The sequence below is a fragment of the Tachypleus tridentatus genome, chromosome 7, assembly GCF_004210375.1.
Source record: "Tachypleus tridentatus isolate NWPU-2018 chromosome 7, ASM421037v1, whole genome shotgun sequence".
Classification (NCBI taxonomy): domain Eukaryota; kingdom Metazoa; phylum Arthropoda; class Merostomata; order Xiphosura; family Limulidae; genus Tachypleus; species Tachypleus tridentatus.
This window is the reverse complement of record NC_134831.1, coordinates 94,136,061-94,280,239: the sequence shown is the minus strand read 5'-3', so window position 1 is coordinate 94,280,239 and position 144,179 is coordinate 94,136,061. Positions and strand designations below refer to the sequence as shown.

At 32.3% G+C, this 144,179-nt stretch overlaps 1 protein-coding gene and 1 non-coding gene across 2 annotated transcripts; both read right to left on the bottom strand.

Moving 5' to 3' along the window:
• Positions 1 to 27,365: 27,365 nt before the first annotated feature.
• Positions 27,366 to 27,438, bottom strand: TRNAR-UCU (transfer RNA arginine (anticodon UCU)). Its single transcript has one exon. It is a non-coding gene; the product is annotated as a tRNA-Arg (tRNA).
• Positions 27,439 to 40,386: 12,948 nt separating this feature from the next.
• Positions 40,387 to 134,345, bottom strand: LOC143256215 (zinc finger SWIM domain-containing protein 8 homolog). Its single transcript, XM_076513105.1, is given in 27 exon segments — positions 40,387 to 40,654; positions 40,657 to 40,754; positions 42,524 to 42,701; positions 47,007 to 47,187; positions 48,282 to 48,804; positions 49,319 to 49,643; positions 55,661 to 55,944; positions 58,849 to 58,935; positions 59,342 to 59,537; positions 61,245 to 61,357; positions 62,273 to 62,577; positions 65,570 to 65,694; positions 70,354 to 70,428; positions 71,839 to 72,025; positions 72,926 to 73,252; positions 75,346 to 75,520; positions 80,128 to 80,939; positions 84,559 to 84,759; positions 85,566 to 85,882; positions 86,455 to 86,536; positions 88,659 to 88,766; positions 89,548 to 89,723; positions 107,875 to 107,969; positions 115,990 to 116,143; positions 117,113 to 117,286; positions 121,408 to 121,512; positions 134,207 to 134,345. Coding segments are annotated over 26 exon segments (5,451 nt in total). The 5' UTR covers positions 121,445 to 121,512; positions 134,207 to 134,345; the 3' UTR covers positions 40,387 to 40,538.
• Between the last annotated feature and the right edge of the window lie 9,834 nt (positions 134,346 to 144,179).

The following is a 144,179-nucleotide window of genomic DNA, read 5'->3' as shown; positions in this document are numbered from 1 at the left end:
TCAGGAACCATAGAACTGTTCCAAACAACAATAAACATTGAACTATTACTACACTAGACGGTATTAAATACAATAGTAGATCAGGAACCATAGAACTGTTCCAAACAACAATAAACATTGAACTATTACTACACTAGACGGTATTAAATACAATAGTAGATCAGGAACCATAGAACTGTTCCAAACAACAATAAACATTGAACTATTACTACACTAGACGGTATTAAATACAATAGTAGATCAGGAACCATAGAACTGTTCCAAACAACAATAAACATCATTACTACACTAGACGGTATTAAATACAATAGTAGATCAGGAACCATAGAACTGTTCCAAACAACAATAAACATTGAACTATTACTACACTAGACGGTATTAAATACAATAGTAGATCAGGAACCATAGAACTGTTCCAAACAACAATAAACATTGAACTATTACTACACTAGACGGTATTAAATACAATAGTAGATCAGGAACCATAGAACTGTTCCAAACAACAATAAACATTGAACTATTACTACACTAGACGGTATTAAATACAATAGTAGATCAGGAACCATAGAACTGTTCCAAACAACAATAAACATTGAACCATTACTACACTAGACGGTATTAAATACAATAGTATATCAGGAACCATAGAACTGTTCCAAACAACAATAAACATTGAACCATCACTACACTAGACGGTATTAAATACAATAGTAGATCAGGAACCATAGAACTGTTCCAAACAACAATAAACATTGAACTATTACTACACTAGACGGTATTAAATACAATAGTATATCAGGAACCATAGAACTGTTCCAAACAACAATAAACATTGAACTATTACTACACTAGACGGTATTAAATACAATAGTAGATCAGGAACCATAGAACTGTTCCAAACAACAATAAACATTGAACTATTACTACACTAGACGGTATTAAATACAATAGTATATCAGGAACCATAGAACTGTTCCAAACAACAATAAACATTGAACTATTACTACACTAGACGGTATTAAATACAATAGTATATCAGGAACCATAGAACTGTTCCAAACAACAATAAACATTGAACTATTACTACACTAGACGGTATTAAATACAATAGTATATCAGGAACCATAGAACTGTTCCAAACAACAATAAACATTGAACTATTACTACACTAGACGGTATTAAATACAATAGTAGATCAGGAACCATAGAACTGTTCCAAACAACAATAAACATTGAACTATTACTACACTAGACGGTATTAAATACAATAGTATATCAGGAACCATAGAACTGTTCCAAACAACAATAAACATTGAACCATTACTACACTAGACGGTATTAAATACAATAGTAGATCAGGAACCATAGAACTGTTCCAAACAACAATAAACATTGAACTATTACTACACTAGACGGTATTAAATACAATAGTAGATCAGGAACCATAGAACTGTTCCAAACAACAATAAACATTGAACTATTACTACACTAGACGGTATTAAATACAATAGTAGATCAGGAACCATAGAACTGTTCCAAACAACAATAAACATTGAACTATTACTACACTAGACGGTATTAAATACAATAGTAGATCAGGAACCATAGAACTGTTCCAAACAACAATAAACATTGAACTATTACTACACTAGACGGTATTAAATACAATAGTAGATCAGGAACCATAGAACTGTTCCAAACAACAATAAACATTGAACTATTACTACACTAGACGGTATTAAATACAATAGTAGATCAGGAACCATAGAACTGTTCCAAACAACAATAAACATTGAACCATTACTACACTAGACGGTATTAAATACAATAGTAGATCAGGAACCATAGAACTGTTCCAAACAACAATAAACATTGAACTATTACTACACTAGACGGTATTAAATACAATAGTAGATCAGGAACCATAGAACTGTTCCAAACAACAATAAACATTGAACCATTACTACACTAGACGGTATTAAATACAATAGTAGATCAGGAACCATAGAACTGTTCCAAACAACAATAAACATTGAACCATTACTACACTAGACGGTATTAAATACAATAGTATATCAGGAACCATAGAACTGTTCCAAACAACAATAAACATTGAACTATTACTACACTAGACGGTATTAAATACAATAGTATATCAGGAACCATAGAACTGTTCCAAACAACAATAAACATTGAACTATTACTACACTAGACGGTATTAAATACAATAGTAGATCAGGAACCATAGAACTGTTCCAAACAACAATAAACATTGAACTATTACTACACTAGACGGTATTAAATACAATAGTATATCAGGAACCATAGAACTGTTCCAAACAACAATAAACATTGAACTATTACTACACTAGACGGTATTAAATACAATAGTAGATCAGGAACCATAGAACTGTTCCAAACAACAATAAACATTGAACTATTACTACACTAGACGGTATTAAATACAATAGTAGATCAGGAACCATAGAACTGTTCCAAACAACAATAAACATTGAACTATTACTACACTAGACGGTATTAAATACAATAGTAGATCAGGAACCATAGAACTGTTCCAAACAACAATAAACATTGAACTATTACTACACTAGACGGTATTAAATACAATAGTAGATCAGGAACCATAGAACTGTTCCAAACAACAATAAACATTGAACTATTACTACACTAGACGGTATTAAATACAATAGTAGATCAGGAACCATAGAACTGTTCCAAACAACAATAAACATTGAACTATTACTACACTAGACGGTATTAAATACAATAGTAGATCAGGAACCATAGAACTGTTCCAAACAACAATAAACATTGAACTATTACTACACTAGACGGTATTAAATACAATAGTAGATCAGGAACCATAGAACTGTTCCAAACAACAATAAACATTGAACCATTACTACACTAGACGGTATTAAATACAATAGTATATCAGGAACCATAGAACTGTTCCAAACAACAATAAACATTGAACTATTACTACACTAGACGGTATTAAATACAATAGTATATCAGGAACCATAGAACTGTTCCAAACAACAATAAACATTGAACTATTACTACACTAGACGGTATTAAATACAATAGTAGATCAGGAACCATAGAACTGTTCCAAACAACAATAAACATTGAACCATTACTACACTAGACGGTATTAAATACAATAGTATATCAGGAACCATAGAACTGTTTCAAACAACAATAAACATGAACCATTACTACACCAGACGGTATTAAAGACAGTAGTAGATCTGGAACCATAGAACTGTTCCAAACAACAATAAACATTGAACTATTACTACACTAGACGGTATTAAATACAATAGTATATCAGGAACCATAGAACTGTTCCAAACAACAATAAACATTGAACTATTACTACACTAGACGGTATTAAATACAATAGTAGATCAGGAACCATAGAACTGTTCCAAACAACAATAAACATTGAACTATTACTACACTAGACGGTATTAAATACAATAGTATATCAGGAACCATAGAACTGTTCCAAACAACAATAAACATTGAACCATTACTACACTAGACGGTATTAAATACAATAGTATATCAGGAACCATAGAACTGTTCCAAACAACAATAAACATTGAACTATTACTACACTAGACGGTATTAAATACAATAGTATATCAGGAACCATAGAACTGTTCCAAACAACAATAAACATTGAACTATTACTACACTAGACGGTATTAAATACAATAGTAGATCAGGAACCATAGAACTGTTCCAAACAACAATAAACATTGAACCATTACTACACTAGACGGTATTAAATACAATAGTATATCAGGAACCATAGAACTGTTCCAAACAACAATAAACATTGAACCATCACTACACTAGACGGTATTAAATACAATAGTAGATCAGGAACCATAGAACTGTTCCAAACAACAATAAACATTGAACTATTACTACACTAGACGGTATTAAATACAATAGTAGATCAGGAACCATAGAACTGTTCCAAACAACAATAAACATTGAACTATTACTACACTAGACGGTATTAAATACAATAGTAGATCAGGAACCATAGAACTGTTCCAAACAACAATAAACATTGAACTATTACTACACTAGACGGTATTAAATACAATAGTAGATCAGGAACCATAGAACTGTTCCAAACAACAATAAACATTGAACTATTACTACACTAGACGGTATTAAATACAATAGTAGATCAGGAACCATAGAACTGTTCCAAACAACAATAAACATTGAACTATTACTACACTAGACGGTATTAAATACAATAGTAGATCAGGAACCATAGAACTGTTCCAAACAACAATAAACATGAACCATTACTACACTAGACGGTATTAAATACAATAGTAGATCAGGAACCATAGAACTGTTCCAAACAACAATAAACATTGAACTATTACTACACTAGACGGTATTAAATACAATAGTAGATCAGGAACCATAGAACTGTTCCAAACAACAATAAACATTGAACCATCACTACACTAGACGGTATTAAATACAATAGTAGATCAGGAACCATAGAACTGTTCCAAACAACAATAAACATTGAACCATTACTACACTAGACGGTATTAAATACAATAGTATATCAGGAACCATAGAACTGTTCCAAACAACAATAAACATTGAACTATTACTACACTAGACGGTATTAAATACAATAGTAGATCAGGAACCATAGAACTGTTCCAAACAACAATAAACATTGAACCATTACTACACTAGACGGTATTAAATACAATAGTATATCAGGAACCATAGAACTGTTCCAAACAACAATAAACATTGAACTATTACTACACTAGACGGTATTAAATACAATAGTATATCAGGAACCATAGAACTGTTCCAAACAACAATAAACATTGAACTATTACTACACTAGACGGTATTAAATACAATAGTAGATCAGGAACCATAGAACTGTTCCAAACAACAATAAACATTGAACTATTACTACACTAGACGGTATTAAATACAATAGTATATCAGGAACCATAGAACTGTTCCAAACAACAATAAACATTGAACTATTACTACACTAGACGGTATTAAATACAATAGTATATCAGGAACCATAGAACTGTTCCAAACAACAATAAACATTGAACTATTACTACACTAGACGGTATTAAATACAATAGTATATCAGGAACCATAGAACTGTTCCAAACAACAATAAACATTGAACTATTACTACACTAGACGGTATTAAATACAATAGTAGATCAGGAACCATAGAACTGTTCCAAACAACAATAAACATTGAACTATTACTACACTAGACGGTATTAAATACAATAGTATATCAGGAACCATAGAACTGTTCCAAACAACAATAAACATTGAACTATTACTACACTAGACGGTATTAAATACAATAGTATATCAGGAACCATAGAACTGTTCCAAACAACAATAAACATTGAACTATTACTACACTAGACGGTATTAAATACAATAGTAGATCAGGAACCATAGAACTGTTCCAAACAACAATAAACATTGAACTATTACTACACTAGACGGTATTAAATACAATAGTAGATCAGGAACCATAGAACTGTTCCAAACAACAATAAACATTGAACTATTACTACACTAGACGGTATTAAATACAATAGTAGATCAGGAACCATAGAACTGTTCCAAACAACAATAAACATTGAACTATTACTACACTAGACGGTATTAAATACAATAGTAGATCAGGAACCATAGAACTGTTCCAAACAACAATAAACATGAACCATTACTACACTAGACGGTATTAAATACAATAGTATATCAGGAACCATAGAACTGTTCCAAACAACAATAAACATTGAACTATTACTACACTAGACGGTATTAAATACAATAGTAGATCAGGAACCATAGAACTGTTCCAAACAACAATAAACATTGAACTATTACTACACTAGACGGTATTAAATACAATAGTATATCAGGAACCATAGAACTGTTCCAAACAACAATAAACATTGAACTATTACTACACTAGACGGTATTAAATACAATAGTATATCAGGAACCATAGAACTGTTCCAAACAACAATAAACATTGAACTATTACTACACTAGACGGTATTAAATACAATAGTATATCAGGAACCATAGAACTGTTCCAAACAACAATAAACATTGAACCATTACTACACTAGACGGTATTAAATACAATAGTATATCAGGAACCATAGAACTGTTCCAAACAACAATAAACATTGAACTATTACTACACTAGACGGTATTAAATACAATAGTAGATCAGGAACCATAGAACTGTTCCAAACAACAATAAACATTGAACTATTACTACACTAGACGGTATTAAATACAATAGTAGATCAGGAACCATAGAACTGTTCCAAACAACAATAAACATTGAACTATTACTACACTAGACGGTATTAAATACAATAGTAGATCAGGAACCATAGAACTGTTCCAAACAACAATAAACATTGAACTATTACTACACTAGACGGTATTAAATACAATAGTAGATCAGGAACCATAGAACTGTTCCAAACAACAATAAACATTGAACTATTACTACACTAGACGGTATTAAATACAATAGTAGATCAGGAACCATAGAACTGTTCCAAACAACAATAAACATTGAACTATTACTACACTAGACGGTATTAAATACAATAGTAGATCAGGAACCATAGAACTGTTCCAAACAACAATAAACATTGAACTATTACTACACTAGACGGTATTAAATACAATAGTAGATCAGGAACCATAGAACTGTTCCAAACAACAATAAACATGAACCATTACTACACTAGACGGTATTAAATACAATAGTAGATCAGGAACCATAGAACTGTTCCAAACAACAATAAACATTGAACTATTACTACACTAGACGGTATTAAATACAATAGTATATCAGGAACCATAGAACTGTTCCAAACAACAATAAACATTGAACTATTACTACACTAGACGGTATTAAATACAATAGTAGATCAGGAACCATAGAACTGTTCCAAACAACAATAAACATTGAACCATTACTACACTAGACGGTATTAAATACAATAGTATATCAGGAACCATAGAACTGTTCCAAACAACAATAAACATTGAACTATTACTACACTAGACGGTATTAAATACAATAGTATATCAGGAACCATAGAACTGTTCCAAACAACAATAAACATTGAACTATTACTACACTAGACGGTATTAAATACAATAGTAGATCAGGAACCATAGAACTGTTCCAAACAACAATAAACATTGAACTATTACTACACTAGACGGTATTAAATACAATAGTATATCAGGAACCATAGAACTGTTCCAAACAACAATAAACATTGAACTATTACTACACTAGACGGTATTAAATACAATAGTAGATCAGGAACCATAGAACTGTTCCAAACAACAATAAACATTGAACTATTACTACACTAGACGGTATTAAATACAATAGTAGATCAGGAACCATAGAACTGTTCCAAACAACAATAAACATTGAACTATTACTACACTAGACGGTATTAAATACAATAGTAGATCAGGAACCATAGAACTGTTCCAAACAACAATAAACATTGAACTATTACTACACTAGACGGTATTAAATACAATAGTAGATCAGGAACCATAGAACTGTTCCAAACAACAATAAACATTGAACTATTACTACACTAGACGGTATTAAATACAATAGTAGATCAGGAACCATAGAACTGTTCCAAACAACAATAAACATTGAACCATTACTACACTAGACGGTATTAAATACAATAGTATATCAGGAACCATAGAACTGTTCCAAACAACAATAAACATTGAACTATTACTACACTAGACGGTATTAAATACAATAGTATATCAGGAACCATAGAACTGTTCCAAACAACAATAAACATTGAACTATTACTACACTAGACGGTATTAAATACAATAGTAGATCAGGAACCATAGAACTGTTCCAAACAACAATAAACATTGAACCATTACTACACTAGACGGTATTAAATACAATAGTATATCAGGAACCATAGAACTGTTCCAAACAACAATAAACATGAACCATTACTACACCAGACGGTATTAAAGACAATAGTAGATCAGGAACCATAGAACTGTTCCAAACAACAATAAACATTGAACTATTACTACACTAGACGGTATTAAATACAATAGTATATCAGGAACCATAGAACTGTTCCAAACAACAATAAACATTGAACTATTACTACACTAGACGGTATTAAATACAATAGTAGATCAGGAACCATAGAACTGTTCCAAACAACAATAAACATTGAACTATTACTACACTAGACGGTATTAAATACAATAGTATATCAGGAACCATAGAACTGTTCCAAACAACAATAAACATTGAACTATTACTACACTAGACGGTATTAAATACAATAGTATATCAGGAACCATAGAACTGTTCCAAACAACAATAAACATTGAACTATTACTACACTAGACGGTATTAAATACAATAGTATATCAGGAACCATAGAACTGTTCCAAACAACAATAAACATTGAACTATTACTACACTAGACGGTATTAAATACAATAGTAGATCAGGAACCATAGAACTGTTCCAAACAACAATAAACATTGAACTATTACTACACTAGACGGTATTAAATACAATAGTATATCAGGAACCATAGAACTGTTCCAAACAACAATAAACATTGAACTATTACTACACTAGACGGTATTAAATACAATAGTATATCAGGAACCATAGAACTGTTCCAAACAACAATAAACATTGAACTATTACTACACTAGACGGTATTAAATACAATAGTATATCAGGAACCATAGAACTGTTCCAAACAACAATAAACATTGAACTATTACTACACTAGACGGTATTAAATACAATAGTAGATCAGGAACCATAGAACTGTTCCAAACAACAATAAACATTGAACTATTACTACACTAGACGGTATTAAATACAATAGTAGATCAGGAACCATAGAACTGTTCCAAACAACAATAAACATTGAACTATTACTACACTAGACGGTATTAAATACAATAGTAGATCAGGAACCATAGAACTGTTCCAAACAACAATAAACATTGAACTATTACTACACTAGACGGTATTAAATACAATAGTAGATCAGGAACCATAGAACTGTTCCAAACAACAATAAACATTGAACTATTACTACACTAGACGGTATTAAATACAATAGTAGATCAGGAACCATAGAACTGTTCCAAACAACAATAAACATTGAACTATTACTACACTAGACGGTATTAAATACAATAGTAGATCAGGAACCATAGAACTGTTCCAAACAACAATAAACATGAACTATTACTACACTAGACGGTATTAAATACAATAGTAGATCAGGAACCATAGAACTGTTCCAAACAACAATAAACATTGAACCATTACTACACTAGACGGTATTAAATACAATAGTAGATCAGGAACCATAGAACTGTTCCAAACAACAATAAACATTGAACTATTACTACACTAGACGGTATTAAATACAATAGTAGATCAGGAACCATAGAACTGTTCCAAACAACAATAAACATTGAACCATTACTACACTAGACGGTATTAAATACAATAGTAGATCAGGAACCATAGAACTGTTCCAAACAACAATAAACATTGAACTATTACTACACTAGACGGTATTAAATACAATAGTATATCAGGAACCATAGAACTGTTCCAAACAACAATAAACATTGAACCATTACTACACTAGACGGTATTAAATACAATAGTATATCAGGAACCATAGAACTGTTCCAAACAACAATAAACATTGAACTATTACTACACTAGACGGTATTAAATACAATAGTATATCAGGAACCATAGAACTGTTCCAAACAACAATAAACATTGAACTATTACTACACTAGACGGTATTAAATACAATAGTAGATCAGGAACCATAGAACTGTTCCAAACAACAATAAACATTGAACCATTACTACACTAGACGGTATTAAATACAATAGTATATCAGGAACCATAGAACTGTTCCAAACAACAATAAACATTGAACCATCACTACACTAGACGGTATTAAATACAATAGTAGATCAGGAACCATAGAACTGTTCCAAACAACAATAAACATTGAACTATTACTACACTAGACGGTATTAAATACAATAGTAGATCAGGAACCATAGAACTGTTCCAAACAACAATAAACATTGAACTATTACTACACTAGACGGTATTAAATACAATAGTAGATCAGGAACCATAGAACTGTTCCAAACAACAATAAACATTGAACTATTACTACACTAGACGGTATTAAATACAATAGTAGATCAGGAACCATAGAACTGTTCCAAACAACAATAAACATTGAACTATTACTACACTAGACGGTATTAAATACAATAGTAGATCAGGAACCATAGAACTGTTCCAAACAACAATAAACATTGAACCATTACTACACTAGACGGTATTAAATACAATAGTAGATCAGGAACCATAGAACTGTTCCAAACAACAATAAACATTGAACTATTACTACACTAGACGGTATTAAATACAATAGTAGATCAGGAACCATAGAACTGTTCCAAACAACAATAAACATTGAACTATTACTACACTAGACGGTATTAAATACAATAGTAGATCAGGAACCATAGAACTGTTCCAAACAACAATAAACATTGAACCATTACTACACTAGACGGTATTAAATACAATAGTATATCAGGAACCATAGAACTGTTCCAAACAACAATAAACATTGAACTATTACTACACTAGACGGTATTAAATACAATAGTATATCAGGAACCATAGAACTGTTCCAAACAACAATAAACATTGAACTATTACTACACTAGACGGTATTAAATACAATAGTATATCAGGAACCATAGAACTGTTCCAAACAACAATAAACATTGAACTATTACTACACTAGACGGTATTAAATACAATAGTAGATCAGGAACCATAGAACTGTTCCAAACAACAATAAACATTGAACTATTACTACACTAGACGGTATTAAATACAATAGTATATCAGGAACCATAGAACTGTTCCAAACAACAATAAACATGAACCATTACTACACTAGACGGTATTAAATACAGTAGTAGATCTGGAACCATAGAACTGTTCCAAACAACAATAAACATTGAACTATAACTACACTAGACGGTATTAAATACAATAGTAGATCAGGAACCATAGAACTGTTCCAAACAACAATAAACATTGAACTATTACTACACTAGACGGTATTAAATACAATAGTAGATCAGGAACCATAGAACTGTTCCAAACAACAATAAACATTGAACTATTACTACACTAGACGGTATTAAATACAATAGTAGATCAGGAACCATAGAACTGTTCCAAACAACAATAAACATTGAACTATTACTACACTAGACGGTATTAAATACAATAGTAGATCAGGAACCATAGAACTGTTCCAAACAACAATAAACATTGAACTATTACTACACTAGACGGTATTAAATACAATAGTAGATCAGGAACCATAGAACTGTTCCAAACAACAATAAACATGAACCATTACTACACTAGACGGTATTAAATACAATAGTAGATCAGGAACCATAGAACTGTTCCAAACAACAATAAACATTGAACTATTACTACACTAGACGGTATTAAATACAATAGTAGATCAGGAACCATAGAACTGTTCCAAACAACAATAAACATTGAACCATTACTACACTAGACGGTATTAAATACAATAGTATATCAGGAACCATAGAACTGTTCCAAACAACAATAAACATTGAACCATTACTACACTAGACGGTATTAAATACAATAGTATATCAGGAACCATAGAACTGTTCCAAACAACAATAAACATTGAACTATTACTACACTAGACGGTATTAAATACAATAGTAGATCAGGAACCATAGAACTGTTTCAAACAACAATAAACATGAACTATTACTACACTAGACGGTATTAAATACAATAGTAGATCAGGAACCATAGAACTGTTCCAAACAACAATAAACATGAACCATTACTACACTAGACGGTATTAAATACAATAGTATATCAGGAACCATAGAACTGTTTCAAACAACAATAAACATGAACCATTACTACACCAGACGGTATTAATGACAGTAGTAGATCTGGAACCATAGAACTGTTCCAAACAACAATAAACATTGAACTATTACTACACTAGACGGTATTAAATACAATAGTATATCAGGAACCATAGAACTGTTCCAAACAACAATAAACATTGAACTATTAAACAACAATAAACATTGAACTATTACTACACTAGACGGTATTAAATACAATAGTAGATCAGGAACCATAGAACTGTTCCAAACAACAATAAACATTGAACTATTACTACACAATAAGGTATTAAATACAATAGTATATCAGGAACCATAGAACTGTTCCAAACAACAATAAACATTGAACAATCACTACACTAGACGGTATTAAATACAATAGTATATCAGGAACCATAGAAATGTTCCAAACAACAATAAACATTGAACAATCACTACACTAGACGGTATTAAATACAATAGTATATCAGGAACCATAGAACTGTTCCAAACAACAATAAACATTGAACTATTACTACACTAGACGGTATTAAATACAATAGTAGATCAGGAACCATAGAACTGTTCCAAACAACAATAAACATTGAACCATTACTACACTAGAGTGTATTAAATACAATAGTATATCAGGAACCATAGAACTGTTCCAAACAACAATAAACATGAACCATTACTACACTAGACGGTATTAAATACAATAGTAGATCAGGAACCATAGAACTGTTCCAAACAACAATAAACATTGAACTATTACTACACTAGACGGTATTAAATACAATAGTAGATCAGGAACCATAGAACTGTTCCAAACAACAATAAACATTGAACTATTACTACACTAGACGGTATTAAATACAATAGTAGATCAGGAACCATAGAACTGTTCCAAACAACAATAAACATTGAACTATTACTACACTAGACGGTATTAAATACAATAGTAGATCAGGAACCATAGAACTGTTCCAAACAACAATAAACATTGAACTATTCCTACACTAGACGGTATTAAATACAATAGTAGATCAGGAGCCATAGAACTGTTTCAAACAACAATAAACATGAAACATTACTACACCAGACGGTATTAAATACAATAGTAGATCAGGAACCATAGAACTGTTCCAAACAACAATAAACATGAACCATTACTACACTAGACGGTATTAAATACAATAGTAGATCAGGAACCATAGAACTGTTCCAAACAACAATAAACATTGAACTATTACTACACTAGACGGTATTAAATACAATAGTAGATCAGGAACCATAGAACTGTTCCAAACAACAATAAACATTGAACCATTACTACACTAGACGGTATTAAATACAATAGTAGATCAGGAACCATAGAACTGTTCCAAACAACAATAAACATTGAACCATTACTACACTAGACGGTATTAAATACAATAGTATATCAGGAACCATAGAACTGTTCCAAACAACAATAAACATTGAACTATTACTACACTAGACGGTATTAAATACAATAGTATATCAGGAACCATAGAACTGTTCCAAACAACAATAAACATTGAACTATTACTACACTACACTAGACGGTATTAAATACAATAGTATATCAGGAACCATAGAACTGTTCCAAACAACAATAAACATTGAACTATTACTACACTAGACGGTATTAAATACAATAGTAGATCAGGAACCATAGAACTGTTCCAAACAACAATAAACATTGAACTATTACTACACTAGACGGTATTAAATACAATAGTATATCAGGAACCATAGAACTGTTCCAAACAACAATAAACATTGAACCATTACTACACTAGACGGTATTAAATACAATAGTAGATCAGGAACCATAGAACTGTTCCAAACAACAATAAACATTGAACTATTACTACACTAGACGGTATTAAATACAATAGTAGATCAGGAACCATAGAACTGTTCCAAACAACAATAAACATTGAACTATTACTACACTAGACGGTATTAAATACAATAGTAGATCAGGAACCATAGAACTGTTCCAAACAACAATAAACATTGAACTATTACTACACTAGACGGTATTAAATACAATAGTAGATCAGGAACCATAGAACTGTTCCAAACAACAATAAACATTGAACTATTACTACACTAGACGGTATTAAATACAATAGTAGATCAGGAACCATAGAACTGTTCCAAACAACAATAAACATTGAACTATTACTACACTAGACGGTATTAAATACAATAGTAGATCAGGAACCATAGAACTGTTCCAAACAACAATAAACATTGAACTATTACTACACTAGACGGTATTAAATACAATAGTAGATCAGGAACCATAGAACTGTTCCAAACAACAATAAACATTGAACTATTACTACACTAGACGGTATTAAATACAATAGTAGATCAGGAACCATAGAACTGTTCCAAACAACAATAAACATTGAACCATTACTACACTAGACGGTATTAAATACAATAGTATATCAGGAACCATAGAACTGTTCCAAACAACAATAAACATTGAACTATTACTACACTAGACGGTATTAAATACAATAGTATATCAGGAACCATAGAACTGTTCCAAACAACAATAAACATTGAACTATTACTACACTAGACGGTATTAAATACAATAGTAGATCAGGAACCATAGAACTGTTCCAAACAACAATAAACAATAAACATGAACCATTACTACACTAGACGGTATTAAATACAATAGTATATCAGGAACCATAGAACTGTTCCAAACAACAATAAACATTGAACCATTACTACACTAGACGGTATTAAATACAATAGTAGATCAGGAACCATAGAACTGTTCCAAACAACAATAAACATTGAACTATTACTACACTAGACGGTATTAAATACAATAGTATATCAGGAACCATAGAACTGTTCCAAACAACAATAAACATTGAACTATTACTACACTAGACGGTATTAAATACAATAGTAGATCAGGAACCATAGAACTGTTCCAAACAACAATAAACATTGAACCATCACTACACTAGACGGTATTAAATACAATAGTATATCAGGAACCATAGAACTGTTCCAAACAACAATAAACATTGAACTATTACTACACTAGACGGTATTAAATACAATAGTATATCAGGAACCATAGAACTGTTCCAAACAACAATAAACATTGAACTATTACTACACTAGACGGTATTAAATACAATAGTAGATCAGGAACCATAGAACTGTTCCAAACAACAATAAACATTGAACTATTACTACACTAGACGGTATTAAATACAATAGTATATCAGGAACCATAGAACTGTTCCAAACAACAATAAACATTGAACTATTACTACACTAGACGGTATTAAATACAATAGTATATCAGGAACCATAGAACTGTTCCAAACAACAATAAACATTGAACTATTACTACACTAGACGGTATTAAATACAATAGTAGATCAGGAACCATAGAACTGTTCCAAACAACAATAAACATTGAACTATTACTACACTAGACGTATTAAATACAATAGTATATCAGGAACCATAGAACTGTTCCAAACAACAATAAACATGAACCATTACTACACTAGACGGTATTAAATACAATAGTAGATCAGGAACCATAGAACTGTTCCAAACAACAATAAACATTGAACTATTACTACACTAGACGGTATTAAATACAATAGTAGATCAGGAACCATAGAACTGTTCCAAACAACAATAAACATTGAACCATTACTACACTAGACGGTATTAAATACAATAGTAGATCAGGAACCATAGAACTGTTCCAAACAACAATAAACATTGAACTATTACTACACTAGACGGTATTAAATACAATAGTAGATCAGGAACCATAGAACTGTTCCAAACAACAATAAACATTGAACTATTACTACACTAGACGGTATTAAATACAATAGTAGATCAGGAAGCATAGAACTGTTCCAAACAACAATAAACATTGAACTATTACTACACTAAATTAGACGGTACTAAATAAGAAAGTGAAAAACATGAACAATGCTCACGTTGGAAACAAAAGAAAGCAGATATTAATTCTTGAATACATATAATATCTACGTCTGTCGTCTCTTTTAAATATACGATATGGTCACATGTACTCTACCACACTTTCTGTCGTAACGTTTTCTCAGTTTTTGCTCTTCGTGTTAACACTGAAACTATCAGTTGGGTTTTATTTTATCTCAAAAATGTCGTGGTTATCTATCATCGAACCAAGTTTTCTATTTTATTTTAGGGTTTATTTCTCACGTGTGTGCAGCATATGGAGACATATCTCTCATTAGTACTTTTAGACAAAGAATTCCATGTGTTACACCTTGTATTAAACCTTTTTATCATATTCTTACTTGTAATTCTACCGAAGTTCTCTATGAATGTTTAAGTTTATTTGCTTGTTGTGAGGCCTAGATGTAACTTATAGATACCTTAATATAACCAGCTTGATGATTCACCATTTCCTGTGAGTGATAGTATATTAAATTCAAGTAAAATTATAATAATAATAAATAAATAGTCGAAATTTAGAATATAATAATGTAGTATTACACTTTACCTTAAAAATTCCACTTGTAAATAACGTAAAAACTAAAAATAATAATAACTGAATCCACGTGTTTACTTAACTACACAGTGCAACAGGAGGGCTGCATAACAGGTGATGATGTTTATTTGTCGAATTACAGTCAGCCTGATGAACTCTGGAATTGTGCGAAAGGCCTCGTCGGCACTTTCATCCTAACGTGGATACAAACAACTGTTACGATGTCTAATCAATTAATTACCTAAAGTATAATTATTAATAATTTTATTCCAGTCACAAGTGACTTTCAGATATTTGTTTACATTGTTTATAATTTGTTTATCACGAGTCAAAATTGGATATTCAGTAAGTAAGTTAAAAGAAACGTGAAAAAAATGCATTTAATAACTTTTTATATCTCACCTCCCAGTGATATATCTGGGACTTACAACGCTAGAAACTGGTTTTCGATAACCGTGGTGGGCAGAGCACAGATAGCCCATTGCGTAGCTTTTCTGCTTAATTACAAACAAACAAATAAAAATTCAAAGACCTGTTAGTTTTCCAACCTTTCAACGTTTTATTAATGGAATCACAATGAAATACGGATCTTGTCACCTGGCGGCAGATTGGAAAGTCATTGTAAAGGTGTGTGTTTTCTTATAGCAAAGTCACATCGAGCTATTTGCTGTGTCCACCGAGGGATATCAAACCCTTCATTTTAGTGTTGTAAGTCCGCAGACTTACTGCTGTCCCAGAGGGGGGCGTAACTGTAAAACATAATATTTAATCACACTCTTTATGACGTGTTCGGGAATTCATAACTTGTAATTGGTTGTCATTTTGAATTAGTTCTTATTGATGGGTGAAACAGTCTAACATTCGTGCATTATTCACGATTTTGTGAATATTAGTTTATATACATTTAAAGGTAATTGTTTTAAAATGTTTGTGAGTGCAATACCATAATACAAGAATAAGTGTTATATCCAGGTGCTCGAAGTCGTTTGCAGTAAACACACACACACACGTAAATCATAAAATACACTATTAAAGTGTCAACAGAAACAAGTGATTTCGTGGAGATGTTATGATACATGAGATTACACATACAGACATAAGTACAGAGTTTTACCGGATAAATTCACTGTTCCGTTTCAAACAAAGACAGTTTTTCCAAACTTAAATGTTTTTAGGACATAGTAAAACCTGGTCTTCATGTAAATTGTCAGTGGTTAGGGTGACAACGTATTTGAGACATTTTTCATCTCTACGTTCTGGTAGTTTTGTGTGTGTGTGTGTTTTTTTTTTTCTCTTCACGAGCGCGAATCACCAGTGATTATAGAAGTAATATGTGAGTTTTCAAGAAGAAAGACTTGGGAAGGTCTTTTTCCTTGTGTCTGTTTATAATACATCTAATCAAAAACACTTTGGGTGTGGAAAAAAGGTACGGTTAAAAAAGATTGAGTGTGCGACTAGTGGCCAAACTGGTAACTAAACTTATATCGTTGATAAGAATTTTATAGCATATATTAATTAATTAGACAAATCATGGTGAGTGAAACAAAAACATATACTGTAATATTAGAATCAAATATATAGGTGTAGCTACTTATTTTATTTGTCATTTCTGATTTCAATCCTTTAAGTCGCTCGTATTATAGTTTATCTCGGACGAGTCCATGATTTATTATGTTACATATTTTTATTATTTCAAATAGTTTGAAACTTTAATTTCAATTTAGAAGCTAATCGAATGTCGACATGAGTTAAATTTATAATATCTGCCAACAAGAATGACGTACACACTTTTCTTTCTTCGCATAAATATATTTTAATATGCAAACAACAATACAATTTATAATAACGGTTATTACAAATAAAGATTTATATACCAAAATTTTACAATCTTACAAACGGTAATAAGACTTCTATCTGGTTTAGAAGTGAATATTTTATCGATGGTTCACGATGAGCAATCTAATTGCGAGTTGAGAAATAGCTATTTCTCTATTATTGGTTGGCCTCGCGCCGTTTATAATCTGGCTTTTCTTCGACTAAAATATCTAATGCCCTCGTAGAAATATTAACGTCCGAAGTGAAACAGTTTGAAATTTATAAACGTTCCTGGTCAAGTATCTACAGTTTACTGATTAATCACAGTTATAGCTTCCGAGGTTTATAGTATATTAAATATTGCAAACCAACTATAATACTCTGTCTCTTGGCGCGTCGGTTTATAAACGCTAAGGCGAGGTTCTAGAAATTTCAGTTGGCAACAATGTAAAACATATATTGTTGATTCTTACACTCTAGAATCTTCTACAAATTTATAGAATATGCGGGAATTTCGTAATACGTATTTAACACTAAGTTACATCATTTCGGAACATATATTTAACTATAAGAAACATAGGTATTAAAATAAATACATAGTAATTAATCTGTTTTACACTCAATCCTTTTTAACCACACCTTTTTCACACCTAAGATGTTTTTGTCAATACACATCAACAAACCACAGGAAGAAAGTGACAATCAACAGTAACCCACATTAGATTTAGGATTGTAAACCTATTAATCGGAACAGACCTCTACTTTATAGAACCGACCAGATTATTCAAAATATATGGTGGTATTTCTTCCTCTCTATAAAACAGTGTTAATAGCTTTCTTTAGAGTAACGCCATGGAATTTAGATTAACAGTTTCTTGTCATTACCCGATGTAAGCGGTACAACCGTATCAAGAATTATTATTTACGCTAATTGCTTAAGCTAATATCACGTGATGCTAAACGCTCTTCAGATTGGATAGTTTCATAAAATTTAGCAAATTTGTGCTAAAAATTTGGCAGTGAATAATGAATAGTTTGCTTGACCTAACCGATACTTATGTATTTGTATGTCTTTTCACCTTATAGTTTTGCTGCTATAAATCAGCCACCTTAAATCCGAATAATAAAAAACCTTAAAAAGGTCCACTTTTAGATGAAGCTGTAGTGAAAGTTACACCGATAGCTCACGTGACTGTTTACATAGGCGTGCACAAAAACTTTCTTCAAATTTAAGCGGTTTATATTGAATACCTTTGCAGATGTTGCTTCTATTTACGTCAAATGGGACTCTTAATTGTAGGTTGAAAAGATCTATCAGTGTATAAACTTTGAAAAAAACATCCATAAAACTCAAGTATGTTTAAGTAAGTATTTTTGGTTTGTTTTCAATTTCTGGCAAAGCTACACAAAGGTTATCTGCGCTAGTCGTCCCTAATTTAACAGAGTAAAACTAGAGGGAAGGCAACTAGTCATCACCATACACAGCTAAATCTTGGACTATTCTCTTACCAACTAATAGTGAGATTAACCATCACATTATAACGCCTCCACGGCTAAAAGATCGATCTTGTTTCTTGTGACGAGGATTCGAACTCGCAACCCTCAAATTGCGACGTACATTTGATCCAAAGAAAACAAGTAGGAAGAAACTCGATTAAAAGTGGAGATGCTATGTTTCAAGAGTTTGTTGTTTTGTATTTGTTTCGAATTAAGAAACATACTAATAAATCGCTGTGTCACTGGGAGACCAGGTTGTTTTGGCCGCAAGACAAACTACAGTGTGTCTTGATGTTTTACGAAGTTAGAAAGGAATTATCTTTTTGACTCTTGAAAACACTTATTATCAATGTGATGAAGTGCTGAGAAAATAAAACGTATGGGAAAATTTAGATACTGAAAGAAACCAAAGTAACGTTTAAAACGAGAAAAATATTGCAATTACTAATTGCTACGCTTCCGAAACGTAAACTCAGACTTGGATTAATGCCAACAGATTTGTTAGCTTTTCAAATTTAATTGAAATACAACGTGCGGATGGGTATACATCAAAGACGCTGCAGATTTTTGTATCGAACGCCATATATCACAATATAAGATATTTGAAACTTTTTTTTCTACTTGTAGATTCTCTTTACTATATAAATATATTAATTAAGATCATAATAGTAGGTAATACAGAATATCGGGTAAAATCAAGAATAATGTTTAAATAACTCTTTCGGAACAACTCGAATCCCCGTCACACCAACCGTTTGGGCGTTCTAATATGACGGTCAATCCCACTATTCGTTGGTAAATGGGTAGCTCAAGAATTGGCGGTGGTGGTGATAACTAGTTGCCTTCCCTCTAGTCTTACACTGCTAAATTAGGGACGGCTAGCGCAGATAGACCTCGTATAACTTTGCGCGAAATTCAAAACAAACCAAACCAAGCGGAACAACATGAAATTGATTTACATACAATTTTCGACACTGCCACGTGCTCTCCTCCGTAAAGTGATTGGAAGTTGAATGAGAAGAGAAAGAAAAAATTTCCATTAAGTCCGGAACCAGGAATCCGTGAAGGGTTCGAGACCCTTGGACACGTACGTATATACACACACACACACTAATACTCTCAAATACATTCAGACATTGTGTATAATCGATGATTAAGCAAAACCCAAAAACCACAGACGGCTTATAAATAAATAAATTTCTTAGACCAGGATTCGTCATGTAGACAAACCCAATAGGATGTGGATTTTTAAACCCTACTACCCTCCAATTTTGGTGTGGGATAAAATCGGGAATAACCCGAGAAGAGTCAACTTTTACTTCCCGAGCGCCGAATAATCTATCGGATAGACTGATACGTGGGCCTGAAACGAAACAAGTATCACATTTAATTAGTGCACTGCATGATTCACATGTGATAAATGGGTGCGACATAATACAAGACTCGCCGCTAGTACACGGAATCACATGTTTGTGTTTTATGGCTGGCTGCTACACGATAGTATTTATAGAAAGAAACACAGAGACTGTTTATTTATAAAGTTCCAAGTCCCTTTGCGGCATATGACGTCAGAGGGGGGTTCAACTTAAACTGACCTTCATGGTCTTTGAAGTTTTGCAACCTAGGAATTAATGGACCTTCTACAATATTTTTTTATTATAACTCCCAGTTACATATATTAACTTAGATGATTTCCAATTGATTTTATGATCAGATTTCTTAAGGAATAGAATAAATAGAACAACAGAATTAACTATTTCACCGTTTGTAATGTTTTGTGCGTGTTCTTCAGGTTTGTTAAGTAACCACACCCAATCAAACACTAATGTATCCATCCGCTAGTTTTTCACATTACCTAGATCAGGAGTTCACTAAACTTCATTCCTTGTACCTGACGATGTTAGATTAGCCTGATGAAATTTTGTAACCATAAATATTATACTCCATATATATCTGACAAAACCTTTTACTGTGAGCCGAATTTGCTTACACTTCGACCGCCATCTAGCGGTCTCAATTACAAATTCGTGATGACGAAAAACCCACTTGAAGTAAAAATTTTCAAGACGGCTGGTTATTAAAACTTTAATTAAATTAAAGTACAGAACAAAGTTAACCTGAAGATGATCTAAGAAGGTCGAAACCTTGTTCTGTGCATTATGTTAATTAAAGTTTTAATACCCATACCAACCATCTTGAGAATACACATCAATCACAAATTGTATTTATTTCAAAAAGGTTTCCTTTGTAAATTCGAGCAAAACTTTATAAGGGCTGTCTGTGATAGCTGTCCTTAATTCAGCAGTGTATGACAAAATGGAAGGTAGCCGTTCATCACCACCCACCGTCAGCTCTTGGGTTACTCTTCTATCAACGAATAGCGGAATTGATCGTGAGGTTATAATAACAAATGGCTGAAAGGGCAAGTATGTTTGGTGGAACGGAGATTCAAACCCGAAGTTTGCGACTCGAGTGCCGTCAATCAGACCCATTTTGAAAGGACAAAAGTTGATGTTTTAGGTTTGAAAAAACGTCTGCTTAGATTTAGTAGCTGACATCTTAGCCGATATTTAGTGAGATCTCAGGTTTTGTAACACACTCTGAAAGCTAATACAATAAATATTACAAATGAAACATTCTGAACAGAGTGCCTGTAATTATATATATTACAAATGTAAATGCATTTACTCTGAGGCTATTATAGTAAACTGCTACATAAATGTGTTTAATACAGACTTATCGGTAGTGTTAGATATTTAGTTAAAACACTTACAGCCAACTGGTGGTTCAGCAATCTTGGGACTGACAACATGGGGTTTTGATATTGAATTAGAGACAAACAAACAAAAATGTATACAAGTCGAATCCGTATGCTTAAGCTAGAATAGTGAACTTCTCATGAAAGACAGCTACCTGTACAGATCAGAGCTCACAATCAACCCCGCCCGCTAGTACAGCGGTAAATCCGTGGATTTGCAACGTTAAAATCAAGGGTTCGATTCTCCTCGGTGGGCTCAGGAGATAGCCTGATGTGGGTTTGCTATAAGTAAAACGCACACACACACATACATAACCATCAGATTAGTGTCCTTGATAAATTGTAATAATATGTAATATTTATAAGAATAATCGAATAATATAAAGCGTATGTAATTCAACATTAATTAGAATGTTGTTTTTTACTATCTGCTAAAGATGCTCACAGCAAAGTTTTGTTCAGTGTGCTAATCTGAAAATCGGGGTAAGTCCTGAAAGACAAAAATTATAAAGTTACTGAGGGTGTTAGCACTGGTTTAAATGGAGCCAGAAGGACTAGTCCATTACATTACTTCCACAGTGCGACTAACTTAGGTAAAAAAATCATACTATTTACCCCTAAGATTAAAATGAAAACTGTCAAACAGATTCTGAAAATCATCAGGACCGGCAGAAATTAAACAGTGGGTTTACTTCCTTTACGTACTTACACGATTAAAAAACAACACAAAATAGTTTAAGTTTTCAGAAACCTTCTAGCATGCACGAGATGTTTCCAGTCTTGTATATATCCGGTGTTTTGGGTGTGGAAGACTTGGGGTGTTTGAGAGTTAAAAGAACTCTTCTTCGCCTCCACTAGCGTTATGTGCTAAAGGCAACCACGAGAAAAACAAACAAAACAAAAACAGTATGTATTATGTATGTGGCTCAAGATAAGGTGTGTCAATGGGTAAGTTTTTGAAATATTAGAGACAAGTATTCCAACAAACGACAGTTGATCAGGATGGGCAGAGATCAGTAGATCCAATGCCACAGAATATTGATGTGGACGAAAATGAAAGTGTCCAGAGAAAACCTACTTTCACTAGCTGGGTCCGGATTGTAAACCCAAAGATGTCTGAGAATGAGCTGCTAAAAATTAATGAATAAAACGTTAGTGGCACATACATAGATAGATACATGTGAAATATGATTTGTGGGTTGATATTAATAAGGCTAATATGGTTGCCAAGGCAGAAAAGTGTGTGTGTGAATTTTTTTACAGCAAAACTACATTGGTCTATCTGCTGTGTCCACCGAGAGACTATGGCTCAGATCTGCAAGGTGAGAGCTGTCTTGTAGAACTAAGAGACATGTTTAGTGATCTCTGCAAGGTGAGAGTTGTCTTGTAGAACTAAGAGACATGTTTAGTGATCCTTGTTTGGATTGCATGTTTACATTTTCATTCTGGGATATTTTTTGTTCAGTCGTTTGTGAAAGATAATAACCTGCAATTTTATGGGGCTTTAAATACGTCGCACCATTTGTTTGATCAACTTAAAAATAGTATGATATTTTGACACGGTTAAATAAACACAGTGGCCTTAAGTTAAAAACCAGGGCTCTTTAATTTAAAAATTATCGACACAATTCTGACAGCCATTTTAAGATAAGGACGGTGTTTTGTCACGTGATCTAGCATTGCTCCCTGATTAGAGGTAAAACGTTACAAATTGCTAGAAACTTTACAACATGTATTAAGTATAAGTAACTTTGTAGCATGTCTAGTGTAGAGTAGGCCTAACACACCGAACAAAGATTGATCTTGGCGTCGTTTATTTAAGTTTTACTGTTTGTTACTGTAATTTATTGTATTCAAAGTAAGAATTCCTCTATGATCTATTCATTTTCCGATATGATAAAATTTCTTTTTATTACAAACATCAGTCTTGCTCAGTTAGTAATAGGTTTTTGTTTAAGGTGTAGAAAAAACACTATATTAGTAAGAAAATATTAGTCGTTGTTAAAAAAGAAATTATGTTAATGAAACGTTTATATAGTATACAAAATTTGTGATAACTCTTTGTTAACTAAATGTATTTTTTTAATATCAATGTATTTTCCTTGATTAATAAGTTATTTAATGTTTATTAAGATATAGGGCAGGAGTAGACAACTCCATGGCCACTGGCCATATGTGGCCAGTGGATAGCACACTTGTGGCCAGCTCAAGTTTAGGAATCAACTTTTTACATAATTTATTTTTTATTGCAAATTTGGCAATCAGCAACTGCACTGCCTTACGTCATTGTTAATGTCGCGCACTTCGTCACTGTCACAGACTCCGCCCATTTTGTAACGTCATATTGGTTTAGATATTTGTTATCGAGTGTGCTTTGTTTTGCATGCGCTTGCAAAGATATTTTTCTTGTGCAACTTTCAAGTGTTTAAATATATTTTGTTTTTAATCCCATAATATAGATAAGTGGATAATTCGAAAACAAAAGAACCCAGATGATGGTGAACACTTAGAAAATAAATACAATTCATTCTGGCATTACTGGCGAAAAGAAAATGGCGCGTGACTGGAAAAACGTGAAACGAGAATTTAATGAAAGTTGGAAGTTGAAATTTGCAGTGATTGAAGCAAATAATAAACCAGTGTGTTGTTTGTGTAACAAAGTCTTCAGGAATAATAAAGTATACAACCTTAAACAACACTTTATCAATTTTTACAACGAATTTAATGTAAAATTTCCAGTTGATAGCAAAAATTGTATGAATGAAATTAGCCCTCTGAAAGAACAACTTCATGAACAAAAGTGAGGCCTAAAAAGATTTTTATCATCGATAGAACTAGTTACGTTAACTAGCTATAAAGTAGCTTGGATTCTAGCTCAAGAAAAGAAATCATTTTCTGATGCTGAACTAGTAAAAGAAATATTGATTGTAATCATTGAAACTCTGTTAGAGAATTATGATTCAAAAATAAAATATGATACTCTTCAAAAGGTAAATAATTTGCAATTAAGTTGAAGAACAATTGTCCGCAGAATGCTAGAGTTAGCGAAAGACATAGAAAATCAGTTGTTTGAACAAGTAAAAGACTGTTTGTATTTTTCATTAGCACTAGATAAGTCAACAGGTGTTAGTGACACCGCACACTTAATATTTGTAATTCGAAATGTAACTTCAGATCTTCAAGTGAGGGAAGAAATATTTGGCCTTTGTGAATTACAAGATCGAGCATGTGGAAAAAACATCTTTGACATATTTATTGAAATGTCAAAAAAATTCAATCTTGGACAAAATTAGGATTTGTTTCTCTTCTGAAGCAGCATTTAATTGAAAATAATATGAAGTCTACGCTGCCATCTTTCTATTGTATTTTGCATCAGGAAAATTTATGTACTCAGAGATCTAAAAGTGATGAATTGAAAAATTTGATGGACACTGTGGTAAAAATCATGTATATCAGAAGTGGAAGCTCTCTCATCCATCGACAGTTTGTTGAGTCTTTGAAAAAAAGCAGTAACTGAACTTTTAATGATTTTTCTGATTTTGTAAACGTAAGATAACCAGTTAAGTAGATGAAAATCTTGGAACGATTTACTTCATTACTTCCTCAAATATCTTGTTGAAAAAGGTAAGGTTGAAAAATTCTCTGAAATTGAAACTTTGTCACGACAGTGTGATTTGTACTATCTGTGGGACATGATGGTTCACTTGAATAATTTGAATACGAAGCTTCAGGAAAGAGGTAAATTAATAAGCGAGCAATCACAGTCTAGAAGAATGATTTGACACATTTTGCAAAGTTGAATAGTTTTCTAGAAAATAATAAGGACTATGATTTCTCTGATGTTAAAGATGATCTCTATATAAACTGGATCAAATATTTGTCTCAAACATTTGAATCACGTTTCTCCGAATTTAAACATTTAAAATTCATATTTGAATTTTTGCATGATCCATTTCAATTTGACTTAGGAACTTTCATTAAGGAAATTATCTTTTTTTTTTTTGTTTGGATAAGTGTAGATTTGAAGACGAGATGCTTACCCTGCAAAGTGTAGAACACATGAAATGTAAATAAAAATGTTCTATCAGAGGGAAGAGGCTCACTATTCTGATAAATGAGAGTCTTATAAATTTAAAGATAGCAATTTTAAAATTATTTTCCATATTTGGATTCACATGGGTGTGTGAGTCAACATTTTCTACGCTAACTTTTCTCAAGTCTAGATACAGATCTCGGCTCACTGACATAAATTTAGAAGCAAAGATAAGATGCTCATTGAACATAGATATTAAACCAAATTTCAAGAAACTTGTTGATGAAAATCATCATCACTTTTCACATTGAAAGTTAGTTGGAATACAATTATTTTAATTCAACTTTTTTTTTTGTTAAGTATAGTATGGCCAACGTTGTTTTCATTAACCACAGTTGTAGTTGCTATGAAAACTAAGTTATCCACTCATTCTATGGGGTTTTGGCTTAACTTCGTGAAATTTAAAAGATTTACACGTTGGAGATTGAACTTATTTTGCTCTTTTAGTTACAAAATAACTATTAACTCATCCCTGCCGGGGGTCGAACCCGGGACCTTTGGATTAGAAGTCCAACGCGCTATCCACTGCGCTACAGGGACGTAGTATATGTAGTATAAAACTTCAGAAAAACACATATACATGTACATAACATTTATTCATATAATATAACCATAATATATTGAAGCTCAAATTTAATCAATATAATTATTTCAATAATTTGAATTAATTATTATTCAAATACCAGAACATGCAACAATTGCTTGCAATGCTATTTAGGAATGTTCAAACGAAAAGATATTACCGATAAATACAAAGTACGGCTAACTTTGACTAAGTTAAGAAGAAAAATAAGAGTTATTATCAAGGTGAAAGTACAACGACCCGAACAAATACAACATGAATGTTTGAACATTCTAAAATATAATTAGGCCTACACTTTCTGTTGTATCACAGAGTTGGATATGTACTCTGCTGAAGATTTCTTAATCGAATTTCACCCATTGTTGGGTTTTAAAATCTACTGACTGAACTGTAATTATTTTTTGCCAAAATACAGTTTTTCTTTTGTTCATCAGATTTTACTTACTTTAATTTACCAAGCTTTTCCCAGTAGTTGGTCAAACATTCTTTAAACAGTCTCGCAAACTTCAAAAACTAAATGACAACACTCACCATATGTTAACCAACGTCAACCAGTAGAGGGAAAGTACAGCTAGTTGTACTCTACGCTGTCAAAAAATATTTTTGGAAAAATTAATAATGAAAGTCAATTTTGAAATAATGTAGTATATGGTATTTTATTGTCATATCTTTCTTTTATGCAAACAAAGAGATATGACGTTTATTTCTCAAAACTGTTTAATTACATTTTGGTTAATGTATCTTTTATCATATGTTAAGAAAATTACAGAAGCGCGACAACAAGATGCGAAATAAGAATTAAAAGATGCACGATTTGATATGTTAACTACTACGTTGCTAGATAATTATAACACAATTTATAGTCTCTAATTTATAAATATTAGGTTTGTATATAGCGCAAAGCTACAGGAAGGCTAGTCGTTTCTAATTTAGCAATGGTAAACTAGAGGGGCGATAGCTAGCCAACACCATCCACTACCAGCTTTTGGGTTATTCTTTTTCCCGATGATACTGACCGCCACATTTTCACAGTCCTCAGACTGTGAGGGCGAACATCTTTTGTGATGGGATTCGAATCTGCGACTAGCAGATTAGGAGTTGTGCTTTCTAACCACCAGACCCTAAAAATTCGGTGTTAAGATGGTGTTTGGTGTTTTTTTTTTATAGCAAAGCAACATCGGGCTATCTGCTTAGCCCACCGAGGGGAATCGAATATCTGATTTTAGCGTTGTAAATCCGTAAACTTACCGCTGTACTAGCAGGGTTGCAGGTGTTAAGAACTCAAAGAAAAATAATGTTAATATCCATGTTGAGTAACTAATAAAAGATGTGATTTGTAGAGAGAATGTGGTATTCTTTCCTACTTCATTTATTTGATATTTTAAGCCAGGGTGACTATACGGTACTCTGTCCCAGGCCAAATAATGCTCCAAACAGTGTTCCGATACACATAGATCATTCTAGAAATAACTTGTTTTTTTATTATCATTATTTGTGTTAAAACCACAGTCCATCAGATTCTGAGTTATAAATAGCTACAACGTTGACTGCATTCCGTGCAACGCTTAATGGTTTCTGTCAAACCGCACAGGAGAAGATTTGAGGTAAAATAGATGTGTCGAAAAAATGGAAATGTTGCTATACTGTCCACCTTTAACAAGATTTTCGAACCGTAAGAGAGACACGTGCTTACGTTCAATATTCCATTTAGTGTTTTCATTATTCGCTAGAAGAAGAATATCTTTTACAAGAAGATGGTTTGGCTTGAATTTCGCGCAAAGCTACACGAAGGCTTTCTGTGCTAGCCATCCCTAATTTAACAGTTTAAGACTAGAGGGAAGGCAGCTAGTCATCACCACCCACTGCCAACTCTTGGGCTACTCTTTTACTACCGACTAATGAAATTAACTATCACCTTATAACGCCCCCACGAGTGGAAGGGCGAGCATGTTTGGTGCAACAGGGATTCGAACCCAAAACCCTAGGATTACCAGTCGAGTGCCTTAACCACTTGGCCATGCCAGACCACTAAAAGAAGATCGATATGTCAGTAAACATAATGCTGGCCTAATAGCTCGTGCCAGTTCAAGTTTATTTTCACTGATTTCTTTTAAAAAAGTTTAACATACACACCTAATAAATATAATATTGTTGTACAAGAGAATTTTTCATATACCATACTGTTACACATATACAAAGCTTTAGGTAAAAAAAACAACAACAGCAACTCCAAAGTTTCCGTGCACGGACAAAGTGTGAAGCGATAGTTATAAATGTCTTGACTCCAAGAGTCAATTAAGAACTAATTAACGACCCGGATGTATCACTGTCAGATGATACATCAAATCATGAAACTTCTGTCTGTGTACGCTATTTCAAGACTTATAATGGAAGTCTGTTGTATACAATCACAATTACTGGATTTTATTAATCTCAAAGCAGAGAGACAGCAGATCCTACCGCGTCAGTGATAATAGAAATTATCAATACCTATCGACTTGAAAACAATGTTTTGCCATTTTCAGAAGATGATACAAAGCTTGACGATCTACGCAGACATGTTGTGTACACAGAAGTAAATACATCAAATTGTCTACAACTGCTTCCGAACACCAACAGACGCAATTCTGGTAGACGCTGAGAGTCATGTCTATATTGTTCGCATCGAAAGACTGAAAATTATTTGTGAGTACGTTGGTCGAGAATACAAGTGTACTAGGATATAGTAATGTCAGATGACTAAATGTTATTGACTTTAGAGGGGATACAACACCTTTACGAGCAATTGTTTTGTCTTTTGTCACAACAAAGTATTCAGTAGTTCTCTGAAAAACACTGAAAGACTCAAGTACAGAACTGTGGTTCGCATTTATTCTCAGATCGTTAGAGGGAATGGATTTCTGTGTTGTGGATTCTTTTGGCATCTTCTGTGATCTGGAGAAGAACTGGTGTAAATGAAACTACATACGTGTTAGTGAGAAGACGTGGTGTTTGTGACACGCCCAAACTGTGTCAAGGTCTTTCTTCCATGCTGCCGTAAAATACACAAATGCATGTGGGGCAAAACACACTGATTGCTTCAGAGATCTGAAATGTATACTTCTGAAGAAAGTTCCTTGAAGGCCAGCAAATCAAGTAGCTGATTGGTTGTTTTAGAGCAAGGCCACGTTGGACTACCTACCGTGTCCACTACGGAAATCGATCCATTGATTTTAGTGTCGTAACTCTGTAAATTTACCACTGCCCCATCTGGGGACAGTTGAATCACTGCAGAACAGAATGTCTTAATTGTATTCTCAAGACGGCTGGTACTGTTATCACAACTTTTATTAAAATAAGCACAGAATAACGATTCGACCTTCTTAAGTCATCTTCATTCTTAGTATATACTTGAACAGTGCAAAACACAGTCATGTTTCTCTTTCTTTGCCGAAAGATCATTATAAAAAGTTTGCAAGTTTTTTTATATGTCGTCAGAATAAGGATTTCTGCTGGTGAGTACAATATTTTTTTTTTTACTCCCAGATTTGGATTAGAAAATATGGACACCTTGTTTTAAGTATGTAATTCAGATATATTGGTGTGCATTATTTATACATGAAGTCACTGTGGTTACCGTAATTTTAACTTATTAGGCGTAATTTAAATTCGTGAATTATCAAATGCTTACTTAAACAGAAATGGTAGGAGATTACTTGTCTCCTTTTAAACGGTTTGTAGAAAAGTTATTTCGTTTACATTTTGCACCCATAGTAACCTGCCTGATACTGTATATTTTGTATTTAAACTTTGATGTTTTTTTGTTGTTGTTTTTGGAATTTCGCACAAAGCTACTCGAGGGCTATCTGTGCTAGCCGTCCCTAATTTAGCAGTGTAAGACTAGAGGGAAGGCAGCTAACCCTGTCTTTACTACCCACCGCCAATTTTTGGATTACTCTTTTAACTACGAATAGTAGGATTGACCGTCATTTTATAACGCCCCCACGGCTAAAAGAGCGAGCATGTTTGGTGTGATGGGAATTGGAACCCGCAACCCTCAGGTTACGTACGAGTCGAGCGCCCTAACCATCTAGCCGTCGTGAAGAGAGAGAGAGAGAGAGAGAGAGAACGAACCCAGGAAGCTTTATAATTAGCGATATCTGAGATCCAATTTAATTTTAGATTTATAATTTATTACAGAAAAAATATTCATATTTTAAAGTGTACGAACACTATAAAATACCACTGTGTTCCGTTTCTGTACTTATTATTAGTTACGGTAAAGTTCGAGTACGTGCAGTTTGGTCAGCGGTCTGACTTGTCAACATTAATTGTCAATTTATATTCATTATTGTTTTTCCTATTACGCGAAGTATTCGTGAAAAACCTTTTTCATGTTACTTTATTTATGTTCTATTGTTCGTTATTTCTGTTCATACTTAAACAATGGACAATGAGCGTCCTCACTGTGTTTAGTCTATGTTAACTTTCAGGACAGTGCACAACACAGCCGAAAGATCATTATAAATAGTAAAACAAAACTCAAAAAGTGAAAAAATAGGCGTATTCGATGGAAACTTGAACGAATGTAGCAGGAAATGTGTTAATCGAGAACATAATACAAACACCAGTAAAATGGCCAAACTTACACCTTGGAAAAATAAACTCCAAAGGAAGTGACGAATATTTCCATCATGTGTAACCAGCAGGAAGAAATAAACTTTGTATTACTAATCATATAGTCAGTTTTATACAAAAATAGACAGCACCAGTCACGTGCTGATAATTTTCATTGCGATTGGCTGTTACTTGACCTATTAGAAACTACCATACCAGCATGATGGCTAAAAAAGGCACAAGAAGTGATACTATTCCCAGTAGTATTGTGGTGATGTCTTCCTTACTCCTAAGATAGAATGTTCCATGTCAAACGTGTAGAAATCAAAGTTTTAGTTGGTGAATGTTATTCTGTACAAGAGAATGAGACAAAATTATAAGTCCAGTAGAATATGGAGTCAAAATTACATATTCCAGTATGATATGACATTTCATACGGTTAGAGTAAACTTACTTGCCACTATCTACGGTGTCAGCTTATGAATTAGTAAACTCTTTTAATCGGAGGTTCTATTTATGGAATTATAAGGGCGGAAGGTGAAAAAAGCCTCCAAATAAAGTAGAAATTGTTTAGTCACATAATGGTGTAGGACTGGCAAATAAACAACTTATAGTCTTATCCAACTAGGATCTGCCTGTAAACGTGATCTTATTATTATTTGTAATTAAAGTGGTCCAGTAGTAGAGAGTTCACGTTCTTCTAAAGCAATTTGCCATAACTCAGGATATGGTATTTTACATATACATAACAATCCAGTAGAGATTTTGCCAAAGATCCAGCTGTAAACATGATACAAGATAAGATACATATTAACAAAGTTGCCTCCATGGATATATAGCCGCCCAGAAATAACTGTGTAACAGAGAGAGAAAACAAACTCCAACAAGCTAAAATGGCTATAAAGCTTGAACCAACAGAATAAGCAAAGCTGAAGTACAGCGCTATTTACAGATAATCCCAACTTTAAATGGTTTGGCAAAAATAAACAATAGGTTGTGTGTTGGCAGGAAGATGAGTCATGTCACAGATGAAGTACAAGATCTACAGTAAAACATGCTGAAGAACCAATCCAATACAAGTGTGGGTGACATCTCAGTCAATGGTTGGAGGCCAATACGAAACTGATATCACTCTGACAACTGAAAGGTAGAATCTATTTTCAGTTAGTTCATTTTTTTTCTCTAATGAGACCTATTGGCAAAGGATTCATCATTTAGCAAGACAGCAATCCAACTCATGCAACAAATCTGGTGAAATGACAGACAGAAGAAAAGATGATAAACATGTTGGATGACTTGTGAGAAATAACAATCAAACGCTGGTTAACGTATGATAACATATCAACAATATTAACAGTCACACATTGATTAACTTACAGTAACCATAACAACAACATTCACAGTTATGCATTGGTTAACTTATGGTAATAAGACAACAACATTCATAGTCATGTAAACTCCTATTTGTCCATAAAAATTAAAATTTATGTAGATTTAAAAAGGCTCACATACGTAACTAAAACAATGGTGATTTTGACAATATTTTAATTTTCACTGACTCTCTCCAGAAGTACTATTAAGTAACATTTGTCTAAAATACTATCACCAATATATATCAAAGTAATGGCAGACATAAATTACAGACAACAGTAGTTTGACTAATATAACTAACACACATAAGTACGTCACTCCTTTGCTACTGTTAACAATGCTAGGTAATACCATGATCATTGTAAAGCTTTGTCAAAACATTTCCAGACAATAGGGTACTGATGTTAGACTTGATTTGGAAAAGCTATCGCATCCCAACTACTTGTCATCTTACACAAGCCTTGCCTTAGTAACAGTTTTCACATCAAGAGATGGAATGAACACAGGCTTAACAGTACCAATGAAAATTAATTTATGTGTAGTGTGGTCAACTCATTTGTCCCAAGTTCAACCTAGACAGGAACCTACTGAAAGTGAAATGATGGACATGTTACAGTTATCAGCTATTTGTTTGTAAATTTGAGAAAGAAGAGAATGGAAGCTGTTGTGAAGGTAATTCCAGGGTCTTCAGGGACACAAGTGAGTGTTGTATATACAGTACAGTAGTGGTATTACCTAGTTTCAAACTAATGTTGACCAGGTGAAATTGTGTACAATTACACTGCAAAAAACAGAAGCTTGAGGTATGATTCTGCAACCAGTGAAGGATGTGTAGTAAACCAAGGAACAACCTACAAAGCCACCATTAAGGACTTGTACATAGTATTGACTACAGAGGTCTTTACTGAACAGGTAACTTAGTAGAAAGATCACAGTTTGAGATAGTATCAAGACATCAAGGTACATGTGGATCAATGGATTGAACAACTCATCCAATACAAGACTAGTTTCATGCAACTGAGCTTGAATATAAAGGTCAATGGTAGGGATAACAGGCCATCTACTTGTAACAACATGCCTAGGTGCAATGCTCTGGCGGATTTGTAGTTTTTGGAGAATTTTTTTGTAATAGTATGCCCAGATGCAATGCTCTAGTGGATTTGTAGTTTTTGGAGAATCTTTTTGTAATAGTATGCTCAGGTGCAATGCTCTGGTGGATTTGTAGTTTTTGGAGAATCTTTTTGTAATAATATGCCCAGGTGCAATGCTCTAGTGGATTTGTAGTTTTTGGAGAATCTTTTTGTAATAGTATGCCCAGGTGCAATGCTCTGGTGGATTTGTAGTTTTTGGAGAATCTTTTTGTAATAGTATGCCCAGGTGCAATGCTCTGGTGGATTTGTAGTTTTTGGAGAATCTTTTTGTAATAGTATGTCCAGGTGCAATGTTCTAGTAGGTTTGTAGTTTTTGGACAATCTTTTTGTAATAGTATGCCCAGGTGCAATGCTCTGGTGGATTTGTAGTTTTGGAGAATCGTTTTGTAATAGTATGCCCAGGTGCAATACTCTAGTGGATTTGTAGGTTTTGGTCAATCTTTTTGTAATAGTATGCCCAGGTGCAATGTTCTAGCAGATTTGTAGTTTTTGGTCAATCGTTTTGTAATAGTATGCCCAGGTGCAATGTTCTAGCAGGTTTGTAGTTTTTGGACCATATTGCAAAGGAAGTCACAAATGTTGAATGTGAAATTGTGAATAACTGTTTTGCAGTCAAATCATTTTGACTGATATACAAGACAGAAGACAGCTAGTCAAGTACAGGACAGTAGACAGTTGGTCAACAGAAGGGTTTTAATTCTTTGAGCTGCAGATAGTGAGTGAATCATCCTAATCAATGGGCTAATGGTGGTTCACAATATCTTATGTAGAAAGTCTGGACTGGGAAGGTATGGATGTCTCCAATGATGCACAGAATCCAACATCTTCAATATTGTTTCTCTAACTGAAGCATACACCAGAAATCCACTAAGTTTTGACATAATTATGTTGTGATTAATGCAAAGACAACACACACTGTTTGAGGTAAAAGAACGTTATCCAAAATGGTGACATTTTGTGTAACATTAATTTAGGTGGTGGAAGAGATGAGTCAGCCATTTTTGATATTTCTTAGTGTAAAAAAATCTCCATATTACCACACTCCCTCTTCATCTCAACTGGTAGTGAATCTGAAAGCACAGACTTTAAAAAAAAACGTTTCAACTCAGTGTATATTATCTATTCTATAAAGCATATTATGTCATAAATACATAAATTTGATAGCATACATCTTCAGTACTAAATCAACCCACACCTATCTCACGCTGTCATTTTTCAATTACATTTTATTGACGAGAGAAATGTATTCACTTATAAATTGAATGAAATAGGTAGACAAGACATAAATCCAACTACAATAACCATAAATACACGTGTTTCACAATTTTTGTCTCACTAATATATCAAGTGCTAAGGTCAGTTTTAATATTAGTTATTGAACTTTGGCTGAGTTTTCAGAATGATTTAGGTATACCAACCAATAAAACAGTACATATTTAAAATGTCACAACACATTTGTTTGGTGATATTGTCTGGCCTCCAAAACTGGGAATCAAATGAAAAGCAAATACACCAAATCAAAACTTAATATCCAAATATCATATTACGTGCTACTGTATATTACTGTACAGAATAAATCTTCAAACTGTTCAAAATTATTCATTTTCTAAAATATCATAGACAGATTGTTTTGCAACAAACTATCAATTTTAATATAGTATACCAAAAACAGCAAGATAAAAAACAAAACATAAGTACTTCTTTTTGTTGAGATCACAAATGTTAAAATCACCTAGTTTAGCTCTACTAATAAAAACCTTTACATATTTAGACAACACCTGTGCATAAAAATTGGAAGAAACCAACACTACCCATCGTAAACTATGAAAGTAAACTCATGTCTAGTGACATCGCTTACATGAAGTTAGTTTATCTTCTCAGTTGATGAGGTGTCATTGCAACTTATCTCACAATAATACAAACGTAAATAAAAGCTTCCACACCATAATGGTTTACTTTTTAAAAGTTAACTTTGTAATGTAATATAAACTTTAACTCAAATTAATATTTGTGAACAATCTTTGTTTGATTTAAAAGAGTTTAGTATTTTGCTCTTGTACGATTACTCTATTTCAATAATTAGAACAGAAAATCTAAAATTCACCATTCTTGTACAAGTGTAGTACAGAAATAATTAATTAACAATCAATAATTATTCAGTACCTAAGAATGAGTAAAACACAACAATAATTCCAGTTTATCTTTTATCAATAATTAGAAATCTGAGAATTGTCACACACTTTATCAAAATACAACCAATACTTACAGCTCCCACTATTTAGTTAAATTAAAACCCTAACTTAGTGACAAGTGTAAATTGTTATGACAAATCACTTCCTGTGTTTAATTTTGTAGAAGACAATGCAGTAAAGAAACTAAAGTTATGATGATACCAAAGTTCCATTTGTTAAGAAAACATACACAGTTTGTAGCCTCAGAACATAATGTGCATTTGGAATAAAACACAAAATAGAAATTGTGTATTGAATAATTTTAGACACATTAGTAAGACAACAACTACTAAAATATTAAACACTCAAAAACTGTATTAAATTTTCCAAAAAACAAAACTAGCTGTTATTGTATACTCTTCACCCCATCACACACTATCATTTTCAGTAGACTTATGAATATAAGTAACTTTAAAATTTATAATAAAATCAGAAAACCTGGAAAATGAAGTGTTTACATTTTCTCTGTTGGAACATTCTGCTAAATATAAAAAACAGTTGTACTTTTGTGAAACTATAAACAAAAATTTTTGAAACATGGTAGTTGCATTTTTGGAAAACTTGTGCAACTGTTGAAGGCAACTATTGAATGATTAAGCCAATAAAAGTAGGTATAACTTCTTGTTTAGGGTAGGGGTATATACATACATACACACACATATATACCATTGTTACATGTTTTAACCTACACATAATTAGAAAAATACTTAAGTCACAACATGATAAGAAAAAATTCTATATCCTTAAAACCATGTAAAGTTATAAAGAGGGTTCCAACTAGGTTATTACCAAACATTCTTTTATCAGTATTGTGGAATGAACAAACAAGCCACACATCATAACTTCCATTATACAAACTTATGATTAAAAAACTTTATTATGCGCATAACTTAATAGAAAAAAATTAAACTCAAGTACCGATAATCTAAGAACATGCCCACAGCAAATATGTATTTGTTCTCTACAAGAAACAATAACATAATTTACGAGTTTAATATCAACAATCGTATGATATTCTGCACTTGGAAAATATACCCAATACCCCAGTTCTGGCTAACTCTCACACCACTTGACAATAAATATGCAACAACAACAATGAAGTAGCTAAATATTTAAGATATGGTTTATACTCTAACTGGAGGAAATATACTATAAATAAGAATGGTATTTGTTTTCATAAATCTGTTTGGTTACCATAATATGAGGAAGAAATCTTTTGTACAAGTTTGGAAGGTTTCAACAATCACTCAGGAGATTTTTATATATGTTTGTTGGGTTTCAACAATCACTGAAGAGGTTTTTATATATGTTTGTTGAGTTTCAACAATCTCTGAAGAGGTTTTTATATATGTTTGTTGAGTTTCAACAATCTCCGAGGAGGTTTATATATGTTTGTTGGGTTTCAACAATCACTGAAGAGGTTTATATATGTTTGTTGGGTTTCAACAATCACTGAAGAGGTTTATATATGTTTGTTGGGTTTCAACAATCACTGAAGAGATTTTTATACATGTTTGTTGGGTTTCAATATTGAATGAGCATATTTATATATATATATGTTTGCTGGATTTCAACAATGGCTGCTTACAAAGTTACTGGGTGTTAACAATAAATGAGCATACTTATATATAAGTTTGTTGGGTTCCAACAATAACTGAAGAAGTTTTTTTGTTTTTTTTTCTTTACAGGTTTGTCAGGTTTTAACAATGAGCAAAAATTATAGTTTTTATATAAATGTTCTAGACATCAACAACAAATGAAAGAAAAAATTTTTTTTTTAATATGCCAGTTGGGTTTCAACAATGAATGAAAATGGTATTTTTGTATAAATTTGTTTGACATCAACAATGCATGACAGGAGTTTCTTTATACTGGTTGGGTTTCAACAATGAATGAGAAAAATGTTTGTATATATATATATATGTTTCTTAGATTGCATCAATTAATAAAAATATATTTTTAAGATGAAGGGAGTTCTGTTAACAATGAAGTACTTTTACAGATGTATAAGGTGGGTTTACACAAACTTAGTTACCTATAAATGTTTACTTACTTGAGGGTGAATGATAAAAATTGAAAACATTATTTGAAACATACATGATAAAAGTTAATCCTGTATGATATTTTTACATTCAAAACATCTTAAAATTATCTGAATAATTCACCATGGATTAAGTAGATTGACACCAAGATAATAATTACAAAAAACGTGTTTTCATCTTATCATAGAAAAGTATGGCTTCTCTACATGATCCAGACAGACAAAACCCTGACTACAAGGATAAAAACCTGTTAAAAGACAAATCATGGTAAATGACTGGTTAAAAATATATTGTATGTTACATGGTTGTTTGGCTGGCCGAGACAGGCAAGGCGACATAAGGGTTGATATATTTCTTTAACCTCAGTGACATAGATCAAGAAACACAGACTTTGTTGTGTTTTTAATGTACAAAACTAAACACAGTTATCTTCACCTATGTGCAGGATAAAAAAGACAAATCAACATATACCATACATAGCTCCTCTGTGAGGACAATAAGGTACAAAAATCACCTTGAAGAAAAAAATCAAACACTGTAAATGAATATTACTACAGAGAAACATTACATGCACAGGACATGAAAACAGATGTACTTTACAGCCAACCTAAATTGCACTGGTTTAAAATCTGGCTGTCATAAGATAGTTACAGATACATTAGTTACAGAAGTGTTCAGGTGACAGGATTATTGGTTAACTTGTCTAACTATAACTATTATTCTATTTCTGTTAAAGAAACTGCATTGTACATGTTCACCCAGATCCTGTTTTATTTCAATAGATTTCAGCAAAATAGAGAATAAACCCCACTGTAAAAGTTAAACATTGTCATTATATTTATGGTAACAACTCCACTGTTTTATCATACACAGCTCTCCTTTAACATAACTTTATGTTTTAACTTCCTTTACCTATGATACCAGCATACTGATATAAAGAACAACAGAGCCAGTACCGTATATCAAACTTATAAAACATTTCAACAATAACCCTGATACTTAGATAGATATATATAAACATATATATATATATATATATTAGTAAACAAGAAAGCATTGAATATAAGAACTAAGTCAAACTACTTGTTACAAGTAATCAAATAATTACCTTAAAACAAAATCACCCTGAGAACAAACATAAGTACAAACAACTTATTATAAAGATCCATTGTTCTGTACCAGGATTCCTCTGGATGGAACCTCCAAATATCTGCTTGGTGACACAACAACACAATGTAATTGATTTCTGTGCTTGGAGTAAAAATTTACAGAAACCTGCAACTCAGAACCTTTAGGGCTAACGAGAAGGTTCGAACCACACAAAGCGTATACTCCACAATTACATGGAGGGTGTAAAGTTAGAACAACTTATTATACACAGTTAAAATTTTTTCTTCTTCCTAATAAATTTGAGCATTTGTTGATGATCGCAAAGTGCCTGAGCTGATACATAGATATGGACAGCTACCACGTCTGATTCTGGTGCTAGATACATGATGATGTAACAATTCTATGACTTTCAAAACAACTGGAGAGCCAGGTACTGGACCCTGAAAGCAATACACTTCATGGTGTGGACAAATGAACGTGTTATTCAAAAAAATAATAATAATAAAAGAAAAAAACCTAAACCATACAGTCTTGGTTGTGCTATTGTACTTTATCATCAAATAGCAATGGTAGAAAGAACACTTGAAATTTTCTCCCAGAGTTCTTTTTTGCAGGATTTAAAGCGTCGTAGACTCTGTAACAGTTCTGTAAACTGGGCCATCCCTCCGGGGTGAGTTGGAAGGCCGACCTTGCGTTACGGATAATGTTAACAAACTCCTCATACTCAGCAGGAGTGATGTGGTACATCTTGAAGTGAGTGCAGGCTATAAACCTATAAAACCAGGGACGAATATAGGATTCTCACACTCAGAAAAAACACATATCTTGTTCAAAAATATCACTGTTGAATAGAATTCTTTAATCAAATTACGATGCCTGAGTTTATTATCAAATCATTGGCAAACCATTTCTATAATAAAGTGAAGGCACCTGTTCAAAGGAGTATATGATTACAAATTACATTTGTCATTGCCAGATTAAGAAGGAATGTATGTGAATGTCAAACAGTCTTTCTTCATGCAACAAGAAGTAAAAGTTTCTATAATGAAGGAATAACTGACAACAACTCATGACGATGACAAACCCACTCCAAGTAAAAATGTATTCTCAAGATGGCTGGTAGGGGTATTGAAATTTTAATTAAAATAAAGTACAGAACAAAGTTAACTTGAAGATGACCTAAGAAGATCAAAACGTTGTTCTGTACTTTATTTTAATTAAAGTTTTAATACCCCTACCAGTTGTCTTGAGAATACAGTTAAAACAGAGGTTCAAGATAATATCAAAATAACACATTTATTAACATTTCAGAACTCTATAAGAGCAGAAACAAAAGGTCTAGTTTAATTATAGGATTATATTTAATATATAATTTATACTAATGTCTTATGATGAGTATGATTACTTATAACCATGCTTCAGAAGCTTGTAAAAACATATCAGTAATGGACATAGTGTGGTTGGAATACTACAATTATCCATCCTTCTAAATATCCAAAGTGCCTAAGGGACTAGATATAGAACACAGTGCACTACAAGGGCACTCAGTAGAGCACATATTTCTACCATGCAGTATTTCTCATATTTGGTTCTCAAAAAATTCAAAACAATTGTATGGCAGTCTTTATTAACAGACAGGACAATGACAAATAGTATTCTACATATGTTCATTAAGTTTTATTAAAATTTGAACATTTTTGACTGAGTTATAGAGCAAAAAAAATGGGAAAAAATGTTCTCCATGTCAATGAAACTTTACAATTAATAGATTTAACAAACTATACATACCCAAAATATGCTCTAGGTTACATTACAAAACATGTCTACTAAACCTATCCTGTATGCTACAGGTAGTAGAACAAACCTTGAAACACGTGCACAAATATTGTAGTCTAGTTACAAACATCTTCTACCAGAAACTACTAGAACAAACCATGAATCTTGTATAGATACTGTCATTTTATCCTATATGTTACAAGTACTAGAACAAGCCTCGTAACGTGTGTGCATAGACTCTGTTGTCACGTTACAAACATCTCCTACCAGAAGCTACTTGAACAATAAACTTATTTTAAAATGGATCATCTTTGAAAGTACAATAGAAAAATACTGTCATTAATAATTTCACAATAAGCTTACTCAAATTTCTCAAATCCTTCCACACTGTACTACTGTTACCACTTTAATTTCCCATATAGAAACAATCATAAATTAGCATTGTCACATCATCATTCATGTTCTCTTTGTCAGATATCATGTGGTAAGAGATATCCATGTTAACATGTAATGTTTTCCTCTTTAAGCTTTCCTACTAGTTAATCACATGTTAACACACAAACTTTAGGACCCACGATATGCACATTTACAAGCTTATAATATTAAAACACTTTAAAAAGTCTGATAGAACTATAACTTATGGAACACTTAACAAAATAATTTTTAAGATAATGCTGTTTCTACTGACACCTATAACTGTTTTCACTACCTCATGCTGTTACTTCATAAAATTATCTAAACAGATCCCAAATACATTCCACTCACATTTGCTGACACTTCTGAATGAGTGGGGTGAGTAGGTGAGATCTCAAGCCCTGGGCTAAAGGGGCTGAACTAGACACAGAGAGATAATGAGCTGCCTCCAGTACCAGTTCATGAAGAATAAATGGGCTGGCAACACTGTTGACAGTGCATATACAGAAATCGTGCAGATAGGATGTCCCTGGAAGAAAACACCCAGATATTAAAGAGCAATTTATGAAACATTATATAATCTTAAATGTAAGTCTTATTAATTCATAATAAGCACTGTATTCATTTTACCAATGAACTAAATCTGACAGTTAAAAAAAAGAAACAAAATATTCAATCCTGACTGTCAGTTGGTGAAATATAAAAAAACTTGCCTCAATTAAACAGTTCTTTCAAAGAAGTTAATGGATGTTTACTTTAGACCCTTATGCTATTTTTTATCTTAGTTCTCTATCTGGGATACTCATAAGAGTTATAACCTTTTAAACACAAGTTTTGTAGCTAAAATAAAAACACTACTCAATCCTTCATCAGCTCTGGATGCAGCAGGTTTAGTTTGGATGTCGGTGTTTCCACGCTATTCTTAGCGTTCCTTCAGTCCCTAAAATATGATTTCTTGATTGTTCCAAACAAACAATTTTTTGTTGAAGTATTTTTGCAGAAAAGTATAATCCTTTTAATGATGTATTCAGTTTTTTAAACAAACCTCATTATCTGTTTGATACCAACAAACTTTGTTTTAGGATTTTCCCTTAAATCCAATAATTTCTGTACCTAAAGACTTAGGTTTTTTTTATAGTATTTATTTCAGTTACCAAACATTCCTTAAGTATACCTTCAAACATTTTTTTCTCTGTTAATGACTAATCTCAAAGTTATTTTCATTACGAACTGGCGTTAATCCATTTTTAGGCAGTTCGCTGGTGCCTTTGCAGAATACTAATTTATTAACAAATTTGTACAATAAGTTTTGTTTATACACAGATTTAAACTTCCTTTTATAATAATATAATGATTTTTAACTTTATATTTCAAAAGAGTCTCATAAAAATATTTAACACATCCATGTTATTGGGATGTATATTTCCTAGTGCAGTGAAAGGGCTAAAACAAATTTTGTGACAATGTATAATTGAAAGTTTCACAAACTTATTATTTGCCATCTTTTTGAAGAATGTTTAAATTAGCAAATAATATGATAAAACTAGAAATAAAAGTCCTCTAAATGAGTAGATTACAAAACTGATCCAAACAGCATTTCTTTAATTGCCCCCTCACAGGAATCTTATGATTCATACATAAACTACACAACGGAACATTGTAGCACAAGCTTTTAAACCAAATATTAGTTCATACATGAACTACACAACAGAACATTGTAGCACAAGCTTTTAAACCAAATATTAGTTCATACATGAACTACACAACAGAACATTGTAGCACAAGCTTTTAAACCAAATATTAGTTCATACATGAACTACACAACAGAACATTGTAGCACAAGCTTTTGAACCAAATATTAGTTCTTTTAAACAAAATAATCCAACCTCTTTTCTTATTTTTCTTTCCAACCTTTAAAACGTAAGAACTTTTGTTTTTTTTATACAACTGAAAGGTCTTCCCAGTTCAAGTTTACATATAATTTAAGTTGACTTTAAAGTTGTTCAATCTTTGGTAGCCTGTCTTGAATTTACAAATTCAAGTGTCCTGGTCTGATAATCACATAACAGATGCAGTCCAGTGACGTTTCTACTGAAGTTACTTCATTTGTTACATAATTCTTGTTTTGACCAATATGTTCAGAAACATTTGAATTTATTCTGTACAGTTACAGCTCTATTATATACAATGGTTCAATATATTATCAAATTTATGGTTTTCTAAAATAAATTTTAAAGTTAAGAACTGTTTAAGTTTTTCAATATTTGTAAAAGGTCAAAATAAACTTTCAGGTTTACCTCTGACATTTACTTAATTATGCCAGAAAGCAGTCAAATTTCATGTTTAATGCAACACACATGATCAAAGGAATGTAACAACAAAAGACTAGATTAACTTCATGTTAAACAAATCATTTCTTACATGAAAAAAATATTGCTTAAAGCAATGTATTAAATATTTGGAATATTTGATTTACAAAACATATCTCAACTATTCAAGAAGTATTTGATTGGTTAGGATTTGATCAAATCATTGCACTGAAAGACACGGTTACAGAGACTACAATAAGTTCCTAAAAGAGCAGGTTTATTATATAATGTATCAATTTTCTTTCTGACACTGGCAGTGCACATACTGTGCACAAACAAACTTGACACACTCTCCATTTATCTACCCTTTTCTTACTGATATTCATCGTTAAACTATTTTAGTCCATGGGACCAACTTTGTAACCATATTGTGCTTGTTATACTTTTCATTGTATTACTTTAAAATTAGTATGTGTATGTTTACAAAACTTGGCATATTACCAGTAAACATGACAAGATTTTCACACACAAAATATTATAATTTATTTTATCAAATCTTAAGGTTTATTAAACCATGTTTTTCTCATGTTTATTACTGTTTCATCTTAACTATTCAACATGCAAAGTTATTTTAAGTAAATCTTAAGGTTTATTAAACCATGTTTTTCTCATGTTTATTATTGTTTCATCTTGAGTATCCAACATGCAAAGTTATCTTAAGTAAATCTTAAGGTTTATTAAACCATGTTTTTCTCATGCTTTTTATTGTTTCATCTTGACTATCCAACATGCAAAGTTATCTTAAGAACAACATGGTTTAATAAACCTTAAGATTTACTTAAAATAACTTTGCATATTTATAATTGTTTCATCTTGACTATCCAACATGCGGATTAACTTCCAGTTTAAGATTAAAAATAGTTTTATGCATCAGATAAGTTTCAAATTGCACATGTGAATTATCAAGCTTTTTGTTTTTTAGAGAAACTATATATTTGTTATTTTTTCTATCAACTGGGAATCTAGACAAACGTGGTACATTTTGACCTATCCTGTAACCACCATAAAAAATAAGGAAGAAATCTATGCTATTTTTCCTTTCTATAATGACTATGGATAATAACAAAAGCTCAAATGTATACCCTAAATAGCTTAAATATCATAACACACATACACACACACATATACATATTTATTATTTTTATTACACCGACCTTTCACCCACTAGAGGGTATGATAGAAGTTATAATGATGTGATACACATACACTCATGTTACTCTATCCAAGAATATAAAAGTGACCTTTAGTCTTTATAAAGTGACCTGTCTTGGATGTGTTTGAATGGACTAGTATTTTAGTAAAATACACTTACATTTTAAGTTATAATACCGTATATATATACATTATTACTATTTACAAATAAGGTGTTAAACTTATTTTTACAGAAGAGGAAATAAAGAAGTGAAGCAAACAATCAACTCTTCCAGTTATGACCTTGGTACTCAGTTTCTAAGCCTTAAGAAATTTCACACAAAGGATGTGAAATGAAATCAATATTTTAGGTTTACTGAATACATTTAAATGATCACAAAATAACAAAGTGCTATAACAGTACCACAGGAACCTATTATAAGTTATCAAGTTTATTAATGGAACTGTGTGTGGGTCAAAAAGAAAAGAAATTTCTAACAGGTTAAAGACTCAACTTACCAGCAAGAAGGTGTGCCTCAAGAGAAAGAAATGACAGTTATATTTGAAAATGGTTGGGAAAAACCACTTGTGGAACATTCTGAGCTTTTGATCGGTTATTAACATGTTATATATAAAATTAAGTGTATATATAAGGAACCATTTCCATAAACTAAAGGAGGTAAGCAAGAGGCCACTGTTTGATTCACTACATCAGAGATATCTCATCATATAGAAAAGACAAGAAGTTCTCATTTTATATTCTAGCTTTTAAATATTGGTAATTTAAGTTTCTAATTCATATAAAACTATAGACTTTGTATTTTGACTTCACAAACATGTAATTTGAACCAATGCTGCATTCAATATACCATATGATTCACAAAAAATAATGGTTAGGTTTTTTTTAAATTTACCTTTCAACTGAGAAATTAAATAGTGTATAATAAGAAGTTTTGAGCTATAATCTACAGTTTGATACCAAAGTTAATAACATAAATTCATAAAATAATAGTTTAATAAAATGTTTTAAATATAAGTCAAAAATGTTATGACATGGCCTTTGACCCATGACCTGTAACAATAAGGTTAATACTGCCCAATAGCCACAAACAGTAACATTATATTAATAGCCTTCTGCCAGGTTCAAATGCTCACCTCCATCTATTTCTGTACTTACATACTCACAAGAAAAGCAAAACTACAAACAGACTTCTGATGATCTACATTCTAACCTCTTTCATTCATGGTACTTATAAGAACAATACAAATGCATCTTTCTGTATGATATACAGTTTTAGGTACTTTAACAGACTACATCAATAACTCTTACTAACCTAATTTTTTAGCAACTCCAAGAAGCCACTTAACATCTTCACCGTAAGGTGGGGTACGAGCATATTTAGCCTGCGGCCTGTCATCGTGTACTCTGCGTGCCAAGGTTTCCATGGCTAACATTCCCACACGATATGCTGCTAACAAGTAGTTCAGTTGTCGCTGTGAGATGGAGTTATTAACCTAAGATTAAAATTATAAGTAATTTTATATATCCAGTTACAAGATTCAACATCATACGGAAAAATATTTGAAAACAAAACACAATTACTAAGGTAATTAAAGAAACTTTTCAGAGCACCTGGAAACTATACTAAGGCTTCACCATTAACTTTAGTTCTATTATTTAGTTCCAAATGTTATATAATACTGAGACTCATGGTGTAACTTTAAGATGGGTAAATGTGTAAACTCACACTTAACAAAATGTCTACCACACAATTATGCTACATATAAATGGCTTCTATGCCTAGGGTAAAACATGTTTTCACACATTAACATTTAACATGGAAGCTATGTAAGATAAACAGTTCAATCCATTATTTAACTGACCACTTGTTAAATCAGACAAGTGGCTGGCATCAGACACATTATCTAAATATTGTGTTTCACTAATTATCTTCACCTGTATACATAGTAAGTGGAAAGAGACGATACTATCTTACTATAATAGAGTTTGAAATGTATACGTTCAAAATTCAGTTTTTGGAAACAACTGCACCAATCATAACTGGGTAATATTTTTATAACCAGGCAGTACTTTTATAGCTGAGCAATAAATAAAACTGGAATTTCCACAAAAGAGACATGTTTCAAATTTAATAGTAAAAACTACAATAAAGATATATGTTTTAAACATAAAACAATCAAAAACAAACTTAAAAAAATATTTTGTTAGTTTAGCAAAAAATATGACAAGTGTTACAATAAAAAATGCATGGCACTTTCATAAATAATTGTACATAGAAAGATATACTTCAATATAATTTACTCTGTGATGTAATGCAGTAATGATAGCTCATTTTCAAATTAAAATTCCAATAAAATCATATTTCTCATAGATGGTTAACATTATTGAATGCTAAGTAAGAGTACATTGTTGTAGAACAGTCAGATAATTCCAGAAAAGGCCACAGGCCCTGTAGCCTTCTGCAGGAACTAGTAGTTATACCTGCCTGGAGGGTAGAAACTTCTGCTAGTATTCGTAACAGAAAATGACTGCATTTGCCAAACAGCTAGGTAAATCCAGGACTTTCAGAACATTCTATACAACTTACCTGAGTTTGATGAGATGAAGAGGGGCTGGGATTCATTGGCAGGATTGATCGTGATTGAGCCACGGCTGTCTGAGTCACTGGCACACCTAACAACTGTCCAGAGTAAAGTGAATTATGCCGATAGTGAATTGACCCTGTCACTGTGGATGTGTAGGCTGATGGGTAGTACGAGGCACTTGCCAATGCTGGATAGGTGTATGTGGGTGGAGGGGGTAGATAAGCAGGGTGAATGGGTACATGACTATGATGAAATGGTGTGGGAACACCTTGAAGATATCCATATGGGGGTGCAGGGTAGGGAATAGGATATGAAACAGGTTGAGGAAACACTTGAACTGTAGGAGTGGTTGTGACCAACCCTTCAACGTGACAGGTAGCCATCATGGGTAGAGGATCAGCACTTGACACCACTGGAGTTCTGTAACGTTCTGTGTTAGAATTTCCTATGTGTACATCAGGACGTACACATGGTTCTGAGTTGTGCACCTGCTGCCCTTGTAGAGTTTCTTCATACAGTTCGTACCTGATCAGAAGAATATTTTTTCAATCATTCTTGGCAAAGGAATAAATATCAGTTGAACAATATAAACATATCATAAAAAAACTGTTGTGAAAAACACTAAGAACTTACATTTAAAAATCTTGTCTTTATATATTAATAACAATATTTGTGCCAGATATTGTTTTTGTTTTAATTCTTTGCCTGGCAGCTTTGACTTTGGTAATATTCAAACTGAGGTCTTCGATCTCCATTCTTGAATAAAAATGTAGATTTGCAACATTAAGAGACAATAACAAGTAATTAAAATTTAAAATGTGTATTTTAAAAGTGGTAATTGGATGTAAATGACCATGACCTTTTGATTAATATATCTGTTTTACTCATCAGTTTACAAATCCACAAGATTTACAGTAATGAAAGTGCTCCACTACAAATGTTTTTATGAATTACAACAACTTTATGTTGGTAAAATAACATACAACTGTTGTTTTAAACGATTTATTGTTGATCAAGCCACCTATAAGGTGATATTTACCATCTATGGGCAACATCAAACAACACTTCAGGATACACCCCTCCTCCTTTAGATGCAGACTCGACAGCAAGACATGCACGCTCCAACATTACACTGTGCTGTTCCTTACACTGGATGAGGGCACGTTGAATTTCGTTTGGATTAAGAGCATGAGCGTGGGGAAGGCATGAGAGTGCTAAATCTGATGCAGCCTTGACCATTGCAGAATCTCTCACCCTAGATGCTCGATCAGCAAGAGTAGCTACTTCAGGAGGAGTCAAGTACCCTTCCCATGAGTCAATAAGAATGTCTTTGACAGCTGCACTGCCAATCTCCATAGCTTGACCTAATACGTTGGAGATTTAATATTAATTTAGTCCATTTTTTATATCATACTTAACATTTATAGAAAAATACTGTTATAAATGTAAAAAAAAAACTTAAATAATCTTTCTATAAAAGATTACCAGTTTCTCAAACCTCGTATAACCTGGTAGTTTTCAAATAATACTGTTTAATTAAGAATGTCACATCTGTACTCCTAAGAAGAACCTTATATTGTTTGTACACACAGAGTAGGGTATAAACAATCAGGGAAATCAGCATAGGCTTAAATCTAACAAATACTCTAAAAAAAACATTGCTTGCAAACAGAGGAGATACAACACAAATATTTTTAAAAAAGTGACACTTAAATAAAAACAAACAAGTAGGTACTGAAATAAACAATATATTTTTTTCTCTTACAGAATATATACGTATATATACACATCACAGATTTAAAAAACATTCACATCTAACACTGTACAGTAGACTGAGTTTAATATTAAAAAATATCCACATTTACAGCACATACAATTTAAGGAAAGTTGATTGAACAAAATTATTTTACAATGAAATATGTTCAATCCAAGCAATATTTACTTAGTGACTACTGTAGCTAGGTGTACTTGTGTACTATGTGTCAACAGTAAATAAAACCAAGCTTAAGAGTAAAAAATCATTTTAATTTCTTGTTTGTTAAGTTCATATGTCATGCTGTGTAGTAGCCTATAGTGTGCATAATACTTTTCACAATCCATGGCATGTGCATGTTTTACCAATATCAAGACAGTATAAATTGCAACATTAAGTATCCCTTAGGTGATGTCATTTTAGTGTCTACTAACTGAAAGACAGACAATACACTACTGTTAAGTGACAGGAGTGGTTAAAGTAAGTGACCCCTGCAGATGGACTTCAGTCCCCCTTTCAGTGAAACTATGACAAATGAATTACAATAGCTGAATGTTGATAGCAGTTTGTTCAATATTCTGTAGGTAAAGTAGTATAGACAGTCTCCAATGGTGCCAACATATGTTACAAAAATGGAAAAAAAACTGTTAACCTTTATTCACCTCCATGTTTTGCCTCATGGTTCTTTCAAAATGTTGATATTCTAGTGGTCTTTGAAGTATTCTAAGTAGTAGCTGTTGGTTGTACTATTTTTATCACTGCATGTTAATATTTTGGAAAAGCTGTGATGCAAAATGTTAAAGTTTTTTTTCCTGGTAATTGGTGTTACCTTTTTCTTTCAAAGATACATTATGAAGATATATTTCATAAATTACCACTCATACTTTTTGTAAAAATAATACTTGAAGTAGTTTCAAACCTGTTGTCAATAAAGTTTCCTGAATGATACCAAAGTCCTATAATAACTTGTTACACAAATGGTCAAGTGGTTCACCAATACCTGGCTTATTACTGGGAAAATACTGAACCAAATTATAAACTGAAATGCAACAGAATTTTACATAAATTGATAAAAAAAAAATTCATTTTACCAATTTAATCCCATTAACATCATAACAGCTGCTGTCAAACAATCTGCTAATGTAAACTGTGCCAATTATATTCCCCAGCAAGCCTCATGAGCTATTGGATGAACAGCTTTGTTAGAACCAGACAAAGCCTATGTAGTGTGGTTGACATTATAACACATTTTCCTTCATTTTCACCTAGAAGCTCTTATCAATAATTATAAAACAGTAGCCAGTTTTAGGTTTAACAAATTCACATAATTTTTATACTTTTTAAATTTATCAGATGTAACATGTTTAAACGTTTGTTGCGAGACAATGTTTTTAAAACTAATAAATATTTTCTTTTCTTTAACAATTAATTTTTTTTTATGAAGAGTAAGTGCAGTTCATTTAACCAGTTACTTTCAATAACTTAATAGATACTTCATTCTGCCAACTGCAAAACTTATAAATTGCAGGAAACACAACAAAAACAAAGCTTTATTGGTGACCTTTGATTTTGGTTAAAAACAAGTTTTCTTTCAACACCAAATAAGCTATTTTACTTATTTACATTAAAATAACATGATAAACTCAACAGTTATGATGTTACAAAAACATGTAGGTTCAAGAACTCTTGATAGAAATGAATAAAAACCCTAAAACCCAAGTGCTTTCAAAAGGTAGATTTTTTTCTCGAGCAGGAAAATGAAGAAGAAAGATCCACCTTTTAAAAACACTCAAGTTTTATTCATTTCTATAATAAAGTTAACAATAATATTTAATCAATAAGGATTTTACACATCTGAATATTCTGTCATCATTTACCTCACTAACTTTATCTGGTGCTTTGTGATAATAAAATTTTTAAACTGATATAATATAACATTAAAACATTATAAGGAATGAAAACAATGTATAAAAACCTTAATCTGAGATTTATAGTTTGTTTCTAAATCTTTTAAACTTTCCATTATATTCTTTGTTCAGCTAGACACTTCTCACAAAATGAATTACAACTCATATTAAGTTACTTACTCTATAGAAACATAAGGAGTTTATAAGCTGCTCTACCCAATTAAATTTAAACTGTAGCTATTTTCAAACTTGTACTTCAACAGTGATCACATGCTGTGACATAATGACGATTGGAAATAATGACTCAAAATAAAGAAAGAAAATTATGAAAGAAACCTATCATGGCTGCTAAGTTATGTTCTTAATGGATCACTGTTTCTTAGTACTCATCCGTTGGAATGGGGAGATAAATTCTAGAAAAATCTAAGCAAAGTTTTAGAAGCTTCAGAGAAGTTTATTTAATTTTGTGTCTGTATGCAAATTATACCAATTAAAAATGAGATACCAAATGACAAATTATCAGCTCTAAAATATTTTTGAAATAAAAACTACCAAAATAAATGAATTTTTTTCTGTAATTTGAAAAGGTGATTATAACTAGTCATGAATTGTTAATATAATACCAATAATGAAACTGTCAGAAAAGAGAAAAGAATAGGTCCCACAATACATCAAAACTGATGGGAAATGCATTTCTTCTAAGATCAACCTTCCTTTTTTGTCAGTTTACTACCAAAAGCAAAGATAACTAAAATCTCAAGCCTAATATCAGTGAGAAAAACCTGCAACCAATAAAGATTTGTGAAATAAGATATGCAGTCTAATAAGATGTGTTTTTTTTTTTTAAGAATATTAGACCTACTGGTTTTATTGCTTTACTATTAGACCTACTGGTTTTACTGCTTTACTATTAGACCTACTGGTTTTACTGCTTTACTATTAGACCTACTGGTTTTATTGCTTTACTATTAGACCTACTGGTTTTATTGCTTTACTATTAGACCTACTGGTTTTATTGCTTTACTATTAGACCTACTGGTTTTATTGCTTTACTATTAGACCTACTGGTTTTATTGCTTTACTATTAGACCTACTGGTTTTATTGCTTTACTATTAGACCTACTGGTTTTATTGCTTTACTTTGGACACTTATTATCAACAAATGTTTTAGACACAAATGAAATTTGGGAAGTTTGAGATGAAGAAAAGTATTTTTAATCTTAACCTAAAAATTACTTTGCACATGGATTAATCAAACAGATAATTGATATATTCAAGGACAAATCTTTTTTGTTGTTTAAAATATTTCATTAAAAATATTATTTTTTGTATGCAAAAGACTTGTAATGTTTACTTAAAAACTCCTAAAAATTTCATGAATATACACATGCACACTATATTAAGTTAGTAATATCAAATCTATGAAATCTTTTTTTACAAGTACAAAAATGTCACATGGTTGGTCAAATTGACAGAGCCTATGTACAGAGAGAGTTAATATGGTTGTTTACTGTACTAAAGTATCTGTCTCTATAGTTTTTGTAATTTGATCCTAATATGGACCAACAAAGGCATGGTATTGCACCTTCACTATCTTTATTACAAGTTTTTCAACATTAAAAATCACATTAGATATTTATATGTACACAATCTGTTGGATGTAAAAATAGAGAAATAAAAATATGTTTATATTAATTTTAGTAGTCTTAGATAACTTTTTCATTGCACCATTTCTTTCAACAAAATGGCACTAGTGCTCACATATAAGTTTGTGTAAGTTACATTTTCTTTATCTTATTATAAATCATTAATTGACCAAACAAATCAAATACATGTTTCAAAAGATAAAACAGATATCTCCTGTGTCTCTAGTGTCCTTGTTTCAGATTTTGTGATCTTTGCAAATTGTTTATAAAAATACAGAGTTAGCATAACATCATATACTAGCAATTAATGGACTATTCCAGTTTATTAGGTCAAGCTTAGCACTGAATTATACCAGTACATATTGGAGATATCAAACTGATTTGTAGTACATACTAATAAATATTCAGTGTACTTTACAAATGAGTGTATTTCTACATTTCATAATTATAAATAAGAGTACAGAAATCTTTCCTAAACTTTTAATATCATTGAGAAAAATATATACAGAACAGTTAATATTTCTGAACAAGAGGGTCTTTTTTCAACTTAAATACAGTTGTTAGTTGGTAGTCCAGTTTGTGTAATAATTGTTTGGTCCAAAACATGTACTAGCAAAGTTTAATAGTTTTGAACTTTCAAAGCTTTGTGCTAATTTTTACAATAAAAAAAATCACACAATAATTTTTTCCAATATAATGTTTGATATTCCTGCAATCTTAAATCCAAATCTACTCAAATGGAATCTGCAATTGCCATCCCTAATGTGGAAGTGATAGATTAGAAGGAAGGCAACTAGTTACATCATTCACAACCAACTATAATCAAATAGGAGAATTAACTATCACATTATAATGCTCTCAAAGCGCTCAAATTAAAACTTACTAGATTGTGAGTTCAGAACCTTAACCACCAGACCAGGGCAACCCCTTCCCCCACAAAAAACAAATTAGACCGTCGTTATGCAAAAAATTTCACACACACACAGAGCAGTGCATAAATATATTCATTAGGCTAAGGAAATTAGTAAGTTTTTGATTTCACAGGTTTGGTAAACATTTTACCTAGTTCTGTTAAGAAAAATTAAAAATACACAGAAATACATCACTCATCATTTGAAATTATCCAAGTAATCTTAGAAAAATACTTTTATAAATCCATACAGTTTATGAGACCAATATATCAGTACACTTATTATTTAAAGTTTTCATCTGCTATTAGGCTTAATGGTGTGGTTTGCTCCATGCAGAATGTTGAAAACTTTTCATAAAGGTCTACTTAACAGTACAAAAGTAATCATAACTATGTGGATTCAGTAACTTAAGGTATTTTACCTCTGACAACAATAAAACATCAACCAATATTCACTACTAAACCAGCTGTCATTTATTAAATCAACTGTCATGTTGTAAATTCATTATACGATACCTCTATCAATTAGAAACTGAAGTTTTATGTTAAAATTAGTCTTCTTATTTATGCCAAAGATGATATCTTCAATTTCACTTTTCATAAGTTAATTTAGGTCACAATATGGCAAATTAAAAATAACTTAAAAAGACCATACATATTTTAAAATAAGTTCTATCTTAATCATTATGATGAAATCACTCAGCACTTGTAAATCAGGTTAGGGTTAACTGTCCTACCTTACTGAGGTAGATCCTAAACAGTCTGAGATCAATTTTAGGAAACACAGGGCACGTTACCCAGGTTAGGGGTAATTACGCTACTTGCACGGGGTAAATGATAGCAAATACAAAGCACATGTCAACCAGAGTTGATTGTTCTACTTAACTGTGTAGTAAACAATGTTTAATATACAAATGATGCGAGTTTTTGTCAATAAACAAAGTGAATATATACCAATGAACATAAAAACACACACACAAAATGGTAGAAATAATAAGAGAAAAAATTAAATAGAAAAAGAAGGAATTTCTTAAATTATCACATATTTAGTAACAAGCTAAATTTAAGGATACACATTTCATATAATTAATGTTACATTTTAAAATTACACAATCACTGAAAAAAATGCATCAAGAATTTACAACAGACGAACATTAAAAAGCACCTGTGATCCATGAAACATGTGAAGAGTAGGTACGAGACAGCCAGTTAGGAGAAACAGCGTTGTGCAGTTTCAGAGCGTAGAGGCCAATCTGGAAAGCACACATGTGAAGTGCACGGTGCGGACCTCTGTGGTTCTGACCCGCAGACGGCTGTGTAAACAGGACAGCTGTACTACTGTTTCCTCCAGCCTTCGTAAGCACAGTCTTAGCCAGTTCAAACATAAAATGTGCTGATGCTTCGCTCGGCTGGTTTGGAACACTGGGATATGCCCGCTTACCTTTGAACCTGTGCACAGAAAACTAGTGTATCTTTCAAAACATGTAAAAAAAACCCAACGAAACAGCAGACATTATGTGAATAATAAAATATTAAACACTTGTGTATTTAGAGAAGTAGGAGCATTATAACTTGAGAAATGAAATGTGTATTTTAAACTTATCTCACAACTTGTAAAAATCTTTGTATTAAACTTCTTAAAACTTACAACATTCCATAAAATATCATAATAGAACATTACTCATCAATCAAGTAACAGGATGATTTTGTAAAATGTTAGAAAAAGAAGGTTAATTTAACTTATAAGCTTGTATTCAACCATCATAAAATGATAAGGAAAGTACTGGCAAATCATAGTCATACACAGTCTGTTGTCTGACAATGTAACAGTTTACCTTGATCATCAAGTATTGTGTTGTAACATGTAACAGTTTACCTTGATCATCAAGTATTGTGTTGTAACATGTAACAGTTTACCTTGATCATCAAGTATTGTGTTGTAACATGTAACAGTTTACCCAGGTCATCAAGTACTGTGTTGTCAGATGTAACATGTAACAGTTTACCCAGGTCATCAAGTACTGTGTTGTCAGATGTAACATGTAACAGTTTACCTTGATCATCAAGTACTGTGTTGTCAGATGTAACATGCAACAGTTCACCCAGGTCATCAAGTACCAGATGTATGCAACAGTTCACCCAGGTGTGTCAGATGTAACATGCAACAGTTCACCCAGGTCATCAAGTACCGTGTTGTCAGATGTAACATGCAACAGTTCACCCAGGTCATCAAGTACCGTGTTGTCAGATGTAACATGCAACAGTTCACCCAGGTCATCAAGTACCGTGTTGTCAGATGTAACATGCAACAGTTCACCCAGGTCATCAAGTACCGTGTTGTCAGATGTAACATGCAACAGTTCACCCAGGTCATCAAGTACCGTGTGTTGTCAGATGTAACATGTAACAGTTCACCCAGGTCATCAAGTACCGTGTTGTCAGATGTAACATGCAACAGTTCACCCAGGTCATCAAGTACCGTGTTGTCAGATGTAACATGCAACAGTTCACCCAGGTCATCAAGTACCGTGTTGTCAGATGTAACATGCAACAGTTCACCCAGGTCATCAAGTACCGTGTTGTCAGATGTAACATGCAACAGTTCACCCAGGTCATCAAGTACCGTGTTGTCAGATGTAACATGCAACAGTTCACCCAGGTCATCAAGTACCGTGTTGTCAGATGTAACATGCAACAGTTCACCCAGGTCATCAAGTACCGTGTTGTCAGATGTAACATGCAACAGTTCACCCAGGTCATCAAGTACCGTGTTGTCAGATGTAACATGCAACAGTTCACCCAGGTCATCAAGTACCGTGTTGTCAGATGTAACATGCAACAGTTCACCCAGGTCATCAAGTACCGTGTTGTCAGATGTAACATGCAACAGTTCACCCAGGTCATCAAGTACCGTGTTGTCAGATGTAACATGCAACAGTTCACCCAGGTCATCAAGTACCGTGTTGTCAGATGTAACATGCAACAGTTCACCCAGGTCATCAAGTACCGTGTTGTCAGATGTAACATGCAACAGTTCACCCAGGTCATCAAGTACCGTGTTGTCAGATGTAACATGCAACAGTTCACCCAGGTCATCAAGTACCGTGTTGTCAGATGTAACATGCAACAGTTCACCCAGGTCATCAAGTACCGTGTTTGTCAGATGTAACATGCAACAGTTCACCCAGGTCATCAAGTACCGTGTTGTCAGATGTAACATGCAACAGTTCACCCAGGTCATCAAGTACCGTGTTGTCAGATGTAACATGCAACAGTTCACCCAGGTCATCAAGTACCGTGTTGTCAGATGTAACATGCAACAGTTTACCCAGGTCATCAAGTACCGTGTTGTCAGATGTAACATGTAACAGTTTACCTTGATCATCAAGTACCGTGTTGTCAGATGTGGTATGTAAAATGTAACAGTTTACCCAGGTCATCAAGTACTGTGTTGTCAGATGTGGTATGTAAAATGTAACAGTTTAGCCAGGTCATCGAGTACTGTTTTGTCAGATGTGGTTTGTAAAATGTAACAGTTTAGCCAGGTCATCGAGTACTGTTTTGTCAGATGTGGTATGTAAAATGTAACAGTTTACCCAGGTCATCGAGTACTGTGTTGTCAGATGTAACATGTAACAGTTTACCTTGATCATCAAGTACTGTGTTGTCAGATGTGGTATGTAAAATGTAACAGTTTACCCAGGTCATCGAGTACTGTGTTGTCAGATGTGGTATGTAAAATGTAACAGTTTACCCAGGTCATCAAGTACTGTGTTGTCAGATGTGTTATGTAAAATGTAACAGTTTACCCAGGTCATCAAGTACTGTGTTGTCAGATGTGTTATGTAAAATGTAACAGTTTACCCAGGTCATCAAGTACTGTGTTGTCAGATGTGTTATGTAAAATGTACTTTTAGTGTTTTGTACCTCAAGATATACCTACATATTTTATATTTTTATATCAACATAAAACAAAGTGTAAGAAAATTTCATTGGAATTGAAAGTGTGTGAATTCAGAATTATAATGGTTTTCACATGTGTTTTTAATTAAGTGGTAACGTCTACTAAGGAAATATTAAAGAATTTATCATAACAAACATTCTAAGTTCATTAATGCCTCACAAAGCCTGTAACTCTTGTCATTAACAGTTCTTTAATTATTGTTTATCTTTACATTAAAAAAACAACTACAGAAGAAACATTCTCAAGTCTCTTCTTTTATCCCAGTCAGATTCAAACAAAGATGCCTCTTTGTCTATCCCTACTTATATATATTTGTAGAAAAGATGGAAAAAGCAAGACGGATTAGAAAATTACATCAAGTTGGTACAGTACAACACAAACATGATTACCTGGTAGGTTTTACTGTTCCAGAGACATGTCGCACTACATTGTCACCAGCGGAAAAAACTGATCCACAGCGAGTAGTTTGAGGTGGACTGGATTAAGACAATGAACAGAAAATGTGAAAGTGTTACTGTCTGTTTCATATTACTTTCAAAATCTACAAATTCACCCTAGTCAAACTTGACATAGTTTACGTAGCACAGAACTTTTAATTTATCTACCTGTCTCTAAAAACTTACTGGAAAATATTCAACATATATTTAATTCATTCATTTTTCTATATTAACCAGAGTTCAATACAGACAGTATGTGTTTCTTGACATTTGGAATCACTGTTTTTCACACAATTTAGTTTCTCCATAACCTTCTCCGATTAACATTTTTTTCTTTATATTTACTTTGGAACATTTCTGAAATAACAGTCAGTAAGTTACTGGTTTAACAGGTAGATAGTTGCATGTTACAGAGCAACAAAACACTAAATAAATTCATCCTTACCTTTCGGAGTCTCGACTTTTGTTCCGAACTGCCTTATCCCCAGAAGAACTGGAGACAAAGGAGTTGCTACTTTTACCACTGCTTCCACTGTCACTTCCAGGCCCTCCAGATTTGATCCGGCTGCTACGTCTTCCAACAGCCGGGGAGTTGTCACTTGACGTTGTCTCAGGAGCACTGCTATCTATGCTGGCCATGCCTAGTAAGAAATATTTATTAAACAAATCTTTGAAAATATATTTTGAGTAATTACACCTAAATAAAAAGGTCAGGTAACATATTACTGGCATTGTTGAACAAAACATAAACTTAATACAGTTTCAAATGTATAATTAAAGATTTATTCAACTGGAAGATTATACATTACCTGAAGAATCTTAAATTCTAACCACTGATTTTCGTTTCTGTTTGAGGAAAAATGTTTTGACCTGCTAAAATGAATCTTATTCAAACCTGATGAAAACTAACTATTTTATTAAAGCAAAACCCTTTGATAATTCCTTGCCAATATTGTATACCATTTCTTATGCAATTTATAAAGGTAAGTTTTTTCTGTGTCTTTTACTTCCTTTCATATTCTATATTATTACTTACATTTTAGTAAACAGTAAGCGACATCTTAACATTACTTTATTTGCTGCATGGGTGAAAACCTCCTTCTAACATTTTATGTACAAATGTGTTAAGATGAACTAACTCTAGACTGTCAAACATTTGCTTAAAAACATTTTTCATGTCAGTAATGACACTTGCTTACGCCAAGAAAAACAGAAATACATGTATTTAGAAATCCAAATACAGTTAGTTTTTTATGATTGTTTTGACAATGGTATATGACACTTACAAACATTTCCTCAGTACACATCAAAGTGGATCTCAACTGTATACTTTATTAGCTACCATCTACACTGGTGTCAGGAGTATATACAGCAACAGTCTTAAAGTTATTTTTAAGTGAGTGAAGCATCAAGTCATGTAAACATTTCACGTACAAGATGCTTATGTCACAATAATCATTCATTCTCAGTCTGATATGAAGCTGAAAAATATTTCTTCAAGTGAAATGAAGAATTTAAGATAGTAGAGCTTTCTGAACACTGAGGCAGACATACAACAAACCAAGCTGAACACAAGAATTTTATAGAAGCCGATACATTTGAAATGTAACTAATCAGGTGAAAGGTTAGCACTTACAAAATTCTCGATGAATTCAAAGTTCAAAGTGACGTGGACATTTATTTAGTTGATTATTCAGAAAACCTTCATGTGGTTATGGTATGTACCTTGTTTACATGTATTCTAAAGAGTTCTCTATAAACACCAGTTTAAAACTGCTCTACATGCTACCTCTGATGATAAAAAACTTGAACTAGTGACAATTACTTTGAGAAAGCAATTTTTCTCTTTCATGTTTTCAAAATTGTAATTCTTTAAGAATATGTAATAATTTATTTTTTCTTTAACCTACTGTTAAATAACAACAAATTACAGCAGATATTTAGTCACATATATTTCATTAGTACTTTTTTGAATGATACATAAAAGAGGCGTCACATGACGTCAGCCATTATCTTTAAAGAAAATAAAGCCCATTCTTTGCTGGCTGTATATTAACAAAATTTTAAGCAACACAAATTAGAAAATTATGAAGACTTCATAATTATGTTTATTTTCATTGTTTTGAATATTAAATGAAGAAAAGAGAACAATTAACTCAGACATACGACTTTCCGAGTTATTATCTACTGTGAAATAGCAGTTGATGTTACATATGACACGAGACATAAGTTCTAGTACAACAAGAAATCAAAGTTGTGCAAAGAATAAAAACAGTAAAATTACCTCTTTCTTTTTCATTTAATTTACAATCTTAAAAGTATTGAATATTATCTGATACAAGTCATACCTGCTGAATGGTTTTTACTAGTATGTAAATTGGTACAGCGAAACTTTGTCTCCCAAGTCTTGTAGCTTACTTCCAACCCTGAGCTAGAGGCATCTTCACTTTCAACATGTAAACTAAAATATCTTTTATTATTACTTTTTAAAAGTACATCAAGAAACAACAATGAAGTTTTGTGATCACTATTTAAGCTTAATGTAATAAATAATCATCAATATTGAATGACTTGTGTAGAGAACTGTTTACTTCAATAAATATTCTTTAACTGATGGATTCAGCAGTCAACATACAACTAAAAAAAGAATGTACCACTCGATTCAGCAGTCAATATTTGACTCTAGATAGAATGTACCACTCGATTCAGCAGTCAATGTTCGACTCTTAATAGAATGTACCACTCGATTCAGCAGTCAATGTTTGACTCTAAATAGAATGCACCACATGATTCAGCAGTCAATGTTCGACTCTAATTAGAATGTACCACTCGATTCAGCAGTCAATGTTCGACTCTAATTAGAATGTACCACTCGATTCAGCAGTCAATGTTTGACTCTAATTAGAATGTACCACATGATTCAGCAGTCAATGTTCGACTCTAAATAGAATGCACCACATGATTCAGCAGTCAATGTTCGACTCTAATTAGAATGTACCACTCGATTCAGCAGTCAATGTTCGACTCTAAACAGAATGTACCACTCGATTCAGCAGTCAATGTTTGACTCGAAACATAATGTACCAAGTTGTTTTGCAAATAATACACAACAGACCATACACTGTAAAGATTAGATAAAAAGTTTGAAAACCTATTAAGTTTTAAATATTCTATTCTCACACACACAGTCAAGCCATGCAAGGAGTTATCACGTTCATAATACACATACAATATCATAAAATAACTATTAAGTAACAAAATGTTTAACTAACTTATTGCTATCTTATAAATGTTTGAAAAATGGTATTTCTATACATTCTTAGAAATAAACTAAGTGTATGCTTTTCTTAAATAAATCCATAAAACAACATCGTACCGATTTCTGTGATGGTGAGACTCCTTTGAACGAGCTCCATTAGTTTTATGTAAAGTTTTTTGAAAATCAAGACTGATAGTCTTTTTGCGACATTCACCACTTTGTATTTTTTGTTCATTTCCAGCAGCATCACAAGATTGTTTCTCATCACCTTTACTAGAGGAAGGTGTAGTTCCTCTCTCGGCCAACTGAGACCCACAGTGTGTGACACTGTTTTCTAACGGAGGTGACTGCGAACAGCTGGCACTCTGTGTCTGATTTCTATGGTTTTCTGGAACCTCCTTGTCCAGTAGTTTGTTCATAATCTAATAAGAAAGTTCCTTGAGATTCAAAAAGGGTTTACACTTTAATACCAGTTAAATATATTTATACAAATGAACTGAACATCACTGTACAATAATGTACAGTATCATTTTGAAAACATTACAATTAGGGATACATATCTCATCAGAGTAGTCTAGATACAGAAGTTTAACCAATAGTTTGTTACAAAGTTTGACAGACTTGTCTGTAATTTATTATCTATAGTATAAACAGTTTTATTTAAGTGCGTCACACCTTACAATTTTTTTAAATTCTCAGGTTTGATCAATTAAATATCAGCTGACAAGAGAAGTAAAATAAAAAAAACTTAATATCTGTCTATTTTGTTATTGTTAATGTGTTATATTACTTTGAATGTAATGTTTCTGATAAAAGATACAACGACAACTTGTACTATTCAACACTACCCTTCCTTTATTGTATCATTAATTTTCTGCAAAATTAATTTATTAGAAATTCAGGTTTTTGCTATAAAAGTGACTCATAATGTTTTCTAAGAGTTTGCTAACTTTGGTAAAGAGTATACAAGTGTATTACATCAGACAATGTATCAATACAACTGGATTAGGGCTTCATAACACGATATTCACATCACGTTACCATACCTTTAATTATGATCTACCAAGTCACTTTTTATTCATGTGCTTTTAAAACTTATGTACAAAAGCACAGTCAAACAATATGTACTGAAATGACACAGACTTTACAGGGTAGAGCAAAACGTACTTTGCAAGTTTGTACCATAAGATTGGTAGTAAAAAATATATAAAGACAACTACAACTGATTTAACTAGTGTTTGTTTCAGATTAACACATCAGAAACTAAACACCTGTATAGTCACTTCTGACCTATCCTGCATACATCAAATAAAAATACACATATCTTAAAAAACTTTTATATGTAAATTTCTTTGGCTAATGATAAACGTTTTCAAAACTGTAGCACAGTTGATTTCAAATGTGTTTAGAAAAGCTGCAAGTTCTACAAAAAATTGGGTAGTGTTTTTGGATAAATAATTTATGTGTAGTTAGTTATAGAGTAATCTTACTGAAGAGTTTCATTTAAATTTAATAATTGTTTACCACTTTAAATATGTACCTGTCTCTTCTACATGTGTCATGATGTTTTAATTTTAAAGTTACATTCAAAACATGGTTACATAATTTTATCATTGGTAAAACTAGCATTTGTGTAGTTTACAATTCAATGTTTTATACTGAGTTTTAATTTTATAATTTACAAAGAAAATATTTAAAAAACTCTCAACTTTCACAATCATGCTAACTTTTTCAGTTTTCCATTCTGTTTAGTATAACTCCAACAGCCCAACACATGTGCCATTTATGTTGTACAGCTACAACCTATAAACAGTTCCATGGCTCAATGTATGGTGTTAATATGCCCTAAATTCTCCGTTTGGTAGGATAACAATAAACTTCTCCCAACTCACGACAGAAGCTCCGCCCATCTGTCCTTCACTTTCAAGACAGTTTTGAAAACTATGTCATCTTATTTGATGTACTTGTTTATAACTAATACAGAAAGCTTATTTTCAATTTCAAGCTTGCAATATTATGTATTACTTTATTGTATTTTGTAACTTTGACTTTTTTTTAACACGTGTGAAAACATCATACATAGCTACTGTTACTGAATTTTGTGACTTATTGTTAAGTGAAGTTGATTCTTATAACATTTAATACACTAGTTATATCTCAGTTATAAAGAGAGTTAAATCATAGTTGTTTGTGGACTTTCCATTTTAGTGAATCATTTATTTTTTTTAAATGCATATTTGAAAGGTGTAAGTTTTTATTTTCAGGAAAGAAGTTGTGGAAAATTTTAACAAGGCTTAGCTCACTAGACATTGTACAGAACCTTACATACACAGTAGGTGTGTGTATAGAAGTCTGGTGATATCTTCCTCTTGTGATGTGTTTGTTTCAAGCATGAATGAACTGTACATCATACAAGTCAGGCAATTAAACTAAATGTGAAAAGGCAAACAGTTGAAATTGCGAAGAACATGCACGAAATTTCATTTCAGTGTACACTAATGGTTCAGCTATGGTATTAGGTAAAGAAAATTACAGATAAACATTATTCTTGAGTCAACTTTTGATATTTATTTAGGAAGTTCTAGAAGTTACAAATATTAAACATGACAACTATAAGATGAAGTAAGAGAATCACCTTGCACTCAGATTGACTGGATAAACTGACAGATAAGTGTTTAGTAAAAAATAGTTTATTTAAAAGCATCTGTTGTTTTTCTTGTGCACAATAGACTTGTGATGTTTATTAAATTGACGAAAAATTCTGGCAATACGCTCTCAGTAAACATTTAATTGTGTTAAGTGTATCTTCAGATAGATCGTGGGTAGTGATGAGCACTTTAAAAATCCTGCAACACGCTCCATACTTCAAAAATCCCCCTCATGATTCATAAAGATCCCAATGTACCAACATATTAATAAATCCCCATCATTATCTGCAGTTACTTCTATAGTTACCCCAACAATGAAGGGGGGGTCCACATAAAAAAAATCCTGATAAAACACCCACCTTTCCCACCTGGGCATGTGTACTCCCCCCCCCCCCAAGACTGTGAGAAAGCATACAAACAAAGAGACAAACATAGCACTCAAAGGATCTAGAAGAGAGCCAGGAACACAAAATCTGATGAAGCAACCATGAAAACCGAACCCTAGACCTCCCATCATGCCTAGCTAACTTTTGAGGAACATCTTATCCACCCTTGGTACTCCCTTAGCAGAGAAGCTATGCTGCATGGATTAAAACAACTCATGGCCAAACTAAGCCTGCCTGCCAAGTTTAGCCCTATTAGTTACAAAACTGTGGGGAGAGCTCATGGACAAATTAATAAACATGCAATGGAAATTAACATAAGATACCACATTATATGTGGTATGACATCCACTACTCTTACTTATGAAAAAAGAGAGATGTACCTTACTCAGTTTTTCCTGGTTATCTTTGTAATGAACAAGCAGAGTAATAGCAAGTTCACCTCTTTGGCGTCGAGTACCTTCACACAGCAGTGGATGGTCAGCTTCAGATATATTGGCTTTCAACCCTGAAACCATGTAAAATCATTCAGGTGGCTAAAGCACAACATCTTAGATCTCTCAAGACTAATACTTCTAACAAATGTCCACCTTTTCAAACTTCTAGTTGCATGTCTGATTCTTTCTTCAAATGAATGTTTACACTAACACACACACACACACACTGATAGTAAATTAAGTTTTTCAGTATAGAGTAGTTTAAATTATAGTTCGTTTTATAGTTAGCAACTTGTTTTCAAAACCCAAACTCCTCATAAAATAAAAAAAAACAAATACTTTTTAATAAAGAAATTAATACATGTTAAATTTGGATCTTCCAAAACTATTTCACATTCTATTTACCCAATTTGCCCAAAATCCTAAAAGTGAGGGAAGCAATCATAACATCATGGCCTATTTCCAACCTAACTTTAATGCTCAAGTTGAAATTTCATCCTAACAACATCTTGTGATCTACTGACTATAATTAGGACAGCGAGGCAAAGATCATCCAACCACAACAAAGGGCTTTATCTGGGTTTTTAGGACCAAATAAAAGGTTCCTATTATATAAGCACAGTAGACTTCATAGCACGTTGAAAGACATCTCCATGAACTGTGAACTACAGAATACACAGGGTCATGCTAAGTTAGCTTACTCTAAAATAATGTATTTGTAGAGGTAAGAAATAGCACTGACTAATTACTGGTATTTGGTAACTGATAGTAAACAATAAGTACAGTGCTATTCAAACCATGGTTAACATGAACAAAAAGTGGATGCTGCCAGCCAGTTTGTCTTCCTTCTAGTTATCAGTTTAAAATTAGTAGTGTCAGAGAGTCTTAACAGCTTTTTCCGTAATAGAAACACGCAAAGTAGGTTTGTGATTGAACCCGAGACCCTATATAAATAACTTTGCTACTGGAAATAACTGAGAATAGCAAAAACCAGAAACCATAATTTTGATTAGTTGATTATCTTCATAATAATCAATTTAAAGTTGAGATTCATCAACTGCTGGAATAACCGAAAACAGTAATAACACTAAGTAACAAAATTTTTACTTTTTCTTGTTCCTGGGCAGAAAGTGTTATTTCCCAATTGCTTACACCTAAAGTAAATGGAAAAAAACCTATTTTTCTCTTCAAACTTTGCTTTTGTGATCTGGGAGTGTATAACGAAAACATGATGGGAGACTATATTTGGGGGCTGATATGTGAAAGTGATTTACATTACAGTCGCAAATCGCAAAAAATTACTCGCTTCTAAACATTTTTATATAACTTTAGTGTAAGTACATGTTAATCGTGATTCATATATTGTTTTATTCAGACCTTATGTAAATGAAAATGTGCAAATTTGCCTGTTTTTACATATAAAATAGGTTAATTTCTAAATTTTGTTATCCAGGTCACAAAAGCAAAGTTTGCATGGAATAATGGCCATTTTCTGTACTTTTACAACATAAGAAATTAAGAAATAACACATACTACCCAGGAACAAAATTTGTGTTACATAAAAATATGACATTAACTGATGTAATCACTCTCACAGATAATTGTTTAAGCAGTTAAACTACTCAGCTTAATCAACAAACAACTGTAAATGAACTGAAATTGTTTCCTAGTAGTTAAATTCTGTCACTAAAACTCAATGGTTAAAAAACATAATTCACTACAAACAACAGAGTTCATCACTCATGATGATGAGAATAACCACTTGTAGAGAAAACACGCGCAGAGGAGCGAACAACGTTTGGACAACACGCGCAGAGGAGCAAACAACGTATGGACAACACTAGTAGAGGAGCGAACGTTTGGACAACACTAGTAGAGGAGCAAATGTTCTTCTGTTATCGTCAGGTTCACAAAGTAAGAAAGGGTTGTTTGAAGGGGGTTGTATAACTGAGTGTGGGAATGTAGAAAGCGTGCTTAGATGTTGGATACATTTATTAATATAGGTATAAAGGTGTTTCTTTGTATTTGTCTATTTTGGGCTTCAGTTGTTGTATAAGCAAGGTTTCTTTAATTTTGCATTTGTTTATGTTTGTTTCGTTATTTAGTATTTGGGTGTTTTCTATGGTCTTGTTTATTTGATTTGCAGTGTTCAAAAATGTGTGAAGGTGACATTTTGTATTCTTTCAATCTGGTTTCCATTTTTCTACTTGTTTCTTTAATATAGAAGTCGTGGCAGTTATCACATTGTATTTTATAAATAATGTTGGTGTGGTGTTTGTCAGTGTAGTAATTACATAGTATAGACCTTAGTTGTGTTAATTTGAATAAATTTGGTATTAATTGGAATGTCATATTTTGTTACTAGTTTTTGCCAAATGCTGGTTATTTTTCTGCTGATGTTGGGAATATATGGTATGTAGCCGTATATGGTGTCGTGATTTTTTAAATCATGGGATATATTTACTTTTGTTAGTTGATTTTGTTTTTTGTCTACCTGTTTACGTATAATGTTTTCTATGTGGAGGAAACTTTTTGATGAAGTATTGTTTTGTCTAATTTGTCATTAATAAACAAGCAACAAAATATGACATTCCAGTTAATATCAAATTTATTCAAAAACCAGGCACAAAACTGAGGTCTGTACTATGTAAAAACTACACTGACAAACACCACACCAACATTATTTATAAAATACAATGTAATAACTGCCACGACCTCTATATTGGAGAAACAAGTAGAAAAATGGAAACCAGATTCAAAGAGCATAAAAAGTCACCTTCACAAGTTTTCGAACACTGCAAATCAAATAAACACAACATAACCATAGAAAACACTCAAATACTAAATAAAGAAACAAACATAAACAAATGCAAAATTAAAGAAGCATTACTTATGCAGCTCAAGCCCAAAATAAACCAATACAAAGGAATGCCTTTACATCTATATTAATAAATATATCCAACATCTAATCCCGCCCTCTACATTCCTACACTCAATTACACAACCGTTATTAGATATGTGATCAGCTACCAATCAGTAACCCTTTCTTTCTTTGTGAACCTTATGATGACCGAAGAAGGTCGAAACGTTGTTTGCTCCTCTACTAGTGCTTTCTCTACCCATACCAGCCATTTTTAAATATTTAGAGTTCATCATTGTATACGTCATAAAAAGTGTTGTGTTGTCTAAACACCTTAAATATAAAGAAAAAGTTCTTGAAGAAATACAGCAGCAGTTTCACTGACATAATTAATACCATAAAATCACAGTCATAAATTTCCAATATATAAACAAATTACAAAGGAAATAAAATCAGTTCATTACCTACTAACTTAGACAGTGAACTGCTTTAAAACAGTGTTTGTTGATAGTATATTGAAAACTAAAAAATAACTTAAAATTATGAATTGTTAACTTTAGAATTCTTGAATGATAATATATCTTAATTAGGAACTGAGATGTGGTTGGCTAACTGCAACATTTACATTTAAAAAATTCCTTTAGAAATACAGAAAATAAAAATACTATAAATTAACACATTATGACAATATTCAATCATTAAACATTACAATATCTCAACTGCACGATTGTTTAACATATTTTCCTAACATTAAGTTGAAACTGAAAACTAGATAATATTTTGTACTAAGTCTTTGTACAAAATAATGAAAACATAATAACAAACTAGTCATTTTCAACAGTACACCGGAATGTTTCGTTCATCAGAATCTTTTTAAAATGTTACATGAAAAAACAAAAGGAATTAGTTGTTACCCAATGCAAGCTTACCAAGACAGACTTCTTTAGTACAACAGTCTCAATGTATTGTACAGTCATTTTGTATGGAGACAATATGTACCCAAGAATTCATTTTACTTATATTGTTATAACAACCATATAATGGACAACATCTTGTGGGCATTCAAGATAAAAACAACTGTGCATGATATTTCTACAAGTTATAATTACTATTATGTTTTTTACTCTTTGTACAGAAAGGTTTACCAAATGAAAACTTACTGTTATGCAAAATAATATCAACACAAACATGGGCTCCATTTATTTTTTTAACCTTTTAATAAAAACTGTGTTATTCGTATTTACTTCAAACAAAATATTGGTTACATTTCTAAACAACACAGTACTATGTAGAATCATGCACTGGCTTTTCTCTACATTGAAATAATTTTATTTGTGGGCTTTCAGCCACTGAAACAAAGCTCACAAATAATAGTATGTTAAAGTCCATGTATAATTCTTTATGTGTAAATTTACTTATGTTATAAAACTTAAAAACTAATAACAAAGTTCTCTTCATCTATGAAAAATATAGTCAGTTTTCCTACCACATTTTGAAAGGTCTGTCATTAATCCATTTAAAAGAAACAGTTTTGATGTTTGCTTTTCCACTCATGTATTCTGCTTTCAGTTACTAATAACAAGTATTGTCATATGTGTATAAATGTAAAACATCTCATTCACTGTTGTATAGTTTATTTACACACATTAATTTATGTAGTTATGGATTACACTACTTTTATTGGGTACGTGACTTATCACGTTTATTACATTAATCCTTATAAAGTACAGATCTGTATATTTTCATACAGCATGACTGGATGATCATGTATTTCTTTAGATAGCTAGGAGTGTACAATAACATTCTTGTTTATATACATAAATGTTCCTGTTTATGTCTGTTTAATGGGTACATATTTTCATCTACTCACCCAGTGCTGTTACTGCTGCTTCAAATCCTAGCTCCTCATCACAATCACATTTTCCTGCACCTCTCCTTGAAGGAGCTTCGAGAGATAAAAGAGATGCATAATTGTCAATTTTAAATACATAAACAGAATTTGTTTGGAAGAACATTAAATCTTTGTTACTAGGTTAATATAGTTTGTTACAAAAACACAACAATCACTATGAGACTTTCCACATTGTTCCTGATCAAGTTTACTGGTGTTCTAAGAAAAACTAGTGAATATAAACTTAAGAAACAAAATAAATAGTAGTAAACCTAACTTCTGCATTAAAATAAACATTCACAACAACAACAGCATTATATAATAGGAATGACAATGACAGTTTACACTGAAGTGTGTTCAGGAAGTTAAGAAACCTTACAATATTTTGAGTTTAGTTTTTTAAAGTTCATTGAAAGTTAACGTACATAGAACCACAACTTTACAGAAAGAAAATCTCAACAACAGGAAACAGACTGGGTAGTGTAGTCTGCCTAGTAGTAGTCCTCTGGTAATAATTAGCATTTGTTTATTTTGAAACCAATGTTTATCTGTGATTTTTGACATATGTGAGGCTGATGTACGTAAAGGTTACTGCAGGGATTTTTTATGAAATATTAGCCATGTAGATGATTTACATAAGAATTTTCTATACAAAATGGTTTTTTTTCTGAAAGTGTCAGGAAGTCAGTTTAGAGAACAAACTTCACATCAGGATATGTAACTCCCTCACTCTTGCACAAACTCAAAACAGCTGATACATAGGAGCCACGTACTACTCTTACAATTGCTTTATTAATTCTATACTTATGTGGATAATTATAACTAATCACTTTTATTCATTGGACTATGTACATTCAAAGTTAAAACTATTAGTAATTGTTCAGACCACATGATATGATGACATAAAAGGATGCCAACACAGAGATGAAGTAATTACATCATCAAGAGAGAAGAAAGGATGACTTGACATATATACAAGAAAAAAATGATAAATGCATCAGAACAGAGGAAACTCTTCAGATCTGCAGATAAGTTATACTGGAACATTTTCTCTATTATTTTATATGAAATACACCAAATAAATGTAATATAATACCAAAATATCAATTCTATATTATTTCTGGATTGACAAAAGCTCTTAGAATAGTTATATTTTACTGACACCTTTAAATTTGGTCAGCACGTGTTCATTTTACACCAGAAAGATGAACACCATTCACAAAAGATTGCATTAAAAATAACAGAAAATGGAGAAAACAGTTTCAAAATACAATTTTTAGAAACCTATAACAAGTAAAAAAAAAAAACAGTCAAGTTTCTTGTCACCTCTACCAAATGTGTTACACCTGGAATGATAGTATTGACTGGTTACAAAAGTGTTTATGATCATAAACAAATCAAACCACAGATGAAAGTTATCTTTCAACAAAAATATTAAGTAAATTAAATCTTATTTTCCCTTACCACACAACACTAAAGCATCAAAAATGAAACTCGCTAACATCAAAGGAAGAAGTGCTTCTCCCCTTGACCGAAGTTGTCCTGAACACAACTGCTTAGCCCGTTCTCTCACCACTCTCAATTCAGTTTCTGTTAGTATGATGTGTTTTAACTGGTTAAACAAATCGTGTTCTTGATTGACAAGTTTAACCTAAAATATGGAGGAAAAATATAAGTACTTTAAATTTCTTCAAGTTTCAAAACACTACATAAACAAACACATAATACTCGCATTAATACGAACATACAGGGTGTCCAAAAGTGAATATAACTAAAATAGAGTTGAATATTTTTATTGTTATTTGGGAGAACAACAACAATTGCACATAATGACAATGAGTAGGTTTGTAAGTTTTAGTTTCAACACTTTATGGATTTCTACGTGTTTTCCATCATTAACTATAATTAATCTGAGTTCAACCTCTGAGAAAATATTTTCAAACACAGCAGTATGGATGGATAAGATTGCATCATGAATCCAATGGTTCATTTCTTCAAGGTATTTTGGTTTGTTATGGTAGGTTTTTGTTTTCAAAAAGCCCCAGAGATAAAAACTTAAAGGGGTTAAATTGAGCAAACAAAAAGGCCATTTGATACGTCCTCCCCTACCAATCCAACGTTTTGGAAAAGTTTGGTTTGAAAACCTTCAATAAATTTGAGCAAAGTGGGGTTGTGCTCCATCCTGTTGGAAGATAGCTCTTTGTAACAAGTCAGGAGGTGCTCAGAGTTGTGGAATAAAGAACTCTTGTAGGACATGCAGGTACGAATTTCCAGCAAGAGTTCGTTCATTAAAGAAACAATAACAAACATACATAAGTAATACAACAAAACAAAAGTAACACTTCTAACAACACAAATTAAATCTAATATTTGTTTGTTAGACTTATGTAACACCTGTAAGAATACGATTCACAACTAACACTTGTAACAATAAGAACTTCATTTAGATTTTTGAAATAAGTTATTTCTTAAGATAAAGAAATTGTTTATTGCTACTAAAATTAATCACTATAACATGAAAAATACAGTGAAAAAAACAAACAAACCATACTTCTAAAGCTTTGGTGGAAGCTGGTGGTCTCACAAGCTCTAAACCAAATAATCCAACACGAAAAGCAAGATGAGAGTGGTGAGAGTTTTCTCCCAGTACAGAACACAGAAACCCAGCCTTGGACAAAGTGGCAGATACGTTAAGGCTGACTTGATGACGTGCCGGGTTGAAACGTCGACTCCTTTTACCACGAGGTGGTGGTGCAGGGGTTTCAGATATGAAGTTTGGAGGGTTGACCAGAAGTTCTTCTGCTAACTTTACTGCAAGTTTACAGGCTTCTTGGGTATGGCCATGTGCATGAAGAGATTCTGCACGTGCAAACAATACCTACAAAATTAAATTAATAATAAGGAGAGAGATGTATGTAAGTACAATTTTGCAGATTAAAAATAATAAACTGTTAGCTCACTTCACACTAGAATATTGTTAACAACTAATTTTATTCCCATGGTATCTTACTCTTCACTTCCTTTAACAACTGTTGTGGTACACACTGTTATCTTTATTGTTCCTTTAGACAAAAAAGTATCCAAGAGCTTGACAATCTACAAACAAAAAACTGGACCTAAAGTATCTTGTGTTTGACCATCTTTGTACAGTAAAGATAGCATATTTACATTACTGATGGCCTTGATACAATTGTATTCATATAAAATTATAAACTTGGTTTAAAGAACTGAATGTATGCTACTCATATGAACCTAACAATTAATAACTTTTATACTTACTATTTGATTTATAATCAATTTCACAAAGTACATCGTTTAACTACATCTTAACTAAAGTTAATAAGTTTATTACATTATAAACATCATAAATAAACTGTGATGATGAGAAAAAACCCACTTGTAGAGAATTTCTCTACCCATACCAGCCGTTTTTAAATATATAATCATATCTTAAAAATTTGACTCGTTTTAGCAACAGGCCTACAACATGTATTAGTTAATAGAATACATAGTTAATTGTTGGAATGAAAATTATTGATACATAACATATTTATCTTCAAAAGATTATTGACCATTATATATGTTTAAAATAACTACTCCATCTATTGATTGTCAAGTCTTGTGTTCTTAAACTTGTTTTGAAAAATAATTTTCTTTCAAACAAAAGGACACATGTACTTAAATGGCACCTGATGTTGCTTTCCTAATCTTTTGCTTATGAAGTTTCTTTATAATGTAATGAACTTTACTGAGGTCATATGCTTAAAAATATCAAAAAATAAAGTTTATATTCATCAATAAAAATTCTCTAGGTTTATTAACAGTAGGCTTACAGGTAGGAAGAAATCCAAGATATGGAAACATTTTCATGTCCAATATTTTAAAATTAATAAATTATCGTGATTCTAAATTATTGTCCCAAATGATTACTATCACGTTAAATGAATGGTAGCTTGAAGATGACTATCACGCTAAATGAAGGACAGCTTGAAGATGACTATCACGCTAAATGAAGGACAGCTTGAAGATGACTATCACGCTAAATGAAGGACAGCTTGAAGATGACTATCACGCTAAATGAAGGACAGCTTGAAGATGACTATCACGCTAAATGAAGGACAGCTTGAAGTTGACTATCACGCTAAATGAAGGACAGCTTGAAGATGACTATCACGCTAAATGAAGGACAGCTTGAAGATGACTACCACGGTAAATGAAGGGTAGCTTGAGATGACTACAACAGTAAATGAAGGATACCTTGAAGATGACTACCACATTAAATGAAGGGTAGCTTGAAGATGACTACCACATTAAATGAAAGGTAGTTTAAAGATGACTGCCACATTAAATGAAAGGTAGTTTAAAGATGACTGCCACATTAAATGAAAGGTAGTTTAAAGATGACTGCCACATTAAATGAAAGGTAGTTTAAAGATGACTGCCACATTAAATGAAAGGTAGTTTAAAGATGACTGCCACATGAAATGAAGGGTAGCTTGAAAATGAATATCATGTTGAATGAAGAGCAGTTTGAAAAAAACCTTTGAGAAAATACAAAACAAGCTGAAAATAGGAACTTTGGTCTGATGTGAGAATGATCAGTTAATTGAATATAACTGAGTAATGAGTCGGATAATTGATTAGAGAACTCCATGATCATGCAGACTAACTTGTGTTTGAGACATCTAGCATTTTCCATATGTGGTAGAGAAAGAGACTGATTGGTTATTTCTTTATTCTTCCAAGATATGTTTTTCATATTTATATTAAAAACAATTTAGGATCTTCTTAAAGAGCATTTGAAAAACATGGATTAATATATTTCTACTTTTGTATATAAAGCAATGCTTATCACTTTCTGAAATAGAAATTTTTATTCTTAACCTGTTACAATAGTGTTGAATTAATGAAATTTAGCAGTATTTACAACTGTGCAAAAAAAAAGAACATACAATAATACAACTATCAAACCTCAAGTGAGTCTTCAATCTTCTTCAAAGACACAGAGAAATGCTCAGGTTCTGATTTTATCTCCAGGGTCTTTTCTGGGCTTTGGAGAAAGGTACGGGGACTATAACAGTATAACTGATATTCATCATTTGACTGGTGAAGATCATTCATCTCGATAGTTTCCTTCTCTTGTGTTCTTAATAAGGATTGTTGTTGTTTAAAATACCACAGATAAACATAATATGTATATATACAAAAAGACACAAATACCTGTGTTTAGAAGATGTAAAACATGAACAATTATTTTTTGAAAAATATTCCCTAAATGTTTTCAAAATCACTTTAAACATTATATCCTGACAAATGACCCCTGAAGTCATGAAATTGGTCAAAGAAATTAATAAAGGAGGGAAGAAACAGAAGAGTAGAATGTTAGAATGTTTCTTTTGAAAATGTAAAACATAAGATTATTTTTTGAAAAATATTTCACAAAATTTTAAACAGATAGAGGTAAGATGGCAGAAGGAGCAGTGCTTGTTTAAACTCAGTTGAAACAGTGAAACCACAGAAATTATTACTGAAAATTTACAATGAGGTATTAAATTATGAAAAACTATAAAATAATTTTTAATTAAAAGAGGAAAGTACCTTGGATAAATTAACTAAGCTTATTTAACTTGTAACATTTTTTTAACATAACTTAGATTATTCATATTTAGTTGAAAAATGGCATATGAATGTTTTTGTTACATCAGTAACAGTATGTCCTGATGAATGGCTCCTAAAGTCATGAAATTGGTCAAATAAATTAAAGAAAGTAGAAAAGAAACAGAAGAATAGAATATTTGTGTTCTGTTAGGTATACATAAAGAAAGTTTTAATTGATAAAAGGCCAATGAAAACAATGATAAAGTAGAAACTTTCTTGTGAAGGAGCCATATTCTAACCATAAAACCCAAAAGATCAAAACAAGAGTTTACACATCAAAGATTCACCTTCATCCTAAAAACACATAATATTCAGTTTGAGGATATTTACTTCACAATCAAGCTTTCTTACATAATGTGTGCAAAGCAGCTACCAATGGATTCTTCTATTGAACTGAATTCTACATCTTAAACAAAAATAAAAAGCAATGAATCTTATAAACAACCAACTGATATGGGCCATTTCAGGTTCTGAGAGCAATCACACATATATAAAGGGGTTACTTTCATGAAAAATGGGTTTTACAGATTTGCTGGGAGGCCAGTCCACTAGCAATGTTGATGGACAAAATCAGTAGCATTCAGAACATGTCAAAGATATTAGAAAAAAAAAAATTATGTTAACATGTTCTGAAGAACACTTTTCAAAGTCATTTTAGTGTCCACGATAAGGTCTGCAATTCATCACGTGGTTTGTTCTGCTTGCACAAGATGTCTCACCATCTGACAAGTCAGTATGGAAATTAAACCTCTGTTTTAACACATCTCTTGAGGAACTCGAATTGTGAGCAACAAGAAGCATAACTGTAGTCCATGGCTCCCTGTAAACTGGGTAGCAATATACCAACCAATCAAGCACTGCACACATCCTTAGTAATGACAAGGAACCTCAACATGTTGATGGCACTAGAACCTGACAGTTAATTGGCCCAAAGCCCAAATAATCAACTTTTAGCATTGCAAAGCAGCCTAATGATCCAATAGGGTTAATGGTTGATGTATTTCACCAGATACACGCTACGTACGTTGCCACAGGTATGCCACCAGATACACTCTACGTACGTTGCCACAGGTATGCCACCAGATTCACGCTACGTACGTTGCTACAGGTATGCCACCAGATACACGCTAGGTACGTTGCTACAGGTATGCCACCAGATACACGCTAGGTACGTTGCTACAGGTATGCCACCAGATACACGCTAGGTACGTTGCTACAGGTATGCCACCAGATACACGCTAGGTACGTTGCTACAGGTATGCCACCACATACACGCTACGTATATTGCTACAGGTATGCCACCACATACACGCTACGATATTGCTACAGGTATGCCACCAGATACACGCCACGATATTGCTACAGGTATGCCACCAGATACACGCTTACGTGATATTGCTACAGGTATGCCACCAGATACACGCTACCTATATTGCTGCAGGTATGCCACCAGATACACGCTACCTATATTGCTACAGGTATGCCACCAGATACACGCTACCTATATTGCTACAGGTATGCCACCAGATACACGCTACCTATATTGCTACAGGTATGCCACCAGATACACGCTACGTATATTGCTACAGGTATGCCACCAGATACACGCTACCTATATTGCTACAGGTATGCCACCAGATACACGCTAGGTATATTGCTACCCACCAGATACACGCTGGGTATATTGCTACAGGTATGCCACCAGATACACGCTATATTGCTACAGGTATGCCACCAGATACACGCTTCACGATATATTGCTACAGGTGTGCCACCAGATACACGCTACCTATATTGCTACAGGTTTGCCACCAGATACACGCTACCTATATTGCTACAGGTTTGCCACCAGATACACGCTAGGTATATTGCTACAGGTATGCCACCAGATACATGCTAGGTATATTGCTACAGGTATTTCGCTAGATACACACTATGTATTTTACTACAGGTATTTCGCTAGATACACACTATGTATTTTACTACAGGTATTTCCCTAGATACATACTATGTATTTTACTATAGGTATTTCACTAAATACACACTATGTATTTTACTACAGGTATTTCACTAGGTACACACTATGTACTTTACTACAGGTATTTCACTAGATATTTTACTATACACACAGAAAAGTAATAAAAGTAACACATGATGGGAACAAGTTTAACACAGTTATTACAGATAGTTCTACTGGGTGTAGGTTGTATGAAGAATGAAACACAGGTAGACAACACTTACAATAAATCTGAATTTTTTTCATGTATCTCAATAAAAATTGTTAAAATTTTGTAACCAAAGAATGAAACTGTTTTAATTCAGTGTTTCACTTAAAGATTTGCTATTTTGGTACTGTAGTTATTTGTATCCAGAATCCAAGTACTTTTATCTATGTATTGCACAGTGAAATGTTTAAGAACAGTAAAAGTGTAGACACACAATTGAATACTTCTTCAAATAATCTTCTCAGTACACATCGTTATTTCTGTGTTTCTGCACATCGTTATTTCTGTGTTTCTGCACATCGTTATTTCTGTGTTTCTGCACATCGTTATTTCTGTGTTTCTGCACATCGTTATTTCTGTGTTTCTGCACATCGTTATTTCTGTGTTTCTGCACATCGTTATTTCTGTGTTTCTGCACATCGTTATTTCTGTGTTTCTGCACATCGTTATTTCTGTGTTTCTGCACATCGTTAATTCTGTGTTTCTGCACATCGTTAATTCTGTGTTTCTGCACATCGTTAATTCTGTGTTTCTGCACATCGTTATTTCTGTGTTTCTACACATCGTTATTTCTGTGTTTCTACACATCGTTAATTCTGTGTTTCTACACGTCGTTATTTCTGTGTTTCTACACGTCGTTATTTCTGTGTTTCTACACGTCGTTATTTCTGTGTTTCTACACGTCGTTATTTCTGTGTTTCTACACGTCGTTATTTCTGTGTTTCTATACGTCGTTATTTCTGTGTTTCTACACATCGTTATTTCTGTGTTTCTACACATCGTTATTTCTGTGTTTCTACACATCGTTATTTCTGTGTTTCTACACATCGTTAATTCTGTGTTTCTACATTTTCACAAAAAAGTTTATTCATTTTTCATCCTTCAGGATTATTAGTTATAGCAACATACATCAATGACATCTTTGGGGTTTACTTGTGAGCAACACTTTAGCTGTTGTCTGAACATTAGGACATTGACTTCTCCACTAAGCCTGATAAACAGTTTGGCTAATATTTTAAAAAAATTAAACCTTTCTAATGTACATTTTAAAACATAACTAACACATATTTACCTAAAATTTAAAACTAAAACTAATACAATCTAATTGTCTATCTAACCAACATATTTATAAGTGATAAAAATGCTAAAGCACTACTTAAGACACAGCTAACAAGTCAAACAAGAGTGTTTGACAATTTATGAATGAAATTCTTTGCACCAATTTTAAAATAACTGTTGGATAGAGAGTGGACATGGCATCTGTCAAGAACTCCAAGACATTTATTTCTCTTTCCTCTGAATGTAACCTAAGGTACTCAGAAGAATATTGTGTTAATATAACACATGACCTGCATTCATTCCGTATATGAAAAGTTTAGTTTAGTAGGGCCATTCTTAAAACTAAAAAATCCAAATGTTATAATCCTTGTATGTAACCAACTAACTGAAGTTGTTTGTCAAACTCAAGTTTAAGAATAATTTTTGATAATATAAAACTTTTAATTTTAAGGATAATTTCATTGGTATACACTGACAGTGAGATTACTCAATTAAACTTCGAATGTAACAAAGTACAATCTTGTGACAGGCAGTAACAAGGATGACTATAATCACATGGCCCTACACATAACCATTCAGTTAAATCTTAATATACACCTGCATATGTCTACATAACATTGAAATATTCACAAGTAAGTGTAAGATACTTCCTATTTCTTTTGCAAACCACCAACAGATAACTTCAATGTATGTTATTTTGTGTGTCTGCTATACAATAATTACAGGTCACTTTACAGCAAGTTTTCAAAGTGTAATAAGCTGTCTTGATAACCAAATGTTTAACTATAGCAAAGATTCATGTATTATATACCTTGAATTGCTGGGTTTCCCAACAGTGCAGCTGTCTTGAAGATTTGACCAATCAGAGTCTTCTTCTGGAGAGGACTTTTCTAGCTCACTGGCAAGACAAAATTCAGGTGGATTTGGATTTTTATCACCTTTATAAACAACAACATTATGTTTTAACGTGAGATTAGAAACTTCTTCACTGATTTCAGATACACCATCTACAAGATGATTTTCTTTCTTGGTTGAACCTTCTCTGGCAGACTGATGTATTAAATGATCATTTGATTCACTAAAGTTGTTCTGACATATAGAATAATGTGGCTGAATATTTAAAGTAGATGAACGTTTGATATCTGAGGCCACAGTGCCAATAAACTGGTTACAGCTTTCCACTGGTTCTGGTTCATTCTCACAAAATCCCTCACTACTTAGGGAACTTCTGTTGCTTTCACTGCACGTGTGAACTAAAGTCTGTAAGCAGTGATGACCTGGAGGAGCAAGTCTGCGGCCCTCTACACACAAACTTACATCCACTGGGCGGCCCCTTCTGTTAAGGGTATGGCATGATTCTATTGGTTTGGTAACCATGCAGGTTACACAATGGTCTGATGCTCGACCTTGTGTGTATGGAACGTACCAACGACCAGCACCCTTTCCTGTGTATGTCACTCCTTCGATGGGATAGTCACTCCAATCCAAGAGACATGCTTCCATTGCTGGTTTAAAGCTGGGAAAAACATCAATATCAGACTGTTTGATGCCACTTGCTGCACTTCCACTGTTGTTTCTCATCTCCCGCACTCTTTCTAAAGTTTTCAAGTGCCATTCATGTAACTGAAAGTTAGAGACCAAAAACTGTAGCATTTCAAATTTTGTTACAAATGAAATCTACTAAACAGACACATACGATTGTTTCAAGTTTCAATAAAAATGCTCAATCCACTCAATGAAACTATGAATTACTCATTTATATGCAAAAACGGCTCGTTTGGGTTGAGAAAATATTTTACATAGAAGAGCGAACAACGTTTCGACCTTCTTTGGTCATTGTCAGGTTCACAAAGAAAGAGGTAACTGACCGGAAGCTGACCACATGTTTGAAAGGGGTTGTGTAACTGAGTGTTGGAATGTAGAAGGCAGTATTAGATGTTTGAATATATAATTTTATTTATTTTATTATAGGTATAAAGGCATTCCTTTATATTGGTTTATTTTGGGTTTAAGTTGTTGTATAAGTAAGGCTTCTTTAATTTTGCGTTTGTTTATGTTTGTTTCTTTATTTAGTATCTGAGTGTTTTCTATGGTTATGTTGTGTTTATTTGACTTGCAGTGTTCGAAAACGTGTGAAGGTGACTTTTTATGTTCTTTGAATCTGGTTTCCATTTTTCTACTTGTTTTTCCAATATAGAAGTCGTTGCAGTTATCACATTGTATTTTATAAATAATGTTGGTGTGGTGTTTGTCAGTGTAGTTTTTACATAGTATAGACCTCAGTTTTGTGCCTGGTTTTTGAATAAATTTGGTATTAACTGGAATGTCATATTTTGTTACCAGTTTTTGCCAAATGTTGGTTATTTGTTTGCTGATGTCAGGAATATATGGTATACAGCAGTATATGGTTTCGTGGTTTTTTGATTCGTGAGCTGTATTTACTTTAGTTGGCTGATTTTGCTTTTTGTCTAGGTGTGTGCGTATAATGTTTTCTACGGTTTGTGGAGGAAACTTATTGATGTTGATGAAGTATTGTTTTATTTTGTCTAATTCATCGTTAATTTTATCTGGTGAGCATAGTTTTATGGCTGTGTTTATTTGGTTTCTTAGTATGTTGAGTTTTTGTTTTGTTTCATGTGCTGAGTCCCAAGGAATGTATAGTCCAGTATGGGTGATTTTTCGGTGGATTTCTGTTTTGAATTGTGTGTCAGTTCTTGTAATTTTGAGGTTAAGAAATAATATTTGATTGCTTTCTTCCTGTTCACATGTGAAGTTAATGTTGGGATGTATAGAGTTAATGTGATTGAAAAAATTAAATATGTGTTCTGTAGATTTGAATCCCGCAACCGTGTCATCTACATATCTGTACCAGTATAGTGGTGGATGTAATGCTGTGTTAATTGCTTGTGTTTCAACTTGTGTCATAAAAATAGAACTGGTGATACTGGGTTGCCCATGCTTAGGCCATTTGTTTGTATATAGTTTTGGTTGTTGAACATGAAGTTTGTCTTTATCGTGGTGAATTCTATGAGGGTTGCTGACTGGTTACTGGGAATTTCTATAGTTGGGTTAAGGTCTCGGATATAGAGTTCTAAGGCTATCTTGCAAACTTCAGTGGTTGGAACTTTTGTAAAGAGGGATATAACATCAAAACTGGCCATTAAGGCTTTATGATTAAGTTGATTTAGATTAGACTTGAAATTAAAAGAGTCTTTGATGAATGAGCTGGCTGATGTTACATATTTGGAGAATGCCCATGCTATGTAGTTACCAAGATTGTAATTAAACGATTCATATGTGGACATTATTGGTCGTAATGGACAATCTTGTTTATGAGGTTTGAAGATGCCGTGTAATTGCGGTGTGCATGAGTCAGTTTTACGTAGGTAGGAATAAAGTGTTTGTGAAATTGTGTTGGCTTTTTTCATTTGTAGTAGTAATTTGTTCAGTTGCGTCTCGTGTGTCTTTGTTGGATTTGTGTGTATTGGTTTAAATTTGTTCGTGTCTGATAGGATGTTATTCATTTTTTGGATGTATTCATTCATCTTCATGACTGTAGCGTTACCTTTATCTGTTTTTAGAATTTTTTTGTTTTTGTCTTGTTTTAGGTTTTTAATGGAATTAATGTCTCTTTTTGTAAGGTTGTTTTTTAGTTTTCTGTTTTGTGAAATTATGTTGATGGTTTTGTGAGAAAATTCTTTGAAAAAATCAACATCAATAAGTTTCCTCCACAAACCGTAGAAACCATTATATGCACACATCTAGACAAAAAGCAAAATCAACCAACTAAAATAAATACAGCTCACAAATCAATAAACCACGAAACCATATACTGCTGTATACCATATATTCCTGACATCAGCAAACAAATAACCAACATTTGGCAAAAACTGGTAACAAAATATGACATTCCAGTTAATACCAAATTTATTCAAAAACCAGGCACAAAACTGAGGTCTATACTATGTAAAAACTACACTGACAAACACCACACCAACATTATTTATAAAATACAATGTGATAACTGCCACGACTTCTATATTGGAGAAACAAGTATAAAAATGGAAACCAGATTCAAAGAGCATAAAAAGTCACCTTCACACGTTTTCGAACACTGCAAGTCAAATAAACACAGCATAACCATAGAAAACACTCAAATACTAAATAAAGAAACAAACATAAACAAATGCAAAATTAAAGAAGCCTTACTTATGCAACAACTTAAACCCAAAATAAACCAATATAAAGGAATGCCTTTATACCTATATTAATATAATAAATAAAATTATATATTCAAACATCTAATACCGCCCTCTACATTTCGACACACAGTTACACAACCCCTTTCAAACATGTGGTCAGCTTCCAGTCAGTTTCCTCTTTCTTTGTGAACCTGACGATGACCGAAGAAGGTCGAAACGTTGTTCGCTCTTCTATGTAAAATATTTTCTCAACCCAAACGAGCCGTTTTTGCATATAAATTTCTCAACAAGTGGGTTTCTCGACATCACTGATTATGAATTACTCAATAAAATTCTAAAGACTAACAAAGTTCTTGGAACTAGAAGACTTATTCATCTACTCAACTAAAATATATTTCAATCAAATTCTACAAGAATAACAAAGGTTCTTAGAACTAGAAAACTTTGACTTAATTAAGATTCGAACAACAGTTTTACAAAATTAAAAGAAATTTTCAGTGTGGCTTTTATTTAGTGAAAACAGTTTGTTACAAAGACACGATAACAGACTGTAATTATGCTAAAAATCAACAATGAATAAAGTTGTTACAGAATATTATGATTGCCACTCACTGTCATCTTTTTCCTGCACAACAAGCCAAAAAAACCAAAACAAAAGACAGTATACTATCAATAACGTACTAAACTACATAGTGACCAACCCACCAAACTGTCTACGTCTTAAGGCTGCATTGTTTACAATCTGTTTAAAGTCATCACTCACCTACTAAAGTGTAAATAAAAGTAAACAATCACAAAACATTTCTAAGAAAATGTTTACTAAAGCGTGATACCAGCAAATACCTTAACAAACTGTTTTATATTAAAAAGAATACTTCATTATGTTATCTACACATTTTCAGAGGAGAGAAAACATAAGTTTTCCTTCCTCACAGAAACAAATGATTTTCTAGCTGTATATACTTTTCAAATTAACGAGTTAAGTAAAATGAAATGTCACTGAAGCCTTATGAATCCCTAGTGAAAAAGCTGTAACATACCTGTGAAAACAAGTTCTGCCGTTCCAAGGGTGATAATGCAGGGTTGAGACCAGTGAGTCTCCAAAGAATAACCACTTCATCACATAAACTACTACAAGCATGCTGTGAGGCATGGGTGTTGCTGTTTACACTAGCTCGACTTCCACATCCACTATAACCAATGTGAAGTGAAACTTTTGTGTTGAACCACCATACAAGTATCTACATAGAAAAAAAAGTTGAAGTTTCCAAAAGCAATAGAAACTGTTATAACAATGATATATATACTATCTATTTATATCAGTTTTAATTATATACAATAAATATTCCAAAAATAGTTTAAATAAACTGATACTACATGAATACTATAATTATGGATACATGCATGAAGTCTGGCTTTACAGTCAACAGTTATGAGAAGAATGCTTAATGCACAACTACTTAGTAGTTTCTGTTTCATTATAAGTTCTATTTTTACCTGAAGGTACCTAATTTAGGTTGAAAGCTGCATGGTTTATGTTTGAAGTGTCTTTGTCTAGAAGTTATTATTTTTATGAATGCACATACAGACAATGACAACATTGAGCCACTGGACTAGGAAGTTAAACAGTCAACTATAATGTTTTAATGAAATATATTCATTATGGTTTTCAAAGATAACAAGTCTTCTTAACCTAGAATCTGATGATAAGAAAGACAAAAATCATCTGAAAGAATAAATTTTACCTGGGGAGTTCTTACTTGTACGAAACAATATTACTCAAAACAGCATTGACAGAAAATTTCACTTTGTATGTGAAACAACATACAGTAATGCTCAATATTTAAGTAACTTTGGAACTCCAAAGTCTCTTGAGAAGAAAAGTTATTTAGTTACAACCAGTATATATAATCTAACAGTTCATATTATCAAAGTCAGTTAACTTTATGTATCAAGGCACGAATCTTCCAAGGCCAGGCCTGTAGCAAACATTTACATATAATTGGTACAAACCACTAATCTCTTTACTTAAAAAGCCTGATCTAACCTGATCACATGATAACACTTCTTCAGTTAGAATTTGTAGTAAAGGAATAGCATTGCGATCACTTCGACGAAACATTTCTCGTACTATCAAAAGCAGGTTCCACATCCCTTCTGGTTCCCGACCTCTTAAAGGTCTAAGTAAACTCGACCATTCAGCCGCTGCTGGAGGAGCTGTGGATGACAAATAATTAACATCGCTGAACACCATGGGGGAAGGAACACACATCTTGATGAGGATCTTCCGAATGTTCTCATGAAGCGTATTTTCATCCAAACACCAGGTAGTTTGTTCAGTTTCAGAGGCTCCAGCTGTTGGATCTGAGGATGTAGAGAAGTATCACAAAAACCATCAACAGTTAACACAGACTGTATATCAGTCCACTTTACAAACTGCACAAACCACCAACAGTTAACACAGACTGTATATCAGTCCACTTTACAAGCTGCACTAACCACCAACAGTTAACACATACTGTATATCAATCCACTTTACAAGCTGCACTAACATACGATTTTACAGAAACTTGGATAAAACAATATTCTAATATTACATGAAGTGCAAAAAAATTAAAATGTTTTTAATACTTTATAGAAACTAAAACTGATCATCAACCATACTAAGAATTAAACAACGAACAAAGCTTATAAGAAGAAACTGCCAATACATACATTAAAATTAAAACCATCAGTGTGTTGATTTAAAGACTCAGAACCCAAAATACTTTTGAATAGTTCATTCTTTCTGAATAACAGTAAATTATTTAAATGTGTTTCACTTTCTGGATCATTTAAAATCAGATTTTTTTTTATCCTGTATGATGTTTCTTTCATCATAACCTTCAGTATCTAAGACAGTGTCTGAACAAACTATAAAGTGACAAGGATTTTACCTGGTGCACCACAATACGTGTTGATGGCCGACTGCTGGTTTGAAAGTAGTTCATCTAACAGTCTCTGAGCTGTTGGTAATATCTGAAACAGTTTGATGAGTTAATTTGAGTCAAGCCATGTTAGTAATTACAACAAGGCTTAGGGAATGATAAAAGTTTGTATTTAAAGGGCAGCAATGAATGAGGATAGGTAATCTTGAAAAGAGTGGTGAATACTGTATCAGAAAAAAGTATTATAATGTATTAAAGAGTGATTAATAAATACACATTGGTAATATAAAATTCTCAATACATGGTTGAAATATATTAATACACATAAATCTATCAATTTATATAAAACATTAAAGTTTATCAGCAACAGCTACTGCACAAAAGTAATTCAGTACTTGTAACAATGGAAAAATAATAATAGAACAAATTAAAACACATTTTAAACCAAGACATATGTAACAGTTAATCAGTAGCTCAGCAGAATTTTCTTGATATTTATGACTGGAGAAAATTAACCATTTTAACAATGAAAGTATATGAAACTGTTCAGTAGCATTCTGTGTCACACTTCTAATCTCCATGCCTTTTTTAACCTCTAACCCTAAATACGTGGGTTGGGGTCAAAGTGTACACATCATAACCTTTTACAGAGTGCCATCTTGAAAGATGGTATTATATACTTAATGTTATCCATTATTTATTTAACTCTACACTGTTAATTTGGTAAAGGAATTAATACCAGATAACACACACAGAGATAAGGGAAAAAACCTACAGATGTATAATTTCTAGAGGTCATACAAATACAATATTCAAACTGTACAACACATAGAAGTACATTTATTCTTTGTATGAATATCACCATGTACTGACCTCAGGTCGATGTTGTCAGTTCACAAACACATACTGAGAACAACACTTTTGTAATACACGATTTCTTGTGTGAAACAGATTTGTACATTTTACTAAAAAATTAATACATATTATGCAGAAACATATGGTGTATAAGAAATTATAGTCAAATTCTTTCCAATGTCCAGCTAGTTCACTCAAACAACAATATTGAAACAAGTCTTTTCTTTATAAAACATCTGTGTACCTGCTAACCATTAAAGATAAACTACCAGATATTTGAAACCAACACTTTCATACATAATTCAGTGTCCCAAAGGACTCAGAGTAGGAAAAGAACAAACCAAGTAAAAATATTAAGAAATTAAGAAAGATATAAAATGGAGTACGAATGAGTAATAAGTGATTTGGTACCAGAATAATAAGTGAAATGTTATTAATGTTTATTATCTTAAACAAGGTTATGAAAAGAGAACCATAATTTAATTCCATAAAAAATATTCAAATAACACTAAACTTTAATAATTAACTTTATCACTTTCTCCAATAATTACGTAACCCAACACCACCTAGACTGATAGTATTTCACATTTGTCTTTATGGTACATATAGAAACACAAAAATTATATGACATATAATATCAAATGATATTCTATTTCACTCACTTTTCGTTTTAGGAAAGTGATGAGATCTTTACAAGAACTCTAACAGAAAATTACACAACTTAATTGTTTTTGCAACTTCAGTTATGTTACCCAAAGCACTATTCATAAAGGCCTCCATCTGCTGTAACCCCCTTGAAACTCTGACCAATAAATCTATTGTATATTAGTAAACCTTTATTTTTGCCACATATTACACATTTATATAATACTAAATACACATACACACAAAACCCACACCTCAATTTAAGTGCTTGTGCTACAGATTATCAGTAATTACCTACAATCACACATTTCTACTGCATTATTCTGTGGTTACTAATTAAATTATGAACAATGAAATAATTAAATACACTCATTAAATTAAGTGGTTTGTTTATAGTTAAGTACAAAGTTGTGCAATGCCCATCATGGGTATCAAAAACCCAGTATCTAGCATGCAAGTCCACGGACATACCGATATGCTACTGGAGGATCTATAAAGTTTAAAAAGTAAATCTAACAAATATTGAGGCTGTCCCTGTTTTAATATTACGTAGAAATAATCTGAAACAAACATGAAACTGTTCTAGTGAGTTATCAATAATAAATGAGCAAATAAAACCTTTGACTATAAAACTTTAAATCAGCATATAATGAGAAAATTTACCTAAAATATAAACTGTTAACTTATGTTATAATCATTATTAATTGATATACCTGTTGAGGAAGTTCACTAATTAAGTACTGGGCAAACTTTTGAAGTTGTTCTCTGTGAAGACGAGAGAGGGATTCCGACACAGGCGCTCGGAGACGTACTAGATTCGGCTGTAAATATTTGTAAAAGTGTTACTGCTGAAAGAAAGGTTCTCAGCCTGTTTTACTTTAAACCTAAGTATAATAGCAGTCTTTCAGAGGCCAATTTACACATGCACTTAATGCAAAACACATCAACAACTTCACTACAAAAATTCTAAAAAATCAGGTAAATGTTTAAGAAGCTGTAGACACTGATAGAGAAATATTTAATACATGTTATATATTTCACTGTCACTTTCTTGACATAAATGTAAAAATAAAATACTCAGAAGCCCTCTTATATAGAAACATTACTTGAGTAAGGTGTAAACATAAGCAATAATAATATACAAAGAAAAAGTTTCAATAAATTGTTCACCTTCTACACATCGACTCACCCTCAGCAAAGAAAACTTAAGATATGCATTTCAGTAAATGTTATCCAAAGGAAATTGCTTAACTGAATATTTTAACGAGAAATTCTGAATATCAAGTTCATTGTTATTGACAGATAAAACACATGAAAATTGTAAACCTCAACAAGAAAGTTTGGTTTAATTTGATGGCATATCTGTAATGTGCTGGTAATGGTTCTTCAAATAATAAAATGAACAGAATCTTCACCCTACAAACCTAAAGAAAATACTCACTAATAAGTTCTATGGGATCATTACCGTGGTTTCAGTGTTCTGTGTTTTGTCTGTCTAATGTACTTACAACCAAGATGTTACTTCTATACTCCGTTATCCTTTTGGAAATAAAGGTTATTAAAATGGTGCAAAAAGATACTCAAATTATTATTTTTACTTACCTGATGTATTCTTTGTAAGCAAACAGCAACAACATGTGAACACCATGATGCAGTACTGTTACATGTGCAGGTACAAGAGATGATACGGCAACGATCAAATGTTACAGCTACACTATAAGATCCCTTAGGAATGCTTAGATTTTGAGAAGGGAATACCATGGCACTTAAATGAAAACCTGGAATCAAAAACCAAGAAGAGGAATATATAACTTTAGTGAAGAGCATCTTTCAGTTTTAATAAAATAACGACATCAGATTTTAACTTGTTTTGGAAACTGTCAGAAAGCGATATGTGTTATCTAACCATAATGTTGAACTAAAAACAGCTCCAACAGCCTACTGTAGTTACAACTTCAGTTACTCTATCGATAATGAATCATCATACTTACAAGTCTGCAGCCCAGAAGTATATAGAGGTTTTACAGCAGTGGGATGTGAATGAGAAATTTTGGAACAAAGCACTGATCAAACTGATCATAACTACAGTTACTCTATCGATAATGAATCATCACACTTACAAGTCTGCAGCCCAGAAGTATATAGAGGTTTTACAGCAGTGGGATGTGAATGAGAAATTTTGGAATAAAGCACTGATCAAACTGATCATCTGATGTGCTTGAAGCTTTTCACAACACAAGAAAATTACACCATAAGTCTGTCAATCAAAATAAATATAATACTGTGCCTCCTTTCATCTTTCAGACTTGTATCTTCTCAGTCATTCCTGTACTTGTTCTGAATTATTATAACATTACCCACCACTAAAGATGTAATGGCAGTTCTCAATCAATTTATTTACACAAAAAAGGTATTCTTGTTTTACACAATATATTAAGTTATTACATCTTTCACAATAAACTTTCACACATTATTTCTTCCTGGCAGTTTAGAAAAGGGATTCCCAAATTTACCCAGCACAAGGCTCTCAGAATACTATGCATCTAGAGCTGTGTTCCCTGTATGCTGCATGGCCATACAACACCCATCAAACATTGCACACTTTATTATACCAACTGTGCACATTCTCAGTGATGCTAAGTAGTCTCAACATGCTGACGACCCTAATGATACTGATGGTCGATAAGCCTGAAGCCAAAATAACTAAATGGTAGAACTGCAAAGTGTCCTAATGATCATACACAGTTGATGGTTTGAAAATAACCTCACCCCAAAAAAGAACTGATAGCACAGATATGCACATTTCTGTGGTACTGGTATACAAAAAAAATAATTTCATATGTGGATTGAAAAAATTAGAGGGAACATTATACCTGACTAAGGATTCTCACTCAGTGAAATTATACTACTGACTATCTAAACAGTAGAGCATACTTGGTACAAACCCCTGGCTTAGTACACAGGGTCTGCTTTGTTATATAACATGAAACACAAACATTCCTGAAAACTATACATCTCAGTTCTACTATATATCAGGGTCTGTACCAGAATTGATCAAACACAAATAACTGACATTGTCAAGTTCCATACCAAACGCAAACAATTAACAGTGACACCTGTGTCAGAATCAAACACAAATAATAAGGAATAAAGTTCTTTGAACATGAATTCTTCTTTCAGCCTTTACTTTTTCAATAATGCAAGGTACTTAATGACTAAAATTGTGTTATCATTTCTCGACCTGCAACACGGGAACCTAGTGATCTAATTCATGCACTTTCATGTTGAATAATCATTAGGAACCATTACGTAGCAGTTTTCAGAAAATGTACAATTTTTTCACGTGTTTCGTCTAAAGACGTAAACACTTTCTTCTACAGAAAATCATAACTTGCATGTAGTTTTAAGCTGTGACAGACTTACTGATTTAAAGCACTTCTTTCACAGTAGTTAGAAATTTTCAGATACAAGTACATTATGTTCTGACTATGAATGGTAGGATCTTTAAGACATTCTGACAACAATTGATAGTCATATATAAAACTTTTTTTTTTAAAGTTCTCCACTGATAGGACCTGAAAACAAAGTCAAACATTTTTACAATCTTTAGTAGTCTGTAATACGTATAGCTTTATCTAAAGTGACCTTTGTTATAAGGTTCTGACACATTCTCTAATGAAGATTAATAATTTTGTACTATCAGTGTGACATACATCTTTATTTGTGATTAAAAATCCAATCACATATGTCCATGGAAAAGCCTATGAGCACTAATGGAGATGACAAAGCTTATCTTTATAAAGATAAATGATAACAAGCAATGTTTCTTGATACTTACATACAATGTTAAAATAACACATAAAGGATCTACTTTTTGAAGGCCACAGATTGGTTCTAATTAAATGGCTATCTATTTTATCATTGTTTAACCCTTTCATTAAAGCTTGGGTATTATACTCCCAACTCGTAACCATGAAAGTAATTATACCACAACTTTGATTTTGCAGGTGATTGATAAACATTACAAGACTTTTGTACCCAAATATAAATCTTTGAATTAAGGGTAAGATTTTTTAATTAAAAAAATTTTCTCGTAAAAGTTTTGCTTTCAGAATGTTGGCTATCAAACATGCAGAGTTACTTTCATTTTAAGATTAAAAATACTTTTATGCATCAGAAAGTTTTAAAATATCACATGTGAAATCTTTATATCTTCCAGATAATTATCAAATGTTTTTTTTAGAAAAACTCTTATTTTTACTACCAAATTAAAATCTTTAGATGAATTTGGTATGTTTGACCAATCACATAAGTGTCATAAACAATTAGTAAATAAATATAAATTATGCTTTTTTTCCCTTCTAGAATGATCACAAATTATAACTCAAAAACAGAAAAGTTTAGTCTAAATAGTTTAATCTGCATAACATTATACATTTATAAAACTTTTATTACACTGATATCTCAGCCATTGACGGCTAACATCTCAGAAGTAACAACAACATGGCACACGTGCACTCACATGTATTTTGTTTTTTTTTAATTTTGCACAAAGCTACACGATGGCTATTTGCGCTAGCCATCCCTAATTCAGCACCTAGTCATCACCACTCACTGCCTACTTTTAGTCTACTCTTTTTACCAATAAATAGTGGGATTGACCATCACATTATAATTCTCCCATGGCTGAAAGAGCAAAAATATTTCATGTGACAGGGATTCGAAACCGTGATCCTCATATTATGAGTCAAGCACCTTGAGAATCTGACCATGCTGGGTTCATACTCATGTTACCATATTGAATTATATAAACATGTACTTTATTCTTTACACAATGACCTAACTTAGCTGTGTTTCAGTAGACTAATATTTTGTAAAATACAGTCACATCTCAGTTATAGTACATTATACACATGTATATTCATTACTACTGTTTATAAACAATTTCTTAAACTTGTTCCTTAAAACACAGAACAGTAAGTAAATAAGTACATATAGCCAATAATTACACCTTCTAGTTATGATAACCTTTGTACTCATTTGCTGCTTCCTGTAAAGTGCTAAGCCTTTTAAAATTTCATAGGTGGAGGATGTGAAAGAAAACTTTTTAAGGTTTTATATATTTACACACTTAAAATAACCAAGAAATCATAAGCAACTATATTAATACCATGAAATTATACTATTATTTATAAAGTTTAGTAACCAAGTTGCTTTTGAGTAGAGAAAAAGATGAAATATTGAGCAGACTAGACTTAACATACCTTCTTGAAGTCTTGTTATGAAAGAAGGAAAAAATGATGACACTTAAAAATGGTCGAGAAAACCACTAGGTGGACATTCTGAGGTTTTGATTGGTCATTCATATGTCACAGAAATAAGTATACAAGGGGCTACTTCCAAAAATCAAAATAGGCAAGCAAAGCTACCATGTTTGATTCAGTACACTGGCAATATTTCAGTAAATACAAAAGCTAGGAGGTTATTATTTTATATTCTAGTTTGTAAGTATCAGTAATTTATGTTCCTAGTTCATACAAAACTAAAGACTTTATATTTTGACATCACAAACATTTAATTTGAACTAGTGCTGTATTCAACATATTATGTGACACACGAAAATCAACGTTTACATAAGTTTGTTTAATATTTACTATTAAATTAAGAAATTAAATAATGTATAATACTAAAATTTGAATTATAATCTACAGTTTCATAACAAGTTTATAAACATAAATTCATTAGTCATTCAGTTAAATTTTAAATTTAAAACAATGACATGGTCTTTGACCAGTGTTAACAAGGTTAATAAAGATAAGACAGCATGTATGTTAAGAATAATGGTTTGCTAAAATGTCATCCGGAAAAGTTTTAATACAACCTTTCATGAATGTCCCAAACTGATACTTTATCATGAAACATATACAAGAGCACTCCATTTGTTTATGATAATGCACACTGATCACAGGTTTTCATTTTGAATCAAGAAACTATTACACGTTGTAATTTTTAATAGATAGAACGAACACATCTACCATTGTAAAATGAAGTATTCTTTAATAAAAAATGGTTCTCATGTCTCAAGCATTCATTAAACAACATTTTATCATCCATGTACATACACAGAAATATATAAAACTTTCAGCTCTTATCCATACAGTGCAATAGAGTTATATTTCCAGTATCTGTAAAACAGGTGTGGATGATCTCAAAATTGCTAAATGATCTGACAATTGCCAACTGATCCAGAGCATACTGTATTATTTCCTCATGAACTCTGAAAATGGACTGAATTCATCCATATTAAAAGTTTCACAATCTTTGAACTCATGATGATGAGAAACTCACTGGAAGTAAAAATGTATTCTAAAGACAGCTGGTATAGGTATTAAAATAAATTACAGAACACATTTTGACCTTCTTAGGTCGTCCTTCAGGTTTACAAAAGCCCTTTGTGTAGCCTTGCATGCACTTGTGCAAAACAAATAATAAATAATTTTTGTGTACCTTTTACATAAGATACACAAATGTTTAAGATAATAATTCATTATTAAACATTCCTCAAACAAGTGTTTAAGATAATAATTCATTATAAAGCAGTCCTTGAACAAGTGTTTAAGATAATAATTCATTATTAAGCAGCCCTTGAACAAGTGTTTAAGATAATAATTCATTATTAAGCAGCCCTTGAACAAGTGTTTAAGATAATAATTCATTATTAAGCAGTCCTTGAACAAGTGTTTAAGATCATAATTCATTATTAAGCAGTCCTTGAACAATGTTTAAGATCATAATTCATTATTAAGCATTCCTTGAACAATGTTTAAGATCATAATTCATTATTAAGCATTCCTTGAACAAGTGTTTAAGATCATAATTCATTATTAAGTATTCCTTGAACAAGTGTTTAAGATAATAATTCATTATTAAGCATTCCTTGAACAAGTGTTTAAGATCATAATTCATTATTAAGTATTCCTTGAACAAGTGTTTAAGATAATAATTCATTATTAAGCATTCCTTGAACAAGTGTTTAAGATCATAATTCATCATTAAGCAGTCCTTGAACAAGTGTTTAAGATAATAATTCATCATTAAGCAGTCCTTGAACAAGTGTTTAAGATAATAATTCATCATTAAGCAGTCCTTGAACAAGTGTTTAAGATAATAATTCATCATTAAGCAGTCCTTGAACAAGTGTTTAAGATAATAATTCATCATTAAGCAGTCCTTGAACAAGTGTTTAAGATAATAATTCATTACTAAACATTCCTTGAACAAGTGTTTAACATAACAATTCATTATTAAGCATTCCTTGAACAAGTGTTTAAGATAATAATTCATTACTAAACATTCCTTAAACAAGTCTTTAAAATAATAATTCATTACTAAACATTCCTTAAACAAGTGTTTAAAATAATAATTCATTATTAAGCATTCCATAAACAAGTGTTTAAAATAATAATTCATTATTAAGCATTCCTTAAACAAGTGTTTAAAATAATAATTCATTATTAAGCATTCCTTAAACAAGTGTTTAAGATCATAATTCATCATTAAGCAGTCCTTAAACAAGTGTTTAAGAAAATAATTCATCATTAAGCAGTCCTTGAACAAGTGTTTAAGATAATAATTCATTATTAACCATTCCTTGAACAAGTGTTTAAGATCATAATTCATTATTAAGCAGTCCTTGAACAAGTGTTTAAGATAATAATTTATCATTAAGCAGTCCTTGAACAAGTGTTTAAGATAATAATTCATCATTAAGCAATCCTTGAACAAGTGTTTAAGATAATAATTCATCATTAAACACTACTTGAACAAGTGTTTAAGATAATAATTCATCATTAAGCAGTCCTTGAACAAGTGTTTAAGATAATAATTCATCATTAAACACTACTTGAACAAGTGTTTAAGATAATTCATTACTAAACATTCCTTGAACAAGTGTTTAAGATAATAATTCATTACTAAACATTCCTTAAACAAGTCTTTAAAATAATAATTCATTACTAAACATTCCTTAAACAAGTGTTTAAAATAATAATTCATTATTAAGCATTCCATAAACAAGTGTTTAAAATAATAATTCATTATTAAGCATTCCTTAAACAAGTGTTTAAAATAATAATTCATTATTAAGCATTCCTTAAACAAGTGTTTAAGATCATAATTCATCATTAAGCAGTCCTTAAACAAGTGTTTAAGAAAATAATTCATCATTAAGCAGTCCTTGAACAAGTGTTTAAGATAATAATTCATTATTAACCATTCCTTGAACAAGTGTTTAAGATCATAATTCATTATTAAGCAGTCCTTGAACAAGTGTTTAAGATAATAATTTATCATTAAGCAGTCCTTGAACAAGTGTTTAAGATAATAATTCATCATTAAGCAATCCTTGAACAAGTGTTTAAGATAATAATTCATCATTAAACACTACTTGAACAAGTGTTTAAGATAATAATTCATCATTAAGCAGTCCTTGAACAAGTGTTTAAGATAATAATTCATCATTAAACACTACTTGAACAAGTGTTTAAGATAATTCATTACTAAACATTCCTTGAACAAGTGTTTAAGATAATAATTCATTACTAAACATTCCTTGAACAAGTGTTTAAGATAATAATTCATTATTAAGCATTCCTTAAACAAGTGTTTAAGATCATAATTCATCATTAAGCAGTCCTTGAACAAGTGTTTAAGATAATAATTCATCATTAAGCAGTCCTTGAAAAAGTGTTTAAGATAATAATTCATTATTAAGCATTCCTTGAACAAGTGTTTAAGATCATAATTCATTATTAAGCATTCCTTGAACAAGTGTTTAAGATCATAATTCATTATTAAGCAGTCCTTGAACAAGTGTTTAAGATAATAATTTATCATTAAGCAGTCCTTGAACAAGTGTTTAAGATAATAATTCATTATTAAGCATTCCTTGAACAAGTGTTTAAGATAATAATTCATTACTAAACATTCCTTGAACAAGTGTTTAAGATAATAATTCATCATTAAGCATTCCTTGAACAAGTGTTTAAGATAATAATTCATTACTAAACATTCCTTGAACAAGTGTTTAAAATAATAATTCATTACTAAACATTCCTTAAACAAGTGTTTAAGATAATAATTCATTACTAAACATTCCTTAAACAAGTCTTTAAAATAATAATTCATTACTAAACATTCCTTAAACAAGTGTTTAAAATAATAATTCATTATTAAGCATTCCTTAAACAAGTGTTTAAAATAATAATTCATTATTAAGCATTCCTTAAACAAGTGTTTAAGATCATAATTCATCATTAAGCAGTCCTTGAACAAGTGTTTAAGATAATAATTCATCATTAAGCAGTCCTTGAACAAGTGTTTAAGATAATAATTCATCATTAAGCAGTCCTTGAACAAGTGTTTAAGATAATAATTCATTATTAAGCATTCCTTGAACAAGTGTTTAAGATAATAATTCATCATTAAGCATTCCTTGAACAAGTGTTTAAGATAATAATTCATCATTAAGCATTCCTTGAACAAGTGTTTAAGATAATAATTCATCATTAAGCATTCCTTGAACAAGTGTTTAAGATAATAATTCATTACTAAACATTCCTTGAACAAGTGTTTAAGATAATAATTCATTACTAAACATTCCTTGAACAAGTGTTTAAGATAATAATTCATTACTAAACATTCCTTGAACAAATTTTAAGATCATAATTCATTATTAAGCAGTCCTTGAACAAGTGTTTAAGATAATAATTCATCATTAAGCAGTCCTTGAACAAGTGTTTAAAATAATAATTCATCATTAAACACTACTTGAACAAGTGTTTAAGATAATAATTCATCATTAAGCAGTCATTGAACAAGTGTTTAAGATAATAATTCATTATTAAGCATTCCTTGAACAAGTGTTTAAGATCATAATTCATTATTAAGCATTCCTTGAACAAGTGTTTAAGATAATAATTCATTACTAAACATTCCTTGAACAAGTGTTTAAGATAATAATTCATCATTAAACACTACTTGAACAAGTGTTTAAGATAATTCATTACTAAACATTCCTTGAACAAGTGTTTAAGATAATAATTCATTATTAAGCATTCCTTAAACAAGTGTTTAAGATCATAATTCATCATTAAGCAGTCCTTGAACAAGTGTTTAAGATAATAATTCATCATTAAGCAGTCCTTGAAAAAGTGTTTAAGATAATAATTCATTATTAAGCATTCCTTGAACAAGTGTTTAAGATCATAATTCATTATTAAGCATTCCTTGAACAAGTGTTTAAGATCATAATTCATTATTAAGCAGTCCTTGAACAAGTGTTTAAGATAATAATTCATTATTAAGCAGTCCTTGAACAAGTGTTTAAGATAATAATTCATTATTAAGCATTCCTTGAACAAGTGTTTAAGATAATAATTCATTACTAAACATTCCTTGAACAAGTGTTTAAGATAATAATTCATCATTAAGCATTCCTTGAACAAGTGTTTAAGATAATAATTCATTACTAAACATTCCTTGAACAAGTGTTTAAGATAATAATTCATTACTAAACATTCCTTAAACAAGTGTTTAAGATAATAATTCATTACTAAACATTCCTTAAACAAGTCTTTAAAATAATAATTCATTACTAAACATTCCTTAAACAAGTGTTTAAAATAATAATTCATTATTAAGCATTCCTTAAACAAGTGTTTAAAATAATAATTCATTATTAAGCATTCCTTAAACAAGTGTTTAAGATCATAATTCATCATTAAGCAGTCCTTGAACAAGTGTTTAAGATAATAATTCATCATTAAGCAGTCCTTGAACAAGTGTTTAAGATAATAATTCATCATTAAGCAGTCCTTGAACAAGTGTTTAAGATAATAATTCATTATTAAGCATTCCTTGAACAAGTGTTTAAGATAATAATTCATCATTAAGCATTCCTTGAACAAGTGTTTAAGATAATAATTCATCATTAAGCAGTCCTTGAACAAGTGTTTAAGATAATAATTCATCATTAAGCATTCCTTGAACAAGTGTTTAAGATAATAATTCATTACTAAACATTCCTTGAACAAGTGTTTAAGATAATAATTCATTACTAAACATTCCTTGAACAAGTGTTTAAGATAATAATTCATTACTAAACATTCCTTGAACAAATTTTAAGATCATAATTCATTATTAAGCAGTCCTTGAACAAGTGTTTAAGATAATAATTTATCATTAAGCAGTCCTTGAACAAGTGTTTAAGATAATAATTCATCATTAAGCAGTCCTTGAACAAGTGTTTAAGATAATAATTCATCATTAAGCAGTCCTTGAACAAGTGTTTAAAATAATAATTCATCATTAAACACTACTTGAACAAGTGTTTAAGATAATAATTCATCATTAAGCAGTCATTGAACAAGTGTTTAAGATAATAATTCATCATTAAGCAGTCCTTAAACAAGTGTTTAAGATCATAATTCATCATTAAGCAGTCCTTGAACAAGTGTTTAAGATAATAATTCATCATTAAGCAGTCCTTGAACAAGTGGTTAAGATAATAATTCATTATAAAGCATTCCTTGAACAAGTGTTTAAGATCATAATTCATTATTAAGCAGTCCTTGAACAAGTGTTTAAGATAGTAATTTATCATTAAGCAGTCCTTGAACAAGTGTTTAAGATAATAATTCATCATTAAGCAGTCCTTGAACAAGTGTTTAGGATAATAATTCATCATTAAACACTACTTGAACAAGTGTTTAAGATAACAATTCATCATTAAGCAGTCCTTTAACAAGTGTTTAAGATAACAATTCATCATTAAACACTACTTGAACAAGTGTTTAAGATAATTCATTACTAAACATTCCTTGAACAAGTGTTTAAGATAATAATTCATTACTAAACATTCCTTGAACAAGTGTTTAAGATAATAATTCATTACTAAACATTCCTTAAACAAGTGTTTAAGATAATAATTCATTACTAAACATTCCTTAAACAAGTCTTTAAAATAATAATTCATTACTAAACATTCCTTAAACAAGTGTTTAAAATAATAATTCATTATTAAGCATTCCTTAAACAAGTGTTTAAAATAATAATTCATTATTAAGCAGTCCTTGAACAAGTGTTTAAGATAATAATTCATCATTAAGCAGTCCTTGAACAAGTGTTTAAGATAATAATTCATCATTAAGCATTCCTTGAACAAGTGTTTAAGATAATAATTCATGATTAAGCATTCCTTGAACAAGTGTTTAAGATAATAATTCATGATTAAGTATTCCTTGAACAAGTGTTTAAAATAATAATTCATTACTAAACATTCCTTGAACAAGTGTTTAAAATAATAATTCATTACTAAACATTCCTTAAACAAGTGTTTAAAATAATAATTCATTACTAAACATTCCTTAAACAAGTGTTTAAAATAATAATTCATTACTAAACATTCCTTAAACAAGTGTTTAAAATAATAATTCATTACTAAACATTCCTTAAACAAGTGTTTAAAATAATAATTCATTATTAAGCATTCCTGGAACAAGTGTTTAAGATAATAATTCATGATTAAGCATTCCTCGAACAAGTGTTTAAGATAATTCATTACTAAACACTCCTTGAACAAGTGTTTAAGATAATAATTCATCATTAAGCAGTCCTTGAACAAGTGTTTAAGATAATAATTCATTACTAAACATTTCTTGAACAAGTGTTTAAGATAATAATTCATTACTAAACATTCCTTGAACAAGTGTTTAAGATAATAATTCATTACTAAACATTCCTTGAACAAGTGTTTAAGATAATAATTCATTACTAAACATTCCTTGAACAAGTGTTTAAGATAATAATTCATTACTAAACATTCCTTGAACAAGTGTTTAAGATAATAATTCATTACTAAACATTCCTTGAACAAGTGTTTAAGATAATAATTCATTACTAAACATTCCTTGAACAAGTGTTTAAGATAATAATTCATTATTAAGCAGTCCTTGAACAAGTGTTTAAGATAATTCATTACTAAACATTCCTTGAACAAGTGTTTAAGATAATAATTCATTATTAAGCATTCCTTAAACAAGTGTTTAAGATAACAATTCATCATTAAACACTACTTGAACAAGTGTTTAAGATAATAATTCATTATAAACATTCCTCGAACAGTGTTTAAGATAATAATTCATGATTAAGCATTCCTTGAACAAGTGTTTAAGATAATAATTCATCATTAAGCATTCCTTGAACAAGTGTTTAAGATAATAATTCATCATTAAGCAGTCCTTGAACAAGTGTTTAAGATAATAATTCATCATTAAGCAGTCCTTGAACAAGTGTTTAAGATAATAATTCATCATTAAGCAGTCCTTTAACAAGTGTTTAAGATAACAATTCATCATTAAACACTACTTGAACAAGTGTTTAAGATAATAATTCATCATTAAGCAGTCCTTGAACAAGTGTTTAAGATAATAATTCATCATTAAGCAGTCCTTGAACAAGTGTTTAAGATAATAATTCATGAGTAAGCATTCCTTGAACAAGTGTTTAAGATAATAATTCATCATTAAGCATTCCTTGAACAAGTGTTTAAGATAATAATTCATCATTAAGCATTCCTTGAACAAGTGTTTAAGATAATAATTCATGATTAAGCATTCCTTGAACAAGTGTTTAAGATAATAATTCATCATTAAGCATTCCTTGAACAAGTGTTTAAAATAATAATTCATCATTAAGCATTCCTTGAACAAGTGTTTAAGATCATAATTCATCATTAAGCAGTCCTTGAACAAGTGTTTAAGATAATAATTCATCATTAAGCAGTCCTTGAACAAGTGTTTAAGATAATAATTCATCATTAAGCAGTCCTTTAACAAGTGTTTAAGATAACAATTCATCATTAAACACTACTTGAACAAGTGTTTAAGATAATAATTCATCATTAAGCAGTCCTTGAACAAGTGTTTAAGATAATAATTCATCATTAAGCAGTCCTTGAACAAGTGTTTAAGATAATAATTCATGAGTAAGCATTCCTTGAACAAGTGTTTAAGATAATAATTCATCATTAAGCATTCCTTGAACAAGTGTTTAAGATAATAATTCATCATTAAGCATTCCTTGAACAAGTGTTTAAGATAATAATTCATCATTAAGCTTTCCTTGAACAAGTGTTTAAGATAATAATTCATTACTAAACATTCCTTGAACAAGTGTTTAAGATAATAATTCATTACTAAACATTCCTTGAACAAGTGTTTAAGATAATAATTCATTACTAAACATTCCTTGAACAAGTGTTTAAGATAATAATTCATTACTAAACATTCCTTGAACAAGTGTTTAAGATAATAATTCATTACTAAACATTCCTTGAACAAGTGTTTAAGATAATAATTCATTACTAAACATTCCTTGAACAAGTGTTTAAGATAATAATTCATTACTAAACATTCCTTGAACAAGTGTTTAAGATAATAATTCATTACTAAACATTCCTTGAACAAGTGTTTAAGATAATAATTCATTACTAAACATTCCTTGAACAAGTGTTTAAGATAATAATTCATTACTAAACATTCCTTGAACAAGTGTTTAAGATAATAATTCATTACTAAACATTCCTTGAACAAGTGTTTAAAATAATAATTCATTACTAAACATTCCTTGAACAAGTGTTTAAGATAATAATTCATTACTAAACATTCCTTGAACAAGTGTTTAAGATAATAATTCATTACTAAACATTCCTTGAACAAGTGTTTAAAATAATAATTCATTACTAAACATTCCTTGAACAAGTGTTTAAGATAATAATTCATTACTAAACATTCCTTGAACAAGTGTTTAAAATAATAATTCATTATTAAGTATTCCTTGAACAAGTGTTTAAAATAATAATTCATTATTAAGTATTCCTTGAACAAGTGTTTAAGATAATAATTCATGATTAAGCATTCCTTGAACAAGTGTTTAAGATAATAATTCATGATTAAGCATTCCTTGAACAAGTGTTTAAGATAATAATTCATGATTAAGCATTCCTTGAACAAGTGTTTAAGATAATAATTCATGATTAAGCATTCCTTGAACAAGTGTTTAAGATAATTCATTATTAAGCATTCCTTAAACAAGTGTTTAAGATAATTCATTACTAAACATTCCTTAAACAAGTGTTTAAAATAATAATTCATTACTAAACATTCCTTAAACAAGTGTTTAAAATAATAATTCATTACTAAACATTCCTTAAACAAGTGTTTAAAATAATAATTCATTACTAAACATTCCTTAAACAAGTGTTTAAAATAATAATTCATTACTAAACATTCCTCGGACAAGTGTTTAAAATAATAATTCATTATTAAGCATTCCTTGAACAAGTGTTTAAGATCATAATTCATTATTAAATATTCCTCGGACAAGTGTTTAAGATAATAATTCATGATTAAGCATTCCTCGAACAAGTGTTTAAGATAATAATTCATCATTAAGCAGTCCTTGAACAAGTGTTTAAGATAATAATTCATTACTAAACATTCCTTGAACAAGTGTTTAAGATAATAATTCATTACTAAACATTCCTTGAACAAGTGTTTAAGATAATAATTCATTACTAAACATTCCTTGAACAAGTGTTTAAGATAATAATTCATTACTAAACATTCCTTGAACAAGTGTTTAAGATAATAATTCATTATTAAGCAGTCCTTGAACAAGTGTTTAAGATAATAATTCATTATTAAGCAGTCCTTGAACAAGTGTTTAAGATAATAATTCATTATTAAGCAGTCCTTGAACAAGTGTTTAAGATAATTCATTACTAAACATTCCTTGAACAAGTGTTTAAGGTAATAATTCATTATTAAGCATTCCTTAAACAAGTGTTTAAGATAATTCATTATTAAGCATTCCTCAAACAAGTGTTTAAGATAATAATTCATTATAAACATTCCTCGAACAGTGTTTAAGATAATAATTCATTATTAAGCAGTCCTTGAGCAAGTGTTTAAGATAATAATTCATTATTAAGCAGTCCTTGAACAAGTGTTTAAGATAATAATTCATTATTAAGCAGTCCTTGAACAAGTGTTTAAGATAATAATTCATTATTAAGCATTCCTAGAACAAGTGTTTAAGATAATAAGTCATTATTAAGCATTTTTTGAAAGCTGAATAAAATTAACTAGATTACTTTTTATTCCACTGTATTGAAACAACAAATGATATAAATGCTTTATTAAATACATCTTATAAATGAAATAAAATAATCTTTACTATGGTTAAAAGGCCCAGTAGGTAACAATAGCTTGGTTTCCTGGCAGCACTCTCTGCCTAACAGCCTTGGTTCAGAAAATCACGAAACCTTCAAGAGAGACTGGAGTACATGTACATACAAATTAATTCAGGTCTCATTGTGAGCTCCAATGGGAATCTGTGCAAGATCTAACATCCCAAGTGACTCAGAATTAGTTATGAGGTGTCATAAGAAGCTCAAATGAGAACTGATGTAAGATCTGACACCTTTAATGACTCAGAATTACTTATTCAGGGATCATTAGAAGCTCCAATGGGAATCTGTGCAAGATCTAACATCCTGAGTGACTAGTATTACTCACTCATGTGCCATTAGAAGCTAAGATGAGAACTGGAGTAAAATCTATTGCCCTGAGTAACTTAAAATTACTTACTCAGATGTCATAAAAAGTTCAAATCAGAATTAGTGTAAGATCTGATACCCTGAGAAATGCATAATTACTTACTTCTGCATCATTAGAAGTTAAGATGAGAATTGGTGTCAGATCTGATACCCTGAGTGACTCAGAATTATTTATTTATGCATCATTAGAAGCTCAGATGAGAATTTCTGACACTGATGCAAAACAGTGATCTTACACATTATGAACATAACTTCATTATGTGTTTAAAAAATCTTATTATACTGTGACTATATACAGTAACAAGAAGTTTTATGGACATCCTGACTACATACACACAGTGTAACAAGATGTTTTGTAGATATCCTGACTATATAACACACAGTGTAACAAGAACTTTTGTAGACATCTTGACAACATACACACAGAGTAACTAGATGTTTTATGGACATATTGACTACATACACACAGAGTAACAAGATGTTTTATGGACATATTGACTACATACACACAGAGTAACAAGATGTTTTATGGACACCTTGACTATATAACACACAGTGTAACAAGATGTTTTATGGACACCTTGACTATATAACACACAGTGTAACAAGATGTTTTATGGATATCCTGACTATATAACACAGAGTAACAAGATGTTTTATGGACATATTGACTACATACACACAGAGTAACAAGATGTTTTATGGGCATCCTGACTATATAACACACAGTGTAACAAGATGTTTTATGGACATCCTGACTATATAACACACAGAGTAACAAGAAGTTTGGTAGACATCTTGACTACATACACACAGAGTAACAAGATGTTTTATGAACATCCTGACTATATAACACAGAGTAACAAGATGTTTTATGGACATACTGACTACATACACACAGAGTAACAAGATGGTTTATGGACATCTTGACTATATAACACACAGAGTAACAAGATGGTTTATGGACATCTTGACTATATAACACACAGAGTAACAAGATGGTTTATGGACATCTTGACTATATAACACACAGAGTAACAAGAAGTTTTGTGGAAATCTTCAAAACTAATTTCAAGTTCCTCTGTACTACTTCATGTTCCCTTTCCTGTAGCTACAAGTAAAATACATTTAATTAGGTCATACGTGTCCAATTTCCTTGCATAAAAATCTTTGTTTTTGTACCTCACAAAAAACTTGGCACAACAGAAAACTATGGTAATAAAATCAAGAACCAGTTATCAAAACAGTTAACGTTCTGTTGATCTGTTTATTAAACACTTTATTAAAACCTTAAATATTTTACTTCTATCATGATTTTGCAATATGTGTCACTGGAAAAATATAATACAGCAACCAAATGAAGTCACAAAAACATAAGTTTTGGAGGGATGAAGACTCTGTATCACTCATCAGTTCATCTCAAAATACAATAGTATCTGTATTTCTTAGGGCACATCTGTAAAGTGTTAAAAACAGTGCCAATGCATTCTGAATAGTTTGAGAACTTAAGATGAAAAGTGAAATGAACAAAGTTTCACTGCATCAATGAATTTATTAACAAAATTTGAAATTCTCTTTCAGTCATTACAAGTGAACCATAAGGGTTCAAAAAGCAATTTATATTAAGCCTTTTTTAACATTTAATTTTAAAAAGAATAATAAAAAGAACTGTTTAGGGTTACAACAAAAGAATACAGTCAGTCAAAAGCTAGAAACTTTGTTTTAGGCCTAAGAATGTTTCACAAAGACATGATACTTTGATGATTGTCAGTAAGAAAATATTACTGAAGTGTAAGGGGAAAATATGAAACACAGAATTATTTTCTGAAGCCCGAAAATTTAACTCTAGTGTCTTTATAACCAGATTGCTCATCTTACAAAAATAAATATTTAGTTTTATTTTTTTTCTGAAAGAAAAAGCCAATTTCAGTTTAGTTTATAAATTAATTTTACTTCAACAATACAAAGTACAGACCACCTAAATAGTTTATTTCCCATTGGTTCTGATACTATAATGTGATGTTCAATTATGTTTTTTATTCACAAAAATTTTATAATTTATTGCACACAGTATACACACACATCCAAAAATGTGTGTTAATCTGGACACACTACAATTTCACAAAACTACACTTACAGCATTCATTCATCCCAAAGTAAAAATCCCCTGGTACCATCAGTGATGACAAAAAAACCCACTTGTAGAGAAAATATATATATATATAAAAATGGCTGGTTTGGTTGAGAACATTTTTTTTTGCAAAAAAGCAAACAACATTTTGACCTTCTTCGGTCATCATCAGGTTCACAAAGAAAGAAAGAAAGAGGTAACTGACAAAGAGGTAATTAGACAAAATAAAACAATACTTCGTTAGCATCAATACGTTTTCTCCACAAATTGTAGAAAACATTATATGCACACACCTAGACAAAAAGCAAAATCAAATAACAAAAATAAATATATCCCACAATTCAAAAAATCACAAAACCATATACTGCTGCATACCATATATTCCTGACATCAGCAGAAAAATAACCAACATTTGGCAAAAACTAGTAACAAAATATGACATTCCAGTTAATACCAAATTTATTCAAAAACCAGGCACAAAACTAAGGTCTATACTATGTAACAACTACACTGACAAACACCACACCAACATTATTTATAAAATACAATGTGATAACTCCCACGACTTCGATATTGGAGAACCAAGTAAAAAAATGGAAACCAGACTCAAAGAACACAAAAAGTCACCTTCACACGTTTTCGAGCACTGAAAATCAAATAAACACAACATAACCATAGAAAACACCCAAATACTAAAAAAGAAACAAACATAAACAAATGCAAAATTAAAGAAACTTACTTATACAACAGCTCAAGCCCAAAATAAACCAAATCAAAGGAACACCTTTATACCTATATTAATAAATATAATCAAACATCTAAGCACGCCCTCTATATTCCTACACTCAGTTACACAACCCCCTTTCAAACATGTGGTCAGCTATTGGTCAGTTACCTCTTTCTTTCTTTGTAAACCTGACAATGACTAAAGGAGGCCAAAACGTTGTTTGCTCCTCTGCATAAAAAATTTTCTCAACCCAAACCAGCTGTTTTTACATATATATTTTCCCCTGGTACCATCCCATATAGGTAGATTTAAAAAAAAAAAACAACACTGACTGAAAAAAGCCACTAGTTTGATAATTATATGTATTGTAAGTTCTCAATCTGTGAAATATACCTATCTGCAATAATTCTTTCACAGCTTTTGCTTTGAAAAGGTGCTCCCCTCTTTGATATTCATCAGCACTTCCATTTGCCAGACATGAATACAATCTGTTGATAAAGAAAAACAAATACAATTCCACAAAACAGTCAAACAATGGAAAACCAAGTTTCTAATGGTTAAATCCCAAGAACAGTATGTAACATATATTCCTGAACAACAACTAAACATAACTCATGTTGATATCAAGTCAACCAATGAAATTTCTTTTATATTTAACAAAATGTGATTGCATTTATTATTCATATTACAAATATTTTTTTATTGGCACTTGTGCATAAAGTTAAGATAACAAGTAAATAACACACACAGTGTTTAAACTGCACACAAATAAAAACATTTCTAAAATATGGACTCCACATGTTTCAATGTTTTCTCCTGATTATGACATGGTAAACATCAAAACATGTAGAGGCCACATTTTAGAAATGTTTTTAACTATATATCAATTTTAACACTGTGTTGTGTATTATCTTAGCCATATAACAGTAATATGTGACATCATATGTAAGTAAATACTGCTCAACTACTAATCACAGCTTATTTCAACATTTAACTACTACACTCTAACACTTCACTGATAACTGACATCAGTAGAAGTAGTTTCAGTACAATATATCAATAACAGTTTCATCACAAACATTTATTTTCAATTTTTATAAATACTTTATTGTCAAAAATACAAACATACTGAAAACAGTAAATGCAATTTTGACAAATTAGTATTTTTTTTATTACTGATTATTTACTAAAGACAATATTTTGTATAATGTACAAAACACAGATCAACCAGTACAAAAAACATCCTATTTTATAGTTTGTTATTCACCATAAATTCCAGTTTTCTCTAGAATTGAGAAATTGAGAATGACTGTTCTACTTCTGTAATTAAATATAAAAATAAAATGTTAACTGGCTAGTGTTTGTTATAAGGTGATGTAATTCTGATAATGTTAACCGGCTAGTGTTTGTTATAAGGTGATGTAATTCTGATAATGTTAACCGGCTAGTGTTTGTTATAAGGTGATGTAATTCTGATAATGTTAACCGGCTAGTGTTTGTTATTAGGTGATGTAATTCTGATAATGTTAACTGGCTAGTGTTTGTTATAAGGTGATGTAATTCTGATAATGTTAACCGGCTGGTGTTTGTTATAAGGTGATGTAATTCTGATAATGTTAACCAGCTGGTGTTTGTTATTAGGTGCTGTAATTCTGATAATGTTAACTGGCTAGTATTTGTTATCAGCTGATGTAATTTTGATAATTTTTAAAAATGTAAAATGTTTGTCAATTTATAAAGCACCATTCAAATGTGATGGAACACACCTGTTACAATCACAAAACACACCTATTAGGATGACTAAACACACTTACTGAAATAGGTTCTCGAGTTAGGTTTCATCAACCCCAGTAAATTTTAATGTTTATTCTCATGTTTCTTTTCTGATATTAATAAAAGTAATCAAATGCATAAAGTAACCACTGAACAGTTGATTGAATGATTTAGTGTTTCATGGCACAAAGCAGCTAGACTATTTGTGCCAAATGTCTGGTAAAAAGGTAACAATAAATTAAATGTAGTAAAATACATAAATTGAAATGAAGGTAAAACAAAACATCATTAAAAAACAGAAAAAGCATAAAACCACTGTTGACACCTAGTGTACAATGTTAAGAGAGAAAGCAGAGTAAGAGAAGTTGTAAAGGACTTACTCTAGCAAAATGGTAATGATCATAACCCACCAGGAAGACTAACAGGTAAGTACAATAACCAACTTCAGTCACCTGAAGCTGGCCTTTCCAGTCCTGGTTCCAGGTTATGTGTCATTATGGCCAGTACCAAAAGTTAAAGTAATAAAAGTGTTAAAAGACATGCAGCAAAACTGTAATAATAACTCGCCAGGACAACTAACAGATAATTCAAACAGCAGCGTTAGTCACCTGAAGTTGGCCTTTCCAGTCCTGGTGTCAAGTTATTTAATGTTCTGGCCATTTTCCAATTTCAAATTGAACTAGAGAGGTTGAGACTCTTAAAAGGGAACCACAGTTAAAAAGGTGTAATGAATAAATATCAAACACTTTAATGAGATTAAAAAGATTAATGGTCATTAAAAAACTAAAATCTTTATCAAGGTCGACAGTGTCACCATCACCAATAACACTGTCCAATGTTATGAACAAACCTTGGGACAGAACATGTTTAAAATAGTGCCGTCGTTGAGTCGTAACGATTGCAAGAAAGTAAAATGTGGCTTACAGTGATTTGAGTGTTACACAGACTACACACTGGTGCAACAGTTCCAGATAAAAGAAAACAATGAGTTAAGAAACTGTGACCAATGCACTGTCTAGTTAGAACAGCTTCCTCCTTCCGAACCTTAAGGAAGCTAGACGACCAAAGCCCAATATACGGTTTTATTTGAAAAAGCTTGTTGTCGCGTTGCTCACTCCAAGTGGACTGCCAGTTGGCACGGAGCCAAGCCTTGAATACAGGACCATAGTCCATGTACAGAATAGGCACAGTGGTGATAGTGCCAGAGCAGATAAATTTAGCTGCCGTGTCTGCAAGCTTGTTCCCGCAAATACCAACGTGACCTGGTATCCAGAAAAACTGGATAGAAGTAGATGTTAATGAGAAATGGGCCAGTTGGTTTTGAATATCAGTAAGAACAGGGTGTGAGCCAATGTAAAGCAATTCCAGGGCCAGTAGAGAACTAAGCGGGTCAGTATAAATAGTGAAGTTGGAGTACTGCTTAGCTTCAATATGATCCAGGGCAAGAGATATGGTGTACAGTTCAGCAGTGAACACAGAAGCTGTAGAGGGGATTCTGCGAGCAACCACCGAACCGCAACAAACCATGGCAGAGCCCACAGAATTACCTGATTTGGAACCATCCGTATAAAGTGGAATGGAATGATTGTTTGAAAGATGTTCAGTAAATAAAAGACGGTACTTCCAATCGGGAGTACCTGCCTTTTTCAGATGACTTAAAGATAGGTCACATTTGGGGGCTGTACTAAGCCATGGTGGCATGGGCTGACCAGTGGATTCTGCAATGTTATCCAAGGACAGACCCAATTCATCCAATTGCACCTGGATGCAAAGGCCAAAAGCAGTAATGGCAGATTGTTTGTTCTGTAAAAGTATGGCCCACTGAGGAAGGAAAACACATCCCCAGGTGGAATGCTTTGGTAAGGAAAGAAGGTTTGAAGAATATAGTAAAGACAGTTGCAAACGGCAAAGGTGCAGAGAAGGTTCATGAGATTATAACTATAAGCTTTAAACTGTGGAGGTGCGGAAAGCCCCAGTGCAGAGTCAAATTCCTTGATGATGAATGGGGTCCCCACAGGGGATGATGTCCATTAAAGTCCCCCAGGATTGGAAAGGGAGACAGCAACTGTTCAATGAGAGCATCAAGGTCTGATTGATCATATGTCTCTCCACGGGACAGGTAGAGAAAACAAACAGTGATGGTATGACCCAAGGAAACACGGATGGCTATGGCCTCCAAGGGTGTGTGGAATGACAAAGACAGGGCAGGCACATGCTGATCAACCAATAGTGCCACCCCTCTATGTACTCATATATCACACAGCCTGTCATTTCTGTACAGAGAAAACTGCTAAATGGTGACTGTATCAGCAGGTTTTAGAAATGTTTTTTGTAAGGAAAGACATACAGGATGGTAGGAAGCAATCAGTGTTTTGATATCATCCAGATTAGAACGTAAACCTCGACAGTCCCATTGTATCAAGGTGACCATTTTTAATGATGGGTAGGGGAAGTGGCTGGAGAACCCTTCTGTTTATGACCACATCTTTTTTCCTTACTGTCCTTATTCGGAGGAGGTCTATCGACCTTCATGGATCCTGCCCTGGGTCGATTGGACAGGTCTTTGTTGTTGGAAGGGGATTCCACTGACTGAGGACACGAACGAATGATTGTTTTGCATCTTGGGGTGGGAGAAAAAGATGTATCAGAAGAAATGTCTGTATTTGAAACCAAAGGATGTGGATCTTGAGGTTTGTTGGAATGTTTGGGAGGAACAGAGATGGGTGTAGAAGTCGATTGATCAACCTTTCTAACCATGGAGGTCAAAAGGCTTTTCATTTTTTTGAAAATGATTCTTTTGGAGGCACTGAGACATCTGTCTGCACTCCCACTGTAGTTGTGGAACAAAGTGCAGCAGCATATGTCTGAGATGGAATGGCAGACAGCAATTTCCAAGCCTTAGGATAACTAATGTTATGAGTCGTTTTCAAACGCTGCACCTCTTTTTCTTCCAACCATTTTGGGCAAGAATGAAAGTAGGAAGGGTGAGAACCACTGCAGTTGACACAATGTGGGTCTGTGTTACACTCACAGGCATAGTGGTCCTTGCCACCACAATGAGCACATGTCTTTGAGCACCACGACATAATGTCTTTGAGTGGCCGAACATCTGACATTGGAAACATCAGAGAGGGTTTGGAATGTACGGCCGTACCCTGCAATTTAGGTAACCTGCCTTGATGGTGGCAGGTGCACATGGTGATGTAAATGTCAAAACGAGGATATATGTTGGCAGTGTAGCTCCATCTTTGCGAGTGGAGATGCACCTCACTGCAGAAACTCCTTGAGTGGAGAGACCAGTGAGAATCTCTGACTCAGGGACGTTCTTCAAATCTCTCTCAACAATAACTCCTCATGATGAAATCAAGATCGCATGAGGGGTAACCTCAATAGGTGCATCCCCAGTTGCCTTTGAATTCAAGAGGAGTTCACTGTGTTGGGATGTGGATGTTTCAACCAGTATGTCTCCAGATCAAAGCTTCTTTACTGACTTTGGAGAGCCAGCAAGTCCCTCTAGTCCCTTCTGAATAAAAAAGGATGACATTTGCCCTAAAGGTTTTTCTGAAAGAGAATGTAATATAAGAAAATGAGGTACGTGAGTTACAGATGTTGAAGATTGCTGCTCAGAGTCTTCAAGACGTGGTCGTTTACCTATTGAGTGCTTTTTCACTATTTTATTTAAATTTTTTGTAGGAGGACTATAAAAAAAAGGAAAATTTCAGTACTCATTGACTCCACCCACCATGCAGCCCTTCGAGGGGATGCACTACAATGTCATGCAAGAACATTGCAACAACATCAGGGTTTCGTGAGCACTATACCCAAACACCAGCATCAGACACAATGTCCACAACACCCTTTGAGAACTTCCAACACTGGTACTTGGTTGACTCTAGCCCAAGTGGACCAGCTGATTGACCCAAGGGGGGCCACCCAAAGGCCGCCCGTCCACAGGAATTCAAGGCCAAAGTGGTGTGTTAGGATTGGACCCGTCAACCACCAGGATCCTCTCCTCCCCTTCACTGGTCGCCACGCACACCAACCACATGGGTGGATGTTTAGATCATAGAGGAGGTAAAGTGAAAGAACAGAACCTTCCCTGGGAGGTCCCCTCACTGCATACAGGAATCCACACCGAGGGACCACTGAACAGAACAGATAAATTATCAAAGTCGGCTGTAAGCAACAACTTCATTACAATAATACATGAAACACAGCTATAGTGCCATTACATAATTCTTTATTGCACTGATCCAAAAGCACTGAAGAAGCATGGATCCATTACTACGTAAAGTCAGTTTAACTCCATGTGCACTGGTGGGTGCCAATGTGTGCATGTGACAACCTTTTATAATGTCATGAACAGGGTATTATACATTCAACATCAGAGATATTAACTATTCATTTTTACCCTACATTACTAACTTAGCAAGAGTTGGTGGTTAAGGAGAATAGATAACACACACAAAATATATAAATATACTGAAAAGTACTGTAGCTGTGTATCTTAGATGTTTCATTGGTTGTGCAAACTGAGGAATGGACCAAAGTATCTTCATTCTTTCCATGAGTATCATCTTGCTCTCTGACTTATCACCAAAGTATCTTCATTCTTTCCATGAGTATCATCTTGCTCTCTGACTTATCAACAAAGTATCTTCATTCTTTCCATGAGTATTATCTTGCTCTCTGATTTATCACAGTCCCAGTCATATCTAAATAACACTATGTAACACAAATTTTGTTCCTGAATAATGTGTTATTTCTTAATTGCTTATGTTGTAAAAGTACAGAAAATGGCCATTATTCCCTTCAAACTTTGCTTTTGTGACCTGGATAACAAAATTTAGAAATTAACATATTTTCTATGTAAAAATGGGCAAATTTGCACATTTTCATTTACATAAGTTCTGAATAAAACAACATATGAATCAAGATTTACATGTATTTACACTGAAGTTATACAAAAATGTTTAGAAGTGAGTAGTTTCTGAAGATTTACGACTGTAATTTAAATTATTTTCACGTATCAGCCCCCAAATATAGTCTCCCATCATGTTTTAGTTATACCCTCCCAGCAATTGGAAAATAACACTTTCTGCCCAGGAACAAGAAGTAAAAATTTTGTTACATAGTGTTATCAATTCAGAAATATCAAGTGCAAATAGCTTTTTAAGTTACCTCATGTTTTGTATAAAACAGACTTGTACATGACACTACAAGTTTGAAACACTTCAGGTATGTACATATAATAAATTCGAAATTATAGTCAATAATACTTCACCAATACAGGATCACTTCAAAGCTCACGAACAGTGAGCTAATGAAGTCTGGCTATATTGGTTCATGCTGTTCCAGATATTCAGTGGTTTTAAAATATAAGCAGATCAATTAACCTAGAAAGATATTTCAAATTATACAATTTAACTTACACATGTCAGTCTGATGTGGTTATTAAAAATGTCTTTTTTTTATTAAATTATCTATAAACATACCTTCACTTCACATATTTTCACATGCAATCAGTGATTATGTAAATTGATTACATCGAAGTTCAATTATTTTAATAAACTGAAATGAGCAAATAACCTATAACAGTGCCAACATGTTATTTATGCACTTGAGTGAACAACCATTTGACATGACAAAATATTAAGGGCAGAGATATAAATATTGTATCCATAGAAAAAAACTAACACAAAAATTCTTACGATATGATTAAATTTATACATAAATCTGCATAAGGGTCACACATTATAACAATCTTGAGTATGCAAATCAGCCAGCCCCATGACAACCACAGCTGGTGGGATGGACTTTTAATATTGTTTGTTGTTTTGTAGGTATTATGATGTTGCATAAACTGTTCAGGCTATATAAATGACACATTCAACAATATACACCTTAATCAAGAAAGATATCCACCTGGAAAATTGATACAAACTGGTTCTAAGACTTGTCCATTCAAACAATGCACACATAAAGCAGCTGTACAATGAAATAGGTGTTCATCTTAATTAATATACAAGTTAAATTACTGAAATTCATATGGATTTCTGTGTGATTAGACTCTTGATATGGGTAACCAATGTGTTTGTACATTTGATGGATTATGTAATGCATGCAGAGAGGAATGTGATGCTTTTGACATGACAGCCTTATGAGGGAGCCTTTTGCAATGAAAACAATCAGAAGTGAGTATGTGGAACGTGGTGACATTGTGAGGTTAAAATAACAAATTTAAACTTTGTATATAAATGTTAAAAAACCAAACAATTTCCTAAATACCCAAGTATATTCTGATTGATGGTGTTTAGTGCAGAGAATTTCCAAATTACAGCAAGTAATTTTTTTAAATTATCCCATATTAATATAGGGCTGAAAGTGAACCACTTCCAAGACTCATTTTGGGAAATAAATTCTATCCCAAATTCCTGAACTTTGCTTTGACACAGTGAGTCCATTTACTGCCAATTATCTTATAACATCTTATTTGAATTATAAGGAAAAATTACACTTAAATTAAATTTTAAAATTGTATATGAATTTTTAAAACTTTAATAGTAACTCAGTGACTGATCATTATTATTTCAACCTCTGCTCCTGTATAAAATCAGAAAAAAACAACAAACTTATATTGAGACAAGAAAAATCAAACAACGGAAAAGATGTCCCAACATTTACTAATTATCTTTCATTTCTTTTCCTAAAAAAACTATCCAAAATAAGTTATACCTTATATCCTCTTCATTTTCTGGAAAACTCCAGAATGCTATACGAAGCTGAAGTTGTTCTGGTACTGGTGGATAAACTCGTTCAACAACTTCAAAAGGAATATGTGCAGCAACCTGTCGTGCTGCTAGCTCAACTAAGGTCAAGTGTTGTTCTTCTAAAAGTGGGCAGTAATGAGAAAGTTAACATTCAACTAATAGTAAAAAACAAACAAACATTCTTACAACTATTATACATTATACTAGAAAAGTATTGTAATGCTATTTCATTACTTCTCATATTATACCATAAATGCAAGGAAAAAAAATCATTTTTTTTACTCCAACAATGAATCTGAGTTACACCCTTTAGTTTAAACATTGACAGAAGAAAATCAATATTTTCAGAAAAAAATATAAATATCAGACAATAATCTATTTTGGCTTCATTAATATGGACACAAGTGAGCTAAAAGTGTACATCCCAACAAACTACTTTACAATGAACTTAAGTGAATAACATCACACTACAACGTAATTTACAGTTCAGATTTTAATATTATCTAAGTTGTAATTACTTAGTTTCAAATCAAATATTAAATTGTCATTCACTACTTATCTTCATCATGACTCATCTCTACTTTCTATTCCCCATTTCACTTTTTCTTTCTATCACATTATGGGCTTCAGCATTCATACTATAGATACTGATAAGCCAGCCCCTCCTAATATTCCTGCAGTGTCTCACACAACACTTCCTTTTATCTCTATTTTGTGAATACCCCCAACCCTGCTAATCTAGAAAACCAGCTAAATTGAATTACAATAGTTATTGGATGTTCTATATGATTGCCTAAGACAATGTAGTGATTAATGAAAGCTTGCCAAGTTTCATGTAGATAACACTGGTAAATTCAGATATAGTATTATTTCTTCATGGTTACTGGGTTGGTGACAACAAACAAGCTCATAAATAGTAAAAAATACATTATTATTACATACTTTTAACATGTTGTACAGAGGTTGTCTTTGTGTACTTTTACACAAATAATTAATCTACAGCAATGCAAAGATACAAGTAAATGATATTTTTTTAATACAAAAAATTAAAATATAATTATCTTCCTGAGAAATGGACCTGCCCTTACTACAAAAATAGCCTGATGAGCCACAACTGTTTCCATTTGGCTTCTTCCACCCACGCCAATTGTTGCAAAGACTTTCTGGCTCACTTATCCAAGAGCAGAGGGAGTCTTCCTCGAAACGATCACTGTCTTCAAATGAAAAGCGGTCTCCTTCATCCCAGTCAAACATGCCTGTAACTTCCATAAACTTTTAAAATTTATAAACCAGCTTGGTTGATAAAGCACTATTTCTCATTGAAAACAAATAGTCCAGGCACCATATTTATTCATGTACAATACATATTCCAAAATACAGTCTCTGAAAAGATGAGAAATCAGTATTATAATGTGCATGTGACATGAAAAACAATGTCCAAGAAAACCATGCCTTGGCCACAAGGTAGTACTGACTACTGCCATTTGCAACATACTCACTCACTTCGATACACACAGACTATAACACACTTACTGGTTGAAACACACTCACTTCGATACACACAGACTATAACACACTTACTGGTTGAAACACACTCACTTCGATACACACAGACTATAACACACTTACTGGTTGAAACACACTCACTTCGATACACACAGACTATAACCCACTTATGGATTGAAACACACTCACTTCCTTACTTAGATACACACAGACTAACCCACTTATGGATTGAAACACACTCACTTCCTTACTTAGATACACACAAACTAACCCACTTATGGATTGAAACACACTCACTTCCTTACTTAGATACACACAGACTAACCCACTTATGGATTGAAACACACTCACTTCCTTAATTAGATACACAAAGACTAACCCACTTATGGATTGAAACACACTCACTTCCTTACTTAGATACACACAGACTAACCCAATTATGGATTGAAACACACTCACTTCCTTACTTAGATACACACAGACTAACCCACTTATGGATTGAAACACACTCACTTCCTTACTTAGATACACACAGACTAACCCACTTATGGATTGAATCACACTCACTTCCTTACTTAGATTCAGACTTATACACTCTCAGGTTAAAAATATTCCAGAACCTTTCAAGCTTTTCAGTAATTAAATAAAACAATTCATACAAAACTATCAATTTTAAGTCTGTTGTTAATACAAATAAAAAAAAAAAAAAACATGAAGTTCAATTTTTTTGAATGCCTAAATAATCAAAATTATTTTGTAAATCCAGCATGCCATTTTTTTTTCCTTTTCTTAGACAATCAAACATTGTATATTAAATGTATTCCAAAGCCAGGGCATTGACAAACCTAATCATAAGATATTTCAAGGCCAGGGCCCTAACAAACCTAATCACAAAGTATTTCAAGGCCAGGGCCCTAACAATCCTAATTCCAACAAGGTATTTCAAGGCCAGGGCCCTAACAATCCTAATTCCAACAAGGTATTTCAAGGCCAGGGCCCTAAGAAACCTAATTCCAACAAGGTATTTCAAGGCCAGGGCATTAACAAACCTAATTTCAACAAGGTATTTCAAGGCCAGGGCATTAACAAACCTAATTCCAACAAGGTATTTCAAGGCCAGGGCATTAACAAACCTAATTCCAACAAGGTATTTCAAGGCCAGGGCATTAACAAACCTAATCACAACAAGGTATTTCAAGGCCAGGGCATTAACAAACCTAATCACAACAAGGTATTTCAAGGCCAGGGCATTAACAAACCTAATCACAACAAGGTATTTCAAGGCCAGGGCATTAACAAACCTAATCACAAGGTATTTAAAGGCCAAAGCATTAACAAACCTAATCACAAGGTAATCCAAAGCCACGGCCCTAACGAAGCTATTTCAACATAATAAAAACTAGATTGGCAGTTGACAGCATCTTTATTGGTTATAATTGCACAACTTTCACTGGGGTTCTCTATCCAACAGATTACAATTTGTTGGCACTCCCTTCATTAAATATTTAATTGGTTTTGTGAAAATCAAGAGAATAAAACCAGTTCAGAGATCTTCAGACAACAGTACTGGTTGGAACAATAATTTAAAAAGTAATTCATATGTGGTACAAAGACAAAAAAGTTACTTTTTTAAAGCTGAAATACCACAGTTGTGTTTTCTTAACAAACAATTTTATAAAAGATATCCCACATTCCTATGTTCACTTTGTCTTTGCAAAACATGGGATAATTAATTGCCAACAATATATTATAGTATCATATGTCTTGAGCTTCAAGTAAATATGCTGAAGGCCTCAAGACACAAAAAATAAAACATTATTCCAATACACTATGTAGCAATGGTACTACATAACACTATGCAACAATGGTACTACATAACACTATGTAACAAATTTTTTACTTTTTCTTGTTCCTGGACATAAAGTGTTATTTCCCAATTGCTTATGCCTAAAATAAATGGAACACACCGATTTTTCTCTTCAAACTTTGCTTTTGTGACCTGGGATCATATAACAAAAATATGATGGGAAACTATATTTGGGGGCTGATACATGACAGTGATTTACATTACAGTCCCAAATATGTTGTTTTATTCAGACCTTATGTAAATGAAAATGTGCAAATTTGCCTGTTTTTACATATAAAATAGGTTAATTTCTAAATTTCATTATCCAGGTAACAAAAGGAAAGTTTGAATGGAATAAGCCATTTTCTGTACTTTTACAACTTAAGCAATTAAGAAATAACACATACTATCCTGAAACAAAATTTGTGTTACATAGTGTTATCAGCTAGTTTTGTTACCTAGAGACACCTTACAATCATTACTTCCTAAACCTACAGTTTTCTTTTGTAAATGTTTTTATCGGACATATTCTGTTTCTAGTACAATCACATAAGTTAACACATCGTTAGCATTCACTATGTTGCTTAGCATGAGTAACAAAGATATTTACACAAAGTTCAAGGACAAACTGCATACTATATGATTTTAATTTCATTCACTATATTGTATTCACTAAGACATATCAGATACACTGTAGGTGAATTTCTTTAAGAATTAGTCTGAATGTAAGAAATGTCAGACTTAAAGTTTATGTTCTCATGTGTGTTTGTTAGTATTGTATTACCTGATGTCATTTCTACAGCCTCAAGGCTGAGATGTCTAACTTCAGTTTTGTGCACATGTATAGTTACTTAAGTTGTAGAATAATTGTTGGAAGTAAACAGTTTTATGTTCATTATGTTATGACTGTTTAAAAGATACACTTAAAGCTACTCCTCCAAACCACATTTAGATAGTTTATCTATTCTAAACTGTACTTTACAGTATTATTTTCACACAAGAAAAAATAAGTGTGTTAGCTCTCTACCGCATACATTATGAAAATGTAGAAAAAAAAGTATTGTCTTTGAATTTCTTACTTAAATAGGTCTACAGTACAAAAATATGTTTTTGCAGAATATATTTCAGTAAGTTATAGATAGGTACATTATCCAAAAATATTATTGTTCAAACAAGAAACCAAGAACAATAATTATGCAGTTTAGTTAGACAGTTTCCTGGAAGTAACAGCATTGAAATACAGACCTAAGGCATTCACATGCATATTAAGCAACAAAGATGTATTTGTTAGCTGTATCTTACAACATGAAATAGAGGGTTGACATAATATTATCAGCTTTTTTTTATTTCTGTTATAAATTTTCACAATAAAATTATGGCTGCTCTAAATTTGGAGATATCATGTATTCACCACAAGATATACAAAGAGTTCTGTCTACACTTCAAAGGAATTTGACCTCTGTAGACCTAGAAAATCATGTTTCAATTCTGCTTTCTACATCAATGTACATACAGGAAACAGCCTACTCTGAACCGATACTGGGTTAACACAATTTAGTTTTTTTTTAACACAGAACCAGTTTTTTTGTTTGTTAAGTTTTCCTTTGTCAGTTATCTCTTGTTTATGTCTAACTTTCACACACACACACACACACACACTCAAAAAATAGGTAATTTGTAACATAACAGGTTCAACAAACATTAACATCAAGAATAATACATGAATTGTACAAATGAAAACAAAATTCCAGTTAAATATTGTAAACTAATTTTTATTTACTAAGATAATGCAAAAATTATGATGAACATACTTGTTATTTTTGTAAAATTGGAGTTTTTGAAGTTGCAGAAAAACAAACTAACTATAAAGATTTTTAGTAACCAAAAATTCCAATTAACAAAAAGTACAGTAATGATTGTACAACACTGATGACAACTCACACTAGATTTCAAAAAATCCTTTCAAATCACTTTAGAACTTCATCTCATTATAAGATAACTGTTTATTGAAATAGTACTACAAATACTCACTTCTCAAGTACAATTGATACGTTGACTGACTACACATTCAAGATAAGGACTGGTCTGATCAGTTAGGGAAGAAACTGACCATTTTCAGACACCAACATGAGGAAACTATGTAGAAAATAAAACATAATCAGTTTGTCCTCTCCAACATAAAACACTCTCTGATACATGGCATATACACATAAAAATAATTATAAAAAGAGACGTGAGCTTCACTGACAATATGTAAGCTTATTGCAGAAATTCTTTTATCATTCTATAGACAGAAATGAAACTTCGTGATACAAAAAACTGAATAAAATTGTAATTACTACTGACACAAGAAAAAAATCCTAGTTATTTTAGCTTGAAAACAGTTCATTATTCCAATGTTCTCACAAATTTATCACAGATCAAATGCTCTTCAAATGCCACTTCCCAATCACACAACCATCTTTCATTGACACTCAACTCAGATATCACTCTCCAATCACATGGTCATATTTTATTAACACACTATTTTCAATCATCACTTCCCAATCACATGGCTACCTTTTATTGATGCTAAATTCAAACACCACTCTCCAATCACATGGCCACCCTTTACTGATACTCAATTCAAACACCACTCTCCAATCACATGACCATCATTTATTGATAGTCAATTCAAACATCACTCTCCAATCACATGACCATCATTTATTGATAGTCAATTCTAACATCACTCTCCAATCACATGACCATCATTTATTGATAGTCAATTCAAACATCACTCTCCAATCACATGACCATCATTTATTGATAGTCAATTCAAACACCACTCTCAAATCACATGACCATCATTTATTGATAGTCAATTCAAACACCACTCTCCAATCACATGGCCACCCTTTATTGATACTCAATTCAAACACCACTCTCCAATCACATGGCTATCCTTTATTGATGCTAAATTCAAACACCACTCTCTAATCACATGGCCACCCTTTATTGATACTCCATTCAAACACCACTCTCCAATCACATGGCCACCCTTTATTAATAGTCAATTCAAACACCACTCTCAAATCACATGACCAACATTTATTGATAGTCAATTCAAACACCACTCTCCAATCACATGGCCACCCTTTATTGATAGTCAATTCAAACACCACTCTCCAATCACATGGCCACCCTTTATTGATACTCAATTCAAACACCACTCTCTAATCACATGGCCACCCTTTATTGATACTCCATTCAAACACCACTCTCCAATCACATGGCCACCCTTTATTGATACTCAATTCAAACACCACTCTCCAATCACATGGCCACCCTTTATTGATGCTAAATTCAAACACCACTCTCCAATCACATAACCATCCTTTACTGACACTCAAATTATTTTTAACATTTAACAGCTGCTATTTTTCATTATGACCATTTATCTTTTCCTCTAAAAATGTTCTGATAAAATTTAGAGATGACAAATAAACATTTATTACTTAACATTCAAACAAATTTACAACTCAAAGAACAAAATGTCTCTTAAAATAAATGCTTTATGCATTGACAGCCCTGTTTAATCATTCTTTCCAACATATTTTGACAGATAAAAATACAAGTCATAACAAAGTTGACTTACACACAAGGTACAGAATAGAAAATAAAGTAATGTAAATTTAAGAAGTAGAACATCAATCAAAATGTTAGGACTGAGTCCAGACTTTGAAGTATGATGCAGAAAGACTCACACCTAATGACTATGAGATGGCCGAGTTATTAAATTTTACTTTTTCTTTAATATTTACTTATGAAGATCTAAGAAACAATGATCATCCTGAACAGTTGGTAGATATACACAAAATGATCACATTGATTCTGAACTTGTTAATAAAAAAATGGAAAATTTAAATAATAATAAAAGTTTCCAAGCAAAAAAATTTCCCCAAGGGTTTTGAAGCAGGTTACATCCTAAATATGCAAGCTATTTACTACTATTTTTTTTAAGTCCTTGAACAGTGGGCAGGTGACAGAATATTAAAAGTAGGCTAATGTAACTCCTCTTTTCAAAGGGAGGTGATAAAAACCTTTTACAGTAATTGTAGACCTACTAATGTTACATCAGTTGTGGGAAAGTTTGCGAGTCAAAAGATTTCTTGTAAAGTCAGTTGACCAAGTTAAAAATTCTGTTTGATAGTCAATGTGGTTTTACTAGTGAAAATTATTGTCTTACTAATCTTTTGACATTCTTTGAAGAGATTACTGCTTACGTAGATTAGGGTAAATGTGTGGATTTGGCATATTTAGATTTTCAGAAAGTGTTTAACAAGGTACCACATAAAAGGCTTGTAAATGTTTTGTAGATGTGGAGAATAGGTTGGCTCATATAGAAAACTGGATGGAATTAATAAGGTAGTGTTGTTATACACTGTTATAATTAAAACACTGTGAGACTGTCAACAGTCTCAAAACAGACACAATATATTTTGATGTCCAGAAACAGTGATCATTTATGTACTTTAATTATATATATTTACATCAATACTTTGATTTCAACCTTTTAAAACAACAGACTTTAGTCAAACTGGGTTAATGTTAAGAGTGGGCTACCTCAGGACTCATTGTTGGGACTTTTGTTCTTTTCAAATTATGTGAATGATGGAGATGAAGTAATATTCAATAAATTATTCAGATGTTAATATTTTATATATTGTGACTGTGAGAACGAAGATACTGCCCTACAAAAACAAGTTTGGATTATTTGGTGAGTTGGACAGATAAATGGAACATAGAAATGAATCTCAGAATGGCTGGTATGGGTATTAACACTTTTACTGATTAGCTCAGAACTATGTTAACAGGTTAACAAAGATGAATATGACCTGGGAAGGTCAAAACACTGTTCTCTGTTTATCAATGAAAGTGTTAATACCCATACCAGCCATTCAGATATACATTTTTTATTTCAAGTGGGTTTCTCATCAACAAGAAATGGAATATAGTTTTTAATTACAATAAATCCAAGGTAATGCATGCAAGATATTAGAAGTTTGATAATAATTTTTATTGGAATAACATTAATTATGGTTAAAAAGGAACTTGGTTCATCAGCATCTTAAGCCATCCAAGTAGTGTGTTGTTGCTCGTGGAAGGAAAAATACTGGAAGCATGTATAAAGAGGTTATAATTTCATTGAACAAGTTAACCACTCAAGAGGTCTGTAATCTATATCAGCCTGGGTTTCTTATTTTTAAATAACAGATACTGATTCAAGTATTCTAACAACAGTATCTTCTAGATAAACCAGATAAACTACCAATTAATATATATATATATATATATATACACACACACACACACACGTTAGTTTTTAAGGCCAGTTTCTAACAGAGTCAATTCAAAAGATAAACAAACCTACTCCAGATTTAATGTTATTACCACATTTGGCTATCCAAAAAGTTCACTGACTGAACTAAAAATAAACACTGGTAACTTTTTAATAGATAAAGTAACCAACCACACCACTTACAGTGAAACTATTTTTTACTCTAAATTAAAAAAAAGTACAGAAATACATAACATGAAACTTAACTTTCACGTGTTAACTCATACATGTCTTAATAGGGACAGAAAAACCAAATGTCTTTTTTTTTTTTTAATAAAGGCCTGTCATGGCCAGGTGATTGGGGGTTCAACTAACAATCTGAAGTTTGTTGATTCTATTCCTCATAACTCCAAATATGCTTTGTGTCACAAGTATTTGAACCCACAACCCTTGGATTACGAGTCGAACTCCTAAATCACCTAGCCATGCTAAGCCTTTTGAAGGTGGATTATTTTACTACTATACATAACAGGACTCTAAAAGTTTGTGGTTTTGTTCCTGTGTATATAACTGTGATTATAGATTACACTCTTACAGACACTAAAATCTCCTAACAATTTCTAGTTGTAGAATTTTCAAAGGTTTAATTTTATGTGCTGCAAAAATAAAAAAACAACTAAAGATCACATCATGACTTTATATATGTCTTTCTAATTACTGTCGTAAGCTATATTTTCAATGTTTTAACATGGATGTCATTTAGAGGATGAATAACGTTAGATCAGGTAAGTTCATGGAAGTACACCCTTGTGCAAATTAATTTAAACAAGACGGAAAATTATGATTTTTTTTCAATTTTTTGCGTTTTATTTCTGAGAATCTAAAAATTACTCACAGCCTTTATTTTTCAAAAGATCATTAATCCGCTTTGGCAACAAGTACACGAGCTGACTGCAATCTTTACTAATTTTTGGAACAAAAGTTACTCACAAATTAATGCATGATATGACCGCCTATATTTTTCAAAAGATCATTAATCCGTTTTGGCATCGAGTACACGAGTTGACTGCAATCTTTACTAATTTTTGGATCGTGGTACCACACTTCAATTATGGCCTCAATTAGCTTATCTTTCATAGTACAGTCTTTTCCCCAAAGTCTTTCTTTACAAATTGCCCAAAGATTTTCAATAGGATTTAAGTCTGGAGAGTTTCCAGGCCAGTCCAGCACCTTTATTCGTGTTGTAGTCATAAAATTCTTCACAAGTTTCGATGTGTGGCACGGAGCCAGATCTTGCTGAAAAATGCTAGAACCATCTGGAAATCTCTTTCTCAATTCTGGAATGACTCTTCTCTGCAAAACTTTGATGTAATGAGGTCCTCGCATCATACCTTCTACGATATGTAAGTCTCCAATGCCATAGTAGCTGAAAAAGCCCCAAAACTTCTTCAAGGGATGTTTTATGAACTGATTGATGTGAGATTCTCGAAGTTTCTCACCTGCAGATCTGTGAACATGCAGACTTCTTTGACCCTGTACGAAAAAATTAGTCTCATCACTAAATAACACCTTCCTCCATTGTTCTTGCGTCCAGATTTTGTATTTCAGACCCCATTGATACCGTTTTTCTTTATTGAGTTGGTAAGAAGATGTTTTTTGACTGGTCTCCTTGTCCTTCGATGGACATCAATAAGCCTACGACGAACCGTTGAAGAGCTGACTTTTATTCCTTTGACCTCCAAATCTCTTTTTATGGCATCACTTGTCTTCCATGGATCTTTCACACTCTCCCTAACCACATATGCATTGTCTTTTGGAATTGTTTTCCTTTTTTGGCCACATCTTTCTTTACGTTTCAGACTAATAGATCCGGTACTCACCTTGGCCTTGATCACACGGCTGACGGTCGATAGGCTAACACCAACAATGTCCGCAATTTCCCTACAAGTCATGCCGGTGTGCTCGTGCAATGTCACAATCTTTGTATGCTTTCTAGGAGTCACGTCCATTGTGTATGATGGCTGAAAGACAACTGATTAGCAGTAAAACAAAAAGCCTCATTTTTGAGAAAGTCTAATGCAATTTTGAATGACGTAATATTCCTCAAATTTTGTCATATATCCCAAAAATAGATCAACCATACTGCAAAACACAGCTAATGATTCCGTCAGTGTGAAAAAATGACTATTAAAGGAAATCAGTGGGTCCAGCGAGCCTACAATGGCCGCCATGCTAAAAATATTGTAAAATGACCATTTGTTTCAATTAATTTGCACAAGGGTGTAGTTCTAAAGTGTTCATGATCGTTATTAGTGACTGAAAAACCTAAAACAAGAACACAGATATGATTGTTATAAGTAACTGAAATACCTAAAACAAGAACACAGATATGATTGTTATTAGTAACTGAAATACCTAAAACAAGAACACAGATATGATTGTTATTAGTAACTGAAATACCTAAAACAAGAACACAGATATGATTGTTATTAGTAACTGAAATACCTAAAACAAGAACACAGATATGATTGTTATTAGCAACTGAAATACCTAAAACAAGAACACAGATATGATTGTTATTAGTAACTGAAATACCTAAAACAAGAACACAGATATGATTGTTATTAGTAACTGAAATACCTAAAACAAGAACACAGATATGATTGTTATTAGTAACTGAAATACCTAAAACAAGAACACAGATATGATTGTTATTGGTAACTGAAATACCTAAAACAAGAACACAGATATGATTGTTATTAGTAACTGAAATACCTAAAACAAGAACACAGATATGAGTATTATTAGTTACTGAAACACCTTAAACAAGAATACAGATACAGATATGAGTGAGCCAGACAGCCTTTATTTAGTCACGTGTCAGTCAAAGTAAAAATTTCAGATCACCATTAATTTATGTGCATGTTCAGTCACTTGACTTCTTAGCTGTGAGACTGTACAGTTTGTTTGTACATTATCCCTATGTAAACAAATGGGGGTCAGACGTGCAAACCACAACCTTATGCGTGTGCAATTCAACACAGCATATTCAACATATTCAATGCAGCCATTTGTTGGTGGTGTTACACTACCTTGAATATGCCATAAAATGTCAAAATGTAATTGAGACTTTATATTGGCTCTGGTTGTGGTTTGCTGATTTGCATATTCAAAATTACGTTTTGACATCTTATGGCATATTGAAGGTAGTGTAACACCACCAAAAAATGGCTGCTTTAATGAAGGGTATACAACAGCCTTTTCATATGTATAAGGTCATCCCATAAGTAATGTCCAAAATTTTAATAGAGAACATGCATTATTATTTCTGTCTTTGTAGAAAGCTTTAATGACTAAAATATGTAGTAGGACATATATAAAAATGTTCAGACAAATAAAAGAAACTAACCCAACTCCACTTTTTCAGATCATTAATCAAATAAACCCTTATGAAGATGGATGTGTCTGAGGAGGACATTAGACATATAATGCTTTATGAGTTAAAGAAAGGCAATAGTGCAGCAGAAATTACAAAAAACATTCAAGATGTTTATGGTGCGAAGTCTCAGTAAAAGAAAACATCGAAGGTGGTTTCAGAGGTTCAGACCAGGTGACTACAGTTTAAGTGATGCACCACATTCAGGACATCCTGTTGAGTTTAATGATGACTTGCTGATGGCTGCACTTGATGAAGATTGTGCTGTAACAGTTGAAGGACTAGCACAGAAGCTTAATTCAACCCATTCAACAGTTCACCGTCATCTGTAACAGCTAGGAAAGGGGTCAAAACTTGGAAAATGGGTCCCCCGTGATTGTACAGAAGCCAACCTTAAAGCAAGAGTAGACATTTGCACTACTCTGCACTCTCATGAATATAACTCACCTTTGTTGGACAGGTTAGTGACTGGAGGTGAAAAATGGATATTTTATAAAAATGTTAAGCAGTGCAGACAATGGCTCAGTGCAGGTAAACTGACTAAAGCACAACCCAAAATGGGCCTCCACCTTGGAAAAGTCTTGTTAAGCATTTGGTGAGATATTGTTGGTGTGATCCACTTTGAGTTATTGCCACTCAATTTGACAATTTAATGATTATATCAGACTTTTGTTGTCAACAGTTAGAGCACTTGAATGTTGCACTGAAAGAAAAGAGGGTTTCTTTCATCAATCATAAAGGTGTTGCATTACACCAAGATAATGCATGGTCCCATACAGCAAGGATCACATCTGCAAAGACTGAAGAGCTAGACTGGGAAAAACTTCCACATCTTCCTTATTGTCCAGACCTTGTCCCATCTGATTATCATCTATTCCAAAGTTTGCAGAACTATCTTGATGGGAAAGAACTTGTAACACATGAAGATGTCAAAACTGCCCTCTCTACATTATTTTTCTCCAAACCCCAAGAATTTTATAGAAGTGGCATTCAGAAACTTGTGAATTGTTGACAGGAAGTAATTAATAATAATAGAACACACGTTATTGTTAAATAACATTAAAAGCATTTGAAATACTTTCTCTTTTTCTGAACCTAAAATTGGACATTACTTAAGGGATGACCTGATAGTATATTTGTATACTCAGATCATGTTTAGTTCAAAGATTTAGAATTACAAAGACAGTGATATTCCTTGTACTTAATAGCATCAGAAAATAAAGGAAACTGGATCAAACTAGGGTACCAGCACAATTTAGTAGGAGACCTGCAATAAGTCATACTACAGCTGTGATGAGTAAAGAGCAGTAAAGGGAAATATTTCTAACATGTTGCAGTCAATGGCATGTTACATAATTGAGATTTCCATCTTTAGAACCAACACATGTTGTTTCCATATCACATACATTCAACTACTGAATACCTGAAGCAACTGGAGAATGAAATGTGTAATAATGGTATTCCATTTGAAGACATACTGGAGAAACTGTCAAATGAAATATCAATGAACTTCCATGCAATCAGACTGTTCGAACAAGTACTGGGAAACTCATTCACTTACATTAGATGGATTATGGAAAGTATTATGGAGGAAGGGTACAATTTAAACATGATAGCAACATGATAAAGCTTTTCACAATGAAAACAATGCTGCAGGGTTATTGTTGTGATGCACAACCATGAGACACATCATAACTGGCTAAGGCATCATGGATGTCATGATGTAATGAATCTCCAGAACCATTTTAATATAAACAAAAGAAAAAAAATCTGTGTGTGCTTGTTTTGTGTACTTAGTTTGTGCAGGTTTATTTAATTATTTTTATTAGCTGCAGCAAACCAGCTCTTAGAACAGTTCTGAGTTTTGGTGGGTTTTTTTTCAAGTACAAACACTTAACTTACACCATCTCCAAAAAGTTTCATAAGTTAATTTACTCTAATTCTACATTAAAATAATTTCATTTTGAGGGTAGGTTGGTAGAGATCCTGATGAGTAATAAACTTGAATCAGATACACATGCACCCATGCTTGGTGCTGCTAATGCACAAAACCATAACTAATAAAGAGAGAAACAAAGATTTCATTGATTGGTTTACTACAATCCTGCCTGAAAAATTCAAAGTGCCACAGCTACAGAAAGTTAACTTTTTTTTTCCATTGGACTAATTATGTTTGGTTTTTTTTTTCGAGAACTTTGGCATTTGTTTTTGCACTCTTTGACCTATGAAAGGAAGAAAATAATGGTACTCCAAGACTATTAAATTAACCATTTCCATTTTACGTGAAAAAAGGGAAAATAAATAGAACATGTGAAAGTTAATGTCTAACAAGTTTTTCTGATACTAGACTCACAATAATTTAAACTAGCTCTGGACACAAGTACTTACACTTGTATCAGTCGTTAAATAACCAATTGTTTTAATCTGTTATGCTCATATTTATTTTTCTTGGTTTTCTATGATACAGCCTTTTAAATTTGGCACAATTTTATATAATAATTGAATAGAGACCACATCACTAATAACTAGAAATGAATTTTTGACTAAAATACAAGCACAAGCAGAATGCATAATAACAAAGTATTATTAACTAGAAAGAAGTAGTTGGTACTGTAAGGACACTTAAACAAGCAATTAGTACAATAAAATAAATTATTCAAAGGTCTAGGCACACTGTAAAAACACTTAGAGAGGCAGTTGGTACAACATAAGAAATAATCCAGGGTCCAAGCTCACAGTCAGAACACTTAAAGAAGCAGTTGGTATAATATAAGAAATAATCCAGGGTCCAGGCTCACTGTTAGAACACTTTGAAGAAGCAGTTGATACAATATAACAAATAATCTAGGGTCCAGGCTCACTGTTAGAACACTTGAAAAAAGAAGAAAGTATACTAGAGAGGTACTGGTTATGAACTTTATATTATTTGGAAGTTTCTTTATAGCTCTTTATGGATTATCTGTTTTGGAAGTTCCTTTATGGTAATTCATTCTGTAGCAGATGCAGAATGAGCTATTCCCATAACCTTAAGTTTCATCAGCAAACTTTGAAATAAAATACACCTCTGTCATAAAATATATTTATATCAATAAAACAAACAATAAATAACAAAAGATTTCCAATCAGAACCTTCAGGGATTCTACCAATCACATTACTTCAACTCAAAACCTGCACATTTGTCTACCACTAAGCCACTGCTTTGTCTACTACACAATTCTACCAGGAATTCCAACAAACTTAAAACTAACTCACAAAATCCAGATAAGTCCTTTAACTCTATGAAAGTTTCCTTACTTAAGGCTTTCAAAAATCAAAATACAAAACATAAATCAAGGATGACCTCATTATGGAAAATTCAAATGTAAAAAGAAAGTTCAAACAAGATAAGAAAATTGAAAATTGGTAATTTAAATTTTATATTTCCAAATGCTTTTATGAGCAGATGTTGTCACTTTGCTAGTAAAAATCAAGCTGATAGGCCAACAGTTTCTGAGAATCATTCTAACCTCCATTCCTAAACAAATTTTTTTCCAGTGTCAACATTTAACTGTTCAACAATTGGACAATAATAACATAAATGTATTATTAACCACAAAGTAACACAAGGAACTATCTATGCTGTTCCAACCAGACTTGCCAGTGAGCTATTGGGACAGGTGAAGATTTTAGTACATCAACCGTATTCTTTATCAAGACAGTCCCTGGTTTTCGTTTTTTGCTTGTAACACATTCACACAAAAACCTTTACATAAAAGTCTAAGATAAGATAATTCAAGATAGTTTTACTGACTTACTTTTTGATAAACCTTGTCATCTTCCATTGTTCAAGTGCATTTTATAATCTCACGAAGTTAACATGTTACATATTTCTATAATTTCATTTTTTCTACTAATACATTTGAGAACTAAGACTTTTAACTGGAATAAAACATTGAGAAAATGTTTTCTTTTTCCTTTGAGAAAACTTTACTGAAATAATTAAACAATCCTAAAAATTAATTATTATTTTTCCCATTTATTTCAATCAATTAATATTTTTCAGAATTTCATGGAGTTTTTGAAAATTACTTTTTTGTTACAGAAAGACAGCACACAGGCCTGACAATGCCCTATGGAACATGTAGCAAAGTATCATTGTTTTTACAATGATAAATAATTTGATAATGACTTAGTGTTGTAGTCTTCCAATCCCTTAGGAAATGCTGCTTTCTCATCTCTCTTAAGCCTAATCGATGCCCCTTATACCCAACTTCATAACAATTTTATTTGTTTTTAAATAGTGCATTTCTATGTTTTAACTTCTCTCCTAAGTTCCTGTCTTGATCCCTTTGTTTAATTGTTTCATTCTCTCTAGGAAAGCTTCAATCACTTTTCTGTTTAAATTGTTGAAACAGAACAAACTGGTATTTCATTTTCACCAAAACAATTCCACATTATTCTATTTGAACTGCTTCTTTATAATTATACGATAAAAATATGGCCAAGTCTAGACCATATTCTAACAACAAATTGGTTTATTTGTTTTTTAAACTACAGACTCCTATCACTTGTAGGCTTAAGTTCACAAATTATGTTTTCATTATTAGCAAAGGTTTACTCATTCATGCATTATGACTAACATGCAAATACTTGTACAGTTTTGTGACTAACTGAGTAACTGAATATACACGATAACTAATACTGATCCATGAAATGACTGGCATTCTACCAACAGTAAAACTGATTCAGTGTCTCACTGATTTTCATATTTATAATTTTACCTTATTTTTTCACACTTTACAAAGGTAATTTTCATGATTATTTTAGGTATTCTAGAATTGCTTTTATAAGCTTAATTGACCTTAATGTCATCTACTCTCTAACTACTTCAGTAATCTAAACTGAAACATAGAAAATACAGCTCACAGCAGACACTAAAAGTACATTGTAACTTTTTCACATATTATTATTAATATTTAGGCTTAGGATATGCCATCATTAGGCCAAATACATAAAACGTTTTTATTTTCAGCAAACATTATTAAAGTTGTATTACTGACAAATATTAAATCATACTCCAGTTTCTTTCCAAAATAAAAAACATACAAGCAGTTTTGCATTGGATACACAAAAAAAATCCATATTTTGTTGACAAATTTTGTACTAAGGTTAATCTACAGTTTACACACTTTTCTACACAAAATTATTTAAAACTCTTGCTGCATAATTTATTGCAAAAATCCATCCAAAATATCTCTCAGTATCATACAAGTTATAATTCAAGATGTCTTAATTATTTTTTTAAAAAACTTACATAAAGTTCAATTTATATTATAGTACCAGTTCCACTAATAGATATTACTCAACTATTAAACAATGGAAACAAATTATTGTATTACATCTTATGAAAAACTAATTTAACCATACTTTTGTGATCAAAGTTTCATTAATTTCAAACTGTGATTGACAATATACAAACTTATCTACACAAACTTATAAGTCTTTATACTATAATTTTAAAACTATTTTACGTTTAAGAAATATATATATATATTAATAAGTTAAGATTAAGCCTCACACATAAAATATAACAAATTGAACAATTAAATCGCTGTATTAAACTACTATGTGCTGAAGTAATCGTGTCTACCTTTAACTTGTCGAAGTTACTATTAAATTTCAGTCTTAACTCATAATCAATCGCCGTCTTTGTATATTTACAACAACTAATTCTCAACATTTACCTTAACCTTTAAAGTGTTTACTGACATCTTATTAATAAAAAATGTATTAGTACCTAATTTCTACAATGACTATAATTAAAACATTTTGTTTACAGAAAAAAACAAAAGGGTTTCAAATCAAATGTCACTGTCATGCTGTACTATTAATGTCACGTACACAACAGATTTGTGTTAGTTCAACATAGAGTAAAAGAATGGCGTAACCCGTAACGCTAAAACAGTAATTTAACATCAATAAAACGAATCATATTCGTAACACAGTTTATATAACCATATAATTGAAATAACAATATACCGTAAACTGCAGCATTTCATACAAAGAACAGTAGTCTACAGCATAAAACTTTTACCAGGTAAATAAAGCCCACTGCATCACGAATCGCTCCAAGAACCAAGGATAAACAGACCAGCTGTCTCCAATTGTACTCCGCTACCCCGCTCTCTTTATTTCTCTAGGTGAAACTTGTTTTTCAACAACGATAATGGTGGAAGGAGTCTCGGCAGTATTCGGTAGAAAACGCATTGAAATCGGAAATGGAATTTTACAACACCAGATGACTATATTCAGTACTGAATTTCTTCGATGTATACATATATATTATATATACAACAACTAGCGTCTTATTTCTAAATATAAAAGCAACGTTTTCATGCGCAATCAATCTAGAATAATAGTCACAGTAAAATATGATTGTCAATTAATACAATTTTTTTATGTTATTCTGAAGTTAAACATAACTCTGCAACTGCATAAATTTCAATTTTCGATAAGTTTGTTCCGGTTATTTGAGAAAAGATGCACAATGGCTAACTGCACTAGCTATCTCTAGTTTTTGACTATTAGAACAGCAGTCAACACCACCAATCTTTAATTCTAGCCTGACCAACTAAGAAGACAAACAACAACAAAGTGTGACAGGAGTTTAGGTTAAAGTATATTACATTACACTGGCCCGGCATGGCCAGGTGGTTAAAGCACTCGACTCGTAATCCGGGTTCGAATCCCCATCACACCGAACATGCTTGCTCTTTCAGCCGTGAGGGCATTATAATGTTAAGGTAAATCCCACTATTCGTTGGTAAAAGAGTAACCCAAGAGTTGGCGGTGGGTGGTGATGCCTTCTCTCTAGTCTCACACTGCTAAATTAGGGACGGCTAGCGCAGATAGCCCTCGAATAGCTTTGCGCGAAATTCAAAAAACAAACAAACAATTTCATTACTGAGGAGGAGTAAAACATAACCAGGGGCGGTCACAAACTTCTATTTCTCTTCACCTCATTGCGTCCCCTGCTAGTACAGCGGTTGGTCTACGGATTTAAAACGCTAAAATCAAGGTGGGCTCAGCAGATAGTCCGATGTGGCTTTGTTATTAGAAAACACACACACTCGCCTTACTTCGTGATTAAATATTTAAAGTCACTTAACACTTAGTGTTCTAATTTGCCGTGATTTAGCGGTGATATTATATTTGCTGATTAAAATTATTATGCAACGTCAGACGAATCTATTGGGAGACTTGGGGATCAAAAGAAGAAGAACGTAACTGGATGGTTACTTAGCTGCTAGAGAAAGATGAGGCTTATTCTGTTGTTCGTATCAAGGGCTTGAGATATCCCTAGTTTCTGTCGGCATGGGGTGTTGTAGAGAGAAGGAGGGAAATACAGACTGAATATATTCACACCTGTTGACTGATTTCATGATTAACTTGATATTAAGTAAATAGCTGGTTTAAAGAATTAAATTCTGGATCGTGTTAGAAAAACTAGAAGATTTTGAGGTTTGGCAATAATTGTTTTTAAGTATACATTAAACTTATGTTAAGACGAGTCTTTTCAGAGCTGGAATCAATGGATCCTAGGTTGAATAGAAATTCTGCTGCTTGTGTGTGTCTGTTGGGGGGGATTACCCTGAGAAAACCCACTTTCAAGCCCAGAACACCAAATGAAATTGCCGTGTCCGTGCCCGAATGAAGACGTGAAAAAAAAAGACATGGATTAGTGTTCATAGATAAATGCTCTCGAACAATAAAAACAACAAAAAAGAGGTAAGAAAAAACTGGGCGCTTGTAGGGTTGAAGTGAAGTTTGCTGAATCAGTTTCTGTATGGGGTGCTGGACGACTAAGACTGATCTGGCGTGAGAATGGTATCTTCAGTGAGGTTTTCAGTCTCAGCTGGTTGAGTTTCATGGACGACCTTATTGGATTCGTTGGTTTGATTTTGTGTTTGGATTTATCTGTTCTTCTTGGAGGTTCATGTTTGCGTTTCTTGACAGGTTAGATGGAGTTTGTCCGTGGAAATGGACATAATAACTTAAAGACTTGTGGCCTGTGCCTGTATTGAAGTCTTCGTGAGTATTGTTGTCTGTGTATTCTTATCGTTGGTGTTGGATGTAGTTTTTTAAAATGTTCGTTGTTTCGTGAAAGTCTCTAGTGATCCATTGATTTCGAATGGGTGAGGAGAAATCATGCTGGCTGTTATAGAAGTATTGGCTGGACGTTAGGCTCTGAAATGAAAAAGATGGTAAAAACAGTCATTAGAGAGGATATAGTGTGTTGTGGTTTTAGAATTTGTAACCACTTTGATATAGTGGGTGATTTGGCCTGTTGTTCTGGAACGTATTCTATGAATGAAGTGTAGTTTACTTTTGATATGTTCTTCTACAGTTTGTTGAATTTCGTCTGTTTTATAAAAGGGTCGACGCCTCTAAGTAGAAAGGTTAGTAAAACTTTTAAGGTTGGAACACCTGACGCTAATGTCGGCGTTTTATAATGAGTGTAGGTTGGCCTGAGTAAAAGATTCCACCTCAGCAAATGATCCTAGTTTTGATAAGGTCGATGATTACTTTGAGCTTGGGTTTGTCGACGAAGGTAACTATCTGTCATGAGGAAAAGTTGAAGGGTAATTAATCAAGGATTACCAGTGGAGCAGGCAGGTTATCTGGCGTTGAATTGGTTGGCTAATAACCTATCTAAGCAAAAGAGTGAAAAATAACACGTCTAACTACCTTGGTTGCTCAACTCGGTGTTAAAAAAAAAGCCTTGGATAAGAGAAATTGACCCTCATCTTTATAAAATACCCATGGCCCCAAAGTATAGAGAACGTCTTTTCAGCAATGGGATGCAAGTCATGAACTATTAGATTCAAAGTCCGACATGCTTATAACTTTAGACAACACAGAACTCACGAGAATAATAATAATAACAACAAGTAACATGAATTAAAGGTTTGTTTCTTATTCAAAATTATTTATTTTGCCCCAAAACATTCCACGTTTATCTCCCCGTGGGACAACGGTAAGTTTACGGACTTTTAATGATAAAATCAGGGTATCGATTCTTCACGTGGACAAAGCAGGTAGTCCAGCGCGACTATTCTCTAAACCAACCATTTCGGTTTATATAAAAAAAAAAAAGTGTAAAAAGAAGATGTGTCGCTTTCAAAGCTACATAATTATAGAATAATAACTTTATTTTCGTACAAGGATATACATTCATAACCTAAATGCAGCCTCACTTGACCATATAATTATTCTAAATTTATGTAGATTTTGTTTTTGAATTTCGCGCAAAACTACTCATGGGCTATCTGCACTAGTAGCCGTTTCTAATTTAAGAGTGTAAGACTAGAGGGAAGGCAGCTGGTCATTACCACCCACAGCCAACTCTTGGGCCACTATTTAAACAACGAATAGTGGAATTAATGGTGACATGTAACGCCCCCACGGCTGAAAGGGCGAACATGTTTGGTGCGACAAAGATTCGAAGCTGCGACCTTCAGATTAGGAGTCGAACGCCTTAATTCACCTGGCCATGCCTGGTACAAACAGAAAACATTTAACTTTAAACGTACTAATCTTGTTAGACCCCGTATGGCCAAGTGATTAGGGCTGGAATCACACTCCGGGGGTTGAGGGTCACAGGTTCGAATTCCCGACACGTCAAACATGCCCATCCTTTAAGCCGTGAGGCGTTATAAAGCGACAGTCAATTTCACTCTTCGTTGGTAAAGGAGTAAGTAACCCAAGATCAATGATGACGAGAAAACCAACTTGTAGAGAAAAATATATATATGTAACCCAAGAGTTCACGGTGAGTGGTAACGACTAGCTTCCTTTCCTGTAGGCTTACACTGCTAAATTAGGGACGGCTTGTGCTGATAGGCCTCGTGTAGCTTCACGCGAAATTCCAAACAAACGAACTCTCCCTACGAAGTGAAAGCTGCAACCATTATAAAACACATTCCTCACAACAGCACACAGAGTTCCCAGAACCACATCATCTAATTTCACACACAAATATTCAAACATATCAACCATACCAGGTAGACTCCTACGTGGTACAGTAACGTATTTTGATAAAAATTGGATAAAAAATGAATTACTATACGAACTAGATAGGTACCGCACGCGTGATGAAATTAGTCCTAAACTTCTCTCCACGAACTAAACAGGTACAGCATGCGTGATGATGTTAGTCCTAAACTTCTCTCCACGAACTAAACAGGTACCGCATGCGTGATGAAGTTAGTCCTAAACTTCTCTTCCCAATCAACGTATATTTAAAACACAAAAAATAAATTTAAAAACATAATAAAAATATATATGTGAGGGAGAAAAGCAACACCATCAAACTAAACTTCCTACTGATAGGGTAAATAATATCTATAAATGTGCGAAACTAGTACATGAACATTGCCCTGAAAAGAGTCGGAGTAGCCTCAGACCACTCTGACCCTAGGGCAAAAGCTATACAAACCTACACTGCATGATAATGAAAGTAACGGAAAGAGGAAAAGGTCAAAGTGCACCTGACCCTCCAGGGTACGTAAGATCAACCAAGTCCAGAGAGAGAGATGAAAACAAATTATAATGGAATATCACATGATACTGATTTTAACCCCACCTCCCGCATACAAACAAAATCATAAAATAGAGTAAAATAAATTAATGAAATGTGTTAAGAAGCTGTGTTTTTCTTGGGTTATATTGACAACTTAATGAGCTTTACTAACATATTATATGCTGTCATATTAGTTATCACAAAATGAATTATTTTTACAGCTTTTTGATTAAGTTGACATGGAAAAGATAAGTGCAAAACCATTACAGTCTCTAAAGCTATTTACAGGATACACTTTAGCTAGGAATAAGGTAAACAGCACTTTAGGTTGTACACACACTATCCCAACCTAAAGTTTTATATGTTTCACTTTAGGTGTTTGTAAAAGAGGGGGGTGACCAAGCGCGTTAAGGCGTTCGACTCGTAAATCCGATGGTCACAGGTTCGAATCCCGCTCGCACCAAAACATGCTCGCCCTTTCAGCCGTGAGGGCGTTATAATGTGACGGTCAATCCCACTATTCGTGGGTAAAAGAGTAGTCCAAGAGTTGGCAGTGGGTGGTGATGACTAGCTGCTTTCCCTCTAGTCTTACACTGCTAAATTAGGGACGGTTAGCGCAGATAGCAATCGAGTAGCTTTGCGCGAAATTCAAAACAAACAAACAAAGCAAGAGAGGGCTGCTAAAAATATGATAACACTCAACTGACTACGAGGTTCATGAATGCTAATGATCGAGAGATTTTGCGAAATATCTAGAAACAAGATATATTATAATACGAGAATCAGTGAAATATCTAGAAACAAGATATATTATAATACGAGAATCAGTGAAATATCTAGAAACAAGAGTATATTATAATAAGAGAATCAGTGAAACATCTAGAAACAAGAGTATATTATAATAAGAGAATCAGTGAAATATCTAGAAACAAGAGTACATTATAATAAGAGAATCAGTGAAACATCTAGAAACAAGAGTATATTATAATAAGAGAATCAGTGAAACATCTAGAAACAAGAGTATATTATAATAAGCGAATTAGTGAAACATCTAGAAACAAGAGTATATTATAATAAGAGAATCAGTGAAATATCTAGAAACAAGAGTATATTATAATAAGAGAATCAGTGAAATATCTAGAAACAAGAGTACATTATAATAAGAGAATCAGTGAAACATCTAGAAACAAGAGTACATTATAATAAGAGAATCAGTGAAACATCTAGAAACAAGAGTATATTATAATAAGAGAATCAGTGAAACATCTAGAAACAAGAGTATATTATAATAAGCGAATCAGTGAAACATCTAGAAACAAGAGTATATTATAATAAGAGAATCAGTGAAATATCTAGAAACAAGAGTATATTATAATAAGAGAATCAGTGAAATATCTAGAAACAAGAGTACATTATAATAAGAGAATCAGTGAAACATCTAGAAACAAGAGTATATTATAATAAGAGAATCAGTGAAACATCTAGAAACAAGAGTATATTATAATAAGCGAATCAGTGAAACATCTAGAAACAAGAGTATATTATAATAAGAGAATCAGTGAAATATCTAGAAACAAGAGTACATTATAATAAGAGAATCAGTGAAACATCTAGAAACAAGAGTATATTATAATAAGAGAATCAGTGAAACATCTAGAAACAAGATATATTATAATACGAGAATCAGTGAAATATCTAGAAACAAGAGTATATTATAATAAGAGAATCAGTGAAACATCTAGAAACAAGAGTATATTATAATAAGAGAATCAGTGAAATATCTAGAAACAAGAGTACATTATAATAAGAGAATCAGTGAAACATCTAGAAACAAGAGTATATTATAATAAGAGAATCAGTGAAACATCTAGAAACAAGAGTACATTATAATAAGAGAATCAGTGAAACATCTAGAAACAAGAGTATATTATAATAAGAGAATCAGTGAAACATCTAGAAACAAGAGTATATTATAATAAGCGAATCAGTGAAACATCTAGAAACAAGAGTATATTATAATAAGAGAATCAGTGAAATATCTAGAAACAAGAGTATATTATAATAAGAGAATCAGTGAAATATCTAGAAACAAGAGTACATTATAATAAGAGAATCAGTGAAACATCTAGAAACAAGAGTATATTATAATAAGAGAATCAGTGAAACATCTAGAAACAAGAGTACATTATAATAAGAGAATCAGTGAAACATCTAGAAACAAGAGTACATTATAATAAGAGAATCAGTGAAACATCTAGAAACAAGAGTATATTATAATAAGAGAATCAGTGAAACATCTAGAAACAAGAGTATATTATAATAAGCGAATCAGTGAAACATCTAGAAACAAGAGTATATTATAATAAGAGAATCAGTGAAATATCTAGAAACAAGAGTATATTATAATAAGAGAATCAGTGAAATATCTAGAAACAAGAGTACATTATAATAAGAGAATCAGTGAAACATCTAGAAACAAGAGTATATTATAATAAGAGAATCAGTGAAACATCTAGAAACAAGAGTATATTATAATAAGCGAATCAGTGAAACATCTAGAAACAAGAGTATATTATAATAAGCGAATCAGTGAAACATCTAGAAACAAGAGTATATTATAATAAGAGAATCAGTGAAATATCTAGAAACAAGAGTACATTATAATAAGAGAATCAGTGAAACATCTAGAAACAAGAGTATATTATAATAAGAGAATCAGTGAAACATCTAGAAACAAGAGTATATTATAATAAGAGAATCAGTGAAATATCTAGAAACAAGAGTATATTATAATAAGAGAATCAGTGAAATATCTAGAAACAAGAGTATATTATAATACGAGAATCAGTGAGGCATTCAGTCAATTTCAGTTCATTTAGTGATTGAAAACTTTATGAAGAGCAGTGTTTGCTCTTGCGTTTATTCAGTTATTCATTCGACTAGTCTTGAGTTGTACAACTGAATGTATTTTTACGGTAGTCGTAGTACCTTTAGTGAATAAATTTCTGTTGAAAGTGAGAACATGTTTTGTGAACGTAGACCAACAAGCCCAACTGCTTACAAGTTGTAGTACTCTGTGCTAAATGTTAAAAAATATAAAGACATTATTTTGTCAAGTAATCTCAAAGGACTCGTTGAATGATAAAATTACGATTTCAGAAGAGCTATCAGGGTTATTCTTGTTTGGGGGTTTTATCGCAGAAGACTGTACAGGAATTGTTCAACATGGTTTGGGTGAGGGTCTTCGGGAAACGTTATTAAAATTTCTCGAGTTGTTAAAAGTTTGAAATCTCTAAAACATCAACAGCCACGTTATTCGAAATTAATTTAGGCAGGATTACAATAAAGTAATCTATGATGCTTTTCTTATTAGCTTTTTTTGTCCCCCCAGTACAAAACAGTTTTGTATTAAAAGCAATACAAAGAATGGGGTGCGCGTGTACCCGATTCAATTTTATTACTCATCAGAATCTCAGTGTGGTATTTCTATTCTCTCTCTGTGTGTGTACTTTACAAAGAGCAAACAGTGTGGTATTTCTGTTCTCTCTCTCTGTACTCTACAAAGAACAAACAGTGTGTTATATCTATTCCCTCTTTCTGTGCTGTCCAAAGAACAAAGTGTAGTATTTCTATTCTCTCTCTCTGTACTCTACAAAGAACAAACAGTGTGTTATATCTATTCCCTCTTTCTGTGCTGTCCAAAGAACAAAGTGTAGTATTTCTATTCTCTCTCTCTGTACTCTAGAAAGAACAAACAGTGTGTTATATCTATTCCCTCTTTCTGTGCTGTCCAAAAAACAAAGTGTGGTATTTCTATTCTCTCTCTCTGTACTCTACAAAGAACAAACAGTGTGTTATATCTATTCCCTCTTTCTGTGCTGTCCAAAGAACAAAGTGTAGTATTTCTATTCTCTCTCTCTGTACTCTAGAAAGAATAAACAGTGTGTTATATCTATTCCCTCTTTCTGTGCTGTCCAAAGAACAAAGTGTGGTATTTCTATTCTCTCTCTCTGTACTCTAGAAAGAACAAACAGTGTGTTATATCTATTCCCTCTTTCTGTGCTGTCCAAAGAACAAAGTGTGGTATTTCTATTCTCTCTCTCTCCGAGATAAATTGATAAAGATCTCCAGTTTTTGGCTACAATAAGTAGTGCCTTATATACGTTCCGTCTATCAATTCTACCTGTGTTATCCTGAGTGTTTCTTAATAATGTTATCCTAATGAGGACATCACTTCATTTATTATACACATATTTAATAGAACACAGTACAGGTTAATAATGAACTGGAAAAATCCAAGTAAATTTTCTTCTAATTACCTAGTTTGTGACCTAACAGGTTGTGTGCCAAATTGCAGATCGAAAGGTCAAAGGTTCAAACTTTATACAAAACATACTCACTGGTGTTCTCATTATAAAAGTGAGAGTTAATTCCGATATTCCATTGACAATGGAGGTTTGTTGTTTTCCGATCTGAATTATTCAGGATGGCTGTGCCTGAACCTTTGACCTGATCATTTACCTCACGTGTCTGATGAATAAGGGCAGCTCAAGTTCAAAATGCCACAAATATCCTAGATTATTTATTCCAGGGCCCGGCCTTGCCAAGCGTGTTAAGGCGTGCGACTAGTAATCTGAGGGTCACGGGTTCGCATCCACGTCGCGCCAAACATGCTCGCCCTTTCAGCCGTGGGGGCGTTATAATGTGACGATCAATCGCACTATTCGTTGGTAAAGGAGTAGCCCAAGAGTTGGCGGTGGGTGGTGATGACTAGCTGCCTTCCCTCTAAATTAGGGACGGCTAGTACAGATAGTCCTCGAGTAGCTTTGTGCGAAATTTAAAATAAATAAATAAATTATTTATTCCATATTAAAGAAAAACATACATAACCAGTTATTACACTTTCTAATTTTTCAAGAACGTTTCTTTCGTTGTTAATATATTTAATTAGTGTGGCGATTTTGTACTCTTTTTTCTTTTTTTTAATTTCGCGCAAAGCTACTCGTTGGCTATCTGCCTCAAGATAATTCAGCAGTGATATATTAAAGATAAATCAAATAATCAACATCACCCACCACGAATTCTTGGGCTACTCCTTTACCAACGAATAGTGGGAGTGACCATTACATTATGAAGCCCGCGATTTTCAGGTTATGAGTCGAGCAAACCTAACTATCAGACCATACACGTTTCATAAATCATTCAGTTGAGAATGTTACTGAAACTGAAAGAATCATAAGGTACTATAACTTTTATTTTCTTTGTAAAAGTTTGTATACAACATAGAGAGTTCTAAATGGATATAGTTACATACGTCTTAATGGTTATAATCTTGTTTGGGTATTCACGCAAAGCTATTCGAAGGCTAGCTGCACTAGTTGTCTACAATTCTGAGCTAAAAGACTACAGAGAAGACATATCCACTGCCTGCTCTTGTTTGATCGAATTTGATGGTCAACCTTACATTGCACTTATAGTCACAAAC